Source organism: Bos grunniens, chromosome 3 (assembly GCF_055505025.1).
Source record: "Bos grunniens cultivar Pamir isolate PY7600 chromosome 3, Bosgru_T2T1.0, whole genome shotgun sequence".
NCBI classification, from domain to species: domain Eukaryota; kingdom Metazoa; phylum Chordata; class Mammalia; order Artiodactyla; family Bovidae; genus Bos; species Bos grunniens.
Genome location: NC_141167.1, coordinates 74,572,465 through 74,716,643, shown reverse-complemented (window position 1 = coordinate 74,716,643; position 144,179 = coordinate 74,572,465). Strand labels below are relative to the sequence as shown.

The following is a 144,179-nucleotide window of genomic DNA, read 5'->3' as shown; positions in this document are numbered from 1 at the left end:
CCTTGTCAAAGCTATGGTTTCTGAAGGCTAAAGAATTGATGTTTTTGAGTTGTGGTGCTGGAAAAGACTCTTGAGAGTCCCTTGGACTGCAAGGAGATAAAACCAGTCAATCCTAAAGGAAATCAACCCTGAATATTCATTGGAAAAGCTGATGCTGAAGCTCCAATACTTCAGACACCTGATGTGAAGAGCCAACTCTGGGAAAAAGACCCTGCTGCTGGGAAAGATTGAAGGCAGGAGGAGAAGATGGCAACAGGATGAGACAGTTAGATAGAGTCATTGAGTCAATGAACATGAATCTGAGCAAACTCCAGGAGAGAGTGAAGGACAGGGAAGCCTAACGTGCTGTACTCCATGGGGTCGCAAAGGGTCGGACATGACTTAGCGACTGAACAACATAGTTTGAAGTCAGGGAATGTGATGCTTCCAGTTTTATTATTCTTTCTCAAAATTGCTTTGGCTATTTGGGGTCCCTAGTGGTATCACACAAGTTTTAATATTGTTTCTCCTATTTATCTAAAAAATAATGCCATTTGAATTTTGATAGAAATTGCAATTGAATCTATAAATTGCTTTGGGTAGTGTGGATATTTTAATAATATTCTTCTAACCCATGATCAGAGAAGACATTTTTGTTCATTTGTGCCTTCTTCAATTTCATTTATCCTTGTCTTACCATCTTCCATGTATTGATCTTTCACCTCCTTGGCTAAATTTATTCCTAGGTACTTTATTCTTGTTAATACAATTGTAAATGAGATTGTTTTCTTAATTTCTATTTCCAGTTATTTTTGTTAGAATATAGGAATGCAAGTGATTTTTTTTTTACAATGATTTTGTATCCTTTACTGAATTTCTTTATTCTCACTGTTTTGATAGAGCCTTTAGGGTTTTCTAGATATAACATCATGTTCAGTTCAGTTCAGTCACTCAGCCATGTCCACCTCTTTGTGACCCCATGAACCACACAGCACACCAGGCCTCGCTGTCCATCACAAACTTCCAGAGTTTACCCAAACTCATATCCATTGAGTCGGTGATGCCATCCAACCATCTCATCCTCTCCTCCTGCCCTCAATCTTTCCCAGCATCAGGGTCTTTTTCAATGAGTTGTCTCTTCACATCAGGTGGCCAAAGTATTGGAGTTTCAGCTTCAACATCAGTCCTTCCAATGAACACCCAGGACTGATCTCCTTTAGGATGGACTGGTTGGATCTCCTTGCAGTCCAAGGGACTCTCAAGAGGCTTCTCCAACAGCAGATAGATAACACTATCTTTGTAGTCCTACTCTCACATCCATAATGACTACTGGAAAAACCATAGCCTTGACTAGACGGACCTTTGTTGACAAAGTAATGTCTCTGCTTTTGAATATGCTATCTAGGTTGGTCATAACTTTCCTTCCAAGGAGTAAGCGTCTTTTAATTTCATGGCTGCAGTCAACATCTGCAGTGATTTTGGAGCCCCAAAAATAAAGTCAGCCACTGTTTCCATGTTTCCCCATCTATTTCCCATAAAGTGACTGGACCGGATGCCATGATCTTAGTTTTCTGAATGTTGAGCTTTAAGCCAAGTTTTTCACTCTCCTCTTTCACTTTCATCAAGAGGCTCTAGTTCTTCTTCACTTTCTGCCACAAGGGTGGTGTCATCTACATATCTGAGGTTATTGATATTACTCCTAGTAATCTTCATTCCAGCTTGTGCTTCTTCTAGCCCAGCGTTTCTCATGTTGTACTCTGCATATAAGTTAAATAAGCAGGGGACAATATACAACCTTGACACACTCCTTTTCCTACTTGGAACCAACCAGTCTTTTGTTCCATGTCCAGTTTGAACTGTTGCTTTATAGTCAATAAAGCAGAAATAGATTTTTTTTTTCAGGAACTCTCTTGCTTTTTTGATGATCCAGCAGATGTTGGCAATTTGCTCTCTGGTTCCTCTGTCTTTTCTAAATCCAGCTTGAATATCTGGAAGTTCATGGTTCACGTATTGCTGAAGCCTGGCTTGGAGAATTTTGAGCATTACTTTACTAGCGTGTGAGATTAGTGCAATTGTGTGGTAGTTTGAGCATGCTTTGGCATTGCCTTTCTTTGGAACTGGAAGGAAAATTGACCTTTTCCAGTCCTGTGGCCACTGCTGAGTTTTCCAAATTTGCTGACATACTGAGTGAAGCACTTTCACAGCATCATCTTTCAGGATTTGGAATAGCTCAACTGGAATTCCATCACCTCCACTAGCTTTGTTTGTAGTGATGCTTTCTAAGGCCCACTTGACTTCACATTCCAGGATGTCTGGCTCTAGGTCAGTGATCACACCATCGTGATTATCTGGGTCATGAAGAACTTTTTTGTACAGTTCTTCTGTGTATTCTTGCCACCTCTTCTTAATATCTTCTGCTTCTATTAGATCCATACCATTTGTGTCCTTTATTGGGACCATCTTTGTATGAAATGTTCCCTTGGTATCTCTAATTATCTTGAAGACATCTCTAGTCTTTCCCATTCTGTTGTTTTCCTCTATTTCTTTGCACTGATCCCTGAGGAAGGCTTTCTTATCTCTCCTTGCTATTCTTTGGAACTCTGCATTCAAATGGGTATATCTTTCCTTTTCTCCTTTGCTTTTTGCTTCTCATCTTTTCACAGCTCTCTGTAAGGCCTCCCCAGACAGCCATTTTGCTTTTTTGCATTTCTTTTTCTTGGGGATGGTCTTGACCCCTGTCTCCTGTATAATGTCACGAACCTCATTCCATAGTTCATCAGGCACTCTATCTATCATATCTAGTCCTTTAAATCTATTTCTCAGTTCTACTGTATAATCATAATAGATTTGATTTAGGTCATACCTGAATGGTCTAGTTACCTACAAATAGTTTTACTTCTAATTTGTATGTCTTTCATTTCTTTTTCTTGCCTAACTGGCAAGGATTTCCAATATAGTATTGAATGAAAGTAGTGGGTGGGCATCTTTATCTTGTTCCTGATCTTGCAGGAAAACTTTCAGCTTTTTACTATTGAATATAATGTTAGCTGTGGGCTTATTATATGTAGTTTTTTTTATGTTGTTTTGTTTTTTCTATACCCTATTTGTTGCGAGTTTTTTTTTTTTATCATTATTAGGTATTGAATATTGTCATGTGCTTTTTCTGCATCTATTGAGATGATCCATGATTTTTACTCTTCATTCTCTTAATGTGACTTCTCACATTGATTTATAGATTTTGAACCATCCTTTCATCCTTGGAATAAATTCCATTTGACCATCTTGATGTCTTCAAGATAATTAGAGATACCAAGGGAACATTTCATACAAAGATGGTCCCAATAAAGGACACAAATGGTATGGATCTAATAGAAGCAGAAGATATTAAGAAGAGGTGGCAAGAATACACAGAAGAACTGTACAAAAAAGTTCTTCATGACCCAGATAATCACGATGGTGTGATCACTGACCTAGAGCCAGACATCCTGGAATGTGAAGTCAAGTGGGCCTTAGAAAGCATCACTACAAACAAAGCTAGTGGAGGTGATGGAATTCCAGTTGAGCTATTCCAAATCCTGAAAGATGATGCTGTGAAAGTGCTTCACTCAGTATGTCAGCAAATTTGACCATCATCATAAAAGTATGATCCTTTTAATGTATTGTTGAATTTGGTTAGTATTTTGTTAAGGATTTCTACATCTGTGTTCATCATGGATATTGGCCTGTGATTTCTTTTCTTGTAGTGTCCTTGTCTGGTGTTTATATTAGGGTAATGTTGGTCTTGTAAAATGAGTTTGGAAGTGTTCTCCCATCTTTTTTTTGGAAGAGTTTGAAATCTAAAGGGACAATCAGAGATAGAGGACAAGGAGGTACTTCATAGAGGAGTTTCTAAAAGGGCAGTAAGAGGGGAATTGAGAAGAATTATCCTTGAATAGGATGGCTTGTTCTCTGGGCTGCAGAGAAGGGCATATGTGATGGTTATTCAGGCAAGGAGTTGAGAGTTTTCACAATGATTTCTATTTTGATTATAAAATTGGCATAAGGGTGTATCACATGATAATTTACAGACTAAAATAATACATGCATGTATGTTTTAGGGCTGTGTGTGTGTGCATATATTTGTTAGGTAGGGGATGAGTAACATATGCTGAGAAGAAAGTAGTCAGGAGTTCATCAAGGTCAACTAAAATGACTGATAGGGAGCAATGGAGACTGAGTGAGATTTGTTTTTGTTGCTCACTCGCTAAGTGATATCCAACTCTTTGGACCCCATGGTAAGTGAGATTAGAAAGGCTAAACTTGTGATGGCCTCAACCTGATAGTTGTGAACCTATCTTCCTCTTGGGATCCTAAACCAGGTGTGTGAATGGAGACATCTGATTTTACAACTTCATTAACAGCATAGGCAAAACACACTATGAAAAGTTGATACTGGTAGTACATTTTGGACAGACTGCCATTTGGATCCTGTCTAACTGTAGTAATATCCCAAGGATCTCTCCATCATTATTTTATGTTTAATATACCCTAAACCTATGCTGATCTCCAGTAGCATATTGGGCACCTACTGACCTGGGGAGTTCCTCTTTCAGTATCCTATCATTGTGCCTTTTCATACTGTTCATGGGGTTCTCAAGGCAAGAATACTGAAGTGGTTTGCCATTCCCTTCTCCAGTGGACCACATTCTGTCAGACCTCTCCACCATGACCCGCCCATCTTGGATTGCCCCACGGGCATGGCTTTGGAGATCAGCCCTGGGATTTCTTTGGAAGGAATGATGCTAAAGCTGAAACTCCAGTACTTTGGCCGCCATATGTGAAGAGTTGACTCATTGGAAAAGACTGATGCTGGGAGGGATTGGGGGCAGGAGGAGAAGGGGACAACAGAGGATGAGATGGCTGGATGGCATCACTGACTCAATGGACATGAGTCTGAGTGAACTCCAGGAGTTGGTGATGGACAGGGAGGCCTGGCGTGCTGCGATTCATGGGGTCACAAAGAATCGGACACGACTGAGGGACTGAAATGAACTGAACTGAACTGAACTGAAACTTATGCTGTTCCTAAATCACAGAGGTTACATTTCAAAAGCCATGTAGAGATCTTTTACACCAATCATACTTTTCAAGGTAAAAGCACTGGTGCTCAGTGTACTTAAGCTAGTTAGGATAGAGCCTGCTTGGGAACACTGTTCTTCTAATTCAGATAAGTATTTTTCCTACAATATTGTAACTTTTTCTTCTATTTACTGAATTTTTTTAATGCTTTTTCTTCCTAGAGATCAAATCTGCAATTAATTTATCACTAAAACCATTATTTGTTGTCAGCATGTTTTTTAAAATGTGTAGCATTTCCTGTTTTTCCAAGGTGCAATAATATTTTAGTTTCTCTGAATTGCATCAATTAGTTATAGTACTTCTATTCATGAGAAAATTTCATTTCCTAAATGATTAATTGATTTATTCAAAGTCAGATTTAAGTCAGTGGCACTATTGGCACATTCGCCTGGACTTTCACATGGTTTCCCTTATATATTAAGCTTCAGTTTGAAATCTAAGAATTTTTCATGATAAACATTTTCTAGATTAAAAAATACAATTAAACTAAATAAATGGATTGAGTTGGCCCTCAAAAAAAGTTCACTTGGGTTTTTCTGTAAGATGTTATGGGAAAACCTGAATGAACTTTTTGGCTAATCAATAGCAAATTGGGGATTACAAAGTATTCAGGTTGTATAAATAGACCAGTATAAACAAATAAATAAATTCTTATTTTTATTTATGAAGTATTTATTTACTTATAAGCTCAATTAATCATTTTTGTACTATATCTTATCTTATCAATTGAAGAAAGGCTTAGTTTAATACAATTATCTCTGGCGGAAAAAAATGCCCTAAATTTTTATTCTAGGTAGGATCCTGCCAGTTTGCATTTTCTTCCACACTGAATTTAGAAATGAAATGGTTCATTTTAAACTGTAATATTTTATTATGCTAAACAAGTAGACTTTTCAGGCCTAACAAAATCTTGCTAGATCAAATATAAATGGAATAGAACTAACCTGTACTAAATAAGGAAAGGTTTAGAATTTAACAAAAAAACTTAGACATGCCTCTCAGTACAAATAGAAATACAACTTAATATTTAGATGAATATGCAAAAAGAAATCTTATTTTATTTGCAACATATTAGTTATATCTTCTGGACTTTTGAATATGTTAGATGCCTCCATTTAAGAATAAGATATTTTAAGAGGGAGGGGATATATGTATCCCTAAGGCTGACTCATGTTAAGGTTTCACAGAAAAACAAAATTCTGTAAACAATTATCCTTCAATTAAAAAATAAATAGTTTTTTTTAAAGAACAAAATATTTTAAACATAATAGATGTGCTGCGCTTAGGTGCTCAGTCGTGTCTGACTCTTTGTGACCCCATGAATTGTAGCTCTCGACTCCTCTGTTCATGGGGATTCTCAAGGCAAGAATACTGGAGTGGGTTGCTATGCCCTTCTCCAGGGGATCTTCCCAACCCAGGGATTGAACCCAGGTCTCCTGCACTGCAGGCAGATTCTTTACCATCTGAGCCACCAGGGAAGCCCAAACATAATAGATACCAGTGCACGAACTGTATAGTTATGCTTTTTCTTTAAAAAAAAAAAAACAAATGTAGTTATAGTTTGAGAAATAGAAAGAAATGAGGAGTCTTTGTTTCCACAAAAGGATATTTTTTTAAACAAAACAGTGTATAAGAATTTGAGCTACCTGTGAACAGTTTTAGAAGGTACATATTTTTCTTTTTTTTTAGTAAATGATTTGTCCTAACTTTTTCATGGATATATCAATTATTAGACTTGCATCAGTAAATCACTGTTTTTATGAAAATCACAGCAGCCAAAATAACTTCACAGTCAAGTTAACTTCAAAGTGGAAAATATTCTCATATACCACATAGTAACTCTGTTAAATAGATGGCTAAAAAATCAGCCATAATCATATTTTTGAGTTAATACGTATTGTATGCAAATTCTTTTCCTATCACTATCCATCTAAAATCTGTTATATGTAGGGTATGGTAAGCTTCCTTATGTATCTATAGTTAAATAAATGAAGATACACATGTGATGAAAGTAGAAATACACAGAGTACTTATCCTCAGAGAATGCTAAATTGAAATTTATATTAAAAAATAAATATAATATGCAATAAAATTTATGTGATTGACTGATAGGCATTCCTCAAGAGTTACATGAATAAATTTGAACCCTAGAGTCAAGGCAGTATTTTTGCACTGGCTTATTTCCTATGATAAAATAGGTTTCCTGAGATTTAACTTGAGAATAAATGAAATTTCTAGCAGCTTCATTACAGCAATAAGACAACTTTAAGACAGTGCTTCTTGAAATTATAATTATGATTGTGAATTTCAAACAAAGCTCAAGTTTGACATGCCTCAAGGTCATGATTACATCTTTTCCTTTAAAATACTTTTAAAGAATGGATAAAACCCTGATAGTCTTGTTTTGGTGCCATATTGTATATTTTAAAATATAGCATTGAGTAGGACCAATGTAAAGTTTTCAAATATTTTATAAATCAGATCATTAATAATATCAACTTATACTGTATCAATAGCTGTAAGAAATATACAGTTATTGGCCCCCTAGTACTTGCTTGAAAAGTATAGAATAACTAATGATGTGAAGTGCTTATTACAGACTTGATAGCTATACAGATTTATATTAAGAACTGGCACAAAAATGATAAACTGAACCATAGAAAAGAGATTTTGAAGCAATTACTAATCAGGAAAAGATTCTAATAAATCAATCAGCATTAAGGTTGCTCTTCATCAGCCAGATTCATGGTATTGCAAATTATTTACATTTTTAAATGGCTCACCTGGCTTAGCAATGATATTCAAATAATTTCCATAATGTCACCTGACAAGGACATCTTAGAAAATTGCTTATTTAACTCTGAGAATCTATTGCAACAAGAAAGGTGGGGGAAGAGGGGATGGAATACAGGAGGAGAGGGCAGAAAAAAAAAAAAAAAACGTTAAACCAGATAGATGAAAATTTATGGAATACAATTTTAACAAACATCAACAAATATAATTCAGCCTATTTACATACAATGCATGTGTCAATGGAGAATTGTGTAACTCTTCTATGATAGTATATTTATAACTAATTTGTATTATTACAGAATAGTCATTGATATTCTAAGCCCTTTTTCATATGCTTGGTGAAAAATCATACAGTACATTGATCACTGAAGAAGGCTTTCTGCCCTTTATTGTACTCATCTTTCCATGAAATGTTCCCTTGGTATCTCTGATATTCTTAAAGAGATCTCTAGTCTTTCCCATTCTATTGCTTTCCTCTCTTTCTTTGCATTTATTACAGGAAAACAGTACAATGGGAAAGACTAGAGATCTCTTCAAGAAAATTAGAGATACCAAGGGAACATTTCATGCAAAGATGGGCACAATAAAGGACACAAATGGTATGGATCTAACAGAAGCAGAAGATATTAAGAGGTGCCAAGAATACACAGAAGAACCATACAAAAAAGATCTTCAAGACCCAGATAACCACGATGGTGTGATCACTCACCTAGAGCCAGACATCCTGGAATGTGAAGTCAAGTGGGCCTTACGAAGCCTCACCACGAACAAAGCTAGTGGAGGTGATGGAATTTCAGTTGAGCTATTTCAAATCCTAAAAGATGATGCTGTTGAAGTGCTGCACTCAATAGCCAGCAAATATGGAAAACTTGGCAGTGGCCACAGGACTGGAAAAGGTCAGTTTTCATTCCAATCCCAAAGAGAGGCAATGCCAAAGAATGTTCAAACTACTGTACAACTGTACTCATTTCACATGCAAGCAAAGTAATGTTCAAAATTCTCCAGGCTAGGCTTCAACAGTACTTGAACCGTGAACTTGCAGATGTTCAAGCTGGATTTAGAAAAGGCAGAGGAACCAGAGATCAAATTGCCAACATCTGTTGGATCATACAAAAAGCAAGAGAATTCCAGAAGAACATCTACTTCTGCTTTATTGACTACCTTAAAGCCTTTGACAGTGTGGATCACAGCAAACTGTGGAAAATTCTTAGACATGGGAATACCAGACCATCTTACCTCCTCCTGAGAAATCTGTATGCAGGTCAAGAAGCAACAGTTAGAACTGGACATGGAAAAACAGACTGGTTCCAAATTGGGAAAGGAGTATGTCAAGGCTGTATCTTGTCACCCTGCTTATTTAATTTATATGTAGAGTACATCATGCAAAATGCTGGGCTGGATGAAGCACAAGCTGGAATCAAGAATGCAGGGAGAAATATCAATAACCTCAGATATGCAGATGACACCACCCTTATGGCAGAAAGCAAAGAGCAAAGAGCCTCTTGTGAAAGTGAAAGAAGAGAGTGAAAAAGCTGGCTTAAAACTCAACATTCAAAAATCTAAGATCATGGCTTCCGGTCCTATCACTTTATGGCAAGTAGATATGAAAACAGTGACAGACTTTATTTTTCTGGGCTCCAAAATCACTGCAGATGGTGATTGCAGCCATGAAATTAAAAGATGCTTGCTCCTTGGTAGAAAAGCTATGACCAACCTAGACAGCATATGAAAAAGCAGAGACATTACTTTGCTGACAAAGGTCCAACTAGTCAAAGCTATGGTTTTTCCAGTTGTCGTGTATGGATGTGAGACTTGGACCATAAAGAAAGCTGAAGTGAAGTGAAGTGAAGTGGCTCAGTTGTGTCCGACTCTTGGCAACCCCATGGAATGTAGCCTACCAGGCTCCTCTGTCCATGGGATTTTCCAGGCAATAGTAATGGAGTGGATTGCCACTTCCCTTCTCCAGGGGATCTTCTTGACCCAGGGATCGAACCCGGGTCTCCCGCATTGTAGACAGATGCTTTACCGTCTGAACCACCAGGGAAAGAAAGCTGAACACTGAAGAATTGATGCTTTGAAAAAAGTGATGTTGGAGAAGACTCTTGAGAGTCCCTTGGTCTGCAAGGATATCAAACCAGTCAATCCTAAAGGAAATCAGTCCTGAACATTCATTGGAAGGACTGATGCTGAAGTTGAAAGTCCAGTACTTTGGCTACCTGCTGTGAAGAGCTGACTCATTGGAAAAGACCCTATGCTTGGAAAGATTGAAGGCAGGAGGAGAAGGGGAAGACAGAGGATGAGATGGTTGGATGGTATCACCAACTTGATGGACATGAGTTTGAGCAAGCTCCAGGAGTTAGTGATGGACAGGGAAGCCTTGAGTGCTGCAGTCCGTGGAGTCACAAAGAGTGGGACATGACTGAGTGACTGAGCTGACTGACTGACTGGTATAGTGCATAGGCCTATTTGTATGTTATATCCTTTCTGATTAGCATATATTTAAACTTCAGAGGAGAACAATAGAAGTAATAATACATCATTAGCATTACTTTCCAAAAAAATAATAACTTTTATATATTTTTGAAAAGTCTCTAAAGTGAAAGTGTGCCTAGAGATATATGGTAAGTTCTACCATTGAATAAGAACATTGAAATTTTTCCCTATAGTGGTATTTCATAATTTTATCTTCCTTGCCATAAATTACTTTCCAAATTACTCTCTGTGCTGAATTATACAGAGAGCATAAGCAAAGCTAAGTGTTTTAGAGATAAAAAAGCAAGGAGGGGGAAAAATGTTCTTTTAGCAAATACTCATTCCTCTTGGAAAGTATCATTTTCTTGTGCTGGGTTCTTAGAAGTATCTGAAATTTGAATCAATCCTAGCCCTCAAAGAGCACACAATTTATTTGGGCAAAGTGGATTGATAGAATACGAAATAGATAAAAATAATCTTCGGTAGTGGTTTAGTCACTAAGTCGAGTCTGACTCTTGTGACCCCAAGTCTGTAGCCTGCCAAGCTGCTCTGTCCATGGGATTTCCCAGGCAAGAATACTGGAATGGGTTGCCATTTCCTTTTCCAGGGGATCTTCCCAGCCGATGGGTAGAACTTGGTCTCCTGTATCACAGATATCTCTACCCACTCTCTATAGATGATCTGACCCACTCCTACTGCTTAAACTATGATCTATATGTTATGGCCAAAATACTCCCTAGATATTATCTCCACTCCCATCTCTCTTACAACCTGATCAAGTGCTCTGACAGTCCTTTAAACTGATGCTCTAAAAACTAAATTGCAAGAACTACTTTTTTTTTTCCTACCTTAAGAAGTTCATACAACTCAATATCAGAAAAACAAACAGCCCAATCAAAAAATGGGCAGAAGACCTAAACAGTCATTTCTCCAAAGACATACAGATGGCCAATAAACACATGAAAAGATGCTCAACATCACTAATTATCAGAGAAATGCAAATCAAAACTACAATGAGGTACTACTTCACATCAGTCAGAATGGCCATCATCAAAAAATCTACAAACAATAAACGCTGGAGAGGATATGGAGAAAAGGGAACCCTCCTGAACTGTTGGTGAGAATGTAAACTGATAGAGCCATTATGGAAAACAGTATGGAGATTCCTTTAAAAACTAGGAATAAAAAAATAAATAAATAAAAATAAAAACTAGGAATAAAGCTACCATATGACCCAGTAAGCCCACTATTGGGCATATATACTGAGAAAAACACAATTCTAAAAGACACATACCCCAGTGTTTATTGCAGCAATATTTACAATAGCCAGGACATGGAAGCAACCTAGATGTCCTTCAGTGGATGAACTTTGGATAAAGAAGATGTGGTGCATACATACAGTAGAATATTACACAGCCATAAAAGGAACGAATGAGTCAGTTGTAGTGAGGTGGATGCACCTAGATACAGAGTAAAATAAATCAGAAAGAGAAAGACAAGTATTATATATTAATGCATATATATGGAATCTAGAAAAATAGTACTGATGAACCTAGTAGAGAATGAATGGACTTGTGGACACAGCGAGGGAAGGTGAGGATGGGATGAACTGAGGAAGTAACATTAACATAAATACTCAATCCTGTACAAAATAGTTAGTGGAAAGTTGCTATATAACACAGGGAGCCCAGCCTGGTGCTCTGTGATGACCTAGAGGAGTGGGATGGGAATAAGTAAGAAACAGCAGGGAGGGGAGGGAAGCTCACAAGGGAGGAGATATATATATATACTTACACATCGGAGAAGGCAATGGCACCCCACTCCAGTACTCTTGCCTGGAAAATCCCATGGATGGAGGAGCCTGGAAGGCTGTAGTCCATGGGGCCACTAAGAGTTGGACACTACTGAGCGACTTCACTTTCACTTTTCACTTTCATGCATTGGAGAAGGAAATGGCAACCCACTCCAGTGTTCTTGCCTGGAGAATCCCAGGGACGGGGGAGCCTGGTAGGCCGCCGTCTATGGGGTCGCACAGAGTCGGACACGACTGAAGCGACTTAGCAGCAGCAGCAGCAGTGTACATACACATAACTATGACTGATTCACATTGTTGTATGGCAGAAACCAATACAACATTGTAAAGCAATTTTCCACCAATTAAAAAATTGAAATAATAGTGTAACCTTCTGGTCATTAATTCTTCCTTTTCCTTCACATCCTCTCATTGAATTAATTCCCCAGTCTGTCTCTGAAAAAGTCATTAAATTCTCTTTCTTTCTATTGCCTGAGTTCATATCATTATTTTTGGCTTGCACCGTTTCCAAGAGTTATTTCAGGGTCTCTTCACACAATCCATCCTCATCTTTCCTACTAGTTATCTAATATAAATCTGATTATATAGAGCCCTTATTTAAATACTCACAATTTCTATCTATAAGAAGACTAAACTCCTCAGCATAACAGACAAGACTTACCTTGTCTAGTCTTACCTCTCCCCACTCCCATACTATATTCCATCAATATTGAACTATTCATATGAGTGGAAAATAAAGGAAAGTCTTTTCCATTACTCTGTGCCTCTGCACACATATCTTTTATTGCATTAAGATGCCTTCCTTATCCCATTATTCCTTCTGGCAAATGCTTACTTACTTTTAGTACTCTAGTCAAATGTCACTTCCTTTGTAGCATTAAGTTTATCCTTCCCACATGCTCTCACAGCACAGTTATAGATACATCTCAATTAGAACCATGGCAATATGGTTGGTCTATGTTTTCTTTGCTAGACTGTGGGTCCTATTTGCAATTTTTGTTTGAGTTGAACAGATTTGGCAAATGCAGTGACTCAGATAAACAGTTTGTTAGGAGACAATTTACCAAGTCTAGGCTGAGAAATCAGGGAAGGATTCCAGTAACACAGTTCAGTCTCAAGAATAAGTAAAAACCAGCAGGCCAGGAAAGAGAAGTAAGAACATTATAGGCAGAAGGACAAACATGCACAAAAAGCAATGTTACGTACATTGATCCCTAAGTACTATTTGCTAGTGGTAAAGTTGGAAATATGTATATATAGGCTAAGGGAAATACAAAAAAGGATTTCTTTAAAAATACAAAAAGGGATTTAAAAAAAATTATTTTAAAATGTTGCAAAGTACTTGGATGAGCTGAGCTATCTGTGAGGATGTATTAAGATTTTGTTCAACTGTGCTTAGTAATTATAGCAAAAAAAATACTGATCTGAGTTGGAATTTGCTGGTCAGATATGGCATAAGTAGACAGGTAAAAGGGAGGTGAATCTGAGTGAGAGTGGTTCAGATGACAGTTCTTAGTTCCAGACTATGTAGAAGAACTAGCAAGAATCAAGGATCATAGGCTCTGTTTTCAGAAAACCACATAAACTGAGATTGAAAAATTGAAAGTAGTAATTTGTGGAATGACTAATCTTCATTAAGCACTTCAATTCTGTTCACTCACTCAGTTGTATCCGACTCTTTGCAGCCCCATGGACTGCAGCACGCCAGGCTTCCCCACCTGTCCATCACCAACTCTCAGAGCTTACTTAAACTCATGTCCATTGAATTGGTGATGTTATCCAACCATCTCATCCTCTGTTGTCCCCTTCTCCTCCTTCCCCCAATCCCTCCAAGCATCAGGGTTTTTCCCCCAATGAATCAGTTCTTCACATCAGGTGGCCAAAGTAATGGAGCTTCAGCTTCAGCATCAGCCTTTCCAATGAATATTCAGGAATGATTTCCTTCAGAATGGACTGATTTGATTTCCTTGCAGTCCAAGGGACTCTCAAGAGTCTTCTCCAACACCACAGTTTTCAAAGCATCAATTCTTCCGTGTTCAGCTTTCTTTATGGTCCAAGTCTCACATCCATACACGACAACTGGAAAAACCATAGCTTTGACTAGTTGGACCTTTGTCAGCAAAGTAATGTCTCTGCTTTTTCATATGCTGTCTAGGTTGGTCATAGCTTTTCTACCAAGGAGCAAGCATCTTTTAATTTCATGGCTGCAATCACCATCTGCAGTGATTTTGGAGCCCAGAAAAATAAAGTCTGACACTGTTTTCACTCTACTTGCCATAAACTGATGGGACCAGAAGCCATGATCTTAGATTTTTGAATGTTGAGTTTTAAGCCAGCTTTTTCACTCTCTTCTTTCATTTTCACAAAAGGCTCTTTGCTCTTTGCTTTCTGCCATAAGGGTGGTGTCGTCTGCATATCTGAGGTTATTGATATTCTCCCTGCATTCTTGATTCCAGCTTGTGCTTCATCCAGCCCAGCATTTTGCATGATGTACTCTACATATAAATTAGATAAGCAGGGTGACAAGATACAGCCTTGACATACTCCTTTCCCAATTTGGAACTAGTCTGTTTTTCCATGTCCAGTTCTAACTGTTGCTTCTTGACCTGCATACAGATTTCTCAGGAGGAGGTAAGATGGTCTGGTATTCCCATGTCTAAGAATTTTCCACAGTTTGCTGTGATCCACACTGTCAAAGGCTTTAAGGTAGTCAATAAAGCAGAAGTAGATGTTCTTCTGGAATTCTCTTGCTTTTTGTATGATCCAACAGATGTTGGCAATTTGATCTCTGGTTCCTCTGCCTTTTCTAAATCCAGCTTGAACATCTGGAAGTTCACGGTTCAGGTACTGTTGAAGCCTAGCCTGGAGAATTTTGAACATTACTTTGCTTGCATGTGAAATGAGTACAGTTGTACAGTAGTTTGAACATTCTTTGGCATTGCCTCTCTTTGGGATTGGAATGAAAACTGACCTTTTCCAGTCCTGTGGCCACTGCCAAGTTTTCCATATTTGCTGGCTATTGAGTGCAGCACTTCAACAGCATCATCTTTTAGGATTTGAAATAGCTCAACTGAAATTCCATCACCTCCACTAGCTTTGTTCGTGGTGAGGCTTCGTAAGGCCCACTTGATTTCACATTCCAGGATGTCTGGCTCTAGGTGAGTGATCACACCATCATGGTTATCTGGGTCTTGAAGATCTTTTTTGTATGGTTCTTCTGTGTATTCTTGGCACCTCTTAATATCTTCTGCTTCTGTTAGATCCATACCATTTGTGTCCTTTATTGTGCCCATCTTTGCATGAAATGTTCCCTTGGTATCTCTGATTTTCTTGACGAGATCTCTAGTCTTTTCTATTCTATTGTTTTCCTCTATTTCTTTGTATTGATCACTAATGAAGCCTTTCTTATCTCTCCTTGTTATTCTTTGGAGCTCTGCGTTCAGATGGGTATATCTTTCCTTTTCTCCTTTGCCTTTAACTTCTCTTCTTTTGGAACTTCTCTTCATTAAGCACTTGCTATGTGCCAGATACTGTCTTAAGCACTCAGGATACAGCAGAAAAAGAAAAAAAAAAAAAGACAAAAAATCCCCATGATGTTTGTTGAAGTTCAAATTTTCAGAGGTAAAAGAAAGCGCGTATGTTGCCATGGGTATGGGTGACTAAAGTATTGTGAAGGTATGGGAGTTTAGGATACCATGAAACTGTAAGGAGAATGTATTCCTCAAGTCATAAACATGGGCAGGCAATTAGTCAAGGCATTTGTTAGTGCTTGGGTGGTAAGACAAAAAGCCAGGTGCAAGTCTTCAATCAATGTGAAGGAGTAAACAGGAGGTTGCTATGTTGTAGAGATGAAAATGGGCAAAGGAAGGTGGGGTCAGATGCAAACGTTTCACTAGAGTAGGAATGTTTAACTTAAAAGGAGGTGGAGAGAAGCTGTAGCTGAGAGGGAAAAAAAAAGCATGCCCTACCTTCTACCCCAGTGGTATATACATAAAATGAGAAGCATTAGGTTTTAGTTAAGGTAGTGGGAAAGGTGTTATATGAACGCATTAAGGACTGTGTTTATCATGGAGTGAGTGTTCCACAATCCTGGTAAAAAGGGCAAACAGAAAGATTATCAGTTGGAAGTTGGTTCAGAAAAGAAAAAGCACAGAAAATTATGAGGATGAATATATGGTAGATGATAAATGATTTGAGGAAATTACATTTTGGGCAGCAATCAAGAAATGGAGTTGGCTGACTCGAATGTTACAAAAAAGTATACATGCATCATGTTGAGTCCAGATTCTAGAGAGGACTCCTAAGTTAGAGGCTCTACGACTTTGGAATTTATATAAATTACTTCATGTAGAGCTTGCACGTACCAGTTCTTAGTTATAAGCTGAGAGTCCCTTGGACTGCAAGGAGATCAAACCAGTCCATCCTAAAGGAACTCAGTCCTGAATATTCTTGGAAAGACTGATGCTGAAGCTGAAACTCCAATACTTTGGCCACCTGATGTGGAGCTGACTCATTTGAAAAGACCCTGATGCTGGGGAAGATTGAGGGCAGGAGGAGAAGGGATGACAGAGGATGAGATGGTTGGATGGCATCACCAACTCAATGGACATGGGTTTGGGTGGACTCCGGGAGTTGGTGATGGACAGAGAGGCCTGGCGTGCTGCGGTTCATGGGGTCGCAAAGGGTTGGACATGACTGAGTGACTGAACTGAACTGAAAGTCCAGGGGAGTGCTGCCAAGTTGAATGGAGCCAGTTACCAATTATAGGCTGATATCCTGGGAGGTCTAATCTGTGGATATTGAAGCCAGGGCAAGAGTAGGTCCCTGGTGGAAATGGAGGCCAGTGTACTGAGAAAGTCAGAGTAGATTGAGGTCTCAGTGCATTAATGTCAATAAAAACAGAAATGCCCAACTTAAAAGACTCAATAGCAAAGAATACCCTCACCTGCTGTCTGATAACACACCCCCACCAGAAAGTGAGGCTGGTTTTGTTTGTCTCATCACTTGGCTCTAAAGCCTAGAGGTTGGGGTAGGCAGGAAGAACAGATAAAGAACATTCCAGTCAAAAGAAAACTATGCATTTTTATGGAGGTATCTGATAAAATGTTATCTCTAAAGGTCTGTGGGCTGAAATGATAGTGGGATTAGTTTTTAAAGCATGGACTCAGGCTTTGCTGTGTACCATGCAACTTTGGTAGTAACACCTCCTGAGCCTCGTTCTCTAGTATGGAAATAATGTGTGCCTCACAAATAAAATGCCTAGCACATTTTGTTGCTAGGCTTCCCGGGCAGTGCTAGTGATGAACAACCCGCCTACCAACTCAGGAGACATAAAAGACACGGTTTGATCCCTGGTTCAGGAAGGTCCCCTGGAGGAGAGCATGGCAATCTACTCCAGTATTCTTGCCTGGAGAATTCCATGGACAGAGGAGCCTGGCAGGCTGTGGTCCATAAGGTCACAAAGAGTTGGACACAACTGAAGTGACCGAGTCTGCACATACTCTGTTGCCACAGGAATTAAGTATGTAACTGTATACAAGATTCAGCATTGTGTTACTATCAAATGCTCTTCAAGTTCTAGCTATTATAATACATAATACAGGACCACAACTGTAAATCCAGACCCATAGGACATGAGATTTGTGTTTCCTGTTGTCACTGCTCCAACATGTGTCATTTCCTAAAGCTTTATTAAACCCACACACCCCCACCCCACCCCCACTATATGAAAAAGGAGACAAGATGTTTTCATGATCATCCTTCCTGTAGGAGAAAGATGGAATACAGCAGAAAGCTCTGGCTTTCCTGTGCAGAAATGCACTAAAAAGATATGATCAAAATGTACAAGATTTACATCGAAAGGACAGAAGAAATGTTACATATGTAAAATTTTCAGGGATAAAAGGTATATAGAGAAGCAACCAGGACCAAGAATAAAAAAAAGAATTATATTCATCTTCCTTTGACTGAAGGGCATGGATAGTTTGCTTTTAGTACTGGTTGCATAGACAAATTAAAGTGTCTCCTTCAAGCACTACAAATCTAACAAAGCTAGATTAGGTCCCTGATTGATTTTGATCATGTCTTTATCTGTCAAAAAGCATTTAACAGGAGGCTTCCTGTGTGCTGTTTTGGATCTGTCAGGAATCCTCTGTTCCTTACTAATTCCTGAATATTCAGGAATTAAGAGGAGAGGCAAGCCTCTCCCAGGGCTGAGGAATCCAGGCATTTCCTTCCTTAGTTTTTCAATACCATAAGTACCCTCTTCCTTCTTGTGAACCATACAGTAAAAGTGATTGTTTACAACTCTCTCTCTCTTTAATATGGCTCACCTATGTTTTTTAAGTCTGGAATTTTAATCTTTATTTTTGCTGAGAATAACTACCTTGTAATGGTCAACATGGGAAATAGATGGGGAAACAGTGGAAACAGTGTCAGACTTTATTTTTTGGGGCTCCAAAATCACTGCAGATGGTGACTGCAGCCATGAAATTAAAAGACACTTACTCCTTGGAAACAAAGTTATGACCAACCTAGATAGCATATTCAAAAGCAGAGACATTACTTTGCCAACAAAGGTCCATCTAGTCAAGGCTGTGGTTTTTCCAGTGGTCATGTATGGATGTGAGATACACGCTTTTGAAGAATTGATGCTTTTGAACTGTGGTGTTGGAAAAGACTCTTGAGAGTCCCTTGGACTGCAAGGACATCCAACCAGTCCATCCTAAAGGAAATCAGCCCTGGGTGTTCTTTAGAAGGACTGATGCTAAAGCTGAAACTCCAATACTTTGGCCACCTCATGCAAAGAGTTGACTCATTGGAAAAGACTCTGATGCTGGGAGGGACTGGGGACAGGAGGAGAAGGGGACAACAGAGGATGAGATGGCTGGATGGCATCCCCAACTCGATGGATGTGAATTTGAGTGAACTCCGGGAGTTGGTGATGGACAGGGAGGCCTGGCGTGTTGCAATTCATGGGGTCACAGAGTTGGACACGACTGAGCGACTGAACTGACCTGAAGACAGTATATATGCCCATAGCATGTTGATTAAAACACCTTTGCTCCATCAGAGCTTTGGTCCCCGTGTCTTGTCTCTCCCACTCTTTCTTTCTCTCTCTCTCAGGCTATTTCTTTGGAGTGCAGAGGCCCTCTGGGTTCACTTTCCTGCCTGGGCTTCTAAGACCCTCTTGAGAAGGTGCTCTATGCCTTCACCCCATCGAGAGGGCACCTGAGGCCTTCATGAACAGAGCAAGCTCCGTGTCAAGTTTATTGGTTTTCTGCGTAAACCAAGGAATATCAGCCTCTTTCTCTCTTCTTTACTTTCTTATTGTCCACTCCGGACCACCAGGTTCTGGTCCATTAAAGGACCTCAACATTTATTATAGCAAATAAAACTATAAATTTAGGTTCTTAGAGAACACATAATACTTTCCCCCTGCTCAGACAGGGAAAGAAAGGGTACACTGTGACTCCAGACCTCTATATTCAAAAATGGTGTAGAGTATAAATACAAAGAAGAAAAGGACGCATCTAACCTCGCGTTCTTTCAAAAATCCTGTTACAATATTGTATGACTGCTGCTTTCTGTGTCTTGTTCAAATCTTCTGAATTGTCTCTTATCTCTTGCTTCAACAAATCTACAAAGAACCACATACTTAAGCTCTCCTTCCCTAACAGAAAAAAACTCTTTTTTACTGGTATACCAGTACCTGTGTATACATGTTCAGATTAAGAATTCATTAAAAATAGACAGCAAATGAAAACAAAATTTGGATTAACTTTGCCAAGTATTTTGCATTTATTACACTATGAGTTAGACCAAGATGGTATGGAATTTATGAAATAAATATATTAAATATAGACCAATGAATCCTTTGATCTCCTTAGGCCAAACACTATTAAACTAATTAAAACTTGTCAAAAAATTGACAGCCTTTAGAATTTTTAAAGTGGGTTTTGACCTAAAAACAAATACAAGACACAGAAAATATAGAGGGAGACAATATATTGGTAAGGAATTTCTAGAGTTCTAGTGATTTAGTGATCAGACAGAAAGCAAATGCCCATAAATATTGTTGGCAATTCTATTTATTATAAAAACTCAATATTCCCAAAGCCATCTTATTTGACTTCAAGTGTAATTCTCATTAAACTCAAATATATTTGGCTTTTGTGTACAGAATGATAAGCTGAGGTAAAGAGCAAATTTAGAATCTCAGATGGTGAAGAAAACTATGTTGAATTTTCAGTCAAGCTGGTTATGAGTGTGATTGTAAACTCAAGAATACATTGCATGTGTGATTCTGCTTGAATCAAACTAAAAATATGGTTGATATATTTATTTGGCAAGTAATATTTAAACTTATGGTGGGACTTGAAACTATTTTTAAAGGTTAAAACATTTTTATGGAGGGGGTCTTTCCTCTTTTACATTAATCCTTTTGACTCAACAAAATAATTATTTCAGATTTAAAATTTCCGTGTTATGTAAAAACAGTGATTCTATTGTAGAATTCTCAAGCCAAAAGAGTACCATGAACAGCTTAGGAGGGTGAACCAATATTCCTAGGGAAATCTGAGGCAGTCCAAAATGGTCCTAAAAGTACAGTGACTAAAATGGGTCTGAAATTTCATTTTAAATTGTTTGTTGTAATCGCTTTGTTTCCCATTCTTCCCATGTCTATGTTTTAGTGGGAAATATTCTTAAATTACTATATAAAAAGACAATCCAAAATCATGTATCATGTTTGTTTCATGAATTTCTCTAATCCTTTTCATATAATTAGAATAGGATGACCATGGCATTTAAATCATCCAAGGATAATGCAGCCTTAGAGTAAGGGTCTTCCTTTTAATGGCACCCAACAGGGTATTTTTAGAAGTCTTAATTTTATGTTTGTTAAAATAATTTAAAATCAAGTTTTATTTGAGTTTCTTGTAACAACAGGTTTAAATAAATTTAATACTTGATATTTTACAACTAGGAACAAAGAGCTTTACATTTAAGAGAGAGATTTTAATAAGCAGGATAAGTTGATCGTTTTGTCACTCCAACTCATACCCTTCTCTTAAAGGGTCATTTTACTCATAATTGTTTGAGAACACTGATCTTGAGTCCAGATGCTTTAGCAGGGCCCATAATTTGAACTTTTCATACCAAAATACATTTCTCTGCCACTTCCTTGTCATCTCTGTATGACCTAGCAATGCTGAACTTTTAGTTTCTCCAGGGTGCCATAATCTTGACTCAGTACTATTTTTTTTTTTTTTTTAAACAAACTATTCAGTCTTCAACACTTCCCTTCCTCACCCCTCCCTCTAACCCAGCTTTCAACTATAACTAGTTTACCTTTGGACAACACAGGTTTGGTCTACACGGGTCCACTTAAACATGGGTTTTTTAATAAATTCATATTATAGTACTACAGGATCCTCAGTTGAATCCCCACATGCAGAACCAAGGGTACAGAGGAAGGACTATAAAACTTTATAAGCACCTGACTCCCATGTTGTTCAAGTTTCAAATGTACCTGCAGGAATCCTAACAGATAAAAGTTGCATATATTCTAATAGCACCCTACTGTTGTTTAACTGTTGTATCCAACTCCTTTGCAATCCCATAGACTGTAGCCCACCAGGCTCCTCTGGCCACGATGTCCCAGGCCAAGAATACTGGAGTAGGTTGCCATCTCTCAGGGGATCTTCCCTACCCAGGGATCGAACCCAGGTCTCCTGCAGTGGCTGTCAGATTCTTTATCACAGAGCCACCTGGGAAGCCAATAGCACCCAGTCATTTCTCCATAAAACTTATTCAACTGTACAACTGCTATTATTTCACACCAGACTGAAAGCCCCTTGATAAGAAGGAACTGTGTTTCATGCTTATTCACAGCATCTAGTTAGCATGTAATATTAATAGTATTTGTTCAAGCAGATATTAACGGGTCAGTATGCTTTATGTTTCTGGTTAGAAATTCAGGTTTAGAAGTTAGTGGTTCATCCATAATACTGGATGTTTTATACTGACAATCTTTTAAAACTGAAATCTACTTCTTCAGGTGCTCTCCTGTAATTTTATAAATGTGGACAAATAATTAAACTCAATTACTATCTAACAAAAAAAGAAAAGGAAAAAACTAGCAATAAATAATCTATATCACTGTGGTGGACAGAGAAAACAGCCATGGACTTTGAGGTAAAAAAAACCTCCATTTGTTCAGAAAAATATTACAACCATCTCACCCTAAAATTGATTCAAAAGGTGATTTTTAAAAATATTATTAGATATTTCCAAAGCTGTGTTTCTACAGAAGTTGATATTTTAAAAAGTGCTTGTATGAATTATTGTTTAAAACTAAAAATAATCCTTTTTATTTTGAAAATATTTTAACATTGGCCATGTTTTATTGCTGGTGCTGTTAATCTATATATTGATTTAGCAATAAATACACCACTGTTACATAGAGTGTAATATTTTTAGTATTCATGACTGGTTGAAATTAATGCTGCTATTATTTCAAGAAAGATAAATACCATGCCAAAATTCGAAACTAATGCTCAAAAGAGTAAGATTAACAAAAACTATAAACTAAACTATTGGGCATTATCTTTTTAAGCATGATTCCTTTGAAACTCCATGGACGGTAGTCTGCCAAGGCTCCACTGCCCCTGGGATTTCCCAGATAAGAATACTGGAGTGGGTTGCCATTTCCTTTTCCAGGGGATCTTTCTATAATGAGGTAGATATTATCTCTATTTTACAGATGAGAAAATCAAGGCTTCGAAAGGTCTCATAACTACTGGGTAGCAAAGAAAGGTCTTTGAATAGTCTAATGTCAACGCCTATGCTTTTTCCAGAAAAAAAAAGTTGTAATTTAATGCGTTTATAATTATAAAACGCCAAACTTAGGCAAGAGACAACTACTGCAATGTAACTATGCTCTTCATGGGGCCGTTTTACTCATATCTTTGAGAAACAACAGTAATTATTCCTTTGAACATATGCAATTTTTACCTTCTATGAATTGTGATTGAATGAATTGGAACCACCATTTAGAACTTTACAAGTGTACTTATAGGGAGCTCTTTAACCCCAATTCTTTGACAAATTCTCCTCCACTAGAACTGAACACACTAGTGATAAATACATTAATATTTGAGATTTCCAGATATTTTGGTGGTTTCTACCACCTGGAATTGTTATAATACCACAAGTTAAAAAACAAAATTTTTAAAAAGGATTTTAAGCTGAACTAGACAAAAGCAGAACATTTGAATATTACATGCAATGCATTATCATTTATCAGTTCATTAACCAGTTGAAAAGACTTTAATTGGTTATGGTTATAAAAATATAAGTCACAGGAGCAAGAAATTAGCTGCAAGGAAGGAAGAAACAGATGAAAGTTGAAGAGAAAGATAAATATAAGTGACAGCTAAAGTGGTAGCAAGGTTTAGAGAGCAATGGGAGTGGTTAAGCAGGAAATACTCAGCAAGACAATAGAGAAAACTGTTCATCACAAGAACATGAAAAATTATGTTAAGGGTGTGGGTAATAGCCCCTGAAGGCATAGTATGGCACAGCTGAATCTATATATCACAGCTCTAACTCAGAGTTATCAGCAGCATCACTCAATAAAGCTTAGGTATTTCAACTATAGAACTGTGCTATTCATTGGAGTGGAGAAAGGAACTGAAGCAGTACTCAATGAATCCAGGGAAGCCCAATGAATAGGCAAGCTGTCAATTTACCAAAATGACTCGAGTCATTTTATTATACCATATGATGTAACAGATAGAATCAAGATAGCTGGGAGAATTATCAATGACCTCAGATATGCAGATGACACCACCCTTATGGCAGAAAGTAAAGAACTAAAGAGTCTCTTGATGAGTGAGTAAAAAAGTTGGCTTAAAGCTCAACATTCAGAAAATTAAGATCATGGCATCCAGTCCCATCACTTCATATTAAAGATGGGGAAACAATGGCTGACTTTATTTTTCTGGGCTCCAAAATCACTGCAGATGGAGACTGCAGCCATGAAATTAAAAGACGCTTACTCGTTCAAAGGAAACTTATGACCTAGACAGCATATTCAAAAGCAGAGACATTACTTTGCCAACAAAGGTCCGTCTAGTCAAGGCTATGGTTTTTCCAGTGGTCATGTATGGATGTGAGATACATGCTTTTGCGGAATTGATGCTTTTGAACTTGTGGTATTGGAGAAGACTCTTGAGTCCCTTGGACTCCAATGAGATCCAACCAGTCCACCCCAAAGGAGATCAGTCCTGGGTGTTCATTGGAAGGACTGATGTTGAAGTTGAAACTCCAATACTTTGGTTACCTGCTGCGAAGAACTGACTCATTTGAAAAGACCCTGATGCTGGGAAAGATTGATGGCAGGAGGAGAAGGGGACAACAGAGAATGAGATGGTTGGATGGCATCACTGACTCAATGGACATGGGTTTAGTTAGACTCCAGCAGTTGGTGATGGACAGGGAGGCCTGGCGTGCTGCAATTCATGGGGTCGCAAAAAGTTGGACATGACTGAGTGACTGAACTGAACTGAATGATGTAATAGGGGCTTTCAATGTGGCTCAGTGGTAAAGAATCCACTGGCCCATGCAGGAGAGAGAGAAGACTCAGCTTCGATCCCTGGGTCAGGAAGATCCCCTGGAGAAGGAAATGGCAACCAACTCCAGTATTTTTGCCTGGGAAATCCCATGGATAGAGAAGCCTGGCAGGCTGCAGTCCACGGGGTCACACAGAGTCGGACACGACTGAGGGAGCACACACATATGCAAGCATGATGTAATACAGACAGGGCTGAAGAGTGTTAATTTCAAATCATTCAACAAAATCAATTCATGTGGAAGATCTTTCATGAACTTGGTATTTATTACTAAATAAAATTGATTACTATTAGCTATTTACCTATTAACTTGCACACTGAATTCCAGTAGTTTTAATTTATGAATAACAGCAGGTCTCTATTTGCTTTACACATTATAGGTCTGAACTGGAAACCCAGGGACCTGTATTCTAATTACAGATAAGTCAATACAAACGTGTTGCTAAACTATTCCTTTGACCTACCTCAACTACAGGTTAAAACCATATACCTAGGGTCCTTTTCAGCTCTAGTTATTCCTTAGTGTTATTAACAGTACAGATCTTTCAAATAACTTGTTACATTTTCTTGGTAATTTTTTCACAAGAAGGAAAAAAGCTGGTTTTCACTGAACTGAAAAGAATGTTCTACTAGCATAGAACTTTAATGTCCAGATGGGTCACACCTGCCAATCTTGTAAAAATGAAGATTCAGTAAGTCACAGACAAGGCTGGAGCATTTGAGGTTCTAATAAGCTCCCAGGTGATACTAATTGCCCTCAGTACAGGGACAACATTTTGAGTAGCAAAGTTCTAAGATCTGAAGAAATTGTAATGCGGACAAGCTTGGCTAGCCCTGATATTCTTATACAATTGCAACTATGAGCAGGAGTAAAACATGACATGGAAAATATCCCAGAAAGTCTGATGATGTAATATGTCTGGGATTTGTGCTAATATGGGCAGTAAGTAGACAGAAGAACAAGTTGGTAACCGAAGCTGAATGATGGAGCACTAACTAAGCACTAACACCAATTAAGGGGAATATTCTTTCTGTTCATTGAAATGAGAGGGAGGCATTAAGTTGCACCAAGGGTGGCTATAATCTAAAGCTAGAAAGGGTTATGTCTGTATTTGAGGATCTCACACACAAAAATTTCTCATTTACAAATTTTTCACAACTTTGCCTTAGAAGAAACTTGAGACTCAAAAAACAATATTCACTGAAAAGGAATTGATTTAAAAACCTTAAAACTGGTTAAATGTCATGAGATTTAGTAAGAAGCCATTAATGTTCAGACACCCTAATCTTCAAACAATTATAAAGTGTGTTGAACAAAATATTCTACCATTTAAACATAAATTTTGCAGTATTTTTTTAAAGCCATAGACTATAGCACAAATTCCCTTTGAAAAACCACTGAGTTTAAAACATACTAAATTCAAGGCAATGATTACCTGTAGAAGGGGTATACAGGGGTTCAGATCAGGGCGAGTACAAAAATGTCAGTTCAATCTGTTTTAAGTCATACATTAAAATTACACAAAGTATGGAAAGTATTAGGCAGTGAGAGTAAATGTGTACAGGTGTTTATTATATGCTCTTCAAATTTTTCTGCATATTTGAATACTTCATTTTGTCTTTAATGTGGGGCAATCTCTTTTTGTCTTTAACATTTATACTTCATTTGTAAAATAAAAAAAAAAGATGAAGGGAATAAGTGTATTTAGGAAAATAAAGAATAACTCCAAAATTAAAGGTTTTGATAACTGGTACACATACTCTAATCCTGTGGCTTAAAATTGAAATTTTTCTCCTGAATATGTCTTGAAACAGATATTTAGCCAAAATAGAAACCCATGTATGTTCAATTTCCCTAACAGTTCCATATCCTTTTCTCCTGAATGAAAAACATGTTTTCAGATTTATGCTATTTAAAAATATTAAGGCAGTGAGGAAATCTTGACGTCCCAGGCTGTTCATGAGACAATCTTTTCTTTTCATAGCATTCCAGGACTTTAAATGTTAGAATTATCTCCAAGTTGCACAGCAACCTTTAAAGGTATGTACATATAAAATTAATTTTTAATGAAGTTCATAATTATGTATCTATGTTTTATTACTGGGCTATCAAATAATTCAAACAGAAAATCTAAGGCTAAATCCAGTCTTTCATTTGGCTTTGGGATGCATTATAGACTTGCTTTCTACATCTTTTTGCTTTACCAGATGCAACACTTTTTAAAAACATGAAAAGAAAATATTCCTCTGTAGCAAAAAGACATGAGGGTGTTATTTATTGCTGATAACTAAGATCTGGCAGACATGAAACTGGCATTGCAACTTTTCCTCCTACACAGCAATTTATCAATTGCATAGCATTTCTTCATTCGTACTATTTGAGCTTCACAGTACCTTGTGAGGTGGAAGAGCAGAATTTATTGCTTACATTTTGTATACATACATAAGGGATACTGAGGCTTAGAAAAGTTAACATGTCCTTTCCCTTCAAACTGTACGGTGAACCAAAATAGAACTAATGAACCAATTAACCACCACATAATTAATAAAGTAAGGTTAATATTAAAATTATATTTTGAAGTTAAAATACCTCTAAAGTATTAACATATCTCTAATGTTAACTAAATATAGTGATTCCTTATTATCCCTTGTTAAGCTAGGGTGTTCTTAGCTGCTTTCAAATACTGAATTAGATTTCTAACATTAAGTATACATGAATCCATTTCTTAGGTAGGTACTTTAAAAAATCTTGATGTCAAAAAAATCAGTTTTTCTCTGTTGAAGAAAAAAAAATCAAGTTATCTCTTAATATTCAAGGTAAGGCCTCTACAAACAAGCAACTAGTTCACTCCTCTTATCTTAGAGATATCTAAGAGATAAGACAGAGGCATCTAAGTGGTAATAATGACAAGGACAAAGCTGTTTTCACATTAACACTTAAAACAATTTACTATATGCTGAAGGACTGAGTAAATGTATGAAAATATTCTAGAATGTCAAAACTCCCACTTCATGGGCTTGAACTTTGGAAGGAAGGTTGCACTGGAGTGCACTGTAGAAAAGTGAAGAATCTGTTACTCCTAGGCAGGAAAAACTTGGGTTTCTGGTCACTCCCCCAACAGAGACACTGGGAACTCTTCCCAGCTCAGTAACGAAGCAACCTCAGTTCCCACACATATTTCAGGACCTCTGTTTTCTTCTTACAAGCCAATCCCCGCTGTAAGGGACTATCTGAAAAGGGATAGCACCTACTTGATTCCTGGTGGTTCAGATGCTAAAGAATCTGTCTGCAATGCAAGAGACCAGGGTTCGATCCCTAGGTTGGGAGGATTCCCTAGAGAAGGGAATGGCAGCCCACTCCAGTATTTTTGCCTGGAAAATTCCATGGACAGAGGAGTCTGGAGGGGTACAGTCCAGGGGGTTGCAAAGAGTCGGACACAACAGATCGACTTTCGCTTCACTTCAGATATTTCAACTACCCCCCAATCATCCTGAGAAAAACTTCACTTGAAGAAACTGCTCAATTACTAGTCATTCATGGTACAGTTTTTTTTTTTTTTTTTTTAACAGATATTAGGCACATCTGCTGTTGCTGGAGTTCTTCTGTACTACAGTGATACTTGAAAAAAAAATTGAGATTACTTACCTTTAAAATCACCCTCATGTTAACTCAAACGTACAGAATTATTTTTATTTACTAGACTCTTTCTTTTCTGGAGATTACTAATTATTGCATTAATACAGCACACTGAAAGGTACTGCATACTCCTTCGTTTGTTTTTAATTTCCCTAATGTGTGAGTTCTGCAGACTTGTCAGTTATAACAGAACTTCAGGAACAGGAGTAACTGCAAAGTTATCTGACACCAATATGCCTAACTGCTGACAAAAGTGAACCCCCTCCAAAAAAATGTTTTAATACAAACAGTACTCGAACTGAAACCATTTAAAAAGTGAAAACTGTAATCACCCGTAAGTTTTTAAATACCCTAATGTGCATCTGCCCTCCCACCCAAAGCAAAAGCAGATGGTGTGATTCTGTTTCTTCCCAGTAACATCAAGTACCCTTTGTTAAAATTCACAAAGTAGGAAATCTTTAGCAGACACAAAAGATGAAAGATGAAACTGCAGCAAGAGAGCATGGCAAATCCAAAAGATCTATTAGTGCAGAAGTCTACTGGAAAAAAAACAACAACAACAAAAGAGATAGAAAGAATTAACAAGATACAATAAAAGTTATGTCTTTAAAGCAGTAGATTGTAACAGGGTGGGAAATGTTTAATATGTGTCCTCCTGAAAAGCAGTTACCATCTTTCAAATTAAAAAAAAAAAAAAAAAAAACAGCTGGTGTATTTTCACAGCATCTAGATTTATTTATGGTATAAAGTCATAGAATTGTATTATTATTATTCCTTTCCCACCCTGGCAGAGAATAAACATGAATTCAGAAGCACAGTGGAGTGAAAACAAAGGAGAGAGAGAAAAGGCAGCAGAGAAAGACAGAAAAGGTGAATACAGAGCTACAGAAGTGTTTATTGAGCATGCTACAGAGGTAAGCAGAGTACACACAAAAGGAAATTAAACAACCATCAAACCTCCCAACTTTGTTAGAAAATTAATTTTTAATTGTGCCGCTTTCAAACTATACTGAATTTTACATTTCTAAAGATGTAAAAACTCAACTAATAGAAAATATACATGACCATTCTGTCTACATAGATAACAGAATCTATGAATCTTGAAACTAAGTACATCAATTTCAAAAAAGTATTGGTCATTTAAACAGAATCAACAATTCAGATTGACAAGAACTGTTCAAATTAATTTGACCTGTAGATTCTGAGCCATGTTTTTATTAAAGTCAGATCTATTCCTAAATACAAAATATTTTGAAGATTTATTAAAACTGAATATTACAATGCAAGGTAAATTAAGACTAAAGGCACATAAACTTTGGTCCCACCTGGTTGTCAGTTTTAGAAAACTGCCACAAAATTAATCTTCCTGCAAATTTTCGCAGTACACTTTCTTTTATCTTTGAAAAATACATGCACCAGTTCCTGAACTAGCTAGACCGGTCTGCACATGCTCAGAAATCCACAACCATATTCCAAATCTTAATTACAAACTAAGGATGGCAATATATATTTAAATGCACATAAGTCATGTCAACTTCAAAACATCTACGAAAAATATTCAGCCACAAACAAGACATTACTTAGTGCTGACATTTATATGATACGTCCCACAAGAGTGTGTACAAAAAGGTTAAGATTCCACAATGCTTTTCCACATAGGGCTCAAACTTACAGAAATCACTTTGTTGTCTTAAGAAAGTAATACTCTGCATCTTGTTAATTTTAACTAATGCCTACATTCATAACTGAATCTAGACCAGAATTGTGAGATACAAAAGGCCAATGTTTTTTTTAAAGCAATAAAGCCTAAGGTAGTAAAAACTGAAAAGAAAAAAAAAAAGCTGCTTTATTCTTTCCGTATCATGTATCTTATTTGATTAAATAAAAAAATATGACAAGCCGATAATTCAAAATAAGTTCCAAGCAGGAGGAAAAAAAAACTTAACCTTTTTACACACCCCTGCCTAAACATATTGTTAATTCCCATTTAACAATGTGCCCTAGACAACCAATTCCTTTTTTCTAGTAAATGCACAATAGCAACACTAGTTTCCTTTTTAAGGCACGTATGTCAACTAAGTTGAAAAAGGAAAGTAAAATTCAACTAAAATTTCAAACAGACAAAAATGGCTTTCCTACAGAACAGATGAAAGAGAGCAGTTAATAACTCTGCCTTTACATACGCCATTTCATTTTATAACCAAGGAATGATAACAGCATGGAAAAAAAAAAAAACAAAAACAAAAAATCAAACTCTGGTCCCCACTTTTCTGAACAGTCAATAGGTGATGACACCAAACAATGTGATTCACCCTCAATCTTCATCTCCCCCCTTTTTTAAATTGTTGACTTGGAGAAAGACACTCTCAGATGATGGTTTTCACCAAGGTTATAATTATGAAGATCAATCAAGGCCTGAATAGCTTCTTCCACTGTCGCCATCTGAAGAAGGGCCATTTTGTGATCTCTTCTGAAACAAAATTATGAAATTAGATACTTCATAAAAATCAGAATGGCTTAAATACTTTTGCTCATTTCAGGATCAAAAGATATCTAGAAACGAAAACAACTACTTGGAGAAAACTTTTACTTCTATCAAGTCACTAATTTAAAGACAAGAAAGCTTGCTTACTGAAAAAACTTAAATGCTTTCACAGTGCCCCCAGTGTTAGCAAACAGTGTTCGGAGATCTTCTTCTGCTACTGAAGGACTGGGAAATTAGATGGAAAAAAAAGAGTAAAAACATTATTAAAATTTTTTTTATTTTATTCCTAAAATGTATATCCTTAATAAACTACTCCATCTTTAATACTTACGGGATATTGGATAGGTGAAGGGTTGCAGAAGGAGGGAAAATATTCTGAAAATTTTTGGATCCAGGTTTCTTAAAACGATGCAATGGGGAATTACCAAAATCTTTTGTTAGCCCTTGATCATCAAGTCCCTCTCGAGGTAGTTGTACAGTCTGATGTTTAGACAGAGTAACACGAATAATTTTTCCATACATCTTCTGTCCATTAAGATGATTCATGGCTATAAAGAGGAAGAATGCCTGTTAATAAACAATATCAACATCCAAAGCAAAAATATTACAATAATTCTTAGAATAGTTGAAATACCTAATTTTGCTATGGTTTTAAAATAAATCACGAATTTACAATAGCCACTGGTGACAAAACAAATTCATTTGCACTCAACAAGGCACTGAGGCAAAGAAGCCAGCTTCTTTCATAGAATGAAAACCCAGAATGAGTTTCTTGACAGTCCTGCTGATAATGCCCAAGGAACTTTAACTTTTTCTCCCTTCTGCTCCATATCCTAATTACCAAGTCCTATGTAACCCTTTCTAATTATCCCTCAAATTCATCTATTTCTACACTTTTCACTGCCATTACTTTTTATCTGTATAACTCAAATCAGTTTCCCAATTCATCTTGCTAGATTTTTCTCTATGTTCCTCCATTCTATACAAATCTATGTCACTACCTGCTTAAAATCCTTAAGGATGAAGCCTCAACTTATTCAACATGTCTTCTACATTTCTCAGTCTGACCCTAACATCTTTCTCAAGCCTCCCTGAATAAATATTTTATTCATGATTTATAATACTAGTAACTTTGTTAGTGTTGAGAATCAAATGGTAATATAAAAACCATCCTGACCCTCATGGAACTTACAGTATCTTAGTACTATCCTCCTTGTACTTAAGTTTTCAGGTGTACAAAACATTTTTTTTTTTAAACAAATGCTAGTATTTCACCTTTAGCCTGGTGCATGCTTTTCTATTTATAATAATTTCCTATCTCCTTCACAATCTTTCCTAAGCTATTTGTCAGTGTTATTTCCTAAAGAGGACCCTTTCTGCACTCTTCAGAAAAGGTTCAGAACCTTAGTAGATAGTCCCCATACAGTTCTATTTCTTTTTATAAATTCATCACATTTTAATTATCATCCTCCTTCAGACTGTAAAATACATGAAAGCAGGAACCAGTGTCTCTACCCCAGCACACAGCACAGTGCTTAAACACAGAACATCACATGCCTACTTCTTGAGGCAGCAGTTGGGTTACTTTTGAACTAAATGAACTGGTCTGAGATTAGAGAACAGTTATACGTTTTATGTTTTATTCAAGTAGTCACAACTGAAGAAAACCATGTCATAAGTCATATAGTTTAGCTAAACTGAACGTCTATTTGACTACTCAAATCAAAGTATTAGAGTATTAACAACAGAGAGGTAAAGACAATATGGAAGAGCAGGGAACTGAGAACAAAATCCCTACTCTCAAATGTTTTTAATTTGATTAGTACACTACAGTACACAGTCTGACACAGGAGATACCCAGAACTTGTTAAATCCATGCATCTTGTCATACTTACTTGTATAGAACAAACCAGTTAAATATAAAACAGGTCTGAAAAGGAAAATGCTATAAAAGTATAAGGTACCATTCTGAAAAATCTTTTTCATTTATACTTCCCTAATTTGTAAAATCAAATTTACTCTTCCAGTTATAAGATAAAGAGGTACTAAGGATGTAATGTACAACATGACAAATATATTTAACACTGCTGCATTTTATAAATACTCCCTCTACAGCACATTTTGCTAGAGAGTAGGTAAAGATCTATTATGAAAAACTATACTTTTAAGATGGCAGCTACATATGAACTAAAAACAGTTGAGGCTCTTTTGTAAGTAGTTCTTGAAAATACGAATTGGAGAAATAAGATAATTACTTTAACAAAGAACTACTTTTTGGTACTTCCTGAGAATTCATTTAATCGCTGAAGATCAGTACACTATTTCAAACATAATTTACAAATTCTGTTATTCCTAAACTACCTAATTTAAGAAAATTCTAGTATATTAATTAAATAGGCTATAGTAGAAATGGAAACATCTTTAATGTCTGCAAATTTAAAAATTCTGGTCTAAAATGATTTAACATGGCCTCTAAGATTTGCAATAATTCCATTCACACTTGACTACTACTGACTATACCTTGCCATTTATTTCTCCCATACTACTTTTTGAACATAAAAATATTTGCTTATAAAACAACTATTTCCCAAATAGAGTCCCATGAAAACCAAAAAGAACAGAGTCCATAAACAAAGTATATTAAAAAAAGTTTCACTTATTTTTTTCAATAGCACATCCTAGTTTTGCATAGGATTTGTGTGTGTTTTAAAGGCATTAATGGTGTGAGTCCACATTTTTATGGAAATATACTTCAAGAAAGCAAAATCTAACCTATCAGCAATGAGAAATTTGCCACTACATATAGTCCAAAAACTACGTCATGGTACGTAAGCAAAGCTTTAGTGAAAAGATAAAAATTTTATCTTTTTAATTTATAAAAATTAGGGATAAAACATTTCAAAATGTAAATAAATACTGTTAGGCAGTGAATTGCATTATCCCAAACTTCATATACTGAAGCTTTAACCCCTCAATGTGACTATTTGGAGGCAGGGCCTTTACGGACGGAATATAGGTTAAAAGAGGTCATAAGGGTGAGGCCCTAATCCAGTAAGACTGATGTCCTTGTAAGTACACGAAAAGATATCAGCACCTTAGAGGCTGAGGAAGGCTCCCAGGAAAGGCAGTGTGAGGACATATGGAGAAGGGAGCTGGTCTGCAAGCTAGGAAGAAAGTCCTCTCTAGAAACCAAATCTGTTGTCACCTAATTACTAGTCTCCAGAACTTAAGAAAATAAATTTTTGTTGTTTTAGTCACTCAGTTTGTTGTATTTTGCTATGGCAGCCCAAGCAGACTAAAACAAGTATAGTAAAAATTAAAGCATCATTTATTTAAACAGTCCATATATAAGAAACCAAAGAGCATCCAGAAGAATTTGATTGAACAGGTACTTTCAACCATAATGACTGTGTATCCCTTATTTATAAGGGTAATGTGGAGAGACTGAAAGCAAAAGGAGAAGGGGGTGACAGAGGATGAGATCATTAGCATCACTGATTTAAAGGACGTGAATTTGAGCAAACTCTGGTAGATAGTGGAAGACAGAGGAGCCTGGCATGCAGAGAATTGAACACGACTTAGCGACTGAACAACAGACACCACCCACAGTTCACACAATGAGAAAAAAGAAATCAAACATTTGAGAATGCTTTGTCAACTATGAAACACTGTAAAAGGCTTCTTATAAAGTACATAAAAATAATGACAATGACTATCCCTAACCAGAGTACAGAAGTGTACATAAGCAGAAAAAGAAGAAAAGAATAATGAGCATCTATGACATAATCAAGGAGCTTCCCTGGTGGCTCAGATGGTAAAAAATCTGCCTGCAATGCAGGAGGAGACCTGCCTTTGATCCCCGGGTCAGAAATATCCCTGGAGAAGGGAACGGCAACCCACTCTAGTATTCTTGCCTGGAACATTTCAGGGACAGAGGAGCCTGGTATAGTCCATGGAGTTGCAAAGAGTCATATAGGACTGAATGACTAACACACACACACACACACAATGACACAATCAGCACTTTTATAGAACTTCCACTAAAGATAGACATCTCCATTTTTTAAAATGGAAAGCCAGATATATAAAATTTTATACATTGCCTGATGCTGCTAAGTCCCTTCAGTTGTGTCTGACTCTGTGTGACCCCACAGACGGCAGCCCACCAGGCTCCTCCATCCCTGGGTTTCTCCAGGCAAGAACACTGGAGTAGGTTGCCATTTCCTTCTACAATGCATGAAAGTGAAAAGTGAAAGGGAAGTCGCTCAGTCGTGTCTGACTCTTAGCAACACCATGGACCAGAGCCTACCAGGTTCCTCCTTCCATGGGATTTCCCAGGCAAGAGTACTGGTGTGGGTTGCCGACAATTCATTGCCTGGGCTACCCTAATAGCTGGTAAGAAACTGAATTTCAAACTTCTATCTGATGCCAAAGGCTAAAAGGTCTGGTTTATCATATTGTTAGTCTGTGAATCTCACTGGATATAATAGCACAAATACACTAGTTTTTACACCAAAAATGGCAAATTTCAAAATTAATGATGTGAGTACACACAGTCTGAGGTACCATCATCCCCAAATCTTAATGAACAGAATTATAAGCTAACATTATACTGACATTTACAGTCAATCACACTGTGAATATGCAACTACCTTCTGGATTTATGTGATTTGACTTTATGCATGAAGTTGAATGAGATGCTAATTAAGTGATCAATTATTTATCTAATAATGTAAGTGCAACTTGTTGAAGTACATTTTAAGGTTCCAAAAAGGATTAAAGTGAGGAATTTAGTTTTTCATTTTATAGTAACCTGCTATCTCTAAAATACATTCATGTAACTCTTTACTAAGTTCAAATACTTTCAAATGACTTTAGAAGAATTAAATTAACATGGCGTTAATCAGGATCCCATGGACTATATGAACAGTTAACTTCAATTATAGGGAGTAACCAGAAATGAAAAATGCTAAGAATCTTTTAATATATATATCATAATTCTTAGGTGAAACTGTTATTTCAATCTTGAAGCCAAAACCTTTTTCCATTAAACTCCGAGCAAGAAATGGTAAGAGAATAGCACAAAAATACAAGTATGTTCATCATGTACAACTATACATATTAAAATATGAAAATTAACAAGACACTGTGAACCCTGGCTATTAATAAACAGCTTCTTACTGATATAAAGGAGTTTGTTTTTATTCACAGGTTTACATTATACATTTGAAATCAGATTGAAGCCGTATAGATGACACATAGTTTATTCTTACCCAGTTGTGATTGGTTTCCATCAGCCATCTGTATTAGAGCACTGTCTTTCTTATTGTACAAAATCTTCACACGCTGCACATCTCCATAAACACCTTTTTTGGAGCCACAGAGAGGTAATCCAAAAATGGAATTAATTTTTATGTGCAAGTCAGCTAAAGATTATCTTTCTGACATATTAATGAAACATTCAGACATCAACATGATCACTCATTCAAACTCATCATTCTCACAAATGAATAAAGAAGATCAAGATTTTGAACAGTGAATTTTGAAAAGAATAATTTCTGATAAACCCTCAAAGCTATGTGAATGATATTAAATTAAAGACCATGCAAAATAAATCAGCATGCATTAAAACAAATTTTGTGTCTATGGAAAGTTTTAAATAGCAAAGAAAAATAGCAAAAGATTTACTATTCAACTTTAAGCCAAAGTGCTAGCTACAAATAAGAATTAAGGTGAAACAAAAATCAAATCAATAATAAAAGTATAGTGCTAACAATAACATACCGAAGAGGGTAAACAGACTTTGGGGCGTAACCATCTTTAGAAGGAGAGAAGAGCAAGCAGCGTAAGACAAGAAGAGAGAAGAGTCGAGGAAGAGCGGAGATGAACAGATCATCCATAACGAAGGGTGGTTCCCGCAGAATGGTGAGGTGGTCATGGATCATGGTTCAAGGCGGTTAATTGGGGCAAGTTGGTCCGAGGAACATTTGTTCAAGCACAGAAGCATGAACATAGGGAATGGAGACAGGGAATGAAGACAAGGACAAGGAAAATAAAGGATAAGACAGGGAAGGGAATGGGCATTTGGGAAAAGACAAGGAAAGGGAAGGTGAACACACAGGGAAAAGGATGAAATGGGGAAGGGAAACAGCAATGCAGAAGAAAAAAATAAGGAATCGGGGAACAAAAAAAAAAATAAAATATAGGTCAGTACATAGGAAATGCAGGATTTGGTCAGAAAATGGTTGGTTTATGTACTGTACAAGAAAAACTGAGTAAAATGTAGTCATCCAAGACAAATATGGGTAAAGTACATCTATATCAAAGAGTAAATTACAGCATTTCATCTCAACATAGGGAAGGAAAGCATGCATAGGAATTTTAAACTTTGAACTTTTAACTGCATAAGCATGGCTGGTTATGAAATGCAGGCAAAATTCTTAAAAGAAAAACAAAGGCACTCTGATTCAAACATTTTAGCATGCACAACTGTGAATGACTATAGTATTAAATGATAAAATAACTTAATGTTCGTATTAACAGAGGCCAATTAAAAATGAAATATTCAAATTAGACATCATAAACTGATACATTGAGCTTCCCACATTTCATACCAGCTTCCATAGCAATCAAAATAAAATATACCAGACATAAAATGTACAACTAAAGAAAATAACTCAGCAATAAATTTTATTTAACAGGGTGGGAGGGGTTTGGGGAGAGGTAAAGTTGAAAAATATTTTTAGAAGACAATGACTAATAACTGCAAAGAAAAAATTACTAAGAAAGACTGGAAGAGTGCCTCGTCAAGATCTTTGGAAGAACCTTCAAAGAAAAATGTATTAGAGTAGTTCACATAAAATAAGATTTAAAAAAATGCAATGACACATAAGCATGAAATGAACAAGCAAATAATTAGAAAAGGCAAAGAGCAAAATTGTTTTACAGTTACATCTGCAAATTAGATATTTGCCTTTGAGAACAACAAAAAGATAAAAAGCCAAACTATAGTACTTCACCATATTTTTCTTAGGAAAAATAGGTAGTTAGGTTAAAAATATATATATATATATTAAAAGAGATATGACTAGCTACAGAAATAAAGTATTACCTAAACAAGTACATAGATTTTATTTGGAAGTAGAAACACACAGAAAATACTTTGACTAATGAATGTACATAAAAAGAAAGGCAAGTGCAAAATGAAATAAACATGAAAAACTTTCACAAATGAAATGGAGTTAAAAAATAGACATTAGAAAATTATTTTACTAACCTCTTCATTTAAATTGCTAACCAACAGGACTGTATTGCCACCAGCTGAGACTCCAGGCATACCCACTCGGCCAGCAGCAGCTGCAGCAGCTGCTGCAGCAGCATTTGGAATAGCCAAAGGACTCAGAGCTCCTGGAACAGCTGCAACAGGAAGCCCTAATTTTAAAATAAAGCATATTTTACGAAACACACACAAGTCGTTTACAAAACCAATTTAAGCACGATGGCTGATGGCTTGGGGCTGACCGTTCCAAATGGTTCCTGAAAGTTAATTTTTGTAACATTTAGAAAAATTGTTTAAGTAGCAGAGAAAATTCACTGGTTTCAATGAAATCATTAAGTATTAGAACCAAGGTACATACCTGTATTATGTCACAAATTAAATATATAACATTCCATTTCCTATGGAAAAGCAAACAAAGCAAAAAGAATGTACTTCCAAGTCAGAGACTTATAAAATTCACTTCCATGGTTCACATAGTGAGGAGTCAAATCTAAAAAAAATAACAAGTGCTATCTTCTTCATAAACTTACTTGAAATCAGACAATTATAGCTCACAAAACATATATAGCAAATTCTTCATTCTTAGAAACAAATCACCTTGAACATACATTATATAATGTATTCAACTGACCTAAAGAAAATCTTACCAAAATTTGTTTTCCTTAATTCCATACTCAGGTAGGTGTAATATAAGTCTTTCAAACACAACATTTGCCCCACAGAAAGAATAAGAGAAAGTCAATATAGCACACCAGTATTTTCCTATCCTTTACCTACCAGTTTGAACATTTCCTTCTTATTTCTACTGTTCTACTTTCCAGTCTTACTATTGCTCTGTCATCTTCAGGATTCTTCATTTATTCCACAGAATTCCCTTTGTCTCAGCATCTTTAATCTACTTTTCAACAATTAATAAACTTTGATTCCTTTCATTCCTTATATTCTTACATACTAACTTATTTCTTAATAAATATTAGTTCACTAAAAAAAAACAAATTACATGTTTTTTTTTTTCTTTCCATGATAAAGGAGATAAACATTCAACCTACATAAAATTAATTCATGACATACCTGGGTAGAACTGGCCCTTAGTACTGTTGTCCCATAAATTCATGTTTTATTTCTTCTTTTCAGCTTTCTTGTACATGTCATAAGGATGTACTGTTAACTCTGGTGTCAGATCTTACTCTTTTAGCCACGTTTATGTTTTTACTTTACAGAAACTACTATGACCTTTTATTGGCAGGCTGAAGCTTCTTCAGGATTGACAATTCTTAACCTCTTTAGTTTTCGACTTGTAAAAATTTTCCCTCAGATTTCCTTTGATCTTTACTGAGTACCTTTCATCAGTGGAATGGTGTTTCTCATATATGTTCAAGCTCTGGGTGAGTTTACAGGTTTTTCTCCCCCAATACAATATTTTGGGAGTCCCCCCTTTTTATTATTTCTTCACTTTTATTTTTTAGATTTTTCACTCTTTGTTTTGGAAAATTTCCAACATATACACAAGTACAGAGACTAGAATAATGAGCCCCATGTATCCATCATAACTGTTTAACAATTACTAACTCAAGGCCAATCTTGTTTCATCTATTCATCAATTTCATTTTTAAAGTAAATGCAGAAATAAGGATCTAATTTTAACACAGAAACTCCTCATGTCTAATCATTATTATACATACTAAGTAATCTTTAGCACCTTTTAGGATCTACCACTTTATTCTATGGTATTACTAACTTCCCCATGTTAAATACCATAGATCCCGTTATACTTCATAGGTTGTTTCCATTTAACATTCAATGGCTATCTTAAAATGCTGCCAATGTAAAGATACATTCCTAATTCCTAGGTATGTACTCACAGTCATTTTGTTCCTGCATATTCTGAGATATGTAGGTTCCCAAATTATAGTTCTAAGTAGTTTATCATTTTTCTTTGTTGCTAATTCAAGAAAAACTAGTAATTCATGAAACACGTATAAAACATCAATACATTTGCTATATCAGTCTACACACAACAGCCTAGGTAAACAAACGCTTCATTTCTATAGAAAATGGTTTCTTCTAAAATACATCTCTACCATGCCAATACACAATTAAACAATCATAAAACTTCACCAAAATATTCAAAGATGATGGAAATTTTGTTCAAAGAAACTTTAAGTCTAGGATTTATAATGGAGATATAATTGGTAGTACAATATTACTTAAATCATCAAGCCTTATCATGGAAAAATAATCAGAGAATTAAAAGTAACATTAATTTAAAATAGTAATTAAGAATTAAAGTCTAGGCTAAAGCCCCCTTTTAAGTGTGAAAAAACCTGACTTAAGGCCAGATTTTAATAAACATTACACTTTAGTAAAAACGAGACTAATAATTTTCTCATGAAATTTTGTGACTCAAAGCAAATACAATTTACCTCCTCCTAGTAAAGCAGCAATGGAAAGCTTAGCAAAAAGTGGAATGTAAGCTGTGACGTCCCCAATGTAGTTGCTACTGCCCAAATGCTACTTCACGGTCTCCATATTTCTCCATTTATTCTTACCATGCTGGATCACTTGGTACTAAGACAGATGATCTATCATCTTGCCAAATGATCTTCCTTCATTTTAGGCAGTCCAGAGCATGGTGAAAAATACTGTCAGAGATGGAGTCACTGTCCTTAGTGCCACTAGCGTGTACTTCTCCTTCACTATTCCTTCTCCCAAGCTGGTAACTTAGAAAAACTATTTCAGTCATCTTTTGCAGTTCTCAGTCACTAGAATAGTCTTGCAGTTTTTACTGGACCTTTAAAAGCCTCTGAAGATAGATCCCACAATTTCTTTCAGTATATTCTTCTCTAAAAATTCTGTCAACCAGGTAAATCTCAACGTCTGCTACATAAAAACAAAAACCTACGAAGTATTTCATGATGCACTATTTATACTGTAATAATAAACTCTGGAAAGAAATTCTGTATTGTATTTTTCATAGTAATGTTAACTTTTAGCCATGAGAGAAAACAATACATTCACTATCTTCTCTTTGTAAAAAAACATATAGAACATGGTATACACATTGCCTCTAATGAACTACTTTTAGCTGTGAAAACAATTTGAATGATTAACATCTTTAAGGTAGCAAATATGCTGTAAAAAACACTATCTATGCATACTGATGACGGGGGATAAAAACACCTGTTTTACTTCTAGAACCGCTATTGTTGTAAGAATCAAGTAACATCAAAGAGCTTCATATACTACCAGATGCTAAAGAAAAGGAAGATGTGACAGGGATCCTTTCTATGTGAAATGATCTTCATTAGCTGGGCCACCCAGCATTTTGAGTGATTCGGCCATTTTATAAATTTCCTGTAATAGTTCTGACACATTACTAGCCACTCCCCCACTGAAACTGATGGCAACACTGCCACATATCTATCTGATAGAGACTCAAAGTCCATGGGGATAAAGTGATTTTAAGTTATACATCTATCCCTCTATCCCCTCAGGTCACATTCTGCTGAGGCACACAGACATTCCTTGTCCATCACAACAGAACAAAGAATTAAACTGTTTTTGATAACTTCTCTTAAACCACTTGCCAATTTTATCTGTAATTTTTAATAAGCTTATTTTAGAACAGTTTTAGATTTGTAGAAAAATTAAACATTCTCCAAAGTTCCCATAACCTGGGCACCCCTGTCCCCCCATTATTAACATCTTGCAGTAGTATGATATACTTGCTATAATTCATCAGCCAGTATTAATATGTTATTATTAAAGTCCATAAAGTATTCAGACTTCCTTAATTTGCATCTAATGTCCTCTTTTCTTGGCTTCCCAGGTAGCGCAGTGGTAAAGAATCTGCCTGCCAAAGCAGGAGACACGGGTTCGATCTCTGGGTTGGGAAGATCCCCTGGAGAAGGAAATGGCAAACCCTCTCCAGTATTCTTGCCTGGAAAATTCCATGGAGAGAGGAGCCTGGTGGGCTACAGTCCATGGGGTTGCAAAGAGTCGGACATGACTGAGCACAGAATGCATTCATGTTTTTTATTTCAGGATGCTATTATTAAATTTAGTCATGTCTCCTTAAGGCTCCTCTTGACTATGGCAGTTTTGTCTATGCTTTTTAAAGATGCATAACTTGTTTTATCCTTTCATTTCCTATTCTAAAACTTCCATCCAATGTCAATTATACCATTATCTTTTCATCTTATACTTCTTTTCCCTGTTCAAGACATCTATCTATTGATTGTTATTCTCACATATGACTCAACAGAGGATTTGGTGGTGGGACTTTTGAGGTTTATCCTAATTCATGTAGTATAGGGTCCTGGGTGGGGAGGGCAGTTTTTACAATATATTTCCTGATTTGAAAATAAAAATTTTACTTTTGACAAGAATGACAACTGCTATTCTTTCCTGAAACAACCCATTCCTCCTCTCCCACCAACTTTCCCTTCAATTTCTATTTTAGCCTCTAGAACCCATTTTTCTTTTGTCATTAACAATTTCACTTTTATTCAATGTGTTCCTTAGAGAAAACGTTTAACTAAAAGCTTGCTTGATCCTAATGAAACTTCTCTTATAACCCTCATTTTTATCTCCCTAAACTCTTCCCCAAAGGGAAATAAGGGATGCATTATTCATCCTACTATCCCACCATCCAATGTTACTTTCCAACTGCTGTTCTTCTATCACCAGTTAGAATGCCTTTGAGGTTAATATCATGTAAACATCTCTCATCAAAACAGTCAGTCACTGGGACATTGTCTCTCACGACATAAAGACTTTCACACCTTATTTCCTTTTCCTTGCTCAGCTCTTGTCATCCTGCAATCTGTCCGACATGGTGGTCTCATGATTCCTTAACTTCTACCTTGATTTTACTATATCAATCTATTTTATCAACTTCTTCTGCTACATCTTTGACTTTCTTCTTTCACCATTCATTGCTAATATTTAAATCCTCTTTCCTGACTCCATTCTTCCATCTTCTTGATTCTACTTCTATACCAACCACTTAAGCCATTTTTAGACTATATGACAAATCCACTTCCCTTTCTATTCTCCCTTGATTAGACTTTACTATGTAGCTGGAGCATTTTGGCTTGCTCGCTACTCATCTGTTAATGCTCTACTGTGCCAGGCTTGGATAAATTAAATCTTATATTGTGGACATGTCTTCATCTGGGTTTGTAAAATATTAAAGTGAAAACACACACACACACTCAAAAAGCATATGAGTCCACATTTTGTTATTCAACATTAGCTGATTTACTAGTTTGTTTTCAAGAATTCCCTAAAAATCTACTAGACTCCTATACCCGACCCTCATTCTTATGTTCAGCAAATATCTTGGAAGACTGAGATGAGAATTCCCTTAAAATGTTCAACCAACTTCAAAAGTTCTCCCTTCTTTCATCTGTTCCCCTTTCTTTATGAAGATACAAATGGTGAGAAGAAAGAATACAGACTGTAAAAAACTGACAACTTCAGTTCTGGCTCCAACTCTGCTCCTAAATTTCTATGTGAGCTTGACAGAAGTTCCTTTTAGTTCTCACAATGGTCCTAAAAATTTTCTATATATTTTGCCTCAACACTTCCATTATTCTCAATCCAATTCACTACAATCAATTCTAGGATTTAAGCTAGCCTTCAAAACAAATACTAGCTAATATGAAATTTCCACTCATTATATGTCAGGCATTGTGAAAAGTTCTCTGTGTGCATTAACATTTTCAATCCTCACAACACTAGCTTTAGAACATGGGGATTACTATCATATCCATGACAAATGTGAAATCTAAGACAGCAAAGCTGAGCCAGATTTTGAATTGAGGATGTCTGGATTTTGAGCCTACACTCAAAATGATTATGCATACTTCCTTGCTTTTCAACTACCATCCCATTTTTCCTTCCTTCCAAGAGTGCATTACTTCAAAGAGGAGTAAATATTTTATCATATTTATATTCCTAATTCTTTATAATTTGATTTATACCCATTCTTATGAATAAGAATAAACTTTATGGTCACTACTAAACTGAAAAAGCACTTCTAATTTTAATCTTATTTTATCCCTTGATCTCTTGCTTCTTTTCCCACAACATAAATGTACACTGCTTAAAGTTTCAAGACTTTAGCCCTCCTGCTCTTTTACAGTTGGGAATCTTAAAGTTTTTTTTCTTTCAGTTTTATTGAGAGATAATGTACATACAGCACTGTATACATTTAAGGTGTACAGACAGCATAATGATTTGACTCATACACCATGAGATGATCACCACAGTTAAGTATAGTGAACATCCATCACCTCACAGATAACAAGAAGAAACAGGAAAAAAATTTTTCTCCTGTAATGAGAACTCTTAGAATTTACTCTTTCATATATAACATACAGCAGTATAAATCATATTTATCACATAATACTTTATAACCCTAGTACTATTTATTCTATAACCGGACGTTTGTATTTTTTTGTCCACCTTTATCCCATTTCTCCCCATCCACAAGCCCTCTGTCTGATCTGATCTCTTTAAACCAAAGTTTTAGGTATCAATCCTCTGGTCTTTCAAATTCTCAACCCCAAAGAACTCTTTCCTAAGTCCTAGGAATGAATATCCTACTGTCTAGGTTGACTTCTCAAGTTTAATTCCTCATGAGTCATCATATCATCAATTCCAAGTCTTACTACTTTTATGTTTAATTTTCCTCATGTTTCTTTCTTTCCACTCTCATTTCTATCCCTAGTGTAGATTCACAATTTTATCTTACTTAGACTAATAGTCTCCAGTATACTCCTTAGGATAGCATCCATTCTAAGATCCTGACCCAAACTTAATTCTTTTTCTCCTCACTGCCTTTCATGTTTTCCTATGCCCCTATGCCTCATTCACAACTGAATACTTGTCAACTTCCTAAATATGCAAGATACATTTTCCTTCACATCTGCTCATGCAATGTTTTCAAAATCCTTTCTTCTGGACTTCCCTGGTGGTCCAGTGGTTACAAATCTGCCTGTCAATACAGGGGACATGGGTTCAATCTCTGGTCCAGGAAGATCCCACATGCTGCAGAGCAACTAAGTCCGTGAACCCCAACTATTGAGCCTGAACTCTAGAGCCCATGCTCCACAACAGAGAAGCCACCACAAGGAGAAGTCGCACACTCCGATGAAGAGTAGCCCTCGCTCACTGCAAACTGGAGAAAGCCCTCACACAGCAATGAAGACTCGACATAGCTAAAAACAAAACAAAAAGTAAGTAAAAATAAATAAATCCTGTCTTTTTATCCCAATCAAGTGGCTTTTGGCCTACAATGCCCTTCAACTTTCTCTTTTGGATGATAAAGTGCCCGTTTAATTATGCTCTAATACTATAATAACTATTACATATTTCAGTTTGCCTCATAATAGATATATACTCAGATGCTTGCTGCCAGATTATAAGCACAGAAATTGTGTAATTTCTCTGAGACCCTACAGTACCCAGCACAGTGCTAAAACCATCAAAAAATGCAATGAATGAATAAAGCAGGACGCCACTGAGTTGAGGCAGAGTCCTTCAAGGAATGTGAAAAGCTCAGTGCAATTACTTAAGGGTAAGAAAAATTCACAAGGGTGCAAAAAAGGAAAGGAAGACTCAGAGATAAAATACCATTTTAAAATTAAGATTAACAGGAAAAAGAAATATTGACAAATGAAGAGAGAAATATGAAGCTAGGAAGAACTCACACAAAAAAAATCTATATGAAATTTCCTATATGTATCTATTGCTTTCTTGGTACATCTTTAGAGACTCAAAACCTGTATAATATTTACCTCCTTCAGATAAGAGGAGCATTTCATATTTGGTCACAAATACATACTTTTTATTCTACTAATTGCAGAGACAGTAGTAACATACTTTAGAAGGCTTTTCTTTGTTTTAGTTGCACCACATATACATAAGTGTCAACTCTTAAAAGCAAAATTTTTTTAAGATTAAATTTACCATCTGATTTGATTTAGAATTATCTTCTATACCCAAAGGCAGAAGTTGATTACCACTGAACTCAGGCTGTTTAGCTTTAAAAATACGAAGCCAGAATAAATAGGAAAAATGTTTTCAAATATGTGACAGGCTATCATGGAAAAGGAGAAGGTAAATACGGGATTAGTAAAAGAAATTCCTTAAAGCTACAGCTGAGAACAATATAATCAATGACCATAACAAAATCACTTAAGCAAAGATTATATTATCACCCATTAGGAACTTGGGAATGAAAAATTGCATCCAAGATAGTTAAAAAGCGGCCTATGAATTTACATTTTAGTACTACAGTTACAAGTTTATTCCATTTGAGAATGCTGGTGCATGAGTAAATGCAAACTGATGCATTAATGTTTTTCTCCCAATGTTTTCGCCCATTGTATCTTCAAAGTATGCTATTACCATTTCATTTGCTCAGAAGACAAAAAAAAATTTTCCAGGTTTAAAATGTTAATTCAAATATTATTTAAAATATACTAACAGAATTAAATAAACTCTTTAAAAGGTCACTGCTTCAAGTTAGTTTGTGATTCACAAGTGAAAATTTTATCCAAATTTAAAAATGAACAATTCAACCTCAGCTCTTGCAACTTCCTTTTTAGAAGGGATATTTTAAAAACTGGAAAAACACAGTATTTTTAAAATTCAGCCATAGAAAAATAGAGGATAGTTTAATAATCCAAAGAACTCAACGTTTTCTAAAAATGCACACATGGAAAAGTAGGCAAGCTCAACTACAGTTTCTAAACTCTTAGATGTTAAAACAGAAACAAAATGAGAAAATCAAATTTATTGGACAGGTATTTTCATGAACTTTGGATGAAAAAAATTCTGATTTATGTTGAAAATGATAAAATACTGGCTTTTAAATTATGTAGTTTTTAAAAACTTTTGTTAGTTTTGAGACTCAGTGATATACTTTAAAATGGGTGTGGTTCAGTACTTCCAGGAAATATTTCTAGGATGTTTTCATATTTGTGAGTAATTATTTTGGTCTCTTGGAGCTTTCAAATGTGACTGCAATAGATGAATTATTTGGTGTGATTTTCTGGCCATAACTGTCTTTGCTATAATTAGTCTTAGAATATTATAGATTAGGATTTTGCTAGTTTAAGACTTTGGTATGTAAGTTTTAATGTATATTTTGTGAAAAAATAAAAATATAAATTCAGTTTACTATCATATAATATACACATGTATATGAATGACCATATATAATTGGTTTACATATATCATATATATATGAATGATCATATATATATATAAATACACAGGCACACAGCTCCTATTCTGGATCCAATTATAGAGTAGGTATACTCATATTTGGTTTTGTCATCATGAAATAACCAGGTTAAACACTGGATGGACTTGGCAACAAAAAAATCTGTCATAGCAACAGAAAACATCTCACTATATAAAAAAAGAAGGAAATTAAAACTACAGGCTTACCAATTTACTATATGCATGACATTATTCTACATGAACTCCATAGGGGGAAAAAAGGTAGGCTAAAAGGCTTAGCTAATCTGTAGCACATTTCATTTTAATGTTTATTAGAAGGACAGATTGTTGGAGCCACACTGCCTGGCTGGCTCAGGCCCTCACTAATGATGGGAATTTGAGCAAACTGCTAATCAGTTTGTGTTCCAGGCTTTAAATCTGTAAAATGGGGGCAATAAGGATAAATTCATTTAAGAATGGTGAGGATTAACTCACAAGAGGGTTAAGAATGATGCACTGGCATATACTCAATAAATGATAGACTATTATCAATACCCATATGCATCTACCTTTTGGTTTCTGGGATTGGGACAATTCCATTCTAAAGCACAATATTTTAAATGTTTTTGCCTCAAAATGTATGAAATGAAGAACTGTAAGCAACAAAGGTGGAATCTAAATAATTACTTTTAAACTACTTTTCTGAAAAGATATTCCTGTGGTAGGAACTATCCCAAAAAGGATCTCCCTAAGGCACTTTGATAGTGGAGCCAAACTTTTATAGGGAGAGAAAACAGTGGTAGAAAAAAAGCTAACCCCCTTCTATCAATACCAATTATCCAAAAAATCTCACTCCTTAGAAACTGGTCTATGTGTATTTTTAAGACTCCTTTTTCACCACCATTTCTTTCTAGAAAGCGTGAGTCCTTCAGTTGTGTCAGACTCTTTGCAACCCTGTGGACTGTAGCCCGCCAGGCTTCTCTGTCCATGGAATTCTCCAGGCAAGAATACTGGAGTGGAATGCCACTTCCTTCTCAAAAGTATTTATTTACCTATATCATAAAGATGAACTTTAAGTGGCCTTACAATATACCAAGTGGCCATTTTATTCTTTCTAAGCTCTGGTGCTACTGAATGGTTCAGCAAAAACACTGAAACAAGAATTTCCAAATAACATTCATCTTTGGAGGATACAGAAACCATGAATAGCTTAAATTTATTACAAAGTATCTACAAACAACACTAAATATATTTTATTTTCTAAAACATATACAAAAGGAAAATCACAGGCAGCACTTAAATATATTTGTTAAGACAATATTCGATTACTGCTCTATTAGCTCAATACTAATTTTCAACTTTGTAGTTCCCTGCCCCCATTGCTCTATTGTAATGGGATACATGAGACATGTTTCACAGAAGATGTTTTTTACTGCACACCTACAGAATCATATTTAAAAAATAAAAAGACACAGAACAAACATACATATGGATACAAGGAAAAAGATGCTAACTTTCTGACTGAATTAATAACACACTGGTGGAGGGGGCCCCCCACCCCCGCCACAGTTAGTTTTAATAGATAAGTGATTTTAGTCCACTAGGTTTTACGAAAAAAGTTTTTATGCTTCCTGGTTATTTCATGGGATGAATTCTTGTTTGAGATAAATATACCTAAATTTGATTAGCTCTCTTTAGTCCTTTAACCACTCCCCTCTTCCTTTTTGGGATCATTAAGACTGGGTGTTCTTTGGAAGGAATGATGCTAAAACTGAAACTCCAGTACTTTGGCCACCTCATGCAAAGAGCTGACTCATTGGAAACGACTCTGATGCTGGGAGAGATTGGGGGCAGGAGGAGAAGGGGACGACAGAGGATGAGATGGCTGGATGGCATCACTGACTCGATGGACATGAGTTTGAGTGAACTCCGGGAGGTGGTGATGGACAGGGAGGCCTGGCGTGCTGTGATTCATGGGGTGGCCAAGAGTTGGACACGACTGAGAGACTGAACTGAACTGAAGATCAAATAATAATAACAACATAAATAAATTAAAAAACACTCACTTCTAGGGTAAGGTCACCATCTCAAACCACTCTAGGGCTATCAAAACCTGGAAGTAACTAAGAGTTTCAAGTTTAAAGCAGAAGTAGGGAAGAATCTAGTCTGTACCCACTCACACATAATAAACTAAAAGCAAAATCTGGACATAACTTCTTCCACTAAAAATTAGCAAATAAATTCAAGAACTTAACTAACTGTCCTGCACAAACTGTAAATAGCCCTAGTTGACAAAGGAACACTGAACACTTTCAACCAATTATTGTAGAAGAAATGTTTAAATCAGAAGAAAAATCCAAAATTTGCAACCTCCAAATGAAATAAAGGCAGCAGCCATTAGTTGATACTAAAACCATTAATAGAAAAATAAAATGGAAGGATCAGAATGTCACCACCTGAAACCACAATCTTAAAGTATCACTAAAATCACTAAAAGTGACCCAACCATATATTTTACGCTTCCAACTGAGATCACAAGGAACATCATATTCCATATTCTTGCTTTAAAAATGTAAATAACAGAATCTGAATCTAATCTAGCTTTTGGAGCTAATTTCTTATTTATATAAAAGATGCAGTGGATTGAAGAACAAGTTAATGCTACTATAGCCAGACCAATCCAGACTGTGGCATTTTCTAAAAGGATATAACTAGGTTTCTATAATAAATAAGTCAATGAAACTGAGGGTTGGGTGGAAGAAGATGACTTTAATAATCTCTATATAAAAATAACCTCTATATCACTAATCTTCAGAATAATAGACACTCAGGAGACACAGTTACCAAATGCAGTATGTGGCTCTTGAAAAGATCCTATTCTGAACAAATCAACCCTTAAAAAACATTTTTTGAGACAATTGGGGAAATTCAAGATGAACTGGGTATTCAACATTAAGAGACCATTCTCAATTTTGGTAAGTTTTATGATCAGGTTTTAATCAACTTCCATCAGGTATGGTTGGTAAGAAAATGTCATTATTTTAGAGAAATTATGAAAATGTTTGAGATGACATAATGTTGAGGATTTGCTTTAAAATGTAACAGAAAAAATGAACAGATATAACAAGTGTGGAAACTAGTGAATGGAGATGATTAATATATAGGGTTTATTACATCAGTATATGATAAAAAAAAAAAACTTTAATAAAAGCTTTTAAAAAATCACCATGTAAATAACCCATTCAAAAAAAAAAGAGTTCAGAAGTCATTTAAGTTTTAAAATATTAAGTTTTCAAAAATATTTAAAAAACTAGTTTGCTTGTTAATTTTATACATCATAAACACATAAAAAGAAAACCAAAGTCAATATAACAGTTAAACTGAACATCTATCAGTGGAACTGTATCAAGGCAGAGTTACAAGGCATGAATAAAAGAAAAGTATTAAAATACTGGGTCAACAGGTATGAAGAATATTTTTATGAGAACACTAATAACTGTGCTAAAAAGCTAAAATAAAGCATCTAAAATATTACATACTTTCTCTATAGCAGTAATGCTCAACTCCCACTACATAGTAAAACCATCTTGGAAACTTAAACAATTACAAATGCACGGAACCCCACTTGTAGTGATTTTCAGTCTAGGGTAGGGCCTGGTGACTTTGATGTGCAGGAAAACTGAGAAGCACAGATATATAAGGATTACAGATTTATCTAGATGGTTGTTACATCTATTCTCAATCATCAATTATTTTAACATCAAAAAATCTTATACAAAGTTTGCTTTTCTTTTAAAACTATATGATGAGAAAGGCTGCCACACAGAAGGCTCTATTCTTGGAATGTATTAACTGCATTAATTTAAAAAATGTAGATAGCGTGATCATGAAAAATTACTTTTAGCAATTTTCTAAAAGTGATCCACCCCTTAATAAATTAACTACACTTCTTAAACATGATAAAATGATCATTATAACGACATCTCAATTTATAATCTCAAGGATTTTTGATCACCTTGTTCTTTGATGTAGAATATGAATAACTAATAGTCTGCCAGGTTTGTGATTATGTATTTAAACATCAGATTTCTAACTAATTACAAAGCACTCATCTCCATTCTTAAATAAACTGCATTTTTGAAGACACAGTGATTCCTAACTTTGCAAGAAAGCAGCAGAGAAGCCACATAAAAACTTACTGTGTAAAATAAACCAATTAAAATTTATAATATTGATTCCAAAATGACTAAACTCAGTCAACTGCTTAGATACAAAAATGATACAAAATAAAGTGAATCCCCTTAAATATTTGGCAGAAAAGAATTATCACCTAGTTATCTGTTTCCCTGGTGGCTCAGATGGTGAAGTGGCTGCCTACAATGTGGGAGACCCGGGTTCGATCCCTGGGTCGGGAAGATTCCCCTGGAAAAGGAAATGGCAACCCACTACAGTACTCTAGCCTGGAAAATCCAATGGAGAGAGGAGCCTGGTGGGCTACAGTCCATGGGGTCGCAAAGAGTTGGATACTACTGAGCGACTTCACTTACTTTCTTTTCTATCTGTGTTCTTACAGAATTTTTGAAACACAGGGATACCTATAAATTATTTCACTTTGAACAAGTACAGCTTAAGAAAGACTCAAGCTGAAAATGGATCTTATCAATATTAGTTTGTTGTAATCTGAAGTCACCTGATTAGATATCAATGGAAGCAAATAAACAGAGAAAAAAATTTAGTCACCATTCCAGAAGGTATGACCTTACTAAAACAATACTGCATGTCACTAGTCACTACAAACAGCGTCTGATCACTACTTTAAAAAGTAAAATAGTAAGTGATTCTTCATAAAGATTATACTATCCACCAAAGGCGAGTGAAGGGGGCGAGGGTGCAAAGTTACCTTAATGTCCTATAAATGGAAATGTTTGGATTATGATGAATTATTTTAAAACATTTTTTTCCATAACTGGCCAATCTACAGTAACAGTATAAAGCTGAATGCTCAGCTCATAAAATAGGAGCAAAATATCCTTAATATACATTTAACATGTCTTGTACACTCCAAAAGAAAGAATCCACACAACCAATTCAGATTTGTAAATATCTGATGAGCATTTAGAAATTATAAACTAGTTCATAAAATGATAAAAATTAAAATAATCTGACATCCTTATTAATACCCTAGCAAATAAAAATACTAATACTCAATGCTGAACAGGAAAAAGTAGAATAGCCAGCCTCACATACCATGTATGTTAAATTAATTATCACCATTCTGGAAAGAAATTTCAAACAAGAATCACAAGGCTTTAACATTTCTCTGACACAATGATTCTAGTTCTATAGTCTAAGTAAATAAAGGACAAAAACATTACATACAGGTACTGGTGGTCACAATGCCATTTATATTAATGAAAAGTATGAAGGGAAACTAAACGTTCAACATAAATACAAAAGTATTATATATCCATTAGCAGTCTATCTTGCTATTACAATTACCATTTTTTGAAAAAAAAAAAAAAAAAAAACAAAAAACCCTCAATAAAATGACAAACACAAAACTGCAGTGTGATTTTAATTTTTTACAAATATGTATTTACATAGAAAATAAGAAAAAATATATCAAAATATAGGTAGTTATCTTATGAATTATAAATATATTCCTTTATTTGATTTTTAAAATTTATAACTCACCTTTAAAAAACTATTTGAGGATATTTAAAAATTTAAAAATCCCCGTTAAAACATGTAAACAATGAAGTCATTTAGTAAAGGAAGATGAATTCACATATTTTCACCCCAAAATATTTTTCTATGTTGACACTATATGGTAGTTTAAGTGTGCAAATAGTATTATGTTTTAAATAAGTATATACCGTTATTATACAATACTTTATTGCTAAAAAATGCTAACTATCATGACAATGCTGGGCTGCCACAAACCTTCAATCTGTAAAAGAACACAGTTATCTGTGAAGCACATTGAAACAAGGTATGCCAGAATATTATACTGAAATCTTCAAGACAGAGCAGTGACACCAAATTAATTTACTAAAAACTGAGCAACTTTACTCACATTCTTTTAATGCAAAAATGCAGAACACTTGAGAAATGATAAAAGCACTGAATAAGACAAAAGTTAAGTTATGCCAGGATTGTATAATCTTTTATGAGAAAGATTTCTTATTTATTATTACTCTAAAAAAGAATTCCACCAAGGCCATTACAAGAAAAATGATAAACTCCATAGACAAATCCATGACTCCAACCAGAATCCAAAAAACATACACAAATTCATCAACTACCCCCCCAATAGGCAAATACACATAGCTCTTAGGGTCCCAGGAAGTGATTACTGGTCTAAGGAAGTACTATGTTTGAAACTAGCTGAAATTTCTCGGTCTTTTACCATTGTTTATTTAATAAGTTCAAAGTAAAATTTTAAACTCCTTAGAAATGACTATAAAATCTTCGTATCATCTTCTACTTTGGTTACTTTAAGAATTAAATAATGTATCTGCCAAGTACCTTGCAGAACCCCTAGGATCTAGAAGCTATTCAATAAATGTTGATTTTTGTCTTTTCTATAAGTTCTATCAGTAAAAAATTAAGAATTCATAGTAACAATTACAAGCAAAGGCCATGATTCATTCATTACTGTCTCATTCTTGACTTTAAAAAAACGGTACACCATAAAATTGTTAATATTATTTACTTACAAGCCAAGTTGAGGAAATAAAGCTTTAAACTAAGCCCACAGAGTGATGGAGATTCTCTCAGGAAAGAATGTTATCAACCTAAAGAATTCATTATGATAAATTTATCATGATAAATTTATTATGACAAACTGCTATAATTTCTGCAAGTTGTTATTAGACAATCAGAATAAGGTTAAGTTTTGTCTAAAATTATCAGAATTAATTTCAAATATCAAATGCTTCTCTTGTGCATTAGTGTCTCTCTGTTCATAGATGATGTATCACTTATATAACATATTTATAAATGGATAACACATGTTACATATCCACACTAAATAAGTGATGCTTTTTCTTTTTAAATTGATGAATGTAAGCTCAACTTATGTTCATCAAACTCCGGGAGACAGTGGAGGACAGAGGAGCCTGGCATGCTACAGTCCATGGGGACACAAAGAGTTGGATAATACTTAGCAACTGAATAATAGCAATAAGCTAAACTCTAAGAACAAGTTTGCGATTCATCAATCTTGGGTTCCATACGTCCAGAAACATTCATTTAATGATAATCTTACAAACTTCAGAAACCAAGAATTCCCTGAATTCATCAAAAGGAAACTAAAATGTCATCTGAAGTTATAAATCACTTATTTTACTTACAAAATAACATTTTCTGTTATTTTTTCTTCATCTTGACTCTGTCAACTATTAGTTGCAAATATTTGTGTTTTTTTTATTAGGTGGGTCAAACCCATTGCTGAATGAGGTGAAATATAATAACTAAGACAAAATGCAAATAAACACCAAAATAAATTTTATATAAAATTCTTCCTAGTTAAACCTGTGTTTTAAGACTACGATATGTTTTGAAAAATCCATATACCTACTCCCATTATATGCTGCCTCTGTTAACTTTCTGGGTTTTTTTTGTGCAGGGCTAAACTGAAACAATCAGATTGGTTTTCCAATCTAACTGAAACAATTAAGACTGAATATGCACAATGGCTTCTAGATAGCATGACTTTAAAGTGTAAATGTTTTATTAAGAACTCAACAGTATTTTTTCATTAGAGCTTTTCCTCTTCTATTTTGGGAGAGAAGATGAGATAGGTAAAAGGAATGTGACACAACTTTAATTATACTTATGAATTTAGGTTTTTCTTCCAACAGTATTCATATACATTCTTACCTGAGGGGGGGGGGGCGGATCTAACATAATTTCTTAAAATTCAAAATGGGAGATTCATTATACTTACTGGAGTTTAACAGGCACTTGCCCATTTGGCAGAAGTGGTACAGACAATAAAAATCATACCTAAGAGAGATGTTTCCTTGGCAAATGCTGCAGCTATAGCTGGATCCAATGCAGGTTGTCCATCCCCAGATGGAAGATCAGGTCGAGTATAATCCCTACTTTTATCATTGTTGTATTTTACATTCAAATTCACAAGCTTGGAAAAATCAATCCTTAGGGTACAGCAAGCATTATAAATATTCTGACCATCTAGGGCCTGTAAAAGTGAATAAAGTATATCAGCAATTTTAAGAGATAAAAATTAGAAAAAGTACGACTCTGACAGAAAACTCAACAATGAAAAGCTGTACATAATAAAAGTTGCCAGGAAAGGGATCAAATTCCATACTCTTTTCTTTGCTACACTAGCTGTGTGTATATTGTTTTCTACAAATACTACTGTCTTTAAATAGAAAGTGCTACTTAAATATAAAATATAACCAGTTAAATATATGTGCTAATATACTTTCAATTTCAAAAACCTGCAAATATTTTAATTAAAAAAAACAAAGGTCACAAATATAGTTCATCCTGCCAAAATAGTACTGTAATATCAATAGTTTGCACAATAGTTAAAAGTTAATTTTATTACACATATATTTTTTGCTGGATGGTAATACTTATGCTCTAGAGTTGAAAGACCACTCAATTAGGTCACCTTGAACAAGTTATTTAATATTTTCTAATCTCAGAATCTGGAAGACAGATGACAATGGCTGCCATGCTTCCTTGCAGGATTATTGTAAGGATTAGATAAAAGACCACATGTGTGCAAGTATCATGAATTATAAAGCACAGAAAAAGGCATATAAAGCATATAAAAAAATATGCTGCTGTTATGTTTTTTTCTCTTCCTATATAATCGCCATTTATACTCCAGCTAGACAGAAGCTTGGAACAAACTAGACAACAGGAGAATATATTGTTGATTTTTTATTAGAAGAACAAACATTTTCTTTATAAAGTTCAGAAATGAAGAACATGTTTAGCTCTAATTCACTTCAAAAATAAAACAACAATTCTTCTGGTAACAATACATAAATAGATCAAGCCTGATAGCTATGTAGACCAAGATCTACTAGGTGTGTAAATATAGAACTATATTAATAGTAGACAAACATATTTTTCACACTTGATGTTTGAAAGAGAATTTTTATATTACTTCAGTATGACTATTTTAATGGCTGTATTATTGGAGAAGGAACGTAACTGAAACAGACTTAAAAATAGTCAAGAGTGTTCTGTTATGGAAAAAGGAAACCTCAATAGCTGCTTTGTATATAAAGTTTATAGTTAAAATATTATATTTAAAATACTCCCACTCTGTGAAAAGAGGAAAACCCTTTCCTTTAACATACAAAATTAAGATTTAAGTGAATATATTTACCAAGCTAAAAGCTAACTTAAAAACACAATTCAACACAAGTTTCCCCATTTCTATATTCACATAAAGGGACTACATGCACATCAGGATTTGAATTCTATTTGAATTAGGGAAAGCACCTATCATCACATGAGAATGGGAAGTATCAACTCTCTCAGGCAGAGTAATATAAATATTAATTCAATACTTCATAAGTAATTAATTCTTATTCAATACCTAATAAGTAATTAATTCAATACTCTGCTGTAAAAGCAAACAAAGCACCGAAAATAGGTCTTCATTTACTCATTCCTATAGGGGAAATGGCGAGTCATGTAATAGAATCTATGTCTCTACCTTATACATGAATGTCAAAATTCACTCTTAGGCGACTATTTCAATAATATATAAAAAATCTGATATAAGAAAAGACCTGACTTTGGATCATAGTACCTCGATTAATGCAAGAAGTAACGTACTGATACAAAATGACTAACTTCAAAACAAGCAGTTTCTTTGGGGCCAGGTTCTATCAAAGAGGTTGACTGCCAAATATCTTAATGATTATGCTAACTGCTTGAAAGCTGTCTAGAAACCTTTAACCAAAAAAAAAAAAAAAAACCTTTATGTAGGTATTATACACAGGTATACCTAAGATACACACAAGGTATACACACAAGGCACACACAAAACTGTACCTTAGATACAAGAGCTAGAGAAATCAGGAAACAATATGTATATAAGCAACAGGGGAGAGGAAAAGAGCTAAGGATACATGATAACAGAAATCCAGGCATTTTCAATAGCTGGCTGAGGTAAAATGACAAGTGAAGTAAGAAGAAAAATTAAAATAAACTATATATGCAAGCTCACTTTAAGTTCATTGTTATTTGCCAACTTCCAGGAAATAACAGTAGCACACAAGTCAGTCAGTGTTCAGCAATCAAGATTGTAGTGATCTTGCTGGAGTAAAGATTTCTGACAGTAAAAGCCCAAGTTAATTTGCAAAAAAGCCTCTCAAATGTATCTATGCAAAGGGAAAGTTTGGAGAGTACATGAAAACCATCAGGAAAAAATATCTTCATAGTAAATATAAGACTTATGTCAAAAACATGATAAACTCAGTAAAGATGTTAAATATAGAATGAATAATTAACACCACAATGAAACACTGCATATGGATAAAAAATAGGAAAAGCCACTAATGAAACTTAATGAAATATATTCTCCTGGAAGGAAATCATTAATGATAGGATTTCCAAAAGACACAGTGTCACTGTGCAGTGTCAACTGCACATATTCCTAATAAAAGTGGATAATACCCCTAAAAGCTGTGTTACAATTTTCTACCAAGTGTGTTACAATTTCAGGGTTGTATAAATTAAATAATTTTAAAAGATCCTGGTGAAAAGGAGTCTACTTCTATACCTTGAGGGCTTCCCTGGTGATTCAGAGGTTAAAGCATCTGCCTGAAATGCGGTAGACCTGGGTTCGATCCCTGGGTCGGGAAGATCCCCTGGAGGAGGAAATGGCAACTCACTCCAGTATTCTTGCCTGGAGAATCCCATGGACGGAGGAGCCTGGTAGGCTACAGTCCACGGGGTCACAAAGAGTCGGACATGACTAAGCGACTTCACTTTCTATACCTTGAAAATACAGAAACTGAACTAGAAAGCCACAGTAAGTGAATGATATTTTTGTTTGCCAATACACTGAAAAAGATTTCTGAAAAAGGCATTAGGGCCTTTTCATTAATAAATGTGAGGATCATTTAAAATAATTTACTTTTTATTTGATAATCATTATTTTTACAATGATTGGTGATTACTGGTGGTGACTACCACCCTAAATGCCAACCTCAATATATGTAACATTACCTTGTTGGTTGACTTAAGAGGGTTTTTATTTTTAATTAACTAATTAAAAGATCATGACTTTACAATATTGTAATGTTTTTTGCCATACATAGACATGAATTATCCATGGGTGTACATGTGTCCCCTGACTTCAGAGGTTTTAAGAGAGACTGGACTGCAATATACACGAACCTCAGAACAAATTCAGGAGATGGTTAAATTTTTCCCCTCCAACCCTCACTAATACAACTCCATTTTTAAGATTTTTTTTCCTGAGTTACTATTCTCTTATAAAATAAAATGCTAGGGGGAAATAATTCCAATTAACTGAAAGTAATTGCCAAAGATCGTAACTAATACATGGCAAGAGTCTGGTTGGCAATGTCACTCAAGCTGCCTTTACATGGCAGCGATTCCCAGGGCTTGAAAAACTAAACAGAGCAGTGGGCTCCCAATCCCAAAGATTATAACTGTTAGCTCAGAGGAGCCTAAGAGTCCCATTTTTTATAAGCAATCTATATGAAAAGAAGGTTCTGAACCATACTTTAAAAGAACACTCTAAGTTCTCTTCCCCTCCAAACCTAAAGATACACTATGCCTGCTAAATGAATTCCCAAGGCATAGGTGATATTTTTTCATTCTCTCAATCATCTGAACAACTATCACTATAGAAGTAGAGAAGCAGGCTTGAAATTCTCTTCCCAAACTATTATTCCTTACCTGTAAATTTTACATGATTTCTACTGTTTTAACAAGCATAAAAATGTAGCACCTGAATTACAAAGTTTAGATCTAACTCATTTTATTACACACTGAGATGTACATGGATGGTTGAAAGGTAGGAAGAGATCTACAGCACACCAGCTGTCGGCTAAGTTGTGTCACGTTGAAAAAAATGCCCTCATATCTATAATGTGTTAGGTTCTAAGAACACAGCAGAGAACAAAGCAGACATGACAACCACTCTTATACAGCTTATAGTCCAACAGATAACACAGACACTTTTTTGTTTAGTTGCTCAGTCATGCCCAACTCTTTTGCAACCCTATGGACTACAGCCCAGCAGGTCTTCTGTCCATGGGATTTCCCAGGCAAGAATACTGGAGTGGGCTGCCATTTCTTCCTCCAGAATTCAGACACTTAATAAGTAATCATAAATTTGATCCGTGGTGGTGAGAACTAAGAAAAGAAGGGATCAAATCTAGTTGAAAGGTTATAGAAGACCTCTCTGGAGAAGAGATTCCTAAACTGAAACTTGAAAGACAGAAATGAGTTGGTCATAAAGAGATGAAGAGAAAAGTATTTTATTTTATTTATTTTTTCCACTCAGATTACGTTCTTTCCCTCTTCATCTCCTAAAAGGAAAAGAAGAACGATCATCAATGGCTAACGGCAGCTGCAGAAGCAACACCAAAAGCCGACTTCACACTCAGAAGAGAACGCTTTATCTCTTCCTCGTGGTTTCGGGTGCTCTACACGTTCAGAGAAACTTCTCCAGTAATGAACTATAGAAATGATCCCTGAAAGTATAGTCTTGAGAAAAGTATTTTAGCACATAGAATATAGCAAGTTGTAAGCCCATGAGATCAGAGAATACACAGCATACACAAGAATTTAAAGAAGTTCAATACACATTAGATGCAGACAAATACTGTTTGATTCCATTTATGAGATACCTAGAATACTCCAATTCATAGTCAGAAAGTACACTGGTAGATGCCAGGGGACTTGGAGTGAAGTTGGGGAGGGGAACTGGGGAGTTAGTGTTTAATAGAGACAGAGTTTCAGTTTAGGAAGGTGGAAAATTCAGACATGGATGATGGTGAAAGTTGCACAACAAAAATATGGTTAAAATAGTATTTTTTTATGTGACTTTTACCACAATAAAAATCATAAAAAAAAAAAAAAAAAAAGCCCAATATGGTTACAGAGGTGTAAGATGAGACTGGAGAGGCAAGATTTAAGAGTTTTATGTAAGTATGTTAAAGAAAGAGCATTTTTATACCAAGGACACAAATCAGTCATTGAAGGGTACAGAGAAAGGAAGAAATATGACTTTAAGTTGAGATCATTCTTAAAACTCACAGCGGTGGATTTAGACTAGAAGGCCAATGAGGCACAGATTTAAGAGATGGCTTGATGGTTTAGATTAGTGCTACTCAAACTGTGGTTCATGGACTAGCAGCCCAGTTCACCTTGCATGAAAAGAAGTTTGTATCAGAATTTATGATCAATATTGACACTAAACAAACTATAGCTTAAAGTAAGCTAATTTGAATGTTGGCACAAGCTTCTTATAGCATTGGAGACTAGCACTTTGAAAAACACTAGCTTAGGCTACGGTGACGACAATTAAGAGTTGGAGGCAAAAGGATAGACTGAACAAAAATTTAGGATCTAAAATCAGTAAGATTTGGTGATAGGCTGAAAGGAGGAAGAAGAAAGATTCAATGTTTTCTGTCTTGTTTCTTAGATTGATGGTACTTTGTCCTGATCAATACCTAGAGAATGGTATATGAAATACAGATTTTAGTATTTTTGGTGGTGGTGGGGCGGGGGGTGACAGGAGTTTAATTGAACACACTAAGTCTGAAGGTGCTCCACCGTCCTAGCCTGGGTCTCTCAGAAGATGTGTGACCTAGAAATAAAGTTATATGAGTACTGTCAGAATCACAAAGTGTAACTAAGCTGTGTATAACAGGTGAGGTCCCCCTAGAAGAAGGGGAGGGATACAACAAATAATGAACAGAGAGGTGGGATGTATCTAGGTGAGAAGTGTTAAAGACCAGGAGAAAAAAGGATTTTAAGAAAGGGAAAGACAGATTCAGTGTCAAAGGTTACCTAGAGGTTAGGTAAGATAAGGACTGAACAACTCTGATGAGATTTAGCTACTCCAGTGATCCCTTGTTGAGTAAATGGGTGCTGAAACCAAATTACAATAAGTAGAGAAATAAGAAGGGAATAAGTATAATAAGCAAAGACAACTTATTTAAGAAGTGTGGTTATAAATGAAAAGAAAGGGAGATGAGGTGTTAGATGGATAAATATACGAATTATGGAGTTAAGGGTAATAAATTCATTAAAAAAAAAAAGAGAGAGACATTTAGGCACACTTGAAAAACTGGTGAGAAGTAACTAACATGGAGAAAAATACAAGAGAAAGGGGAGATAAAAGTACAAAGACTCCTAAGAGGCAGAAGAGGGTGGTGTCTGGTGTTTACTGGTCTTAGAAATATCTATGCCTTATATCTAGAAGAAAGAAATGTGTGGGTATAAGTATATTTTGTGAGAAAGGCTGATAAGAGTTTCCATCTGATAGTTTCTTTTTTTTTCTGAGAAGCAGTAGGCAAGGTCATAAGAGTGAAAAGCGACTTGGTAGAAAGACAAATTTCCATCTGATACAGACAATTGTGGAAAATGGGAGAACATGCTGACTGAAGAAACGTGGTAAGATTTTGCAGGCAGAGTAGAGGGCCTATTTGTAGTTAATGCTGATGAGTTTAAACTGCTATCAACTGGTTAGATTATGTGATATTCTCTGGCTACACTCAATAGTCCAGATAAGGTATGAAGAAAAAATACTGGAGTCATCAAAAGTATAGGTTTTAAAAGGAGTCTGGATTACAAGATAATGGGACAAGCAAGATTAGAAAATAGATTCCTTTTTTCCTTCACCAGTAAGTGCAATACAGTAAGCTCAGATACCAGAATAAAAGCTTAATAAAGTAATTATCTCTGTAGGTTTTTGTAGAGAAGACCTGAGTGTATGTAAACATTCACAAACACCAGTAGTTTAATGCTTATTTTCTGTGCAGAAGATCGGTTAAATGAAAACCTATTAAATACTGAAAAATATATATAAACTACTTTCCCCATTGAATCACATAGCCCAAATGAGGTACAATTCTGAAACAAATTCCATTTCACTGGTCCTTTACTAAACTGTGTTCCTCTGGATCAGAAGGGAATGACAAAAAGAAAATATTCCACATTAAGAAAAATGTGCACTATATTTAAATTTGTTTGAAGTTGTGAAAAATGCCATCAAGAACATGGCTTCTAGATTGTCTGCTATTGATCAAACCTCATACCACAATTATTTTGGTATCTATTTTTATCTCCAAAGTTGGAGGGCTGAAACATGTTAGGAAAGTTGATTATTTTTGAAAAAACAACTTTATAATTGCTAATTTATTCCTGAAAAGGGAAGTATGATTAGATCATGCAATTGGGAACCACTGAGTAGAAACATACTGGAGAAGAGTAGACTGAAAAAATGTCTACTTTACAGATGTGTACATTATAAATCATTTACCTCTTTGAATCTTAGTATCTGCTAACAGGAAAAATTCCTGTTCAGTTTACAATACAGAGTAGTCAGAAAAAGAATGAGATAATAGCACTTGGTAAATCATTTCAATTATGCTATTATTACTAGTAAAGTCTTTCTGCTACCTGAAGCTACTTCTGCTCCCCAAATGAGATTCTAAGAATGGAAATGAAACAGTAGTTAAAAATGGCCTGGTTTCAAACAAGTTATTTTAATCTGGAGGTAGCACTGAAGTAATATATCATAATCAGTCTGAAAGTAAAAGAGTGAAAGAGAGAAAAAAGAGGTAAGACCATTTTAAGTGGAAGATGGCTGATTTAATGGTTTAACCACTCCGATACTCTTGCCGGGAGAATTCCATGGACAGAGAAGCCTGGGGCAGGCTATTATAGTCCACAGGGTTGCAAACAGTCAGACACGACTAAGTGACTAACACTTTACACACACTTAATAAATATTTAATTTTTTAATAGTGGAATAAAAATAACAATATTATACTACAGCACAAGAAGTTAAAGAGACAAAGGAAGATTTAAATAAGACAAAGACTGGTATGCAGTTTTCAATGCTAGCTGTAACATGAGCAAATTTTGCTGCTTTGAATAGTTTCTTACCCTCCATATACAACAACAACAACAAAAAGGTAAGTGATTGGAATAAAAAGGAGACCAAGAGCATATCGAAAAAACCTATTTTTAAAAAATACTTAAAAAGAATATCGGAAATCAACTGAGAGCTTATTACAGCATTTGAGCCACATGAGTACTGATATATTTCAGCCAAAGTACCTTACAGCTAATTAAGTACTTTGAAACTCCCACTGGAAAATGTAAAATCTTAAACAGGTATGCATGCATAATATAATCCTGCTATATCCTCAAGAGCACAAAATATTTGGACCTAGATAAAACAAAAATGCAGAATATAAGCCTATATTATAGATAACTACAAATATGACAATTGTTAAAAATAAATATTTCTTTTTATCACAAATACTAAGCTTTCTAATACTATCTCTATGACATTAATCTGTGTCATCTAAAATGCTATATGGTACTGCTAAGTTATGTCAATATTAGTTACTGACATAATATTAATATTAATATGTAAAATAATAATATTAACGATATTAGTTACATATATATGTGTGTGTATATATATCTGCCACTAAAAATTATTGCTCTCAAAAAAACCTAGACTTACTAGTTTTGCTTGCTGAGCGTTTACTGGATCGCCATACTGGAGAAGAGCTTGAAACTGGTTATTTTTTGTAAATGTGATTATCTTCAATACAGCACCAAACTTAGAAAATATCTGTTAAAATATTAAAAATCAAAACAAATTATATCTACTGTATTATTATTTCTTCATTTTATAGATAAAATGCAAATGAAATTAAACTTACTTGGTGAAGAACATCAAGTGTTACAGGATAATACATATTGTCAATAATTATTCTAAGCACTGGACTCTGGGCTGGAGTCACTGCACTCTCACTAACTGTGGTGCCACTAAGAGGAGTATTTGCTGTCTGGACAGCAGTCACAGCTTGAAGAACTGCTTGAGCACGCTAAAAATCAAAACATAAGCACTTTAGAAACATTCCTGGTATATTCACTTATACTTTGCTACATGCTACAGTATTAAATTCTTTTCTAGAACACATACGGATTAAATAAAATTTAACACTCACTCAGTAAATACACTTTTAAGCACCTGCCATAAGCCACATATTGCCTGTTTACAATTCAAGTATCATACTAGTATTTACCTCAAAACAGTTATTGAGGGTTTGGGACCAATGCTGAACAAGATAGATAAGTCATGTAATTTATTCTCAAAACAGCATGATGTAGTCTGACAGATTCAGAAAATGTTTTAAACAGAAACTTTTAGAGAACAATGAAACTTTAACATTATTCATTCCATAAAAAAGGCAAATGGCAAACCTTAAGAAGAAATTACTAGATTATCCAAAAGAACACCTATAAAGCTTATTATTTCTAATAAATCCTAAAAGAGAAACAGATACAAATTTTTTTTTGATACTAGTGTAACTTTTGAAACCAAAATTTTTACAACAGAAACTGATGTATACCACAGTACACAGCCATAAAATTTTCAGGAAAACTTCAAGATAAAATATAAAGAATCTTTCCCATCCATGTTATTGTTTCTAATATATCATTAATGGTAAAATGCACTATCCTTTTATGTAGGACTAATAAGATATTGCTAATTGAACCATGACAGATCAACTTATAAGACATATCTTGATTTCTGAGATTTTAAAAAGTGAAAAAAATATATACAGAATTGAGAAAATACAGTATTTTTAGGAAATATGTCAACTAAATCTATGTTAAATGCTCCAAAAACACTGCCTTTATTACCATTATGTCTTTTCTATTATTTCTCTGACAGATTCACTGATAAGGAAATAATTGTTTTCTACCTTATTTGGGGGTCAAAAAACCTATATAAAGGCAAATAACTGTTAAATATAATAGTAACTAACACCTCTATGCTGCTTTACAGTTTGAAGAAGTTGTACTGGCAGACGAACAGGCATATATATAAACAAAGCACAGCGATAAATGAAAAGGAAGACAAACACAAAAGAATAAGAACACTTATGTATAAGGAAGGATCCGTGCTCCCTTTAGCAGCATACATACCAATATTGAAACAATACAGAGTTTAACATGGTCCTATGCAAATATGACCCCCAAATTCATGAAGTGTCACATTTTTTTCTGGACCTGTTAGCTAAAGTGGTGTTGGTAATCATTTTGCAAAACATAAATAAATCATTTTGCAAAACATAAATAAATCATTTTGCAAAACATAAATAAATCAAATAAATAAGTTGTATATCTTAAAATTTACACAATGTATATGTCTATTATCTCAACAAAGGTGAGGGGATGCTCATTTCACTGAGATCAGCCTTGGGATTTCTTTGGAAGGAATGATGCTAAAGCTGAAACTCCAGTACTTTGGCCACCTCATGCAAAGAGTTGATTCATTGGAAAAGACCCTGATGCTGGGAGGGATTGGGGGCAGGAGGAGAAGGGGACGACAGAGGATGAGATGGCTGGATGGCATCACTAACTCAATGGACGTGAGTCTGGGTGAACTCCGGGAGTTGGTTATGGACAGGGAGGCCTGGCGTGTTGCGATTCATGGGGTCGCAAAGAGTCGGACATGACTGAGCGACTGATCTGATCACATCTGATAACTAGGAAATCACAGAGCATAATCTCAAAGAGACCACACACTCATCTAGTCAAACTTCGTCATCTACATGATAATTAAATAAAACATGACCTATAAATTTATGTTAGCTAAAGTGACTAAAATCCAACATTTTGAAATATATGATAAATATTTAATACAATGGACACATTTACACGACTTATAGATATTATAAAAGAAGGATGAAAGTATTTCTAGAACAATGTTTGTTAAATATTTGAACATATTTAGTCCAATACAAATTTAAATAAAGTATTTTAAGTAGCTCATTGCAATATCACTTTCTTCATTAATGAACATGTCTACATACATTTATTATAATAAGCATGGAAATATCACAACTTAGAACAACCCTTCTGCTACTATTTCAAATAACTGAATCAAATAATCAAATACCTTTCTAAACAGGAATCACATGATCATGGCATACTATCCAAACAGTATAAAAAGTTAACTTTCCTCTGCAACTCACTCACCTGTATGCTTTCCCCTACGAACCCTCACAATAATCTTGGGTATTCTTCCAGAGACATCACCTACATATTCAAGCATGTATGTACATATATACTCCATACAAGCATATAAGCACTTATCTACTGCATATCTTTCTTTCCAATACTATACTCACTCTCTACATCTTCCTTTTTTTACCTTAACAATTATGTTCTCTATTAACAAAGAACTTCATTCATGTTTCATACATGTTTTAAAAATATTCATGGAGCAGAGGTGACCTGCCAATCTAGATTTTAATTAAACTTTGTATTGAAACAATCATACACATAAAAGGACACAAATCATGAGTATACACAGCTCAATAAAATATCAAATAAACCATATCATGAAAGTACTATCGAGATAAAAAACAGAACATTACCAACACTCCAAAAGCCACACACACGTTTTCTCCCAGTTATGTAAATGGAATGTACTACTCTGGTCTGGCTTCTTCCAATAAACATAATTTTTATGATGTCCATTCAAGTTTTGGATGCACCAGTAGCTTGTTCATTCTTTTTGCCAGGGAGTATTCCAACAAATAAATATACCACAACACATTCTACTGCTGCTCAACATTTAGATCATTTCCAGCCTTGGGTAATTACATATAGTGTGCGATGAACTTTCACATACATATCTTTTGATGCACATACATATAAATTTTCTCAGATATATGACTAGTAAAATTACTATGTCAAAGAACAGGAATTTGCTCAGCTTTAGCTGATAAATGAAGATTTAAAAAACTATTCTACCAACTTACATTCCCATCACTTATTTGTAAGAGTTCAAGCTTTTCTACATTGTTCCAACACTTGGAATTACCTCATTGTATCCAATATGGTAGCACATAGCAGTATCTCACAGTGATTTTAAATTGCATTAAAGGTTCTTAATCCAAACCTAATCCACTTTGTAGATCAGAGGATGGCTTTCAAGGAAACTGGCTTATGGAAACTTGAAGATGTCTAACAACTGGTCATATGAAGTGTGGGATAGAAACTTGGCACAAACATAGGCAGGTCACAATATTTCAGGCAAAAGTTACATCACAGAAACAGTGGCCTCCAAAGACAAAATAAGAGAAGGTATGCCAAGTTATAGGATCTATCATTACTACTGAGATAGAAGCACAGGAAAATGGAGGGGGGAGCAGCCACAGAAAGAAACAGTAGTCATCTCAGAAAGGACCTTTATCCTGAGCATGAAAACAAACTGCTGCAGGGGAGCAAGTTAGATCTGTGCATTTTAGAAAGAGATACACACACATTTGTACTAGGGAGAAAGTATTCAAGACAAAAATTAAAGATCAGTAAGAGAGTTACTAACTTTCCTAGTGGCTCAGACGGTAAAGCATCTGCCTACAATGCAGGAGACCTGGGTTTGATCCCTGGGTTGGGAAGATCCCCTGGAGAAGGAAATGGCAACCACTCCAGTAATCTTGCTTGGAAAATCCCATGGACGGAGGAGCCTGGTAGGTTAAAATCCATGGGTTGCCAAAGAGTCAGACACGATTGAGCGGCTTCACTTCAAGAGAGTTATTAGGTAAGATTATTACATAGCTAAGAAATGGCTATGTCTGAGCAACTGAAGTAGAAAAAAAGAAATGAAAACTGGGCAGATATTGAGAAGAGTGAATTCATACGACTTGTGACTTGATAAAAGGTTGTGGAAGAATTCATGGTTGATGTACATATTCGTCTCTCTTTTGTTATAAAACACTATTAAAATGCCTATAAATAAATAAAAAATGGAATAAATGCAGACACTGAAGAGAGGTCATCACTGGCCAAGAATAATTTTATCAGAAATTGCATGGACTGAAGACACAGTGAACACATAGCAAACAGCGTTTGCATTGGTAGCAGCCATAGGAATCAAATTAGAAACTGTCAAGTACACAGAAGGCGGTGAAATGGAATGTGAAAATAAAAGGATTAACAGAAAGCCTAGCTAACAAACAGCTAAACTCTTCTTCCTCCTCACCATCAACCAACTTAATAAAAACAAAATCAACAACTAAACACCCCCTTAGAAGAACAGAAACTCTAAAGAGGGTTTTAAAGGCCTAAGTAAAGACCTCTTTGGCATTTGGGGGGATCCCAGCTTAGTATCCAACTCATTACTTTACTCTAGAGGAAAGCATGTAAAGTCCAATAAAACCTAACTGCCCATTCTGAAATATAAAACAAGCAATGAGAGCGGGTGGGATGAAGGAGGAGAGCAAGATAAACAGCTAATACTAAGGAAAGTAAAAGATAGCGGAGTGTTTAAAAATACCATTAATTAGTATCCATAAACAATGACCAGGTATAATATAAAAAGGCTATCAAAGAAGAACTTTTTTAAGTCAAAAATATGGCTGTAACCTTTTTTTCAACAGAAGGAACGTTGCACTGATTATTCCCTATGTCAAAAATAACCAAAACTGTAATAAGTGTTTTACTCTTTAATTTCTGAGGTTTGTTACTCAAATGTCACTTGTCAATCAGGCTTCCACTGGTTATCCTATTTGAAATTACAAGGCCCCCTCCACACCCCACCACAGACATCTATCTACAGATGTTTTATCTTTGTCCTTTCAACATCCTTTTAATTTCAATCTTTTAAAATGAGAATGTATTCACTAATTACTTTACTGAAAATATTAATATGTTAAACCCAACTGGGATATTAAATGCCACTTTAAGTAAAAAGAATAGAGAATAGGCATTTTCCTTTGATAAAATTTTAAGAAGTACAACTTCTGGTTCAAAAGTAACGAAAATTACCAAACTTAAAAAAAAAACAAAAAACTGAAATGTTAGCCTTATCTTTTAGGCAAAAAGTTTTACAAGCTTATTGTTCATATACTATCAAAATGATCTTAAGTTATTTTTTACAAAGGTTAAATTTTGTGAGGATTATTTTCCATTTGCTAAGGCAAAAGCCAGACACAGCTTTATATTTTACTAAAACAGATAAAATTAGCTAAAAGCTACATTAAAAGAGCTAAAGTTTCTATATCACTGTTTACTGCAATCCTAAGTGTTTATATCTAAAACCACTCTTCTATGATACTTTTCTAAAGAAACATTAATTTTAAATAACTAGAAACTTCTACCTTGCATTTTTAAAAGATAACACATTCATATATTCTCAATTCTTTTATTTCCCTCCAAGAAAATCATTAATTCATCTTTAATAGGAATTTATCCATAAGAAATTAAAACCTATAAAAAGTCAAATAACCAAAGGTACTGAATTTCACACAGTAAATCTAATCAAAGTTGTATAACAGTTTATAGTTAAGTCCTACCTCAGACAGTTTCTGTACAAGTTTTAATTTGTACAAAGAAAAAGAACTTTGACCAGAACCTTAAAAAAACTGAAAAGATACTATTTAATTTATCCAGTACTAATTTAAAATATGAAAATAAAAGACTGCACATATGTTCTGTAAAGTAATATACTATTTAATACTTAGGGACATACTGTAAGAAAATATAGCAACAACAACAAAAAATTAAAAAGATCATACAAAAATCTTCTCAATGGTTAAAAATTTTCTCCTAATATGAGTCTTAATACGCTCTAGGACATTTTGTTTATGAACCTACACATACTCACTTGGTTTAATGTATTATCTGTTTTTAGTTCCTTGTGATTGGAGTACTGGATATAAATCGGTTGGTTACGAAGGTGAGGTGTCACAGCAGAATAGTAATTAACCATGGTAATAGCTGCTTCCTCTGTTGCTAGTTCCAAAAATGCCTGAAAATTTAAATAGCAAAAATTATAATACTATGAATTAAATTCAAATAAACTTCCATATCTGTGTAATCTATTTGGCTCATTAAAAAATCACTATCGAGAATTGCCCTAATAGGTAGAATCAGAAATCCTTATTGAAGCTTAGAAATACAATTAAAGCTAACCTTAGTAGAAAGCTCTTAGCGTACACAGTATTTCTGCCTTCCATCTCTGATTTCCATACATTACAAATGTAACTCCTCAAAAAAAGGCTAGAGAAAATAAAATCCAAACATTTTCTAGAAACAGAATTTTACCATGCCTAACCTAGAAAACATGAGCTCTCCAAGTCATTTTTAAAGCATTTATAATCTACTAGAAAAAAAATTAAATGCCATCTTATTAGTGATATTAACTATATTTAAGAGAGCATTAAATTTCTCTAAATTCTTCTAAATGCTATTAGGAACTTTAAAACAAAATTTGATTTTTAATACACCTGGACCCTACTGCTACAGATATATCTATTCAATATAGAATATCTGGGACTAACACTAATTTTTTCTAATGCTATCAGATAAATATTTCCCTGGGATAAGCTTAAAAGGTAAGATGATACTAACGTCCCTACTGATTTCTGATATTACAAAGAGCAAAGCCACAACAAAAAAAAATATTTCATCTGTATTTCCCACAATCTCCTTGAACAATAGTTCAACTACAGTCCTAAAGTGAATTTACGAAGCAAAATTTGAAAACTATGGTGACTTACTCATTTTAATTCCCTAGCATTAATTTCTTATACACAGCTACCAGGAAAAGTCAGAGTAAAACTTCTGTCATGTTCCTTAAGAAAAGTAACCTTATGTATAATTATATAAACTATCATTTCATCAGGCCACAGCTAAATCCACTTGCTGGATAGTTTGGAGCTTAACATGGTAAAAGTCCAGAAATAAGTATACCTGATTTTTTCCTTTCAGCATAAGGATGTTGGTCACCTTACCAAAAGGTAAGCCTAAAGCAATAACTTCAGTTTCTGTCACTTCACCAGGCAATTTTCGAATATGAAGTACACGAGAAGGAGCACCATCCATTTTATCTTCTCCTTTGAATTTTTTACTATCATTACCATTGGCTGAAAGAAAGTAAAGAAACAGTTGTGTTTATCTTATGTGCGTAAAAAAAAAAAAAAAAATCACAAAACAAACTTCAACAGAGAACTTAAAAACATAGCTAACCATACCTGTGATACTAAAAATTTACAAACACGGTTTTCAGAGTAATGGAAAAAACTCTTATCCACCAATTACTACTAAATGATCTCATCAATTAAGATTATTATTGGGTAGAGACATCTCTGGATAGCATATGTAGAGTAACAACTGACAATCAAAAACATTAAAATGAAATTTCATAAAGAAATGGTCAGTGGCTATACAAAACAATTATCTTACAATTCAATCATCTGAACAGACTAAGGAATATACAAAAACAGTGAAAATTTTGACTTAGCAAAAATTAGGGACACTATATTTTACCTGAAAAATTCTAAATTGCTCAAATTGGAAAATGTACTAAAAAAATGGAATCAGATAATGCTTTAAAAATTATTATGCAGTCAATCCACAGTATGGCTTATATTCCTCTACCTAAATATTTTATCACTATCAACATCTACCTATTATATTATCACTCATGGACTTGATTATCTTTTCTGTTACTCTGCGCTTTAGAGTGATATATTCTGAACAACAAATTAATTGCCTACCTTTATCCAAAACTATACCAAAACACAAAAAAACAAAAACAAAACTTATGAAAGATGCAATAAACAGAATATCATCTAAGACTCAAGGATAGTTCTAAGAATCTATTAAAATGAAAAACTCTTACACACAGAGAAATATACATGTATACTCCATTTTTGTATACAAATTTTGGTACTTCACAGTACATACCCCCAAACACTCAATACAATAAAACTAAGACCATCTTGATCTTCTAAAAGTGTCCTTAAAATTTATTCAAACATCAACTCTTTAAGCAGTTACTTTCTTGAGTATCAAGAAAATGTCTGGCCTTTTAGATTCTGGAGTACATCAATGACAGCAAGCAATAAGAGCCCTGATGTTCTCTCGTTGTCTACTGAGACAGATGGCCTACCTAGTACATGAACAAGATAACTTCTAGAAGTAGTAGTGCTATGGAGAAAGTAAAGCACAGTAATGAGATTAAAAGTAACATAACAGAGGACTGGAAGAGGGTGATATTATAGTGATTTTACTGGATGATCAGAGATATGTGATCTCATCTGATAAATCATACAACTTGAAGTGTCAATTAAGTCACAGTTTAAGAGTTGCATTCAAGTTTATACAGACAACGCATTTAAAAATTGCGTAGGTTGACTTTCAACATAAAACTAGTAAGTTCTACTTCAGTCAGTTCAGTTCAGTCGCTCAGTCGTGTCCGACTCTTTGCGACCCCATGAATCGCAGCACGCCAGGCCTCCCTGTCCATCAACAACTCCTGGAGTTCACTCAAATTCATGTCCATTGAGTCAGTGATGCCATCCAGCCATCTCATCCTCTGTCGTTCCCTTCTCCTCCTGCCCCCAATCCCTCCCAGCATCAGGGTCTTTTCCAATGAGTCAACTCTTCACACGAGGTGGCCAAAGTACTGGAGTTTCAGCTTTAGCATCATTCCTTCCAAAGAACACCCAGGACTGATCTCCTTTAGAATGGACTGGTTGGATCTCCTTGCAGTCCAAGGGACTCTCAAGAGTCTTCTCCAACACCACAGTTCAAAAGCATCAATTCTTCAGCATTCAGCTTTCTTCACAGTCCAACTCTAACATACATACGTGACTACTGGAAAAACCATAGCCTTGACTAGACAAGTCATTTTGTTGGCAAAGTAATGTCTCTGCTTTTGAATATGCTATCTAGGTTAGTCATAACCCTTCTTCCAAGGAGTAAGCGTCTTTTAATTTCATGGCTGCAATCACCATCTGCAGTGTTTTTGGAGCCCAAGAAAATAAAGTCTGACACTATTTCCACTGTTTCCCCATCTATTTCCCATGAAGTGATGGGACCAGATGCCATGATCTTCGTTTTCTTAATGTTGAGAACTTTTTCACTCTCCTCTCTCACTTTCATCAAGAGGCTTTTTATAGTTCCTCTTCACTTTCTGCCATAGGGGTGGTGTCATCTGCATATCTGAGGTTATTGATATTTCTCCCGGCAATCTTGATTCCAGCTTGTGCTTCCTACAGCCCAGTGTTTCTCATGATGTACTCTGCATATAAGTTATATAAGCAGGGTGACAATATACAGCCTTGATGTATTCCTTTTCCTATTTGGAATCAGTCTGTTGTTCCATGTCCAGTTCTAACTGTTGCTTCCTGACCTTCATATAGGTTTCTCAAGAGGCAGGTCAGATGGTCTGGTATTCCCATCTCTTTCAGAATTTTCCAGTTTATTGTGATCCACACAGTCAAAGGCCTTGGCATAGTCAATAAAATTCACTCAAACTCATGTCCATTGACTTGGTGATGCCATCCAACCATCTCATCCTCTGTCATCCCCTTCTCGTCCTGCCTTCACTCTTTGCCAGCATCAGGGTCTTTTCCAATGAGTCAGTTCTTCCCATCATGTGGCCAAAGTATTAGAGTTTCAGCCTTAACATCAGTCCTTCCAATGAATATTCAGGACTGATTTCCTTCAGGATGGACTGGTTGGATCTCCTTGCAGTCCAAGGGACTCTTAAAGAGTCTTCTCCAACACCACAGTTCAAAAGATTCAATTCTTCTGTGCTCAGCTTTCTTTATGGTCCAACTCTCACATCCATACGTGACTAATGGAAAAACCAAATCTTTGACTAGACAGACCTTTGCTGGCAAAGTAATGTCTCTGCTTTTTAATATGTTGTCTAGGTTGGTCATAACTTGTCTTCCAAGGGGCCATCATCTTTTAATTTCATGGCTGCAGTCACCATCTGCAGTGATTTTGGAGCTCAGAAAAATAAAGTCAGCCACTGTTTGCCCATCTATTTCCCATGAAGTGATGGGACTGGATGACATGATCTTAGTTTTCTGAATGTTGAGATTTAACTTTTTCACTCTCCTCTTTCACTTTCATCAAGAGGCTCTTTAGTTCTTTTTCGCTTTCTGCCATAAGCGTGGTGTCATCTGCATATCTGAGGTTATTGATATTTCTCCCAGCAATCTTTATTCCAGCTTGTGCTTCATCCAGTCCAGCATTTCTCATGATGTACTCTGCATATAAATTAAATAAGCAGGATGACAATATACAGCCTTGACGTACTCCTTTTCCTATTTGGAACCAGTCTGTTGTTCCATGTCCAGTTCTAACTGTTGCTTCTTGACCTGCATACAGATTTCTCAAGAGGCAGGTCAGGTGGTCTGGTATTCCCAACTCTCTCAGAATTTTCCACAGTTTATTTTCTAGTGGCTTATATTGTAGTTTTAACACAAAAAAGTCTCACCAAGATTCTGGGTTATTTGTTAAATCCATATGGGTCAAAGAGCCATGGGCCCTCTCATCTTACCAAATCTCTTTTCTTACAGCACCCCAATACTCATTTCCAGTTTCTTTAATTCCTAATTCATTTGATACCTGTTTGGACCCCTCTGCTACTTCCCAGGTGGTGCAGTGGTAAAGAATTTGCCTGCCAATACAGGAGGTGCAAGAGACCGGGTTTGATCCCAGGGTCAGGATGATCCCCTCGAGTAGGAAATGGCAACGCATTCCAGTATTCTTGCCTGGAAAATTCAGTGGATAGAGGAGCTTGGCGGGCTACAGCCCATGGGGTCACAAAAGTTGGACCTGACTGAGTGCACACAACAAACAGGCATACACACACACACTGACCCCTCTGCTAACTCATTTACGTCTCAAAATGGTTACAGTGACACCCGCCCACACACACCCCCCCACATACCTCCACCTGCTAACTCATTTACCTCTCAAAATGGTTAGAGTGCCCCAAGTTGTTCTGGTCTCCATGTCCTTCCTATCCTTATTTGCTCATATAAACACTCCAGAAAAAGGTTTTTTATATGCCCATTATTTTAATCTCACTCATTGACCAATATTCTAATTGTATACTTCCAACTGTGTATACCAACTTGAAGTGCAAAATCTCAAAAACTACTTCCATCTATTCAGTGAAAATTATTTAACAAAACTTAAGTATACTCTCCTTATTTTCGTTTTCCAAGTCTTTCAGATACAAGCACTTATAAAAAAGCACTAGTAACTTCATTTATCAAATATGGTAACTGAAAGGCAATGCAGTTTTAATCCTAAAAATGTTTGAAATTTATTTTCCCAAATAGTTTTATTTTTTAAATTAATTTAATTTTTATTGAAGGATAATTGCTTTACAGAATCTTGCTGTTTCCTGTCAAATCTCAACATGAATCAGCTATAGGGGTATACATATATATCCCCTCCCTTTGTAACCTCCTTCCATCTCCCTCTGCATCCCACCCTTCAAGGTTGGTGCAGAGCCCATTTGAGTTTCCTAAGCCATACAGCAAATTCCCATTGGCTATCTATTTTACAATTGGTAGTGTAAGTTTCCATGTTAACTCTTTCCATACATCTCACCCTCCACTCCCCTCTCCCCATGTCTGTAGGTTTATTCTCTATGTCTACTTCTCCACTTTTGCCCTGTACATAAATTCTTCAATATCACTTTTCTAGATTCTGTATATATGCGTTAAAATAAGATATTTATCTCTCTCTGACTTACTTTGTGCTGTATAATAGTTTCTAGGTTCATCCCACCTCATTAGAACTGACTCAAATGTGTTCCTTTTCATGGCCGAGTAATATTCCATCGTATACACGTACCATAACTTCTTTATCCATCCCTCTGTTGATGAACATCTAGGTTGCTTCCATGTTCTAGCTATTGTAAATAGTGCTGCAATCAACAATGGGATACATGTGTCTCTTTCAATTTTGGTTTCCTCATGATATATGCCTAGGAGTGGGATTGCTGGGTCATATGGTGCTTTTATTCCTAGTGTTCTAAGGAATCTCCATACCATATTCCATAGTGGCTGTATCAATTTACATTCCCACAAACAGTGCAGGAGCATTCCCTTTTCTCCACACCCTCTCCAGCATTTATTTTTTTGTAGATTTTTTGATTATGGCCATTCTTACTGGTGTGAGGTGATATCTCACTGTAGTTTTGATCTGCATTTCTCTAATAATGAGCGATGTTGAGCATCTTTTCAAGTGTTTGTTAGCTATCTGTATGTCTTCTTTGGAGAAATGTCTGTTTAGGTCTTTTTCCCACTTTCATTGAGTTGTTTGTTTCTCTGGTATTGAGTTGTATGACTAAAAGTTTTAGTTAGACTTCAAGGCAAAGCATAGTGTTACACAAGCTGCTAGCTTTAAAAAAAAAAACAAAGAATCTGAGCTAAGGAAAATGAATGATCATACTTATCTTTCTTATCTTTCCATCCCTACATGGGAAAATAAATTTCAAAGAACAGTTAACCAGAAATGTAGGTATATACTGATAGAGAATACTTTTTAGCTGTTAGTTAATTCCAACAGATGTCAAACAAAAAAAAATCTTACTAGGTTTACTGTAAAACCTGCCTGTAACTCTATTTCTGAGTAGCTGCACAGCCTAGCTGCCAAATGTAACTTATGCATGACTTGGAAAATAATAGAAGGCTAGGGGCTTCCCCAAGAAAAAGAAATGCAAAACGGCAAAATGTTTATCTGAGGAGGCCTTACAAATAGCTGAGAAAAGAAGAGAAGTGAAAGGCAAAAGAGAAAAGGGAAGATTTACCTATGTAAATGCAAAGTACCAAAGAATAGCAAGGAGAAATAAGAAAGCCTTTTTAAGTGAACAATGCAAAGAAATAGAGGAAAACAGGAGAAAGACTAGAGATCTCTGCAAGAAAATTAGAGATACCAAGGGAACATTTCATGGAAAGACGGGCACAATAAAGGACCTAACAAAGGCAGAAGACATTAAGAGGAGATGGCAAGAATACACAGAAGAACTATACAAAAAAGATTTTCATGACCCAGATAACCACGATGGTGGGATCACTCACCTAGAGCCAGACATCCTGGAGTGCGAAGTCAAATGGGCCTTAGGAAGCATTACTACGAACAAAGCTAGTGGAGGTGATGGAATTCCAGCTGAGCTATTTCACATCCTAAAAGATGATGCTGTTCAAGTGCTGCACTCAATGTGCCAACAAATTTAGAAAACTCAGCAGTGGCCACAAGACTAGAAAAGGTCAGTTTTCATTTCAATCCCAAAGAAAGGTAATGCCAAACAATGTTCAAACTACTGCACAATTGCACTCATTTCACATGCAAGCTAAGTAATGCTCAAAATTCTCCGAGCTAGGCTTCAACAGTACGTTGAATGTTCAAGTTGGATTTAGAAAACACAAGAGGAACCAGGGATCAAACCGCCAACATTCTTTGGATCACAGAAAAAGCAAGAGAATTCTAGAAGAACATCTGCTTCACTGACTACACTAAAGGCTTTGGCTATGTGGATCACAACAAACTGTGGAAAATTCTTAAAGAGAATGGAATACCAGACTACCTTACCTGCCTCTGCAAACCCTGTATGCAGGTCAAGAAGCAACAGTTAGAACCAGACATGGAACAACGGAATGGTTCAAAATTGAGCCAAGGAGTATGTCAATGCTGTATACTGTCACCCTGTTTATTTAACTTATATGCAGAATACATCATGAGAAATGCTGGAATGGATGGAGCACAAGCTGGAATCAAGACTGCAGGAAGAAATACCAATAACCTCAGATATGCAGATGACACCAACCATATGGTAGAAAATGAGGAGGAACAAAAGAGCCTCTTGATGGAGAGTGAAAAAGCTGGCTTAAAACTCAACATTCAAAATCAAAGATCATGGCATCCGGTCCTATCACTTCATGGCAAATAAATGGGGAAACAATTGAAACAGTGACAGACTTTATCTTTTTGGGCTCCAACATCAATGCAGATGGTGCCTGGAGCAATGAAATTAAAAGATGCTTGCTCCTTCGAAGAAAAGCAATGACAAGCTTAGTGTATTAAAAAGTAGAGACGTTACTTTGCTGACAAAGGTTGGTATCGTTAAGGCTGTGCATGTTTTTCCAAGAGTCATGTACGGATATGAGAGTTGGACCATAAAGAAGGCTGAGCACCAAAGAATTCATGCTTTTGAATTGTGATGTTGGAAAAGGCTCCTGAGAGTCCCTTGGACTGCAAGGAGATACAACCAGTCAATGCTAAAGGAAATCAATTCTGAATATTCACTGGAAGGACTGATTTGGAAGCTCCAGTACTGTGGCTTCAGAATCAGTCCTTCCAATGAATATTCCTGATGCAAGGAGCCAATTTATTAGAAAAGACCCTAATGCTGGGAAAAGAGGAGAAAGGGATGACAGAGGATGAGATGCTTGGATGATATCACCAACTCAACAGGCATGAGTTTGAGCAAACTCTGCAAGTCGGTGAAGGACAGGGAAACCTGGCGTGCTGCAAAGAGTTGGACGTGACTGAGTGACTGGCCAACAAAGGGGATTCCCAGGTGGCTCAGTTGTAAAGAATCCACCTGCCAATACAGGAGAAAATGTGGGTTCAACCCTGGGTCGGGAAGATACCCTGGAGGAGCAAATAGCAACCCACTCCAGTATTCTTGCCTGTAGAATTCCAAGGACAGAAGAGCCTGGCAGGCTACATTCCATAGGGTCACAAATAGTCAGACATAACTGACGACTGACCGACTAAGCATGCAGACTATATTAGAGGAAGGCTCTCATCACCTCTATGCAGGAGGACATGTTGTTAGGACCCTTATAGAGATTCAAACTGAAACAACGTGCTGGAATATTTTCAAAACGTTACAATAAAATAAAATGACATCATATCAAAAATGTCTGTATATAAAAGTTAAAACAGACATACCTCAAACAGTTCTGAGTAACATGTAACAGAATCTGTAAAATGATTCACATAATGAAATAAAAAGTCATACTTTCAGCAATAATAAATCCTGATGCTACAGATTAACAGCAGCACTGGCAGAAATATACCTAACTTAAAGAGGTATCTCATTTCTGTACCTATATAAAATGGACTCAAGAAAGACCCTATCTTACCACTGTCAAGCCTCCTCCCCACTTTCAAATAATTACACATTCCTTCCAATAAAATCCAATTCCAATCCATTAGAGCTGTGTCTTTGAAATGTTTAACTTCTAAAGAAACTAGTTTAATACAAAATAGTTTTGAGTAAGATTATTTCCCCAAGACTAAGTTTCTAATAACATTAACTTCCCCCACTTACAAAATTCTTTTTTTCTTTGACAGAAATACAGCTGTAGAGGAAGACAGTCTAGACAGGGAAAGGCTGCTGAGACATGCTATTGGAAATAAGAATTCTATATAGTAAAGTCAATTACAACAGACATGGAAAAAGCTGGAACATAAAAATGAAATACTATTTTGCATCTGACAATCATAAAAATGTCCTAGTAATATATGTCTGTAAAGTCTGTTTTTGAGACATTTGGATGACAACTGTATATTTTTCTAGCTAAGTACAGCTACTGGTTTTCAAAGGTCTTAATGATTCAAATTGGCATCTGTCTGCATATACACAGACCCTACCCTCATCTATGTTAGAAAAAACACAGAAATTTTAAAACTCAATGTTTCCTCTGTTCAGAAAAGGTAAAATAAACTGCATGCATATAAATTTCTTATGTTAAAAACAGGCTTTAAGAAACTTTATTCCATCATGACAAAAAGACTTGATTCATTCTTTAGTCATAAAGTATTGTTATTCTAAACATACTTTAAAAAAAGGAAGACAATTAACAGATTGTTCTTTCTTTTCAACAAAATCAAATCACTTTCTCTACTTTGTTCCTTTTGTTAATGGAACTACTGTACTATCCATTACCCAGTGATTCCAGGCTAAAACTCTTAATACTTCTATCAAAGTCTACTTCCCAACTCAGAAATTCTTCTAATTTCTTGATACATCATTTTCTCCATATTCTACTTCTCAGACTCTAAAATTAAGGACCCTGATATCTCCAATTTGCCTCTGCCTTCTAAAAAAAAAAAAAACACCAAACAGAACAAAAATCCTTTCTAAAGTGTAAATCTTTTCTAAAAAAGTTCAGTCTCCTTAGTATAACACATGCAACTTTTTGTTAAATTTCTTGATATTTTTTCTTTCTAAAGTTTCCATAAATGGATTTTTAAAAAGTTCATTGTCCAAAAATTTGCTAAGACTATCAGAAAAAACTATCTTTGTATGTTGAACTGTATCCTGTATCTGTTCTAAAAAATCACCTGGATTCCTTTGAGTTTTCTATTTTAAAAATCATGTTGACTGTGAATAAGACAGTTTTACTTCTTCCTTTCTAAACTTTATGCTTTTTATTTATTTTACTTGCCTTAAAGAAAGTAAAAGCTAGAAATATTCAGGGAAGACACATCCTTACTTCATTCCTAATTTTAAGAAGAAAATATTCAGTGTTCCATTATCACGAATGAAATTTGTTGTAGGCTCTTAGTAGATCCCTCTGTGTATCCTGCAGAAGGTCCCTTTTCTTGTTAGCTTTCTGAGAACTTTTTATCATGAGTAGATGCTGTATTTTTTGTCAAATGCTTTTTCTGCTTCTATTAACTGGATGATTTTTTCCCCTCTGTTATTCTATTACTGTGATTATGTAGAGTTCATTTGCCACCGATAAACCCTACAACAAGGGGTAAATCTCAATTAGTCATCATGAATTATCTTTTACATACTAATGAATGTGATTTGCTAATATCTTGTGAAGAATGTCCACATTTTTGTAAATGAAAAGTATTAGTGTGAAATCTGTATTTCTTATATTATCTTTGTTAGATTTTTATTTCAGTAGCTTCATAAAGTGAATTAAAGAGCATTCTTCTCTTTGTCTAAAAAGTTAAAAGATGGCTATTATTTCTTTCTTTGACATTTCATACAATTCAACAGTGAAACCACCTATACCCGAGTGAAACCACCTTCAAGAGAAAACCACTGACCAGTGAAATCACCTATGCCTGAGTAATCTTTGTGGAAAAATAACTTAGGGCTTTCCTGGTGGCTCAGACAGTAAAGAATCTGCCTTCAATGCAGGAAACCCAGGTTTGATCCCTGGGCTGGGAAGATCCCACGGAGAAGGGAACAGCTACCCACTCCAGTATTCTTGCCTGTAGAATTCCAAGGACAGCGGGGCCTGGCAGGCTATAGTCCACAGGGTCACAAAGCAAAGACTCAGAGACAACTGAGAGACTAACACTTTAATTAAAAATTCAATTTTGATAATAGATATAAAGATAACCTATATCTATAATAACATATAAGAGGTAATCTACTATTATCAGTTTTTTAAACTAGATTTGTAAGGGAATTTGTCTAGTTCACTTGTTGAATTTATTGGCATTACTGATGCCTACAATACTATCTATTGACATATAGAGAGGTAATCTAAAATATCGGTTTTTTAAACTAGATTTATAAAGGAAACTCTCTATTTCATTTGTTGAATTTATTGGCATTACTGATGCCTGTAATACTGTCTTATTTTCCTATAACAAGGATCTATAGATCACGGTACAGGATCTATAGTAATACCGCCACTTCCACTACTGCTACCAGTAATTTATGTTTTCTTTTTCTTAAATGGCACCCCACTCCAGTACTCTTGCCTGGAGAATCCCACGGACGTAGGAGGCTGGTAGGCTGCAGTCCATGGTGTCACTAAGGGTCAGACACGACTGAGCGACTTCACTTTCACTTTTCACTTTCATGCATTGGAGAAGGAAATGGCACCCCACTCCATTACTCTTGCCTGGAGAATCCCATGGACACAGGAGCCTGGTAGGCTGCAGTCCATGGGGTCGCTAAGGGTCGGACATGACTGAGTGACTTCACTCTCACTTTTCTTTCTCGAAAGGAATTTCAAACCATTATTTTTTTTAATATTTTTAAGCTCATAGAGCCAACAAAGGTAGATAAGAGATAAGTATCTAATATAGGTACAAAACTATTTCCCCCCACGCACTTCTTGGAGGTGATGTGGGGAATATTTCTATATTTTCTTCTATATTCCAAGGAAATACAATTTTGTTATGTTTTCATTTTCACTCAGTCAGAAATATCCTATGAATCATGTGCTGTACAGAATTATGGAAATTTCTAAATATTTGGTAATTTACTAGATTTCTTACTGTTTTTTATTTCTAGTTAAATCCCAGGATAATGAGACACAGCTTTCTATCATTTGAAATTTACTGTAAGTTATTTTAAAATCATGTTGAATATCCTATATTGGCTTAAAAAGTTATTCTTCAGTTACTGCATGTTTTATAAATGTAAGTTAAGCCGAGCCAACAGCACTGTTCAAATCTTCTATGTATATTTTAAGATTGATTTGTCTTCTTGATTACTATGAACAATATTAAAATGCCCAGTTTTAAATTTAAAATTGTAGATTTCTCTTTTTGTCATTTTTAAAATGTTCTTGAACTGTTATTACTAATATACAGATTAAGGAACGTTATGTTTTCCAATATATTGACCCTTTTGACACTAAGAAATATGTCTTTTTATATCAATACAACTGATACTCCTTGTCTTGAATTCCAATTCATCTGATGTCAATACAATTACACAAACTTTCCTGTGCTTACTATCTGCATGAAATATTTTCCAATCTGTATCTCTGTACTTTAACATGACTTCAGCAGTAGACAGTGTAGTTAGGTAGTACTTTTTAATCCACTATGACTTTGTCTTTTAATTGAACTTCTTAGACCACTAATATCCAAAAAATATATATAAGTCACATACTTTTAAGTTTCTAGTAACCGTACAGAGAAGTTAAAGAAAGTGAAATTAACTTTGATATATATTTTAACTCAATATATCTGAAATATTCCTGTGAAAGTGAAGTGTTAGTCACTCAGTCATGTTTGACTCTTTGCAACCCCATGGACTATAGCCCACCAGGCTTCTCTCCTCTGTCCATGGAATTCTCCAGGCAAGAACACTGGATTGATTCGCCATTTCCTTCTCCAGGGGATCTTGCCGACCCAGGGATCGAACCTGGGTCTCTTGCATTGCAGGCAGATTCTTTACAATCTGAGCCACCACATCAACATATAATCAGTAGTTTTAAAATTTTTTGAGATGTTTTACATCCTTATTTTTTCAGTACTACGTCTTTGAAGCACACACCCATTCACTTATCAATTAAGAGTAGTCACATTTTGCATGCTCTACAGCCTTATATAACCAATGGTTACTATGAGACTATGTTAGTTTAGCCAATTTACATTTAGAGATTTATGACTGGGTTTAACATCTACCCATTAATTTTCTAACTGTCCAGTGTTTTGTTGTTCTGCTCTTGCAATATTTGACAGTATTCCATTTTAATTCCTCTATGGGTTTTTCATTTTAAACAGTGTCTCTGAGGTATGATTCATGTAAAATAAGCTTCATATAAAGCTACAATCGTCTGACAAGTTTTGACATATGCTTACATCTATGAAACCTTCAGCATAAAAGAATATACATATCCATCATCTCCAAATTCCTTATGTCCTTTACAATCCCCTCCTCCCCTTCCCTGCCCCCCCGCCCCATGCCCTTTGCTTTGTTGTTGTTTAGTTGCTAAGTTGGGTCTGACTCTATTGCAACACCACAGACCGTAGCCCATCAGACTCCTCTGTCCATGGGATTTCCCAAGCAAGAATACTGGAGTAGGTTGCCACTTCATTCTCCAGGGGATCTTCTCAACCCAGGAATGGAACCCACACCTCCTGTATTGGCAGGCGGGTTCTTTACCACTGAGCCACTAGGGAAGCTCATAGAACAATAGGTCACTCTATATGGCTGAGCAGCATTTCACTGTATTCATGAAATTCAATGCCAAAAGAGTCATTCATTTATCCATTCATCACTGATGGACCCTTGGGTTGTTCTAGGCTTTAGATATTACAAATAAAACTACTATAAACATTTACATGTGTGATGAGTATATGCTATCATTTTTCTTGGGTTAAGTACCTAGGAAACAAAGTTGGATCATACTGTAAATGTTTAACGTTTTTAAGAAACTGCCAACCTGTTTTCCAAAATAGTTCTAAATTTTACATTCCCATCAACAGTATATGAGTGTTACAGTACCCTCACATCTTTTTCAACACTTAGTATGGTCATTCTTTAAAATATTAGCTGTTGTAGAGACAGGCAATGTTGTCTCACTTTAATTTTTATTCTGGATAAAAATCCTTTATCAACTGCATGCTTTGTAAAGATGTCTGCCACTCTATGGCTTGTCTTTTCATTCTCTTAACTGTATTTTGAATAATGTTAAGTTTTTAAAACTGATCAAATCCCATTTGTTCTCTCACAGACCATGCTTTTGGGGTCAAATTAACAACTAAACAAAACATAGATCCAACAAGTTTGCTGCTGCTGTTGCTGTTGGCAGCATATGGATATCCTACTGTTATACAACTCTGCTGAAAAATCTATTTTTTCCCCTCTACTGAACTGCCTTTGTACCTTTGTCAAAAACCGGTTGTCCATAATTGTGTGGCTTTTTTCTTGGACTCTCTATTCTGTTCTACTCATCTATGTACCTTTACGTTAATATAATATTGTTTTGATTACTTTAGGGTTTACAATAACTTCAAAACAGGAGTCAGTCCTCCGAATTTGTACTAGCTTTTAACTATGCATCTTTGTTGAAGCTTCAATACGCTGGTCACCTGATGTCTAGAACCTACTGATTAGAAAAGATTCTGATGCTGGCAAGGACTGAGGGCAGAAGAAGGGAGCGACAAGAGGATGAGACAGTTGGATGGCATCACCGACTCAATGGACATGAGTTTGAGCAAACTCTGGGAGCTGGTGAAGGACAGGGATGCCTGGAGTAATGCAGTCCACGGGGTCGCAAAGAGGCTGACATGACTTAGTGACTGAACAACAAAATGTTTCTTTTTTCTTATCCTACCTGGCATTTTTCTTCAGATTTTAGACATTTTCAGTTATTAATGCTTCAATTATAGACATATTTGGCAACATTCTCTTCATTCCCTCTCTGAAAACTCCAAGGACACATACGTTAGACTGCCTGATCATCCAAAGACATACTTTTATTCTCTCTGGAAACTGAATACTTTCTGTCAATCTGTACTCAAGTTCACTAACCTTTCTTCAGTTGTCTCCAAACTTCTGTTAGTCTCAATCAGTGAATTTTCCATTCCAAATATGGTGTGAATATTGTATTTTTCAGTTACAGCATTTCTATATACTTTCTTTATAGCTTTCTCAACACATTCTTCCATGTTTATTCTTTCAATATTTTCTTTTACAGCTTTAAAAATACTTATAGTCTCTGTCTGCAAATTCCAGTATTTAGGTCATTTTGAGGTCTATTCTTATTGAATGGTTCTTTACATGATTTTAACATTTGATGTAGGTAGGATATTGTGGATAATTGTGGGAAGACTGAATCATGTTGTCTCCCTTAGGGGATACTGTTTTATTTAGGCAGGCAATTAAATTACTGGTGAATTCTTCACGTCTTGTCAGACTGGACTATCACAGTCCCTTAGTCTTATGATTGTCACTTACTATTAGTATTAGTGTATGATCCTTTCTCTGAAAGCCTGAGCATTCTGCAGCCTAAACAGAATGTGTGAGGTAATCCACAAGATGTATACATTCTAACTTCCCAGAACTCCAATGTCTCAGAGCACTGTACAATCTATGGAATCACCATTCTAACTCTCAGCCCCACAGTAGGTCATTCCTGACAGACCATGAGTGTGTTAACCTGCACATATGCAGTCCAGTCATTATTCAAAATTCTGATTTTGAATCCCTACACTGAATTCTGCCCTCTGACCTATGCCCAAACCCTTGGACGAATTCCTTTTTCAGGATCCTCCTCCATAAATTCCAAATAGCTCAGAAGCTCTGAATACCAATCTTATTCTCTTCAGCACAGTGAAACCTTCATGCTCTGCTTGGGTTCTACCTCCATGTGCTACAACAGTAGGGTACCTCAAAGGAGAAAAGCCAAACTATGAGGTTCATTTCACATGTTTCCTTTATCTCAAGGATCACCATCCTATACTATTTACTCATCAATTCCAGACAACAGCTGTCCTACATATTTTACTCTATTTTATAGTTTTCCATTTTGAGGAAAGAAGGAAAGGCTGCTACCAGTAGTCTGTCACAGCCCTACAAATCAGTTTTTAAAACATTTCCATTATCCATCATTAAATGTAGTTTCAAAAAAATGAAACTGGCAGAGATACAGACATCTGAGCTTGTTTGTTCAATTATTTGCACATGGTACCCTGACTTTCAAAATCATGGCCTAGTAATTTTGTTTTGTAATTGTGACATGGAAAACTCAGTAATGACAATGTGAAGAAAAATTCATCGTATCATTATTATAACTATATTTGGAGAATACTTCATTGTAATTTGTATTTAACTTGCAGGGTCCGTGTGTGTGCACTGAGGTGTACATATACATGGGTGTGGTTATCTAAAGAAAATCAAAATGCTTTCATTCCTTTACAATCTTTACATTGCCCAATTTGATTCCTCAAACAAGTAATTTAGGAAAGGGTTTAGTAAAAAGAAACCTTGGTTAAGGTAAATAACATAAAATGTACAGTTATAAAGCAAACTAATTCATTCATCATCAGATTCAAATTTGGTCCAGTGGCCAAAAATCTAAGATCTAAATATTGGTCCACATATTTACAGACAGACAATACAATCAACCAATTATTTCAAACATATAAAGTTTAAATACCCCGTGAAGATTAAACAAATCTTACATTTTCAAGTAAATAAAGGAAGTCAATCCAAAGAATTAAAATACTGTTACAGCAAAGAAACATATTGAAACCACATAAAAAAGACAACTATGCAACTGAATCTTGTCCTTGGGGCTGTAGGATTTGTGGGACTGAGAAGAAACACTTACAGTAAAAATATTTTATGACAAAGAAACATGAAAGCTAAACACGAAAGTACAAAAGTGAGAGTGAGGAAACTTGTAAATGAAAGAAAAAAAAGGTTACATTTGTCATTAAAAAAAAAAAAGCTATAAGATTTAATTACTTGACCACAAGACACCCACTTCAGTTTTTTTTTCCACTTGATACATATCTACTGTAGCAAAATTTCCTCTAAAATGTTTCAACACAAAGCATTTAAAAACAAAGGCTACTCTGGTAAAGCACACCAAACTTGTAACATTCTGCCCTGCAAAATGGCAAATAATGAGACTGTTAGGAGAGTAACACTTACCTGTAACCACCATGCTGGTCATGTTAGAGTTTGGACTACTGAGAACACTGCCTGAGAGTAGTTCGTCAGATCCTCTCTATAAAAACAAGAACAAATTAGTGTAAGGCCCCTTTAAATTTAAAAATGTTAATCTGAAAGTCACTTCTCTGTAACTTTTCAAATAGTGTCACTGAAAAATGTCAGGTGTTACACTACTGGGAATAAAAAAAAATTTAATTCCTGAAACAATATGTTAACTCCACTCTCCTATCCGTAACTTCCTTTCTCACAAAGCCAACAGTAGGTCCTTCCTTCCATTAACCCAAGTCCAAAAGGCAATAAATAGGAAAAATGACCAGGTTTCATAATTAAAAGCTTTGGAAAACTACATCAATTTTTTAATAAGCAAATACCAAAGCAGTTGAACTTTCTCACAGACACTCCGAATCCTTCAACCTCATATCCTTTACTCATCCAGATAACTCAGGTCTTCAGAAAATGAGAACTTCACACTAATGATCTGGACAACTCATCTTCATAATCATTGAAATTAAACAGGTGTATGTTTCAATGGCTAGAACACTGTAAGCAAAGGCAAAATCTATGGAATGAGAAATTTCTTTCTGCCAATGTAAGAAGAGACAATCATGTTTTCAAATCCTTTAAAGAAAAATCACATGAATCGTATGTTCATATGTTCTTAGAACTACACAATTTGTTCAAACCAAGCAATGTTGTTTCAGCTGTTTTTAAGTGTACGTACGTAATGTGCGTACTTACAAAAGTACATATGAGCACACTAATATTTAAAACAGCTAAATCAACTGTTTTGCCTATTTGAAGTATGTGTATACTTACATACATTGGTAAGCAATATTTAAAATAACTAAATCAATACTAGCTGATTTAGACAAACAGTACGAAGTTGAATGCAACTACCAAAATGGAAAAAAAATATACAAAGGAGATAATTTATCAGAGCATTTCAGAAAGTCCAAAACAATTCTAATTAACCATAAACTTCATGCTAATCAGTGTTAAACTCATTCTTTAATAAGCTGTATTACAATATAAAAATGATAAATATTCGTATGTCATTGTCCTCATTATTTTAAAATCGAACTATTTATTAACATCAAGCTCAGAGAAATACAAGAAGAAAAATAAAAACACAGTATCAAGTCACATTTACATCATCTTAAATTTTTTAATCAAGATATGGAAGATACAGCATGGCACTGTTTTATAAGGACATGACATACAGAATTAGATACTTAAGAGATCCTTAAATTGTGGTCCCTAGAGCAATATAAAAAACCTGGAAATTTCCTTAGCGAAATATGTTCTCAGATCCATCCTAGACCTACTGAAGAAAACAATGGAGACAGGATCCAACAACCTAAGTTCCTTAACAAGCCCTCCAGGTGCTTCTAATGAATGCTAAAGTTTAAGAACTGCTAATAAACATTACTGGTTAACTATCAACAACAAAAATGTTTCCTAGTTTGTTTTCTTTTTAATTTTTTTAGAACACTTGTTAAATTTAAAATAAAATTGAGAAGGAACAGATTTCTCATATACTCCCTGCCACCACACATGCACAGCCTCCTCCATTATCAGCATCCTCCACCAGACTGGTGCATTTATTACCAAAGATTATTAATGTATCATAATCACCCAAAGTCCAGTTTAATACTTTAATTAAGGTTTAATACTGTACATTCAGTGGGTCTGGACAAATGTGTAGTAACATATATCCATCTTTTAACATTATTTTTACTACCCCCAAAATCCTCTGTGCTCTGGCTATTCTCATCCAAACTCCTTCCAACCTCCTGAATTTTGTTGTCTCCATAGTTTTGCCTTTTTCAGAATACAGGTGGAATCTTACAGTATGCAGCATTCTCAATTGGCTTCTTCCATTTAGTAATCTGCATTTATGCTACCAGGTACCCCCATGCCTTTTCATCGCTTGAAAATTCATTTTGTTTTACTGCTGATAAATACCACATTGTTATGTACCACAGTTTACTAATCCATTCACCTACTGAAGTAGGACATCTTGATTGATTTCATGTCTTGGCAATTATGAATAAAGCTGCTGTTAAGATCCATGTGCAGGTTTCTGTGTATACGTAAGTTTTCAACACCTTTGAATAAATATCAAGAAGTTATGGGATCATATAGTACAAGTATGTTCAGCTTTGTAAAAACAACTAATTTGTTTTCCAAAGTGGCTATATAATTCTGCATTCCCACCAGGAATCTATGAGATTTCCTGACACTCAATATCATCCCCGGCCTTTACGGGTGCCAGTGTTTTAACTATTCTGAAACAGTATTTTGGCTATTCTGATAGTGTAGCAGTATTTCACTGTTGTTTCCATTTGCATTTACTTTATGACATATGATGTGGAGCATCTTTTCATATGTGTATCTGCCATCTGTATATCTTCTTTGGTGAGGTGTCAAATTTTTTGGTCCACTTTCTAATCAGGTTGCTTTCTTACTGCTGAGTTTGAAAGTTCTGGGTATTTTAGATAATAGCCCTTTGCCCCGTGTATTATTTGCAAGTATTTTCTCCAAGTCTGTGGCCTGTCTTCTAAATACATTTCACAGACAAAAAAATTACTGATTTTAATCAAGTCCAGCTAATCAATTATTTCTTTCTTGGGTTATGTCTTTGGTGTTGTACCTGAAAAGATACCTTTGTACCTAATTATCGAGATTTTTCTCCCACATTATTTTCTAAAAGTTTTATAGTTTAGCATTTTATATTTAGGTCTATGATCCACCTTGAGTTAATTTTTGTGAAAAGTTTAACGTCTGTCTCAATTCATTCTTTTGCACATGGATTTCAGTTGTTCCACTAGCACCTGTCAGAAAGACTATCTTTGCTCCACTGTTTTGCCTTTGCCTCTTTGTCAAAAATAGGTTTGACTATATTTATAGGGGGCTCTATGCTGGGCTCTCTATTCTGTTTCACGAAAACCAGGCTGCCTTGATTACTGTAGCTTCATATTAAATCTTGAAGTTGAGTAGTATCAGTCCTCCAACTTTGTTATTCTCCTTCAATACTGTGTTGGCTATTCTGGAGTTTTTGCTTCTCCATATAAACTTCATAATCAATATGTTGATACCCATATAATAACTTGCTGGAATTTTGACTGGGATTGCACTGACTCTATAGATCATTTTGGGAAGAAGCGACACCTGACAATATTGAGTATTTCTATACATGAATATGGACTTCCCAGGTGATGCAAGTGGTAAAGAATCCACCTGCCAATACAGGAGATGTAAGAGATGCAGGTTCAATCCCTGGATTGGGAAGATCCCCTGGAGAAGGAAATGGCAACCCACTCCAGTATTTCTTACTTGGAAGATTCCACGAAGAGAGGAATCTACCTGCTGAACACCATGAGAGCACAAACTCACACAATCAATAAAAATACAAAATAAATTTAACAATGACACACAAAAGAGGATCAATAAAATCAAGCTTTTGATTTTTCAAAAAGACAACAAAAGAGACAAAACAAAAAAAGATAGCTACTTATACCTCATTAATCCATGCACATAAGAATAAAAGCTCAGGGAAAAAACTGAAAGCAACCAGATGAAAAAAACTTAGCTCAGTGAATAATCTCATGGAGCATAATGATACCATTTTCTTACAGTTGCAGGACTTTTATGAAAAATAAACTTCTAGGCTATTTATGCCACTATGTTCTTCATTTGCATTTTGTTACAGTGGCTTAGACTTTACACTAACATATACATATCCCTACCGCACAATTGCACTCATCTCACACGCTAGTAAAGTAATGCTCAAAATTCTCTAAGCCAGGCTTCAGCAATACGTGAACCATGAACTTCCAGATGTTCAAGCTGGTTTTAGAAAAGGCAGAGGAACAAGAGACCAAATTGCCAACATCCGCTGGATCATGGAAAAAGCAAGAGAGTTCCAGAAAAACATCTATTTCTGCTTTATTGACTATGCCAAAACCTTTGACTGTGTGGATCACAAGAAACTGTGGAAAGTTCTGAAAGGGATGGGAATACCAGACCACCTGACCTGCCTCTTGAGAAACCTATATGCAGGTCAGGAAGCAACAGTTAGACCTGGACATGGAACAACAGACTGGTTCCAAATAGGAAAAGGAGTACATCAAGGCTGTATACTGTCACCCTGCTTCTTTAACTTCTATGCAGAGTACATCATGAGAAACGTTGGGCTAGAAGAAGCACAAGCTGGAATCAAGATTGCAGGGAGAAATATCAATAACCTCAGATATGCAGATGACACCACCCTTATGGCATAAAGTGAAGAAGAACTAAAAAGCCTCTTGATGAAGGTTAAAGAGGAGAGTGAAAAAGTTGGCTTAAAACTCAACTTTCAAAAAATGAAGATCTGGTCCCATCACTTCATGGGAAATAGATGGGGAAACAGTGGAAACAGTGTCAGACTTTATTTTTGGGGGCTCCAAAATCACTGCAGATGGTGACTGCAGCCCTGAAATTAAAAAACGCTTACTCCTTGGAAGAAAAGTTATGACCAACCTAGATAGCATATTGAAAAGCAGAGACATTACTTTGCCAACAAAGGTCCGTCTAGTCAAGGGTATGGTTTTTCCTGTGGTCGTGTATGGATGTGAGAGTTCGACTGTGAAGAAAGCTGAGTGCCGAAGAATTGCTGCTTTTGAACTGTGATGTTGGAGAAGACTCTTGAGAGTCCCATGGACTGCAAGGAGATCCAACCAGTCCATTCTGAAGGAGATCAGCCCTGGGTGTTCTTTGGAAGGAATGATGCTAAAGCTGGAACTCCAGTACTTTGGCCACCTCATGCGAAGAGCTGACTCACTGAAAAGACTCTGATGCTGGGAGGGATTGGTGGCAGGAGGAGAAGGGGACGACAGAGGATGAGATGGCTGGATGGCATCACGGACTCGATAGACGTGAGTCTGAGTGAACTCCGGGAGTTGGTGATGGACAGGGAGGCCTGGCGCGCTGCGATTCATGGGGTCACAAAGATTCGGACACGACTGAGCGACTAAACTGAACTGAACTGATACATACCCCTGTAATACGGGTAATAGAAAAAAAAGACACTGCATATTTCAACTGACTAGCTCTATATAAGCAAAAAGAAATAAAATTGGATCCCCACCTAATATAGTGTAGTAACTAAAATATTTTTTGATGAATTAGAGACAAACAGAATAGATAAGACTTTAAAATTTTTCAGCAGAAAATATCTTTTTATCTATGAGTGTAAGTCACAAAAGTGGATCACATACTATGTAATGAATACCTCAATAAGTTTCAAAAATAAGAAATTGTACAGATCGTAATATTTGATCAAACGTGATATTTTAATGAAAGTAAGAGAAGAGAAAAACAGAACAAAATCTAATTGTTATTTATTCAGATAAGATTTTGGAACAGTTTTTAAAAATTTGAGCCAAAAAATGACTCTCCACCTCACAGAGTAATAACAAACTTTAAAAGACAAGTTACTTATAAAATAAGCAGCAAGAGATTAGTTTTCAGTACATGAAATGAAAATTACCCTTAATCTTGATCACAGTTTAAAAAAAAAAAGAAAAGAAAAAAAATTAATACTAGACATATATGCCATCTCACTTCTCAGACTAGCAAAATTCCAAGCATTTCAATATGCTGGGCAGGCTATGGGGAACTGAGGAATCTGCATTCTAACCAGCAGTATAAAGAAATGAGAAGATTTTCCATATATAGCAATGAAGTGATTTCCAGGGTATATTTACCTTCTAGGATATGTTTAACATTATGTTAAAAAGTCAAGATATTAAACCCTGTGTATTCTGTGCTATCTTTTCTCTAAGATGCTAGGAGGGAGCATGCAGAAAAAACTCACATTTGCTCCTATTAAATAAAAGAATAAACCAAAAATTAATGAAAGTAGAAACCCTTTGTAAGGGAATACAATAAGCAAAGTAGAATGAACAGGAGTAGAAGACATGTATGAATGTAGCTTGTTTTGCAACTCTGGAAAATTTATTCAAAGTGAAAAACTATTCCCTAAAAATGAAAATCAAAATGTAACAAACAAATCTAACTATTAGGGCGATGGCAGAACCACACACAAAATTATTTCAATAAACTTTAAAAAAACCCTGTAATTGTATTGGTCTAACCAAAAAATTCGTTTTTAAGTAAAAATAAAAGACACATTTTTCATTTTACCAAGAACTTTACTGAACACATTCACTGTTTTGTTCCACTATTTTCTGCCATTTTTCAGGCATAACTTCATAATTCTATAACTAAAAACTTGTTTTGAGTAAAGAACTGTTCCAGGTGCTTTTTACAGTCTTCTAGGGAATTGAAATCTTTTCCATTAGGTGAATTTTGTAAAGACCAAAATAAATGGAAATCCAAAGGTGCAATATCTGGTGAATACAGCTGATGAATCAGAACTTTGCAGATAAGTTGTAATAGTTTTTTTTTTTGGGGGGGGGGGGCCTGGTCATCAAATAAACATGCGGTACTGCATTATCCTGATAGAAGATTATGCATTTTCTGTTGAATAAATCCACACACTTTTTATTGGGTGCTCCTTTCAGTTGGTCTAATTGGTAGCAATATTTATTGAAATTAATCATTTGGTTCCCCAGAGGGAGCTCTTATTAGATAACTGCTTTCCAATCCCACCATATATACAACATCACTTTCTTTGGATGAAGACTGGTGTTTGGCTGGTGGTACTTCAACTCTCTTGTCCCACAATCTCTTCCATTCCACCTGATTGTACAGTATCCACTTTTCACTGCTTGTCACAGTTTGTTTTAAAAACAGAAACGTTTTCGCTATGTCCAAGTAGAGAACAGCATCAAGAAGGTTTTTTTCATTTATGTAGAACCCAGACATCAAAACAATTAACATAACCAAGCTGGTGCCACCCATTTTCAAGGCTTGATCTGACTATTTTGAGTATGTCAGCTATCTCCCACATGGTGTAATATCAACTGTTCTCAATGAATGTCTCAATTTGATCACTATGGACTTCAACTGGTCTACCCAACCTACTCATCCAGCAAAAAATCCCCAGCATGAAAACTTCGATTAACCACTTTTGACACATTTGACCAGGCACAGCACCTTCTCCATATACTACACAAGTCCTTTTTTGTGTTTCAGTTGCATTTTACCTTCCTTGAAATAATAAAGCATAATATGCCGAAAATGTTGCTTTCCCTTCCATCCTCAACTGTAAAATGGCTGCACAAAAATTCACCAATTTTAATAAGTTTTTTTAAAAATGCATGCTGATATGACAGCTGTCACAATACAATCTAACAAAATTGTTTCAAGTGAACAAAGTTAAAAAAAAACAACTACCAAAATTGTTTCAACTGAAGTTAATACAAAGATAACTAAGCAATACTAGAGTCATCTTATGGAAAAAAACAAATGAACCTGTTGGCAAACCCAATACTATACATTTTTCATGAAATACACTTTGAGGACAAAAATAATTGCAAAACAAATCTTAAAATTGTATTATATTACAAAAAATATACTACAATGTTAGCACTGATGTTGCTTTTTAAAGAAATATATATGCAATTATGTTAACATTAGCAAGAATTTTCAACCTACAAGAGATACCAACAAAAAAATTGGAAAAGGAAACACAGTAAAATTATGTACGAATTGGAAATGAACACAGATATATATGTCTTATTTTATTAGCTTTCTCAAGTGAAAAAATTTGGAAACAATAACAAACCTAAAAGACATTGGCACCTTTGCACCCACATTATTATTGTCTCTAAATACCAGGTCCCACTAAAGGACCCATGATTTCCAGCTAACTAAAATTTTGGAGAAAAAAATAATACTTTAGGTAAATAGCAAAACTAGTGATATTATGAGCTGCTGATGGCGCAAGATGAGAAAATTCAAACATTTTTAAAGAAATGATCACTGCAATAAGACTAAATGTAAAAATCTTTGCCTTCAAAATAACACTTTCATCAACAATAAAGAATTCACGTTGTACTGGAGTTTAGGCTAGAGTTAGCAGCTCATAAGGAAAATTTTTAGCAAAAATCTCTCCTGTTTTTCTTTTAATAAGGGTGTTTTGGTAAAACCAAATATTTGAGAGGAAAAGTTCTTCTGAATAGAAAAATACTAAGTAACATATGCAGGAGAAGAGTATCACCACTTTTGCAATACCCAGTGGAATTATGCAATTATTAGCTACTAAAACCCACTAGTACAGACAGATGATGGAGCACTCTATACTGGATGCATCAAGCAGAGAACACCTGAACCTACTAATAAATGTCAACATCACAAAAAGATAACTAGGCATGTTCCTTCTAGGGTGATACATTAGAAATTACACCGTACATTTACAAAGTATTCTTGCTGAAAATTAAACTTGAATCTGATCAAGTCTTATTACCTAACTACAAGTACACAAGAGATAAAGGATATGAGGAATAGAAAAAAATGACAACATAGAGGTAAAATCAGCAAAAGCATAATTTTCAAAAAATTGTACAGAATAGATGACCCAGTTTCTCTAACAGAAAATCAATAAAGGGGGAGAGGAAAAAAAAAAACAAAAACTGTCCTATTAATAGACTTGCTTGTATGCATGCTATGTCGCTTCAGTTGTGTCTGACTCTTTTCCACCCTATGAACTGTAGCCCGCCAGGCTCCTCTGTCCATGAGGATTCTCCAAGCAAGAATACTGGAGTGGGTTGTCATGCCCCTCCAGCAGGGATACAGACCTTAAAGTACCAAATCAGTAAGCTGACTTTCCTTGATCCCTGATTTAAAAAGAAAATACACAAGATTTCTTTAAAGTGATCAGGAAATTGATTGCTACTGTTGGAGATTACATGGCATTGGGAAATTATTTTAGGGACTTCCATAGTTCTAACAGTGGATAAGACCCCACCTGCTAATGTAGGGCACACCGGTTTGATCCCTGGTCCGGGAAGATTCCACATGCAGAAGAGGAACTGAGTGTATGCGCCAGAACAACTGAGCCCATTATAGAGTCCCTGCTCCACAACAAGAGAGGCCACCACAATGAGAAGCCCGCGCACCGCAACTAGAGAAAGCCTAAGGCAGCAACGAAAACCCAGAGTAACCAGAAAGAAGTAACTTGAAAAAATTATTTTAGTGGTGGGGTGGGTTGGGCAAAGTAAGTGAAAGTAATTAAGTGATACAAACTTCCAGTTATAAGTTACTGGGATGTAATGCACAGCATGGGGAATGTAATAATAATATTGTAATAATTTTATATGGTCACAAATGACTACTAGATTTACAGTGACCAATTTGTAATATGTATAAATGTTGAATCATTATGTTGTACTCCTAAATCATAATATAGTATGTCAACTACACTTAAACAACAACAAAAAATTCTTTAAAATTTTATTATGTATAAAAATATCTTCAAGAGACTGTATCTGTTAGAGATACACATTGAAATATTTAGGAATGATATAAAATCATCGCTAAGATTTGCTTTAATATTCTTCCAAAGGAAGGCAAAGAAGTGTACTATTATACCATTCACCCCACTTTTGTACATTTTGAAGCTTTCACAAAGCTTAAAAAAGTGAAAAAGGTAAAAGACACTGATGGAAGAAATTGAAGAAGATGCAAATGGAAAGATATTCTTTCCCTTTATGATCATGGATGCTCATGGATTGGAAGTATACTGTTAAAATGCCCATACAACTCAGAGCAATCTACAGATTCAATGCAATCATCAAAATTCCAATCACATTTTTCATAAAATAGAAAAAAAAATCCTAAAGTCTATACGAAACAACAAAAAATCCTTAAGAACCAAAGCAATCTTGAGAAAGAACAAAAGTGGAGGCAGCACACCTCTTCGTCTTAAACTGTAACATAAAGAGTAACTCAAAACAGTACAATATGGGCATAAAAGCAGACTATTATAGATTAATTGTACTGAGTTCAGAAATAATCCATGGTCAATCAGTTTACACAGAAGGAGCCAACATACACAGTGGAGAAAAAACAGTCTCTTCAAAATGATGCTGAGAAACCTGGACAGTCTCATGCAGAAGAAAGAAACTGGACCACCATCTTTCATCACACATAAAAATTAACTCAAAATATATTAAAAATTTGAACATAAGGGCTGAAACTATAAAACTCCCAGAAAAAACGTAAGTAGTAAGCTCCTTGAAATCAATCTTAGCAGTGACTTTTTGGATTTGACACCAAAAGCAAAGGCAACAAAAGCAAAAGTAATTAGGACTATGTCAAACTTTAGCTTCTGTAGGGTGAAGAAAACCATCAACAAGATGGATAGAAGGAAAAATCTGCACATCATACGTGAAATGTCAATATCAAAAATATACAAGAAACTCATAGAACTCAGAAAAAATAAACATTAAAGATTAAAAATAAACATTAAAGATTAAAGAATGGGCAGAGGACATAAATTGACATACAAATGACCAATAGGTACACGAAAAGGTACTCAATCATGAATCAGTGAAATGCCAATCAAAATCACAATGAAGTATCACCTCACACCTGTTAGGTGGATGGATGCTATCAAAAAGAAATAACAAGCACTGGCAGGGATTTGAAGAAATGGGAACACTTGCGCAATGACGATGGAAATGTAAACTGATGTACCCACTAAGGAAAACACTATGCAAGTTTCTCAAAAAATTTTACAAAGTAAAACTGCATGATCCAGTAATGCCATTTCTGGATATTTATCTAAAGGAAATAAAATCACTATCTAGACATTTGCACCCCCATGTTCCCTGTAGCACCAGGGAAACAACTTAGGTCTCCATCAATGGATGAAGAAAATGTGGTTAATCTACACATTCATAACAGCTATAAACAGAAGAATTTACCACTTGCAACAACATGCAAATGAGGTCATAGGGCTAAGTGAAATAAGTCAGAGACAGAGAGAGACAAACACTGTATGATCTCATTTACCTGTAAACTCTTAAAAAACGCAAAACACTGAATTCCGGAAGCACAGTCTGGGGCAGTAAATAAAGATGGTGGTCAAAAGGTACAAACTTGGAATTCTGACATAAAGTGAAAAAGTGAAAGTGGAAGTTGCTCAGTCGTGTCCAACTCTTTGCGACCCCATGGACTGTAGCCTGCCAGACCCCTCTGTCCATTTTCCAGGCCAGAATACTGGAGTGGGTAGCCGTTCCCTCATCTGGGGGATCTTGCCAACCGAGGGAACAAACTCAGATCTCCCACACTGCAGGCGGATTGTTTACCAGCTGAGCTACCAAGGAAGGCCATAAATTAGCCCTGACCATGTAACACATGCTGATATAGTTAACAATATTTGAAAGTTGCCTAACACTACGCTATGCTACACTACGCTACGCTAAGTCACTTCAGTCGTGTCCGACTGTGTGTGACCCCATAGACGGTAGCCTACCAGGCTCCCCCATCCCTGGGATTCTCCAGGCAAGAACACTGGAGTGGGTTGCCATTTCCTTCTCTAATGCATGAAAGTGAAAAGTGAAAGTGAAGTCGCTCAGTCGTGTCCGACTCTCAGCGACCCCATGGACTGTAGCCTACCAGGCTCCTCCGTCCATGGGATTTTCCAGGCAAGAAGAGTACTGGAGAGGGGTGCCATTGCCTTCTCCAAAAGTTTCCTAAAGTAAATCTTAAAAGTTCTCAGCACAAGGAAAAAAATTTAACTATGTGTGGCAATGGATGTTTACTATACTTATTCTGGTAATTGTTTCACAATTTTTATACGTACATCAAATCATGCTGTATACCTGAAAATAATACAATGTTATATGTCAATTATATCACAATCTCAAAAAAAAAAGGAAAAAGAGAACTCTACAAATCAAAGCTTACTGCCAAACGTTATCAACTGATTTTTCTTAATCTTAAATGCATTTTTAAATAAGAAAATAAACATGTTCAGCATGTAAAGTGACAAAAAATAATAAAACAAATCTAGCTGGGTAGAAAGAGATAAAAACAGAAATTAGTGAAATATGAAAAAAATTACAGAAGGTGGTACTTTGAAAAAACCAGTAAAATAAGGCCTCTGACAAGAAAAATTAAGGATAAAATATGAATATGTGCTTTTAGCAAAAATAAAAAAGGGGAGAATTAAAAAATGCTATAAAATTCTGAAAATAGCAAAGTACTGAATAACCGAATAAATCAGTAAACTTTGATGAGAGGTGGGAGCATGGATCAAGAGGGAGGGGACATGTATACCTATGGCTGATTCATGTTGTTGTATTGCAGAAGCCAATACTATATTGAGAGGCAATTACCCTCCAATTAAAAAGAAATAAATCTGAAAAATAACTTTGGAAGAAATCAAACTATTTGTCAAAAAAAAGGGTCTCTCTTTCCTCATGCCTTACACACAAGCTGTTTAAAATCCTTGCAACATGTAGGACAAATGATGGGAAGTACAATGCATTAGCTTTGGTAAAACTGCCAGTGACTTATTTTCCTTTTTGCCTAAAGCATCAAGTTTCTGCATTGAGCATGTCTTTTACAAATAAAGAAAATATCATGGAGAAGAAATATGCTCTCCAATTAATTTATAAATGTAGTACAACTACAATCAAAAATCAAAAGTCTTCATGGAACCCAGCCACCTTATCTTGTATATACACACACACATATATATATTTGTATATATAAATAAATGAAAAAAAATGCCAAGGACAGTTTTTAAGAAAAGTTGTGAAATTTACTCACCAAAATTCCAGGATTTATCATGATGCTACATTAAATTAAGACATGTATTGATAGCAATAGGATAGTCACAAACAATGAAACAGAAGAGATAGCCCAGGGAAGTTTCTCACATATATGGCAACACGACAACTAATACTGCAGATCAGTAGGAAAAACATGAAATCAATCAAGTTTGTAGCAAATTTGTTAGCCATAAGGGGAAAAAAACCATGTAACCTTTATAACACACTAAAATTAAATTTCAAGTAGACTGAGGCCCTAAATGTGAAAATCAAAATTTTAAAATGTTCAAAATAAAATCTGGAAGACTATATAAAAGATCAATTTAATACAAATTTCCTAAAGCTAAAACAAATTTAATGTTAGTATTTCCAAATCTAACCATCAATTTAAAAAAAAATAGCCACAGACAGGAAGTTTATCTGTACCTTGTACAACAAAGCTTTAGTACCCACAATTCATAAAAACTCCTAAGAATCAATAAAAGGAAAAGTTCCATAAATCAATATATAAAAACTCCAAGAAAATAAATGAAAACTTTGAAGCTGACTTCTAATAAAGTGCTCCTTCTTAGGATTTACAGATTTACAGGACTTCCCTGGTGGCTCAGACGGTAAAGCGTCTGCCTACAATGCAGGAGACCTCGGTTCGATCCCTGGGTTGGGAAGATCTTTTGGAGAAAGAAATGGCAACCACTCCAGTATTCTTGCCTGGAAAATTCCATGGAAGGAGGAGCCTGGTAGGCTACAGTCCATGGGATCACAGAGAGTCGGACACGACTGAGCGACTTCACTTACTCACTCACTTACAGATTAAAGAACTATAATAAAAAGCATCACCATCATTTGAGTAGTTATGTACCATGTTGTGTTAATTCTTTTACATATTGTTCAATCAAGACAACTTTTGAAATAGGTCCCGTTAAACCCATTTTAAGTTGTAAAACTGAAACTCAGAGGCTACCTTGTTCAATGTTAACTCGTCTGTTAATTCTAAATCATGTGTTTTTAATTTGACAAGACCTACACTGACAAAACATTTCTTTTTCATCAATAACTCCAATCTATATTATATTTTAATACTGCTGCTGCTGCTTCTGCTAAGTCGCTTCAGTCGTGTCTGACTCTGCTTTATTATAAAAATTTTATTTGGACTTTCCATCTTTGCATATATCCTTTAAGAATACTGATGAACAGATACTTATCGAGAAGACTATGCTGAGCATAAACAGGTTTAACAAAGCTATTTAAACGAATGTTCTTGAAAAAACACAGACGTATGCAAAAAAAAAAATCAGCTATCATGTATCTTTTAACAGAAAAACATTCCACCACTTACAAAATATTACTAAAAATCAAGAGAACGTGATGGCCTTAGATCCATCCACCAACTGACACATATGGAGAACATAATAATTGTAACATCAGAATACAATCAGTAGATGCAGACTACGGATAACTCTGTACCACCAACAACCAGTTTTCTTCAAAAATAAAATGTAATTATAAAAGCCTCACAAGGATAAAAGGATAATTTGCAGATTGAAAGAAATTTATTTACTGAATGTGTTGATCTTTGATCCTGAACTTTCCATACCACTAAAAATAAAGACAGTAAACGTACTACAACTTTTACAAGACAAATAGAAATCTTAACACAAATTTGGCACTTGAGAACATTAAGCAATTGCTGCTTTTTTCTTTTGGAGGGAGTGCACTGTGGTTGTATTTCTTTAAATCAGAGAGGGAGGAGGGTAGACAGAGAGAACTGACTCTATCTTTAAAAGAGACACAATAAAGTACTTTCGAATGAATACAAATACCCGGAATTTTTCTCAAAATAACAGAGGAGGAGAAAAGTAGAGTGTGGATAGCCTAAATTTTAGCAATGGGTTGTTTGTTGATGATTGTTTGGGCTGAGTGACAAATAACAGTTTATAATACTACTATGTCTTTTTTCTAGGTTCAAAATTCACAATAGCTATAACAAGAATCATTTCTCAAAAACACATTTCTTCCATAACTTTTTGATTATATTTTATTACTTTTCAAGTAAAAAAATTTACCTAACCACCTTAGTCCTTCATGAATAGCTAAAACTAAATTAGGAAACTTATTTAACTTTCAATTTAGCAACACAAATGAACCAAATAAGATATCTAAACAGTTAACTACAGAGGCTCATGATTCTAAATCATAGTGCTCCATATAATACCAAAGCTAAGGACTTTGCAGCTCAGTTGAGACATTCTAAAGATTTGGGAGAATGGCATTGAAACATGTGAAATGTCATGTATGAAACGAGATGCCAGTCCAGGTTCAATGCACGATGCTGGATGCTTGGGGCTGGTGCACTGGGATGACCCAGAGGGATGGTATGGGGAGGGAGGAGGGAGGAGGGTTCAGGATGGGGAACACATGTTTTAAAATTATTAAATTAAAAATTAAAAAAAAAAAAAAGAATTCAAATTCAAAAAATAAATAAATAAATAAAAAATAAAAATAGAATAATGAGCTACTTTCATATATGGAAGCTTACAGGTATATGGTTTTCCAGTAGTCATGTATGGATGTGAAGAGTTGGACTACAAACAAAGATGAGCACAGAAGAATTGATGCTTTTGAACTGTGGTGTTGGAGAAGACTCTTGAGAGTCCCTTGGACTGCAAGGAGATTCAACCAGTCCATCCTAAAGGAAATCAGTCCAGAATGTTCACTGGAAGGACTGATGCTGAAGCTGTAACTCCAATACTTTGGCCACCTGATGAGAAGAGCTGACTCATTTGAAAAGACCCTGATGCTGGGAAAGATTGAAGGTAGGAGAAGGGGACAACAGAGGATGAGATGGTTGGACAGCATCACCGACTCAACGGACATGAGTTTGAGTAAACTCTAGGAGTTGGCGATGGACAGGGAAGCCTGGCGTGCTGCAGTCCATGGGGTTGCAAAGAGCCAGACACAACTGAGCAACCGAACTGAACTGAACAGGTATATGGAATACTGCCTACCACATGAAGTACAATCTTTCTGCCTACCTATCTGACATCCTATATTTTCTCTCCCTCCCACATACAAACTCTGCAGTAAAATTCAAACGATTCAGCTGATTGTTCAATGGTTATGAATCTGTGCCAGCCTATTGACACAACTTTAGACATGTCTTTCCCTCAACATATATTGCTCAGTTCTGCACCCAAACATTTACATGTACTGGTCACAATCCACTAATTTCATGAAATCTACTCTGATTCTACCAATTAATGTTCCCTACTGTAGCCTTAGGGCATTTTTGTAAACCTTGAATTAGTATATTTATGTCTTTAACTAGATAAGGTCCTAGAAGATATAGCTCTTTTGGATCTCCAGGGAAAAGGAAGAAGGTTAAGCAATAAAATTGGCATTGACCTTTTTACTGATAAGTAGCTCATGAGATTATGAGCATATTGAAGCCAGAGACCTTCCAAGAGTCATTAAGTATACTATGTACTATGTAATATGTACTACCAATGATGGAAAATCAACAAAATAAGTAAGGTCTCTGCTCTCAAGACACATATATTCTTAATGTCTTTGAATCACCAGTTTTTAACATAGTGCTGTCATTTAGTAGACACACTGTGCTGCTGCTGCTAAGTCACTTCAGTCGTGTCCAACTCCGTGTGACCCCAATAGAAGGCAGCCCACCAGGCTCCCCCGTCCCTCAGATTCTCCAAGCAAGAACACTGGAGTGGGTTGCCATTTCCTTCGCCAATGCATAAAAGTAAAAAGTGAAAAGTGAAGTCCCTCAGTCGTGTCCAATTCTTAGCAACCCCATGGACTGCAGCCTACCAGGCTCCCCTGTCCATGGGATTCTCCAGGCAAGAGTACAAATGTCTTTAATTTGAAATTCTAACATAAATACCCTAGCAAGAATTATGTAACATTTTAAGAAAACTCAAAACCTAAAAACCCGAATAACACAGTTTTTGGTTAAAATACTGGTCATCAATCAGTTATATTCAACTACTATTAAAAAGGTTATGTTTAGTACTATTTTATTGCAATTACCTAGGAAAGCCAATGCTGCTGAATAAAGTACCCATATTACAACTTAAACTGTCTTTGCATTCAACAGTTTACAACTGGTGCTTTCAAAATTCTAGTGAAATTTAACCCAAAAAAAGCTAACTATTTGGGCCCATTATTCTGCAAGAATTTCAGAGGCAAAATGGTTAAGAGTATAGAAATAAACCTCTGAAACAAATTACAAAGAATTAAAAAAAAATTTTTTTTAAGAAATGCAACAAACTTTGTATTAAAATCTACCAATTTCCTTTCTGTTTCACAGTCTCACTGACCTAACCAAATAAAAAGGGGTCTATAAAGAAGGCTAAGTGCCGAAGAATTTATACTTTTGAACTGTGGTGTTGGAGAAGACTCTTGAGAGTCCCTTGGACTGCAAGGAGATTCAACCAGTCCATCCTAAAGGAAATCAGGCCTGAATACTCATTGGAAGGACTGATGCTGAAGGTGAAACTCCCAATACTTTGGCCACCTGATGAGAAGAGCTGACTCATTTGAAAAGACCCTGATGCTGGGAAAGATTGAAAGTGGGAGGAGAAGGGCTCGGCAGAAGATGAGATGGTTGGTTGGCATCACCGACTCAATGGACATGAGTTTGAGTAAACTCCAGGAGTTGGTGATGGACAGGGAGGCCTGATGTGCTGCAGTCCGTGGGGGTCACAAAGAGTTGAACACAACTGAGGTACTGAACTAACTGAACTAAAATTAATGAAAACATTCATATGGATAATGAAAAATGAGATTTCAACATAGCCCAGAGCTACAAAAACTGGATATTCTATATGTAGTATAAATTGGTTAACATTAATAAAGGACTTAGTTCATGGAAAATACTTTATATGTACAATCACACTTAATATTCAAAGTTTGTCATCTCAATTCTAAAGAAACTTAAGTTTAAAATGTTTTAAAATGTTTAAGTATCAAACAGGAAAAAAAGCTGAATTATACTACTTAATAATTCAAATGGGCTTCCCTGGTGGCTCAGATGGTAAAGAATCTTCCTGCAATGCAGGAGACACAGGTTCGATTCCTGGGTTGGGAGAATCCCCCAGAGAAGAGAATGACTACCCACTCCATTATTCTTGCCTGGAGAACCCCATGGACCAGCGAGCCTGGTGGGCAACAACATCTAAATGCCCAAAACTGTATCAAAAAAGTAATAAAACTGCAGGAAAAAGTACCTATAATGCATATGAATCAATTATCTTTATATATAGAGTTGGACAAACATGATAATCATTAAAATAGATCCCATATTCAAAGAGGCAGTTCACAGAAACAGAAAGCCAAAGTTTTAAAATCTCACCTATTTCAAAATATAAATTACAAAGCTTTTTTTACCCTAAAATTAGCTAATATTCTAAATTTTCATTAAAACTCAGAATTGGTAAGGGTACAGAAAAACAAGCACTCCCATACACAATTGTGGAAAACAAATGAGGAAGAATCCTCTTGGCATTGTGGCTTTAATAAACTCTTTAGCTGTAATTTAATTTGACACCGTATTTTTACTTTTATTTTTAATATTCTCACTTGTTAACTGCAAAAATAATTAAACCAAAATATTAGTCGATGTGGAACTCAACTGTGATGTGTAAAGCAACTACAGTGTGAGGCACCAATGTAACAAGACAAAACCATAATTGCAGAGACCATATTAAGTAAAATTTTTAAGTGAACTTCTACTTCTGGCCAAGAAGGTGTAACAATGGACCAATCTGCCCTACTTAGGAAAACAAAAAAGTCATACATAATATATACAACACTGTTTTTCAAGACCACTGGACACTTGACAACGATGCACCATGGGATAAGCCATGACTGTCCCAGCTTACTGGCTTGAGAAAGTCCAGGTCAAGGCCCAGCTCCAATAAGGAAACTGGGTTGAACTTCAGAAATTCCCTGACAGTTAAAAGTCAAAAATCCAAGATCAAAGCAGCTCGTTTGTTTGGCAGAGTTCAACAGAGAGCTGCACAAAGAGAACTCTGGAAGGTCAGCAGAGAATCCTCCCTGAGTATTCAATGCACGTGCATAACTATGTAAAGTAGAAGGTTATTTCTCTTGTTGTTTAAGTCTTTTAAAAAGATAAATGGCTACTTAAAGAATGCGCTATAGAATTTATAACATGTAGAAGTACAATGTTATAATAACAATAGTACACAGGCCAAAAGGGGAGAAGTATTCTAATACTTTAATGGCAAAGAGCCACTGCTACTGCTACTGCTAAGTCACTTCAGTCGTGTCCGACTCTGTGCGACCCCATAGACGGCAGCCCACCAGACTCCGCCGACCCTGGGATTCTCCAGGCAAAAACACTGGAGTGGGTTGCCATTTCCTTCTCCAATGCATGAAAGTGAAAAGTGAAAGTGAAGTCGCTCAGTTGTGTCCGACTCTAGAGACCCCATGGGCTGCAGCCTTCCAGGCTCCTCCGTCCATGGGATTTTCCAGGCAAGAGCAGTGGAGTGGAGTGCCACTGCCTTCTCCTGATGAGGGTGAAAAATGGAGAGTGAAAAAGTTGGCTTGAAACTCAAAATCAAAAAAACTAAGATCATATCATCCAGTCCCATCACTTAATGGCAAATAGAAGGGGAAAAAGTGCAAACAAGTGACAGATTTTATTTTCCTGGGCTCCAAAATAACTGCAGACAAAGACTGCAGCCATGAAATTAAAAGACACTAGCTCCTTGGAAGAAAAGCTATGACAAAACTAGACAGCACATTAAAAAGCAGAGACATCACTTGGTCAACAAAGGTTCATATAGTCAAAGCTATGGTTTTTCCAGTAATCATGGACAGATGTGAGAGTTGGACTGTGAAGAAGGCTGAGCACTCAAAAAATGGTATTTTTGAACTGTGGTGCTGGAGAAAACTGTTCAGAGTTCCCTGAACAGCAAGGAGATCAAACCAGTCAATCCTAAAGAAAATGAACCCTGAATATTCATTGGAAGGATTGATGCTGAAGCTGAAGCTCCAATACTCTGACCACCTGTAGTCTACAAGAACTACACTTTAAACTGAAGGATACAAATAGTCTGAAAGTAACACAATGGAAAAAGATATACCATGTGAACTCTACTCAAAACAAAGCCAAGATGAGTATAATTAGAAAAAGTATACCTTAAAGCAAAGAAGATTACCATGAATAAAAATGGTCACTGTATAATAATAAAGAGGTGAATATATCAAGAGGACATAGTTATCTTAAACATTTATGTACTAATTGTAATTTCAAAAATATAAAGTGAAAATGATAGAAACACAAGGCAAAACAAACGAACGCACAATATAGATTACAATGTCATTTTTTCAGTAAGTGACAGCAATAGAAAGACATCACTTGAACAACATTACCAATAAGCACGACCTAATTAACATATACAGAACACATCGCCCAACAACAGAATACACCTCTCTATAAAGCACTTAAAACTAACAGGATATATAATATCTAAACCATAAAATAAGAAAAAATTACAAAGATTCAAGTCTTCCAAAATATGTTCTCCAGGCACAATGAATTAAATTAGAAACAAACAAAAAGTATATGGAAAATTCCAAATACCTGGAAATTAAATAACATACCTCTCAATAACCCATGGGTCAAAGAAATAAACATGGTAGATGTACTCTGAACTGAATGAGAAGCAGCTTACATGTCAAAACTTGAGGGATGCCATGAAAGCAGTATTTGTATGAAAATACATAACATTAATCCTCTGTATTAGAAAAGATACCATGTCAACTACATCAACTTTAATATTAAATAGGAAAAAAGCAAACTAAATACAAAGCAGAACATTCAAACAGCAGAAATCAGTAAGATGGGAAATGGAAAACATAGAAAATTCAATGAAGCCAAAAGCTGATTATTTAAATTAATAAAATCAATGTATTTGTAGACAGACTGATAAGGGAAAAGACACTAATTATCAGTATCAGAAATGAGAGAGATGACATCACTATAGATTCTAGTTATTAAAAATATAAAAATCCAATACAACAAACAACCCTACAAATAAGTTTAGCAACTGTGATGAAAAAGTTTAGCAACTTTGATGAAAAGTTTAGAAACTTTGATGAAACAGACTAATTCTATGAAAACAAAATTGCCAAAGCTCACTCAAAAGGATAATCTGAATAATCCTATATCTATTCAATAAATTGAATGTGTAGTTTAAAACCTTCCCACAAAAACAGCAAACCCATACAGCTTCACTGGTGAACTGTACCAAACATTTAGGAAAAAAATAACGTCATTTAAGGTATTTAATTCAGGAACAAAGAATGCTTGCTCTCCCTATTTAAACACTGCACTAGATGCTTTTTCATACTTAGTGACTGAACAACTAAATGCCATAGGTAAGAAAAAGAAAAGACATTCAGATAGAACAGTGTACACAGAAAATCTGATGGCATCTACCAAAAAGCTGTATACTGTAATAAAAATGTCTGGCAAATGTGCTAAATACAAAAGCAATGGGCAAAAATAATCTTTATTTCTATATATTAATAACAAATGGACATTTGTTTTAAATATTACTTAGAATAGCACCAAAAAAAAAACCCAAAATAAGGATAAATCTGAGTAAAAAGACAAAAAATCTGTATAGTGAAAATATAACTGCTCCAAAAAGTAAAAGATTGAATTAAATGTTAAGATAATTTGTGTTCATGGGTGGAAAAACTCAACATTAAGATGTTAATTTTCCCCAAATTGCTCTATTGATTCAAGTTAATTTCAATTAAATTCCAGCAGGCCTTTCTGTAGAAACTGACTCATAGGAAAATGTAAAGGACCCAGAAGAGCCAAAACAACTTTGAAAACAAACACAGTTCTACTTTATTTCAAGATTTGATATAAAACTAAGTAGGATAGTACATTTTTGGCTACTAAATAGACAAAAACGGGTCAATGAAAAAGAATACAGTACAAAGAATCATATGTAGATAATAATTGTTTCTGACCAAGATGCACAGCCAATTCAATTAGAAAAAAAAGTCTTTTCAACAAATCATGCTAAAAAAAGTGAATTTCCATATTCAAATCCAAAAAATCTTGATTCATACATTGCATCATATTAAAAAAAGTTAAAAAGAACTTAAATGTAAAACTAAAAACTATAAAATCAGAAAACAAAGGAGAAATCTTTGTGACCCTGGGTTTCACAATGACCTGTTTTTATTACTTAGTCACTAAGTCACTTCAGACTCTCTTGTGACTCCATGGACTGCAACCCACCAGGCTCCTCTGTCCATGGTATTTACCAAGGAAAAATACTAGAGTGGGTTGCCATTTCCTTCTCCAGGGAATCTTCCTAACCCAGGGATCAAACCTGTATCTTCTGCATTGCAGGTGGTTTCTTTACCCCTGATCCACTGAGAAGCCCTCACTGAGCCACCAGGGAAGCCGTAAAGACAATGAGTGAGTGAGTGAGTGAAGTCGCTCAGTCGTGTCCGACTCTTTGCGACCTCATGGACTGTAGCCTACCAGGTGCCACCATCCATGGGATTTTCCAGGCAAGAATACTGGAGTGGGTTGCCATTTCCTTCTGCAGGAGATCTTCCCGACGGAGGGATTGAACCCGGGTCTCCCACATGGTAGGTACTGTAGGCAGACGCTTTACCGTCTGAGCCACCAGGGAAGATCCTAAAGACGACTTAGATATGACCAAAAGCATGAGCCACACTAGCAAACACCTGGTAAACTTAAATTCATCAGAATTAAAAAATGCTATTTTTCAAAACACCATTGAGAGAATCAAAACAAAAAAGGCAGAAAATACTGCAAACCATATATCTGATAAAGAACCTGTAACCAGAATGTAGACTTCTCAAAACTTAAAGAAATAAATCAATTTGAAAAGCAGACATTCAAATAGACTTAACCAATGACATATAGCTTGCAAAAAAGTCCATGAAAAGATGTTCAACACCAAAGACACTAGAAAAATGAAAAATAAAACCACAAAGAGATTACCAGTTCACATCCATGAGACTGTCTATAATTAAGAAAAAACAGTAACAAGCACTAGAGAGGATGTAGATGGGGGATGCCACGGGCAGTAAACTGGAAATGAAAGCATTTGTTTACAAAAAGACCTGCACAGAAACTTTATTTATAATAGACCCAAATTGGAAACAATCCGAATGTCCATCAAGAGCTGTGTGGATAAACAAACTGCTGTATGTCTGTACAATGTAGTACTACTAAGCAATAAAAAGGAATGAACTACTGATATACAACATGGCTGAAATTCCAATAATGCTGAGTGGAATGATCCAGGGAAAAAGAGGATACATACTGTATGACTCTTTGCTTAAAATTCTAAAAACTGCAAACTAATCTACAGTGACACAAAGCAGATCAGTGGTTGGTTGGGGAAAGAAAGACAGAAGGGAGGAATTACAAAGGAGCAAAATGATACTCCTGGGGTTCATTACCCTGATAGTAGTGGTTCATAGGTGTATATATGTAAAAACACTGTATACCTTAAATATAGGTGGTTTATCTCAAATTATATCTCAATAAAGCTTCTTTTTAAGGCACAATATGGGCCAGTACACATGGCATGAATACATTTGTGTAACTAAACAAGGATGTTTATGTGTGGTAATATGTAAACTAGTAATTTCAGGAAAAAAAATGCACAAAAAAAATTTTAACATAATCACCTACACCTAAGAAAAAGGACTGGAAATCAGGGAGAAATATTTTTCACTTGAATTTTTTTTAACTACACACATGTATTACTTTTTTAAATTTCATGAAAGCTTAATTACTTGGCACATAAATCCGACGCCAAAGGAAAAATTCTTAACTATTATCCTAGCAAATTATAGGCACCCCACTCCAGTACTCTTGCCTGGAAAATCCCATGGACAGAGGAGCCTGGTAGGCTGTAGTCCATGGGGGTCGAGAAGAGTTGGACACGACTGAGTGACTTCACTTTCACTTTTTACTTTCATGCATTGGAGAAGGAAATGGCAGCCCACTCCAGTGTTCTTGCCTGGAGAATCCCAGGGACGGGGGAGCCTGGTGGACTGCCATTTACAGGGTTGCACAGAGTCGGACACGACTGAAGCGACTTAGCAGCAGCAGCAGATTATAAAAATACAACTTCAGTTACCAAAACTTTTATATTAAACAACAGACAAAAAAAAAGGCTAGCAACCACTTTAACATAATTTTCTAACAACATTCCCTCTTCAAACTACTAATGTAGAAAACTGCCAATAAACCACATCTGAACACCCTCTTCCAAGCACCTTCATTTCTTTCTGCTTGTTCTAGGTTTTGTGAATTCCTTTTCTCCTTATCCAGTAATTGACAACTCAGACTTGCATCATTTATATTCTTTTTAAAAATTCACTTCCAGAAGATATGCTTGGATGGTTAACTACATCTGACCCTCTTAGAAAATACCATTGCTGAATAAAAATAAATACACCTTCCCACAAAAAGCTCATTACTTCTCCCTCAATCTACATAATATGAACTTAACAGGTAAGGCAAAATAGTACAGTGTGGACAAGTGCTTAATTTACTAGAAAGAGAGGACAGAAAATAAGCAAGAAAACACAAAATATCTCCAAGTGTTCTAAAGAATATCACATTGTTATTGATGAAATTTTAAGAATTCCAAAAATTATTTAGAATGGTCAGGAATAACTGGACTCTCAAGAGCAAACTGCCTCTCGTGACCACTCATACTTGAAGGAGGTAAATGTCTTGCCTCCAACAAGTATTTGAGATCTAGGCTTGAAAGACATTTTGCCAGGCTTGGAAAACTAAAGATTTAAGAATCGTGCCCTAACAGGGCAGAAAGGTTTACAAACAGAAATTTGTAATACATCCCAATGTTAAAATGTACAAGGATTCAAGGAAATGAAAGGCCTAAGCACTAGATCTAAGGTTTAAAGTATGAATAGTTTTTCTGGCCAAAGTGAGTGACGAAAGATTCTAAACAATCTCTATGTAAGGACTAACTTTCTTTAGTAGACGCACAAACCAACTCTATAACTTCTGACTCAAATTTGAAGCTAACTGCCTGAACAAGTTTCTTTATTCTCTTTAAAAATCAGGGTAAACTGATTTCTAATGAAGCTTATTACTAGTGAAAATATCTCAGACTTCATAACAGAAAAGCAGAGTGAAAAAAATCTTATATTACTATAATTATATCATTTAGGTCAAATCACTTTATCTGTCCATTTAGAACCATAAGTTCCCCTCAGAAAATTGGGTTATCGTTTTATATTTACAAGAAGCCATGTCTGAAAGCTTTTTCAATTCCTTGAACACCATTCATACTTTAAAATGTTATTCTCAGAGACTGCTTTTCTAGAAAAATTTATGGTTGTCTATTTAGGTTAAAACTATTTATATAAACCAATGTTAAAAATTCAACAAGTACTTTCCACTGGAATTTTTGTAAGCTATATTATAGTTTTCAAAAGTCAACAGAAAGTTCCCTTTAATGATAATACACTCAGTAGATCGAGGAACCCAGCTTTCCTTAGTTTTAAACACTGTTTTCCTACCTTTACGCCAACTGCAACATCAGTGACAATTCTGTAAAACAAACAAACAAAAAGCTTCAACCTCTAGTTATTCAAATGGTCACTGTTAGAAACTTTTTAGGGTAGTTCATCATTCATAAATCTTCCACTCAAAATGCAGATGGAAAACACACACAAAGATGGTCGGTGGAACATTATCAACTTGGCTTTCTAGAAATGACTTTCAAACATGTGAGGAAACTCACAGTTTCGGTGGTGTTTTTTTTTTTTTTTTTTAATTTCAAATAGCAAAAAGAACAAAACCCCAAAGCCTACATAATGTCCCGCTACACTTAGGTTAATAATTTAAGACTTAATTCAACTCTTTAGTAATCTTAATAGGATGAGGAAACATGAAATTCAATACAAATTTTGCCATCTATTTCCATGCTGATCTGGGGAAAACAGTGAAATCTGGATTTGTTTCATCTAGAAAATAATCTTTAGAGAACATCTAGGATGAGTCAAATTTCGTTAGTCTGTTAACTTTTACTAGATCTGCACGTGATATCCTTAAAAAACATCGAAATCCAGATGCTTAAAAAAACCTCGTAATTTACTTCTGACCCTTCAGTCACTGATTCCAATAAAAGATACTGTTTTCCTATGCTCCCAAACGGGCTGAATACGGCTATATTTCGCCCTAAAGGGTGCCTCCTTTAACAATGAGTTAAATTATTAGAGTCTTTTCAGGTGTGGAGCGTTAAGTGCAGGGAAACCCTGGTCCCGTATCATTTCCCGAAGCCTTTGCCTCACCTCACTTAGCATTCTATCGCCAGCCTCAAAGGTGCAGATGGTTCTGGCTTTTTAAGAGTTGTTTTTGTTTTTCCAGAAACTGGTCAAAGTAGCTGAAAAGATGGCCCTGTGTTGACTATCTGCTCTTCTTTCTGCCACAGCTCTTAGCCTTTGCCCATGTGACTGATGTCCACCACAAACACTTCGTTTTTTGAGATGATTTAATTTCTGGGCCCTTCTGCCAAGCCTTCAACGTTCTTAGGCCGCACAGAAAGGCATTTTTCAGCCTCCCGCCCCCACTAGCAGACTCCAGTGAAAACAAAGGAGTGTGACATCTGCCCTCCCCCTTCCTCCCGCCGCCGCACGCCTCCCCGCCCCCCTTCCCCCGCGGCTCCCACTTAGCTTTCCCCGGAGCTCCCGCCACCGGCATCTCCCCCAGCCAGGGCGGGCCAGGCGGGGCCAAGAAGGCCTGGGACTTCTAGGGAGGGGGTCCGGGGAGGGGGGGGCCTCTGTTCTCTCAGCGGGGAGCCGCCCCCCTCCCCCCAACGTAGGCCTCGCTCTCCGGCCGCTACACTCGCTCCCACTGGAACCGCTCGTCCAGGGTCCGGGTCCCCGGTTACGGATCGAAATGGCTCCTAGAGGGGGGAAGGGCCGGGCGAGACATTCTGGGGCCCCCACCGCATCCCTCGCCGCCCCTCCAAGACCCGCTGCTTCTCCGGGGTCGTCGCCCCAATGCCGGCCAAGCCTACGAGTCCGCTTTCTTCCCGTTTTCTCGACCAGAGCCCGCCGGGGGAAGCCCAGGGAGGGGTGTGTGCGATGGGGCGGGGGTTGGGTAACGGCAGCCCAGCCCTGGGAGGGGCCGCCAGAGGGTTTCTGCCCGACCCCGGACGGGGCCACAGGCGGGCCCCACTCCCCTCTCACACACCACCTCGCCAAACCCGTTACCTACCCGTCCATTGCCGAACCGAACAAAGCTTCGCTCACAAGAACCGAGCCACGCAGCCGGCGAGACACACAAGCGGAGAGAAAATGGCGGCTAGAGCCCGACGGAAATTGCCGAAGGTGCCGGAGCGCACGGGGCAGCGCGTGGCAGCGGCGGCGGCGGAAAGAGCCGAGCGCGCCGGCGCCCGGCTGCGGGCGGCGAGCGGCGGGGCGCGGGGACGGCGGGGAGGGGGCGCCGCCGCAGTGGCCTCCTACGCGGCGCCGCGCGCCTGGGGCCCTCCGCCCTTTGCGCTCTGGGCCTCGGCCTGTTGCTGAGCAGAGTGGCTTGCTTGGTTTCTATTGTACGTTCCTCCTCGAAGTCCCTGTTGCCCTCTCAGGGCGGTGTGGGTGGACTAGCACCCAGCCCTCCACACCCACTGCCCTGGACCTCGGGAGGGTGTCCCCTGGACCGCAGGACTGCCCAAAGACCTCCACTTTTCCCTCCAAAGCAGGTCCCAACTTGGCTACCGTCGACTTAGATGGGCCAAGAAAAAAACTATTTCATAGCTTTTTTCTTTTTTTACTATGCCATCTTTTATTAACAGACCCCTCCATCCTCTCAAAACCAAAAACCAAAAGAAACTTTAACCCATTAACCAAGACCACTGCTTAGTGAAAACCGTGCTTCTGAAGCAAGTAGACATCAGATTGAAACATACGGCTTTTGCTTCCCGACGCTTGAAGTTCCAAGTGGAGGAAGATAACGATTCTCACCTCACTCAGCTGATTAGTCTGCACCTGTAGGAAATACTCACAATACCTGGATGGAAAAGAACACAGGTTGAGAGATGTATTAAAAAGTTGGTAAGAAATCTGCTAACAACAGTAAGATCTACCATTTGGAGGCTTGAAAGAGCAAGTGGGGATGGAAGTACTAGCTCCATCTTTACCGTTGGTTAAAGATGGAGGAAACACTACGATGGGCTACTCAAATCGACTCCCTTTTCTATATCTCTCACTGGTTTCCTTTTCAATTTTAAAAGCATATTGGACAATTCCTTTAAAGTGTTTTTATCAGAGGCTCAACGTTTGAAAAGGCATCCGTTTTTGAAAAATTTGCTCAGTGGGCGACTTTTCTCTATCCTCCATCCTTCCCCCGCAGCCACAACACACACATACGCACACCTCTAATCCCGGAAATGAAAAATATTCTCTTTGTCTCTCCAATTACTCTCAATGACCACTCTGGGTTTTCTGATATCTCCTTCATACAAATCTCTTATCCATTTACTATTTGGAATTTCACTGTACTAAATATACTTTATGATTCATAAAATTACATTGTTTTTAACTTGAACAAAACTTATAGAACTTCTGGTCCAAATAGAACTCTTCAGAGCACTCAAGTGTTAAGAATTCTTGATTTGCTTCAGGGATTAGAATTTCTTAAAAAACAAACAAAAACAAAAAAACACACATTACTTCCTGCATTGTCTTCCCTTTGCCGTTAACATTAACTTGTGATACATAGAGGACCCATTATCAGTGCCATCAATAATCACTCTTCAAACGTTTGTGGTTTTGAACAGGTATTTTCACTCAACAATTAAATATGTAAGCTCCAAAGGCCAGGAACTCTACCATAATTCTCTGTATTCCCCCACAGTGACTCAATCAATGTTGATTCATTAGCTCTTGTTTTATCTTGCAAAGACAAACTGCTCCACCGAAGGAAACCTGTCCTTAGGTGTCAAAACAAACAAAAAAAATTTATCCTGTTAACCAAGACCAAACTATAATATTCACAAAAACGTGTTTTTCTTTTTTTTTCTCCTAATAAAATACAAGACTACGGACAGACAATAGTCAGTGTGCTTGCTTATTTAGACCCATCACTTTCTAGAAAAAATTTAAGTTTCTTTATAAGTCAAGACACAAAAAGTAGTAGGTAAAATATATAAAGTGAAATAAAGAAAGAAAAGGGTGATACAACATAGAACCAGAAGTGAGACTAATGCAACAACTATATCACAAAAGCATGGTGATTAAAGATTGGATTCAAATCAGAGCTCTTTTCATTTAGTAGATGTGTGACACTAGACATGTTCATTAACCTCTCCAGGAAAAAGTTTCATTAACTGATGTTAATGGGATTTCCTCTACTGTAAGTAAAAATGGGATTAAAAATAAGACCTTCATCCCAGATGACTGACCTTAAAAGTCCTAATGTATGTAAAGCAGAACTCTAAGTCACTGATGGGATACAGTAAATGCTCAATAAAGGAATAAAGGGTGCTATCATCATCCTATTTTTTTGTTGTTGTTGTTCCTAAGTATTATTAGTCACTTGAGAAGGAACAGGTTGCAATTTTTTGGCCCTTGGATTTTTTAGCACCAGTAATATTCATATAAATAAACCTATATAGAGACTTTCACAAAGGTTAAACACATCACTAACATAATTAGATTGGCTGATATCTAGTGGAATAAATCTGGGGAAATGTCATAGATAAATTTCTAAAACCTCATCCAAATCAAGATTTGTGTGATTTTATGAGTTAACCATGGTGGAGATTATTAATCTCAACATTAGCAGATGATCAACCTTTGTAATATATGACAAGACTATATTAGTGTTTATGACTTCCTAACAAAATAAGGCAATAAAAATTAAAGTGCCTGTACAGTATTATTTTCATTTCAATATCTTTTTTCAGTATAATGATTTGTTCTTTCTCCTCTGAGTGGTAAATGTTTTGACCTTGTACAGAGATTTACACTTATGTGAACAATGATTAAATCTAAATTTCAGTGTATGTTAAGTCAAAATGACGTCTAATATTGATGCAATAAAAATAGGAGATAGGATCTTTTCATAATATTCTGATTTTATTCCTAGCTTTACATCTTTCCTGCCTATATTACTAAAGACTTCCTTTAACTTTTTTATGCTGCTTTTCTTCTTATGAAAAGAGGAAATAATCATAGGATCAATTAGATAATTCCAGGGGAGTATGTATTTTTATACTAATGGAAATATTCTAAAAGTAAATTGTGGTGATAGCTATACAATATACTGCTACTGCTACTGCTAAGTCACTTCAGTCGTGTCCGACTCTGTGAGACCCCATAGACGGCAGCCCACCAGGCTCCCCAGCCCCTAGGATTCTCCAGGCAAGAACACTGGAGTGGGTTGCCATTTCCTTCTCCAATGCATGAAAGTGAAAAGTGAAAGTGAAGTCACTCAGTCGTGTCCGACTCTTAGCGACCCCATGAACTACAGCCTACCAGGCTCCTCCATCCATGGGATTTTCCAGGCAAGAGTACTGGAGTGGGGTGCCATTGCCTTCTCCGATACAATATACTAAATATAAAAAAATTCATTGAATTATACACTTAATACTGATGATTTTCATAATATGTAAATTGTATATCAATAAATCTGTCAACCAGAAAAAGCACATATCTTTAGCTACTGAGGAAACCCATCCTACCAGTTTACTGGTATATTCTCCACATATATAATGTATAAATTGATTACATACAGAGTTACATAGGTTTTATTACAAAGTAGTAACCACAGTACACATTGTCCTGTAACTTATTTTTTAATTTAAAAATATATCTTAGAGATCTGTCCCTATCAGTAACCACATTAAGAACTATCTTATTCTTTATATATGTCAATGTGCAGGCTCAGTCACTCAGTGGTGTCTGATTCTTTGCAGCCCTATGGACTATAGCCCACCAGGTTCCTCTGGCCATGGGATTTCCCAGGCAAGAATACTGGGGTAGGTTGCCATTTCCTTCTCCAGGGAACCTTCCCAACCCAGGGATCAAACACATGTCTCCTGCCTTGGCAGGCAGCTTTTCTTTACCACTGAGCCACCAGGAAAGCCCCCATTCTTTATATAAAGCTGCATAATATTCCATCAAATAAGAATCATGATTTATTTAACTAGAACTCATAGATAATATTTATGTTGCCTCCAATCTTGCTATTTACAAACAATTTTGTGATGAATATTCCTATTTCTAGGTCATTTTTCACATGTATGAATATATCTTCTGGATAGATATTACAAATTTCTGCATAGAATTCACTTTTTATTTTAAAAGATGCTATCAAATTACCTTTCAGGTGCTTGAGTCCTTGCAGGAAAATATTACCAATTCTCATCATTAAAAAGGGCTGATATCTCTAATATATAAGGAGTTCCTAAAAATAAAAAAATCAAAGTCCAACAACCAAATTTTAAAAATGGGAAAGCATATGAATGAAATATTAACAAACATCATAGGAAAGTAAAAGCAAAAATTATAAATCCTTAGCCTCACTTATAATAAGAAACATCCAAAGTAAAACTGTATTAATGTACTAATTTCACCTGTCAATGCCCACCTCCCTCCTCCACCTCAGGCAAATATCACACAAAGCTCAGTACTGAAAGGATTCCTTTCCAAAGTATCAATTGTGAAAGTAGAATAAAGATACCTCTAGATATCAGTTCAGTTCAGTCGCTCAGTCCAACTCTGAAACCCATGGACTACAGCATGTCAGGCTTCCCTGTTCATCACCAACTCCCAGAGCTTGCTCAAACTCATGTCCGTCAAGTCACTGATGCCATCCAACCATCTCATCCTCTGTTGTCCCCTTTTCTTCCTGCCTTCAATCTTTCCCAGCATCAGGGTCTTTCCAATGAGTCATTTCTTTGCATCAGGTGGCCAAAGTATTGGAGTTTCAGCTTCAGCATCAGTCCTTCCAATAAATGCTCAGGACTGATTTCCTTTAGGATTGATTGGTTGGATCTCCTTTCAGTCCAAGGGACTCTCAAGAGTCTTCTCCAACACCACAGTTCAAAAGCATCAATTCTTAAGGGCTCAGCTTTCTTTATAGTCCAACTCTCACATCCATACATGACTACTGGAAAAACCATAGCTTTGACTAGATGCACCTCTGTTGGCAAAGTAATGTCTTTGCTTTTTAATATGCTTTCTAGGTTGGTCATAACTTCTTTTTCAAGGAGCAAGCATCTTTTAATTTCATGGCTACAGTCACCATCTGCAGTGATTTTGGAGCTCAAGAAAATAAAGTCTGACACTGTTTCCATTGTTTCCCCTTCTGTTTGCCATGAAATGATGAGACTGGATACCATGATCTTCATTTTTTGAATGTTGAGTTTTAAGCCAGCTTTTCATTCTCCTCTTTCACTTTCATCAAGAGCCTTTTTAGTTCTTCTTCATTTTCTGCCATAAGGGTGGTGTCATCTTTGTATCTGAGGTTATTGATATTTTTTCTGGCAATCTTTATTCCAGCTTATGCTTCATCCAGCCTGGCATTTCTCATGATGTACTCTGCATGTAGGTTAAAAGGCAGTGTGACAATATACAGCCTTGACGTACTCCTTTCCCAATTTGGAACCAGTCTGGTGTTCCATGTCCGGTTCTAACTCTTTCTTCTTGACCTGCAGCCTTTCCCTTCTCCAGGGGATCTTCCCAACCCAGGGGTCAAACCCAGGTCTCCAAAATTGCAGGTGGATTCTTTACCAGCTGAGCCACCAGGGAAACCCACCTCTGGATATACTAAATGTCAAAATGTCTATTCCCTACACATTTTTTATTTGGCAGTTTTCTGGAAGATATATTTCGCAATAAAGCAATGTATCAGTAAAGAAGACTTGGTACCCAGGAAACCAGAGAGCCAACAAGTAAGAGAAGAAAATTAGATATCAATGAAAGAAGGCCTAGGCCAATAGCTATACAGTCATATAGCAGTCGTAAGATTCCAATACAGTATGAGACCAGAGAGCTCCAGAAAACATGTCTCCAAGGAAAAACATGGAACTTATAGACTGAAAATGTCTGAATATATTGAGCAGAGTTTTATAGCACTGTTGGCAAGCTTAGGGGTAAAATTAATAAAAGATACCTGGAAATTTTTTAAAAGTTAGCTTCAGGATAAACAAAAAGTTGTAAGGAGATATGATCACATACACTGTGAATCAGTTATAAAAATAGTTACATCTCCATAAAAATGTAAGCATTGAATATTAATAAAATTAAGAGTGTGAAGCAATTTCATGGGAGGATGGAAGAGAAGCATAGATGTATGCATATGTATATGTGATGGGAATGCAAATTCTCATATTCCAAAGTAGGAAGCCAATAGATAATGTCTAGCCTTGATAGGTGAGAAAATGGCAGATGAACATACTGTTCAGAAGCATAGAGGTAAATACCAGGAAAATCAGGAACAAGAGTTGAATGCAGTTGTTTCTGGGGTATAATACTTGGGGATAAGAAAAGGGTGAGACAAAAGAGTATAATTTGGATTTTGTTTATTTCATGATAACTCTTCCAAAACTATTTACTTTTTATGTTTTGTGCATGTGTTACTTTGGTAAAAATAAATTTTACATTAAAAAAAGAAAGGATTAGATGGCAGCGAGCAAAGGACTGTCTTAGCACAACCATTACCTCTTTTGTATTCTGCAAAAGTGACTGCTTATCTACATGTTCACTGAAAAAAGCTCAGCATAGCTGGCTGTCCTTCCTATATTGTGCATATAATAAAGATTATTCTTGGAAGAGAACACAATAGTTTAAGCGGATCAGCAGTTTTTAGAATGTTCATGCATAAAGAACTAAACTAGGGGAGCGAATGTGAAAAATAAAGAAAAATGCGCAGAAAAGTAAAAGATGAAAAATATGCTAAATACAAAAGAAACAACATCATTTTTGCTTTATAATATTATAACTATGAAATAGTATAAATTTATTATAAAATCCACATTATAATTTACTTTCTTTTATGCAATAACCACACAAATGATGAGTGACAAGTGGTCTGCAAATAAAACTACAGCTTTGAAGCTCATTCCTGGAATGAGTAACTGTTCCAAACTAACTTTCTTTGTTAACTTCACACAGAAAGGAACCAAATAACAAATGGAAACCTTCGGCCTTTTCAAAATCTATTTTAATAGTCTAGAGTGTTCAAAGTCATTTAAATACATTTGCTCCTTAACACCGGCGATGAAAAGCTGAGAAATGAGAGCTGAAAATTGTTCAGATTTGGTTAAATCTCTTAATTATCTTGCAACAGATATTTCTGTTGGAGCATTGTTACTTCAAGTCTGATCTCTTACCCTCTACACCCATTTTCTATTAGAGAAAATAAGGTATGTTTTAAAGGAAGAAGAAACGAATATGATTTTGTCCTCATTTAATATATTTATGGTGAAGTATTTTTTCCAAATTTGCAAGTGACAGGTACTTTATATTAGGAAGATAGAATCAGTATTCAAAATGATATTGGAAGGAATTCAATAGGAGTATAAATGTAAATTCTCCTATTTAGGTTTTAAAAAATCAACTGTAAAAGGTTCTGCATATTAAGGGGTATGTGGTTTGATGATACATTCTATACAGAAAATATGAAGCATTGACCCAAAGCAATTAGGATTCTTAATAAAATAAAAGTATTCAATTAAGAAGGTAATAGTTCCATTATATTCGACTCAAATTTTTCCCATGAACTTTGTTTAGTTGGAATGTGTTTAAAAAAAAATGATAGTTGTACCAGGATAATTGTAGAGAACAATATTATTGGCAGCCCTATTCTCTTTATGGATAGCCGTGCAATTTGGTGAGGGGTAAGCCAATTGAAAAGCAGAGACATTACTTTGCCAACAAAGGTCCGTCTAGTCAAGGCTATGGTTTTTCCTGTGGTCATGTATGGATGTGAGAGTTGGACTGTGAAGAAGGCTGAGTGCCGAAGAATTGATGCTTTTGAACTGTGGTGTTGGAGAAGACTCTTGAGAGTCCCTTGGACTGCAAGGAGATCCAACCAGTCCATTCTGAAGGAGATCAGCCCTGGGATTTCTTTGGAAGGAATGATGCTAAACTTAAACTCCAGTACTTTGGCCACCTCATGAGAAGAGTTGACTCATTGGAAAAGAGTCTGATGCTGGGAGGGATTGGTGGCAGGAGGAGAAGGGGACGACAGAGGATGAGATGGCTGGATGGCATCACCAACTCAATGGGCGTGAGTCTGAGTGAACTCCGGGAGTTGGTGATGGACAGGGAGGCCTGGCGTGCTGCAATTCATGGGGTCTCAAAGAGTCGAACACGACAGAGGGACTGAACTGAACTGAACTGAAACCAATCAAAGTAATCATCCCCCTCCTTCCATAGTGATAATTTCAGGTCATCCAGACCTAAGGCTAATCAGAGCATGGCATTCTATTGAAAACAGAGGTTGGGTCAAGGATGGGTCAGTCAACATGAAATCTCATAGACACCAACATGGAAGCATGTAGTTCTGATCAGTGCTGGTAACCACACTAGAATCACAACGGGAGACTGCCTAAACATAAACCTTACAGAAAGACAGAAAGAAACTCTTGCCTTCCAATAATCTATTTTCAATAGGAGCCAGGGAGTTTCTTTTGTAAGCAAAATCTTGTCACTACTCCGCCCAGAAGCTGGAAATGGAGCTTGGTTTCACTTTGAGTAAAAGGCAAGGTCCTTACAAAGGTTTATAAATCTGACATGATCTGGTCCCCCGTCCTCTCTCTGTCCTCATCTGTAGTAACTCTCCTTTTTTATACTCATTCCTTACGGATGTACTGGCCTTTGCTGTTAGAATATTCCAGGCACTGTCTCACCTTAATATCTTCTCTAAATCTGTTTCTCTGCTCTTCCTTCAAATATCCCCTGCCCACCTCCTATGTACACCCCCAATAAAGTCTTCATCTTTAAGTCTTCATTCAAATCTCAAAGAAAATTACCCTGATATAGCCTTTGTACCCCACTCTCAACAATCTCAGCCCCCTTTCCTTGTTCTACTTTTCATTTTACTAAAAGCACCTGCCACATTCTAACTTACTATTCAACTTGTTTATATTCTTACATTTATTGTTTACCATCAGTCTTTCTCCACTAGAATATAAGCTCTAGAATGGTGGTTTATTTGGGGCCTGACATACCTCGAGCGCCTAGTACAAATGCCTGGCACACAGTAGGTGCTCCTCAATCCTTTGTTAAAGGATGAATGAGCAACCTAGCTACTGGATCACCCACTTGCAGAAAACTGACTCTGGACTTGCCAATGATGTGAGCCAAGGTGAGTCCTTCAGGGCTTTATACACTTGAAACAAAAATATCTTTTTTAGGCAACTGAAAGCAAACTAATTATTAAACTACTGAAGGATAGGAGATTCATACCAGAGAAAAACATGAAGGACTTGGAGATGTTTTTACCCTGGGGAACATCAGTGAAGAACGTGTTAGTTTAAATAAAGGGCTGCCAGGAAGAATTTAGGCATATATTGTCCCACAAAGCAGAATGGATTGAAGTTATAGAGATCTCAGCTCTGTGTACAAATGGACCTTCTAACAATGAAACTGCCTCAGTCTGGAATGAGCTGCCTCAGGCTTTAGCCAGCTTTCTGCTATCCAAGCAGATACTGAATACATCCATGGGTCAGAGAGAGGATAGCAGAGGTCACTGCATTTGGCAGTAGATTGAACTCTGATTTTTAGAGTCATTTGCTACTCTAGAATCAGATCTGAAGTATTTTGATGTGAGCACTTATAAGATATTTGCTTTACGCATAAAAACATCTACCCCCTTCTTCATTCCTTGACTCTTTTTACTTGGATGGGCTTCCAGCAGTCAGATTTGTATTGTGAGAGCCCAGCTCCTTTGGACATAGGTAATTAGACTAGGGATGGGCATCTTAGGAAACTGAATCAGTCAGATTCTTCCACTTAGAAATTTAGAGATAGGAGAAAAATCTTTCAATTCGTCTTCTTATATGATTAGAAAGGTAACATCTGAATCCAGAAGTAATAAACAATCGTATTCTAGCATATGAATTCTACCATATGAGCTAATGAGTGAAGATAAGTGGTCTGTAGAAGGATTAAAAGAATGTAGCTGATGCAAAGAAATAAAACTGAATGAATGTTTATGCTGTTTGACTGTCAGGCTTTCCAGTTCCTATTTCAGTCCTTCCTACGGCCCAATGGTTTTCCTGTTCTTGAGTCTCTGTTTCTCATTTTCGTTCTTGCTCTATTTGTCCCCTTAAGCTAGTAAGCTAGTCAATTTCTTTGTATTACTTGCATTTAATAAATATTTTATTTCACTTTTAACCCCTGGTTATCTGCATTTTTAGGTTCTGGATTAATAAATGAAATCTATCATTTATATATAAAGGGTAAAGGTAATATTCTCTCTACACATTAATTGGGATGCTGCTGCTAAGTCACTTCAGTCGTGTCCGACTCTGTGTGACCCCATAGACGGCAGCCCACCAGGCTCCCCCATCCCTGGGATTCTCCAGGCAAGAACACTGGAGTGGGTTGCCATTTCCTTCTCCAATGCATGAAGGTGAAAAGTGAAAGTGAAGTCACTCAAGTAGTGTCCAACCCTCAGTGACCCCATGGACTGCAGCCTAACAGGCTCCTCCGTCCGTGGGATTTTCCAGGCAAGAGTACTAGAGTGGGGTGCCATTGCTCTGCCAATTGAAAAAAGTAAATGTAGTGTGGGGAAATTGTAGGGATACATAAGAAAACAAGCATAAGCTCTTGGCCAGATCTCCACCATGTGAACCTATCTCATGGAAGTCAGATCTGCCCCCTGAGATAATCTCACCACCGCTACTATCCTCTCCCTCAGTGCACGGGAACAGAGGCAGAACACTGGAAAATGTTTCACAACTGGGAGAAAAGCTCTGTTTGATCATGTTTGCTGATTTGCATGCGGTTCAGATGGTAAAGCATCTGCCTACAATGCGGGAGACCCGGGTTCAATCCCTGGGTCAAGAAGATCTCCTGGAGAGGGAAATGCCAACCCACTCCAGTCTTCATGCCTGGAAAATTCCATGGACGGAGGAGCCTGGTGGGCTACAGTCCATGGGGTCGCAAAGAGTCGGACACAACTGAGCAACTTCACTTTCTTTCACTTTCACTTTCAAATACTTCCTCCCTGGTTGATTTCAAGCCACAAACATGAATTTGGGAAGATGTGAGCCTAGTTGGTTCTCAAGCCTGTGTACAAGCCAGTTCCAGCATACCACTGAAACAGGCCACCTTACTGAATCCAGAATCTACTTCCAAGGACGTCAGCCTCAGGCTGGGCTCTTCTGTCTTGAATGCTTTTCTCCCTTTGCATGTTTTTCTGCCTTCCTTCTAGTCTTCTTCAGAAGTGACCCCACCTCAGAGAGGCCTTCCCAAACAGTTCTGCTTAAAATAACAACTCTTCCATTATTCTCTGCCTTACTTCTTTTTTTCTCCTTAAGAATCAACAGCCTAAGAGTATACTGTGTGTCTAAATGTTTAATTGATTATTATTTGTCTCATCGCCCAAAATGCAAACTACAGGAGAGTAATAAATTTGCATTTTTTGTCCTTTGTTGCTCTTCAAACACTTAGAACAATGCCTGGCACAAAGCAAATAGTCAATAAATCATTATGGAATGAATTAATGAATAGACTTCGCTAAATCAAGTGGTAATCATCTCTCTATTGTACGTGCTTAGCACAATGCCTGGACCAGAATTGACACTCAATAAAAATGTTTGAATATATGAATAAGTGACTAGATATATAAGACAAATGAGCTAAAGTGGAAAGTTAGAAGAAAGTTTACTTAGAAATTATTTCTAGTGATCTGCCTGGACAATAGATGGCATATCTTTTCCTCCTTATCCTGTTTCATAGTTTGGAAGATTGAAATACAGAAAAACAAATGACTTTACCTGTTGATGTAAAGTGTATTGCATTTATATAAGGCTAGTAATTTGATTCAGAAAAGACTGTCTGAATTAGAAATGGAAAGAGCAAAGGATAAGTAGTTCAGGAGAGCTGGCTCTTGTGTCAGTTGCCTAAACTGGGTGGAACTAAATGATTTTTTGGTAAAAGAAATATTGTGAAATGGCATGATTAGAGGTTTCCTTCCAACTCAAAGAGTCTATGATCAGGTTATTTTACTTGAGAATATACATTTTTCAATTCCTTTTTATGTGAGGCGAAATATCCAGTTCAAACAAAAATAAGTTTCCGTTCTAGAAGTTACCATTCATGTTGTTGTTGGTGAGCCAAAGTTATTTAACTAATGCAAGTTTAAATATGTATAAAATAGTTGACCACATGCAATAAGAGATATTCATTCATTCATTGGACAAGTATATATTCACACAATACATATATTTGTATAATCAATAAATGTTTATTTATTCATAAATATTTATTTGACTGTCCTATTTAATAGTATAAATTGTCCCTGTAGCAAATCTGATCCTCTTCACCCTACTTTCACTTCTTCATAACGTCTTTCAATATAGTAAACAATTTCCTTTTGTATTAAATTTAATTTTTGTTTCCTTTCTTTCCTTCAACAATCTTTCACCATGGACACCCACAAGGGAAAGCTCTTTGCTCATCAATGTACCCCAAGCCTTTAGAACGGTGCCTGGATCTATAAAATACTAATCTTATTAACAATAAATATTTGTTAAATGAAAGAATTTACACTTTCTATGTTTCAGACTCTATTTTAGGGACTAGGAATATGATCACACTATATGTGTGTGTATATATATATATTCATGTATGCATACACACATATATGTCCATATATATGTCAGGAGATGATAACTGCTAGATAGAAAAATAGCAAGGCAGGGTAGAAAAAGGCAATAAATGAGAACTGAGTGATGTGTTTTAATAGGGAGATTAGGGAAACCAATTCTGATAAAGTAATATTTAAGCAGAAACCTAAAAGAAGGTAAAACAGTATGAGACTGCACTTTAACACTCTCTGTGTAAGTATGGAAATATATTGATTGTGGCTGTTCAAAATTTTTGAAAATTAAGTTATTTAAGACATAATTTATTGGAAATGTACCATATTTTAAATCTCTGTGTAAGGTACTGAAGCCATAAGGATGAAAACAAGCAAAGAAACAAAACAGTCCAACAGTCCTCAGCCTCATGTAATTTGACTTCTGCTAGAAGGAGGAGCCATTCCCTTCTCCAGTGGACCACATTTTGTCAAAACTCTCCACCATGACCCATCCATCTTGGGTGGCCCTACACAGCATGGCTCATAGGTTCATTGAGTTAGACAAGGCTGTGGTCCATGTGACAGGATTAGTTTTTTTGTGATTGTGGTTTTCAGTCCATCTGCCCTCTGATGGAAACAGATAAAAGGCTTATGGAAGCTTCTTGACAGGAGAGACTGACTGAGGGGGAAACTGGGTTTTGTTCTGATGGGCAGGACTTTGCTCAGTAAAACTTTAATCCAATTTTCTGTTGATGGGTGGGGCTGTGTACCCTCCCTGTTATTTACCTGGGGCCAAACTATGGTGGAGGTTATAAAGATAATGGTGACCTCCTTCAAAAGGTCCCATGCACTGCTACACACAGTGCCTCCAACCCTGCAGCAGGCCATCGTCAACACACGCCTCCGCTGGAGACTCCTGGACATTCACGGGCAATTCTGGATCAGTCTCTTGTGGGGACACTGCCCCTTTCTCCTGGGTCCTGGTGCACAAAAGGTTCTGTCTGTGCCCTCCAAGAGGCACAAACATGGTCCACTGGAGAAGGGAATGGCAAACCACTTCAGTAATCTTGCCTGGAGAACACTATGAACAGTATGAAAAGGAAAAAAGACAGGACACTGAAAGATGAACTCCCCAGCTCAGTAGATGCGCAATATGCTCCTGGAGATCAGTAGAGAAATTACTCCAGAAAGAATGAAGAGATGGAGCCAAAAGAAAAAACAACAACCAGCTGTGGATGTGATGGGTAATAGAAGTAAAGTGCAATGCTATAAAAAGCAATATTGCATAGGAACTTGGAATGGTATGTTTATGAATTAAGGCAAATTGGAAGTGGTCAAACAGGAGATGGCAAGAGTGAACATCAAAATTTTAGCAATCAGTGGACTAAAATGGATGGTGATGGGTGAATTAACTCAGATGACCATTATATCTACTACTGTGGGCAGGAATCCCTTAGAAGAAATGGAGTAGCCATCATAATCAACAAAAGAATCCAAAATGCAGTACTCTGATGCATTCTCAAAAATGACAGAATGATCTCTGTTTGTTTCCAAGGCAAAGCATTCAATATCATGGTAATCCAAGTCTATGCCCCAATCAAAAATGCTGAAGAAGCTGAAGTTAAATGGTTCTATGAAGACCTACAAGAGCTTCTAGAACTAACACCAAAAAAAAAAGATGTCCTTTACATTATAGGGGACTATAAGGCAAAAGTAGGAAGTCAACAGATACCTGGAGTAACAGGCAAATTTGGCCTTGGAGTACAGAATGAAGTAGGGAAAAGGCTAATAGAGTTTTGCCAAGAGAACTCACTGGTCATAGCAAACACCCTCTTCCAACAACACAAGAGAAGACTCTACACATGGACATCATGAGATAGTCAACACTGAAATCAGATTGATTATATTCTTTGTAGCCAAAGATGGAGAAGCTCTATACAGTCAGCAAAAACAAGACTGGGAGCTGACTGTGGCTCAGATCATGAACACTTTATTACCAAATTCAGACTTAAATTTAAGAAAGTAGGGAAAATGAAATCCCTTATGATTATACAGTGGAAGTGACAAATAGATTTGAGTGATTAGATCTGATAGACAGAGAGCCTGAAGAACTATGGACAGAGTTTGTGACATTGTACAGGAGGCAGGGATCAAGACCATCCCCAAGAAAAAGAAATGCAAAAAGGCAAAATGTTTGTCTGAGGAAGCCTTACAAATAGCTGTGAAAAGAAGAAAAATGAAACTTAAAGGAGAAAAGGAAAGATATACTCATTTGAATGCAGAGTTCCAAAGAATAACAAGGAGAGATAAGAAAGACTTCCTCAGTGATCAGTGCAAAGAAATGGAGGAAAACAATAGAATGGGAAAGACTAGGAATCTCTTCAAGAAAGTTAAAGATACCAATGGATCATTTAACACAAAGATGGGCACAGTAAAGGACAGAAATGGGATGGACCTAACAGAAGCAGAAGATAGTAAGAAGAGGTGGCAAGAATACACAGAACTATACAAAAAAGATCTTCATGACCCAGATAATCATGATGGTGTGATCACTCACCTAGAGCCAGACATCCTGGAATGTGAAGTCAAGTGGGCCTTAGGAAGCATCACTATGAACAAAGCTAGTGGAGGTGATGGAATTCCAGTAGAGCTATTTTAAATCCTAAAAGATGATGCTATGAAAGTGCTGTTGCACTCAACATGTCAGCAAACTTGGAAAACTCAGCAGTGGCCACAGGACTAGAAAAGGTCAGTTTTCATTCCAATCCCAAAGAAAGGCAATGCCAAAGAATGCTCAAACTACCGCACAATTGCACTCATCTCACATGCTAGCAAAGTAATGCTCAAAATTCTCCAAGCCAGGCTTCAACAGTATGTAAACCAAGAATTTCCAAATGTTCAAGCCAGATTTAGAAAAGGCAGAGGAACCAGAGATTCAACTGCCAATATCCATTGGATCATCAAAAAAGCAAGAGAGTTCCAGAAAAACATCTACATCTGCTTTATTGACTATGCCAAAGCCTTTGAGTGAGTGGATCACAACAAACTGGAAAATTCTTGAAGAGATGGTAATACCAGACTACCTGATCTGCCTCCTGAGAAATCTGTTTGCAGGTCAGGAAGCAACAATTAGAACTGGACATGGAACAACAGACTGGTTCCAAATGGGAAAGGAGTACATCAAAGCTGTGTATTGTCACCCTGCTTATTTAACTTATATGCAGAGTACATTAGGTGAAATGTATTTCATTGGGCTGGATGAAGCACAAGGTGGAATTAAGTTTGCCAGGAGAAATATCAATAATCTCAGATGCACAGATGAAATCACCCTTATGGCAGAAAGTGAAGAACAACTAAAAAGCCTCTTGATGAAAATGAAAGAGGAGAGTGAAAAAGCTGGTGTAAAATTCAACATTTAGAGAACTAAGATCATGGCATCTGGTCCCATCACTTCATGGTAAACAGATGGGGAAACAATGGAAACAGTGTCAGACTTTATTTTTGGGGGGCTCCAAAATCACTGTAGATGGTTACTACAACCATGAAATCAAAAGATGCTTGCTCCTTTGAAGAAATGTTATGACCAACCTAGACAGCATATTGAAAAGCAGAGAGACATTACTTTGCCAACAAAGGTCCTTCTAGTCAAAGCTATGGTTTTCCAGTAGTCATGTATGGATGTGAGAGTTGGACTACAAAGAAAGGTGAGTGCCGAAGAATTAATGCTTTTAAACTGTGGTGTTGGAGAAGACTCTTGAGAGATGCAAGGAGATCCAACCAGTCCATCCTAAAAGAAATCAGTCCTGAGTATTCATTGGAAGGACTAATGCTGAAGCTGAAACTCCAGTACTTTGGGCCCCTGATGCAAAGAGCTGCTTCTTTGGAAAAGACCCTGATGCTGGGAACAATTGAAGGTGGGAGGAGAAGGGGACAACAGAGGATGAGATGGTGGATGGCATCACCAACTCAATGGACATGAGTTTGAGTAAACTCCTGGAGTTGGTGATGGAAAGGGAGGCTTGGCATGCTGTAGTCCATGGGATCACAAAGAGTCGGACATGACTGAGTGACTGACCTGAACTGCACTGTTAAGAAGGAGCTAGGAAAATCAATTATTAAAATTCAGTTAAAAAAAAAAATTCAATACAGCTCTAGTAAAACCAGAAGCATAAAGAAGGGCCCGCTGTATTGGGGAATATGTGAATTGGAGAGAGTTTTCTGGATGGTTGAAGCTTCAGGTCTCAGGTTGCCAATAAATGAGACAGGCAAGAGCATTTCAGATAAGAGGAAACAGCACATGCAAAAAAGGGCATCAGGAGAAAGAATGAAGTGCTTAGAACCTGTGTTGGTGGTGGTTTAGTCACTAAGTCATGTCTGACTCTTGAGATCACATGGACTGTAGCCTGCCAGGCTCCTCTGTCCATGGGATTCTCCTGGCAAGAATACTGGAGTGGGTTGCCATTTCCTTTTCCATGGAAGATGTACAGAGAGGTAATAATGGTGTTGAAGATTTTGTTGCAAGGAATGGAGTGAGAAGAGAGAACCTGGTAATGAAATGTCTGTATATGCCTACCTATGGAGTTTGACTCTTGAGTCCCTTGTGCAGCAAGGAGATCAAACCAGTCAATCCTAAGGGAAATCTACCCTGAATTTTCACTGGAAGGACTGATGCTGAAGCTGAACCTTCAATACTTTGGTCACCTGATGCAAATAGCCGACTCTTTGGAAAAGACCCTGATTCTGGGAACGATTGAGGGCTGGAGGAGAAGTGGAGCGACAGAGGATGATGTGGTTGGATGGCATCACCGACTCAATGGACATAAGTTTGAGCTAACTCTGGGAAATAGTGAAGAACAGGGAATCCTGGCATGCTGCAGTTCATGGAGTCACAAAGAGTCAGACAACTTAGCAACTGAACAACAAGAAGTAAGGATTTGAACATTATCCTAAAGGCAATGCAACAAGAAGCTGTTGGAAGATTTTAAGCAGCAGAATATGTGAGGTTCCTATAAGATGTTTTGGTAGGAACTCAGGGTAGATATTTCCACTTTAAAATTTTTGAAAGTTACAAGACTGTTTCGTAAAACTGTTACCCATTGGAGACTCTTGATATCTCAGAAGAGGGGGAAAGGCCAGATAAAGAGTTCATAGTTTCTCTATAATACTGAAATACATAAAGCACCAAGATATTTATGTCACTAACTTTTTCATGACACTTAGTATAGCCTGGAGATTGTCTTTGATTTGAAGCTTCTATAAAGGAGAATTGGATATTTTCCCACTGATATTGAAAGCAGCTTTTTTGCCCCTTTCCTGTTTGCCAATTTCTATTCTCCTCTAACCTTAAAAGAATCTAATTATAGGAAAGAGATCACTAAGCTGTCAAAACTAACACCTGACTTATGCCCTCCTGAATGCACACCAGCCTTGTCTAACTTGTTGGTTTTTTTCCTATCTATAAAGAAGAATGAAGAATTAAGTAAAGAATAATTTGCTCTCTACTCCTAACAGTTCCCAGAGGATTCCTCCAGGCAGATCACTCTGGAAATAACATCTGAAGAGAGAGTCAGCCAGTCAGCACTCAATGGAGAGTGACTAGAACCCATCCTCCTGACCTGATGACTTACTGATATTCTTCCCCCTTTTAAAACTTTAAAAACTGTCATGACTCAGCAGAATCTTTGGAGTTGGTCTCTGGGCACACATCCACCATCTCCTCAGATTGCCTGCCTTTCTGAATAAAGCACCTTTCCTTTCTACTGACACTTGTGTCTCAAATTATTGGCTTTTGAGTACTGAAAGCTGAACTTGAGATCAGTAACAATGTTAATGCTAGTAATCTGATGATATTATTTAGATTTTACCTTAATTAAGGTCAGGAGGGGCGGCCATGAGGAGATACCCCTCGTCCAAGGTAAGGAACAGCGGCTGCACTTTGCTGGAGCAGCCATGAAGAGATACCTCATGTCCAAGGTAAGAGAAACCCAAGTAAGACGGTAGGTGTTGCGAGAGGGCATCAGAGGGCAGGCACAATGAAACCATAATCACAGAAAACTAGCCAATCTGATCACATGGACCACAGCCTTGTCTAACTCAATGAAACTAAGCCATGCCCTCTGGGGCCACCTAAGAAGAATGGGTCATGATGGAGAGGTCTGACAGAATGTGGTCCACTGGAGAAGGGAATGGCAAACCACTTTAATATTCTTGCCTTAAGAACCCCATGAACAGTATGAAAAGGCAAAATTACAGGATACTGAAAGAGGAACTCCCCAGGTTAGTAGGTGCCCAAAATGCTCCTGGAGATCAGTGGAGAAATAACTCCAGAAAGAATGAAGGGATGGAACCAAAGCAAAAACAATACCCAGTTGTGGATGTGACTGGTGATAGAAGCAAGGTCCAATGCTGTAAAGAGCAATACTGCATAGGAACCTGGAATGTTAGGTCCATGAATCAAGGAAAATTGGAAGTGGTCAAACAGGAGATGACAAGACTGAATGTCGACATTCTAGGAATCAGCGAACTAAAATGGACTGGAATGGGTGAATTTAACTCAGATGACCATTATATCTACTACTGTGGGCAGGAATCCCTTAGAAGAAATGGAGTAGCCATCATAGTCAAAAAAAAGAGTCCAAAATGCAGTACTTGGATGCAATCTCAAAAACGACAGAAAGATCTCTGTTCATTTCCAAGGCAAACCATTCAATATCATGGTAAGCCAAGCCTATGCCCCAGCCAATAATGCTGAAGAAGCTGAAGTTGAACGGTTCTATGAAGACCTACAAGACCTTTTAGAACTAACACCCAAAAAAAGATGTCCTTTTCATTATGGGGGACTGGAATGCAAAAGTAGGAAGTCAAGAAACACCTGGAGTAACAGGCAAATTTGGCCTTGGAGTATGGAATGAAGCAGGGCAAAGGCTAATAGAGTTTTGCCAAGAGAACGCACTGGTCATACCAAACACCCTCTTCCAACAATACAAGAGAAGACTCTACTCATGGACATCACCAGATGGTCAACACTGAAAACTGATTATATTCTTTGCAGCCAAAGATGGAGAAGCTCTACACAGTCAGCAAAAACAAGACCGGGAGCTGACTGTGGCTTAGATAATGAACTCCTTATTGCCAAATTCAGACATAAATTGAAGAAAGTAGGGAAAACCACTAGACCATTCAGGTATGACCTAAATCAAATCCTTTATGATTATCCAGTGGAAGTGACAAATAGATTTAAGGGACTAGATCTGATAGATAGAGTGCCTGATGAACTATGGATGGAGGTTCGTGACATTGTACAAGAGACAGGGATCAAGACCATCCCCATGGAAAAGAAATGCAAAAAGCAAAATGGCTGTCTGAGGAGGCCTTACAAATAGTTGTGAAAAGAAGAGAAGTGAAAAGCAAAGGAGAAAAGGAAAGATACACTCATTTGAATGCAGAGTTCCAAAGAATAGCGAGGAGAGATAAGAAAGCCTTCCTCAGTGATCAATGCAAAGAAATAGAGGAAAATAACAGAATGGGAAAGACTAGAGATCTCTTCAAGAAAATTAGGTATACCAAGGGATCATTTCATGCAAAGATGGGCACAATAAAGGACAGAAATGGGATTGACCTATTAGAAGCAGAAGATATTAAGAAGAGGTGGCAAGAATACACAGACGAACTGTACAAAAAAGAGCTTCATGATCCAGATAATCACAATGGTGTGATCATTCACCTAGAGCCAGACATCCTGGAATGCGAAGTCAAGTGGGCCTTAGAAAGCATCACTATGAACAAAGCTAGTGGAGGTGATGGAATTCCAGTTGAGCTATTTCAAATCCTGGAAGATGATGCTGTGAAAGTGCTGCACTCAATATGCCAGCAAATTTGGAAAGCTCAGCAGTGGCCACAGGACTGGAAAAGGTCAGTTTTCATTTCAGTCCCAAAGAAAGGCAATGCCAAAGAATGCTCAAACTACAGCACAATTGCACTCATCTCACATGCTAGTAAAGTAATGCTCAAAATTCTCCAAGCCAGGCTTCAGCAATACATGAACCATGAACTTCCAGATGTTCAAGCTGGTTTTAGAAAAGGCAGAGGAACCAGAGGCCAAATTGCCAACATCTGCTGGATCATCGAAAAAGCAAGAGAGTTCCAGAAAAACATCTATTTCTGCTTAACTGACTATGCCAAAGCATATGACTGTGTGGATCACAATAAACTGTGGAAAATTCTGAAAGAGATGGGAATACCAGACCACCTGACCTGCCTCTTGAGAAATCTGTATGCAGGTCAGGAAGCAACAGTTAGAACTGGACATGGAACAACAGACTGGTTCCAAATAGGAAAAGGAGTACTTCAAGGCTGTATATTGTCACCCTGCTTATTTAATTTATATGCAGAGTACATCATGAAAAATGCTGGGCTGGAGGAAGCACAAGCTGGAATCAAGATTGGCGGGAGAAATATCAATCACCTCAGATATGCAGAGGACACCACCCTTATGGCAGAAAATGAAGAGGAACTAAAAAGCCTCTTGATGAAAGTGAAAGAGGAGAGTGAAAAAAGTTGGCTTAAAGCTCAACATTCAGAAAACGAAGATCATGGCATCTGGTCCCATCACTTTATGGGAAATAGATGGGGAAACAGTGGAAAGAGTGTCAGACATATTTTTGGGGGACTCCAAAATCACTGCAGATGGTGACTGCAGCCATGAAATTAAAAAACACTTACTCCTTGGAAGGAAAGTTATGACCAACCTAGATAGCATATTCAAAAGCAGAGACATTACTTTGCCAATAAAGGTCCGTCTAGTCAAGGCTGTTGTTTTTCCGGTGGTTGTGAATGGATGTGAGAGTTGGACTGTTAAAAAAGCTGAGTGCTGAAGAATTGATGCTTTTGATGTGTTGGAGATGACTCTTGAGAGTCCTTTGGACTGCAAGGAGATCTAACCAGTCCATCCTAAAGGAGATCAGTCCTGGGTGTTCATTGGAAGGCCTGATGCTAAAGCTGAAACTCAAATACTTTGGCCACCTCATGGGAAGAATTGAGTCCTTAGAAAAGATCCTGTTGCTGGGAGGGATTGGGGGCAGAAGGAGAAGGGGACGACAGAAGATGAGATGGCTGGATGGCATCACCGAACGATGGACATGAGTTTGAGTGACCTCTGGGAGTTGGTGATGGACATGGAGTCCTTGCGTGCTACAATTCATGGGGTCGCAAAGACTGGGACATGACTGAGCGACTGAACTAAACTGAACTGAATGCAGTGGACAAATATTTTCTTTTGTTATTAACATGCAGCGTAGCTTATTTATATCTCATCAAAAGCTATCCCTTTTTCATATTGTCTACCAATATAGGGGTTTTCTGAGTTTTAACAGCAGCAAACAAATCTTGTCCCTGAGAGTAGAATTTGCCACCCCAAATATGCCGCTGTGGCATAAGAATGATTTCGAGCTGAAGGCAATTGAGAAGAAGCAGATGAAAGAAAAGTCCTCTGTTCTCCTCCTAATTTGTTTAAAAGGAGGACAAACATTTACAAAGATGTCCCCCATTGGAGACAAATTTAGAAATTTAGATCCTTATCAGCTTGGAGACAGCACCAGAGGAATCAGCATAATAAAGTTTACTAACTAGCCTTTACTAACCATTGGATATGCAGATATTTATCTTCTAACAATTTGAGACCTAGAGGCTCCTCTTCCTTTGTCTTGCTACTTCTTTAAAAATTTTTTATTCCTTTGTTTAAATACTGTATGAACAGAAGGTCTAGCCATCCCTTTGAGTTACTAATCCCTGAGTCTCTCCTTTCATACATTGGATATACATGTTAATAAACTTCTGTTTGCTTTTCTCTTGTTAATCTGTCTTTTGTCAGTCTAATTTACAGGCCCAAGTTGGAGAACCTAAAATAAGCAGAGGAAGAGATTATTCCCTCCCTACATTCCATCGGACACATGAATATAGTAGAATAGAAGATGGCAGCCTGGCTACTCTGATGTTATATGTGCTTTGGAATGCAAAGTGACCAATTAGGGTATATTTTAAGCCAAGGTTTTAATAATTTATGAAATATATCTTTGGACCTTTTTTAATACTTGTCAAGTGTAGGCATATCTTCTGGATCTCCTTCCCAAAATCTCTTTAAAAAAAAGAAAAAAGAGAAGATTTAGACGCTACAATAAAACCTTTAAAAGAAAACTCCACAATATTCAGATTTTTGTGGCTTTTATAACTTCAAAGATTGAATCAGATTTATATAAAGTTCATCTTCCCCAAAAGAATTCCTTACTTATAAACAACACGACTTAATTGTCTGAATGTAAGCAGAATGAATGTTAAAATAACATTAACTATAAACTATTTCTAAGCACCTTCAACACCCTTAAGTACTTCAGAACTAATTAATTTACATACAATTGATATGATAACTTTGGTTAATTTATGAATAATTCTTATCTATTTGTTCAATCAGTCCCCTAGGATTTTTATTAGTCAGCACATTGTTAGCTGGAAGAGTTTTTGTTACTTCAGACTTGACAGCAAATGAATAAGATGAAATGGTGAAATAGTTGCTGCCTTTCATCTTTGTCAAGTGAACTTGGACATTTATTTCCCCTTTCCTCAGTGACTATCTCATCTTGTTTGGTACTTTTTTGCTTAGGACCCAACGCCATTATGTCTGTTGAAATGTGAAAGTGTTTGTCACTCAGTCGTGACTGACTCTTGCAACCCCAAGGACTGTAGCCCTCCAGGCTCCTCTGTTCACAGAATTCTCCAGGCAAGAATACTGGAGTGGGTATCCACTCCCTTCTACAGGGGATCTTCCTGACTTAGGAATCAAAACCGGGTCTCCTGTATTCCAGGTGGATTCTTTACCATCTGAGCCACCAAGTTGGATATGTCTGCTGAAAATATCCACCAGATATTTTATCAGCCAGAGTGGTTTTTTGAAGACATAATTAGGTACAAAATTAAAGTTTCCATCATATGGGGTCTGGACTCACTAAAATAGGTAACCTTAGTACAGTTAATATCTTATTTTTCGAAAAGGGCAGAAGCAGGAAGGTCACTCTGACCTCCCATCACCCCCCACACCCTTCTTCTCTGAAGAAGAAGAAAAATATGTAAAAGATTCACTCCCTGTACCAGAACGAAAGACAACATTCTTATTACCAGAGCTGGGGAAATCTGCACAAACAAACCTTGTTAAACACACCCTTACCTTCCTAGTTATTTCTTCACCACCCATACCTCAAACTGCTTTGGTCAATTCTTCACAAACTTACTACTTCTTTTTCTAAGAGGAGTAAAATAACAGCTTCCTGTTCTAGTCACTTCTTCAGGTCTTTGTTCTCTTGTGAAGGCTCCCCGTACATGTAAAAATTCAATAAAATTTGTATGCTTTTCTCTTGTTAATCTTTGTCAATATGACTATCAGACCCATCCAGGGACTCTAAAGAGGCCTAAGAACACTCCCCCTTCCCCCAAATCTCTCCAGCTCACAATTTAATCCAAAATTTAGGGCAGAGAAAAATCCCTAAACCTTGCCCAATACATTTTCCTCTAGTGACTATTTGGAAGCTTTTCACTGAAAACAAAACAAAACAAAACACGTGGTGCTCCTATCTTGCTAGAATCTTAAGCATGAATTTAGCTTGATTATCGGTTAAACTGGTATTAGGCACTTTAGTGGCCAACATGATAAGTTTTTGGCAGATAATGTCCTGAACCAGCCAGAGGAGAAGAGAGAGCCAGCATTTAAACTTTAGAAACAGATACCTATGGCTTTGGGTATGGATTGCTATAAGGGTGGCTTTACCTACAGCCCAGCCACATAAATTTACAGTAGATACTGAATGCAAGCATGTTTCTGTTAATCCAGTCTCTCTTAGAAAACTTACCTGTGCTTTCCTAGTACTTCAGTGTTTGAACATGTTGTGCCCTTGTTATATGAAAATGACAGTGCTGAACTGTGCTTTGAGTTGTTTATTTGAAGGCAGTGAAAGGTTACAGATCCAGTCACTCTTTTCCTTTCCTGTTCTTCTTATTAAAGGTAGCATGCATCCTTGAGACAGATGACTCAGAATGGAGTTTATCAATTGAATGCTCCCCATATGTAAGGCATATGCCAGGCAGTCAGGAGATATGGAGGGACTGGTTTGAATTCAGCCCCCTGTGTAAGGCATATGCCAGGCAGTCAGGAGATATGGAGGGACTGGTTTGAATTCAGCCCCCTGAGAAGCTATTGTGGAGGCTTTCCTGCCACTAAAGATAAAGTTGGTGTGAATCACCATTGTCCACTCCTGGGAGCTTTGATTCTCATGATCTACTTTGCCTCCAGCTCCTGTGTCTATATTTCCTACATCCTTACACCTTGCACTAACATATATGTGAAATTCAATCCCTTGTTTAGTTTACATAATAAATCAGCTTCCACCAAGTGTCCATGAAATTCATCCTGAATATTTGGAGGTGAAAATGAAAGTTATATTGTGCTGAGGTTAGACTTCTACAACAACTTTCTTTTTCTTCTCTCTTCCTGATTTTGTACTCTCCTCTCTGTTGAAGCAAAACAAAATGTCCTTCCTCTCTCATGGGTACAGTTTTAGTGACCATCATCTATTGCTTCAACTTGTCTTTGAGAGTCTCATTCAAAACATCAGGAAATAATTCTTCCTTGTAATACTGTTCTTCCCTAGAGGAATTCTGATGACTACATTTCTCTCCCCTCCATTATAGGAGTATGAGAGAGAAATCTTAAAAGGATTTAAAATTTAGAAATTTTAAAAGGATTTAAAATTTAGATTTGATTATTTAGAGAAAGCTTTTAACTACTGCTCAAAAAACAAAAACAAAACTCCCAAGTGCTATACTCCCAACTCCTCCTAATAGCATTCCAATCAAGCCTCTAATTTATCACCTTCTCTTTCCTCCACCTGAACAGTTAAGTGCCACTTGTGAAACATCTCCCAATCTTACAGATGTTGCCTCCATAAAATCACATTTTCAAAACTCAATTGGATCCTCAGCTTCTCCTATTAATCCCTTGAGTTGTACTCAGCCTCCTCTCCCTCAACTATGAATCCAAATCGGCACAAATCTTATCAAACTCTCCATTCAGTTTCAGGCCACTTCCACTAAGAAAACTGAGGCCATGATATATAATTTCTCTTAACTGGACGTCCATCTCTCATCTATGAGGTAATTTAGATAAACCATTCACACTTGCTCTTTTTCTCTAATTTTGAGGATGAAGGGTACCTCTTGTAGTTCCTGGATATTATACCATCCAGGTCTTTAATCTTTCAATGACTCCCACCATCACTTAATTTTGTTCGGGACAAGCATCTTCTCTTAACTCAATTACTATAATAACTTCTGACTCTTCTAACCACTATTCTTATTCATATTAACTCTACACTCCACAGGATCTCTGTAAAACCAGATCTGAATATGGAATCATCCTTCTCAAAAATGTTTAATGACTCCCTTTCACTGTAGATAAAGTCCAAGCTTATTTACATGGTATGCAAACTCTTCATGGTGTTGAATCTCACTTTTGGACACTCCCAGTCTCCCACTTTATGCCCCAGACAAATAGGACACCAATAGTTCCTGCACCTAGCATGTCATTCTTGTCTCAATGCCCTTGTTTACACCTGTTTATGACCTTGCCAACTTTCGCACAGTACGCTACACTGAATAACACATTTCCTTTGCCTAATTAATTTCTGCTTACTTTACTGAAGTCATTTAATATGTCACACTAAAACTTTTTCTTTTTTTGCTCTGATAATATCCCGTGGCTCTCCATCACCTATTTTTATCTGTTATTTTCTAATTCCCTCTTTAAGTCTGAGCCACACATACCTTATAGGTTCTTGAGGGTAGAAACTAGATTATTTTTCAACCTTGATCTACCAAATCCTTTATTGTATTGCAATGTGAAACTCTGAATTTTTACTGTGAAATATTTCATCCATACCAGACACAAGTGCTCATAAACAAAGAATACTAATGGAATTAATACCACCTGGGTTAAGAAATAGTGGCCAAGACTTGAGTGAATCCCTGGTAGTAATAAAGTTCACCAATCTGGGCATCTGGCCCAGCTGCTATGTGGAAAAGGTCCTTGCCCTAAAGCAGAAATTATGTCCACAGGGAGTAGGCCACTCTATATACTTTTTCTTCTAAGATTGCTATGTTCTATCTCTAGCTCTCAGGAGTAATCAACCTGAACATATTTCTATATAGTGAGATCAGAGTTCTTGGATATGACAGCAGGGAAAAATGGAAACTTCGCTTGTAAATAGCCAAGACAAGTCAATCACAGATAAGAATCTGGGCTAGGCTCATTAGTATCCTTGGCCATAAAAAGTAATTGGGACCTGACATGCCCTCCTACCATTAAAATGATAAGAAACACTATAAAACTTGAAAAATGTAAACAAATGTTTTCATACACTGGACAACAAACAGTGCAAAACTGAGAAAAGGAAAAAAATGAAGTGAGCCCTATGATCTCTCCAACTTGTCCCTGAAGGCACTTTCTGAAATACGGTGAGGAGAGAATTAAACAAAGCACAATATGACAGTCTCACTAAGTTGAGGTGACAGATATCAGATTTAGAAGAGGCTAAATCACTTGAAATCTGAACTGATGAGAAACTGAAACAGAAGGAAAGCAGAGGAATTGCTCCAGAAATCTGTAAGAGTTACCCTAGAGTCTATTGGCGAATACTGAGCTACACATGCATAGAATAAACCCTCTATAAAGCTGGTCAAAGAATGACTGATGATCTGTAAGCTGAATAATGATCATTGTTCTCACAGGGCCGGGAGATACTTGAGCTCCAGTATCTTTGTCTGGGTATAGCCTTGGTGGCTCAGATGGTAAAGAACCTGCCTGCAATGCAAGAGAACCAGGTTCGATCCCTGGGTTGGGAAAATTCCCCAGCGAAGGAAATGGCACCCCATTCCGGTATTTTTGCCTGGAGAATCCCATGGACAGAGTAGCCTGGAGAGCTACCATCCATGGAGTCACACAGAATCAGACACAACTGAGCGACTAAACACACACACAAACCATGGTAGAGAGTCTTCACTGAATGTCCGTGTATTCAATGGAGACCCCAGAAATGTCATCCTTTAATAGTGGAGCTAAACAACCCTTAGCAGTGTTAAGATTACTCTCCACCTTCCCTGACCAAGCACCTCCCCCTCAAAAAGAACTGAGTTAAATTGATCTGAAAGTAGCTAAATTGATCTGAAAGTCAGTATTAGTCACTCAGTCTTGTCCAACTCTTTGCAACCCCATGGATTGTACCCCACTGGGCTCCTCTGTCCATGGAATTCTCCAGGCAAGAACTGAAGTGGGTTGTCATTTCTTTGTCCAGGGGATTTTCCTGATCCAGGGCTCGAACCAGGGTCTCCTGCATTGCGGTCAGATTCTCTATCACCATCCGAGTTGTCAGGGAAGCCCAAAACTAACTTAAATGTCTACCAAAATAATTCAACTCTCTTTAAAAGACAGCGAAACATGACACAGAACAAAGTAAACTTTGCTATGTCCAGAACTCAATACAAGTTTAAAAGACATATAAGTGAAAGTGAAGTTGCTCAGTCGTGTCCAACTCTTAGCGACTCCATGGACTGCAGCCTTCCAGGCTCCTCCGTCCATGGGATTTTCCAGGCAGGAGTACTGGAGTGGGGTGCCAGCAGAAAAAGAGACTCATGCAAGAAAAATGTCAATTAATAGAAATATACCTTATAGGGATGATGGGTTTTAGCAGAAGTTTTAAAAGTGATTATACATATGCTTATAAATATAATGACAAATATAAATATGACAGAAATAAAAGATATAAAAAGATTATTTTATATAAAATCATTTTTATATAACATATATAACTAAGAAATTAAAAAAATCACATGGAACTTCTACAGCTGAAAAAGATAACAGTTGAAATAAAATATTTTGTGGATAGGTTTAATGGAGCTCTTAAACACTGCTGAAGAAAAGATCAATGAACTTGAAGACATAAAAATCAATATCTATATATATCCAAACTGATATATAAGAAGGAAGAAAAGACTGAAAAAAATGAACAGAATTTCAATGTCCCATGGTACAATAGTAAATAGCCTAAAACATGGATAATTGAAGTTCTGAATAGGGAAGGGAAGACTGGAAATACTTGACAAATTAATGAATGAAAAATTTCCAAATTTGATAAAACTATTAACTCACAGATTCAAGAATTCAAGAAAAACCAAGCATGATAAGCACACAAAAAACTCCTAAATATGCCACATCATAATCAAATTGTTGAAAATCAGTGACGAAGAGAAAGTCTTAAAACCAGACAGAAGAAATAAAATATGATTGCAGATCTCTTTCCAGAAAAAATTGCAATACAGATGATGTGCAATGACATCTTTAAAGTGTTGAAAAATTTTCCTTTCAAACTAGAATTCTATGTTCAGAGGAAATATCTTTCTGAAGTTAAGGAAAATGAAATCCTATTCTAGACAGACAAAGTTGAGAAAATTATCAGCATATTGGTACTATAGTTTCCTCAGATAAAAGGAAAATTATACTAGAGAGGGAATTGAATCCTAATGAAGGAATGAAAATGCTGGAAAAGGTGAATATGTGGTATATTTGAAGTTTTTTTTTTTCATTTTACATAATTGATTT

The 144,179-nt window shown here is 36.4% G+C and overlaps 1 protein-coding gene and 2 non-coding genes across 20 annotated transcripts; 1 reads left to right on the top strand and 2 right to left on the bottom strand.

Annotated features, from left to right (window-relative positions):
• Positions 1–29,412: 29,412 nt before the first annotated feature.
• PTBP2 (polypyrimidine tract binding protein 2) lies at positions 29,413–116,094 on the bottom strand. 18 transcript variants are annotated; one of them, XM_086394446.1, is made up of 15 exons: positions 115,866–116,094; positions 115,690–115,735; positions 113,242–113,272; positions 87,890–87,965; positions 71,443–71,615; positions 70,355–70,498; positions 64,392–64,556; positions 64,190–64,300; positions 55,459–55,654; positions 38,209–38,363; positions 36,717–36,750; positions 36,206–36,298; positions 31,264–31,480; positions 31,080–31,157; positions 29,413–30,917 (listed from the first exon to the last, which is right to left on the bottom strand). In XM_086394446.1, the coding sequence occupies exons 4-15, from the start codon at positions 87,909–87,911 to the stop codon at positions 30,785–30,787; spliced, it is 1,521 nt and encodes a 506-aa protein (XP_086250572.1). In that variant the 5' UTR covers positions 87,912–87,965; positions 113,242–113,272; positions 115,690–115,735; positions 115,866–116,094; the 3' UTR covers positions 29,413–30,784. The 18 variants fall into 18 exon arrangements, 10 of the variants coding, with proteins under 10 accessions (XP_086250572.1, XP_086250574.1, XP_086250566.1 ...); XM_086394448.1 differs by having other exon boundaries at positions 29,413–30,914; XM_086394440.1 differs by lacking the exons at positions 115,690–115,735; positions 115,866–116,094 and adding an exon at positions 114,944–115,039.
• LOC147375862 (small nucleolar RNA U3) lies at positions 59,978–60,192 on the bottom strand. Its single transcript, XR_015161715.1, has one exon. It is a non-coding gene; the product is annotated as a small nucleolar RNA U3 (small nucleolar RNA).
• LOC147375861 (U6 spliceosomal RNA) lies at positions 65,640–65,742 on the top strand. Its single transcript, XR_015161701.1, has one exon. It is a non-coding gene; the product is annotated as a U6 spliceosomal RNA (small nuclear RNA).
• Positions 116,095–144,179: the final 28,085 nt, after the last annotated feature.

Bases quoted from the DNA above. Each gene is read 5' to 3' on its own strand.
- PTBP2 (XM_086394440.1), bottom strand. The intron at 71,616-87,889 runs GTAAGTGTTACT...ACTTTCTTTCAG, and splicing joins GACCAGCATGGTGGTTACAG to CCAATGGTAATGATAGTAAA. The intron at 36,751-38,208 runs GTTAGTAAAATA...CTCCTTCTAAAG, and splicing joins TTAGCAATTTAAATGAAGAG to ATGGTTACGCCCCAAAGTCT.